The 144,179-nt window shown below is 36.9% G+C and overlaps 8 protein-coding genes, 2 long non-coding RNA genes and 1 pseudogene across 10 annotated transcripts; all 11 read left to right on the top strand.

Annotated features, from left to right (window-relative positions):
• The first annotated feature begins 3,015 nt into the window (after positions 1-3,015).
• LOC129430943 (uncharacterized) lies at positions 3,016-14,593 on the top strand. The gene is made up of 4 exons (XM_055188595.2): positions 3,016-4,003; positions 8,503-8,547; positions 10,078-10,243; positions 11,665-14,593. Exons 1-4 carry the CDS (start codon positions 3,056-3,058, stop codon positions 12,744-12,746), a joined length of 2,241 nt encoding a protein of 746 aa, XP_055044570.2. The 5' UTR covers positions 3,016-3,055; the 3' UTR covers positions 12,747-14,593.
• A 2,241-nt stretch (positions 14,594-16,834) lies between these two features.
• Positions 16,835-22,087, top strand: LOC129430397 (uncharacterized). The gene is made up of 2 exons (XM_055187555.2): positions 16,835-16,982; positions 19,339-22,087. The coding sequence occupies exon 2, from the start codon at positions 19,380-19,382 to the stop codon at positions 19,983-19,985; it is 606 nt and encodes a 201-aa protein (XP_055043530.2). The 5' UTR covers positions 16,835-16,982; positions 19,339-19,379; the 3' UTR covers positions 19,986-22,087.
• A 904-nt stretch (positions 22,088-22,991) lies between these two features.
• LOC141369254 (uncharacterized) lies at positions 22,992-65,812 on the top strand. Its single transcript, XM_073874839.1, has 13 exons — positions 22,992-23,375; positions 23,572-23,649; positions 24,583-24,748; positions 29,110-30,262; positions 39,025-39,236; positions 41,083-41,108; positions 42,735-42,812; positions 43,448-43,613; positions 47,235-48,394; positions 60,290-60,334; positions 60,398-60,454; positions 60,575-60,740; positions 63,618-65,812. The coding sequence occupies exons 1-13, from the start codon at positions 23,259-23,261 to the stop codon at positions 64,502-64,504; spliced, it is 4,311 nt and encodes a 1,436-aa protein (XP_073730940.1). The 5' UTR covers positions 22,992-23,258; the 3' UTR covers positions 64,505-65,812.
• On the top strand, positions 44,486-46,382 carry LOC129430955 (uncharacterized). The gene is made up of 3 exons (XR_008639684.2): positions 44,486-44,526; positions 44,983-45,077; positions 45,789-46,382. It is a non-coding gene; the product is annotated as an uncharacterized lncRNA (long non-coding RNA).
• Positions 56,306-59,222, top strand: LOC129430396 (uncharacterized). The gene has a single exon (XM_055187554.2). It carries the CDS (start codon positions 56,474-56,476, stop codon positions 57,470-57,472), a length of 999 nt encoding a protein of 332 aa, XP_055043529.2. The 5' UTR covers positions 56,306-56,473; the 3' UTR covers positions 57,473-59,222.
• A 4,339-nt stretch (positions 65,813-70,151) lies between the features above and the next one.
• On the top strand, positions 70,152-71,244 carry LOC141369327 (uncharacterized). Its single transcript, XM_073875530.1, has one exon. The coding sequence runs from the start codon at positions 70,366-70,368 to the stop codon at positions 71,065-71,067; it is 702 nt and encodes a 233-aa protein (XP_073731631.1). The 5' UTR covers positions 70,152-70,365; the 3' UTR covers positions 71,068-71,244.
• A 3,007-nt stretch (positions 71,245-74,251) lies between these two features.
• Positions 74,252-82,505, top strand: LOC129430395 (uncharacterized). Its single transcript, XM_073874838.1, has 4 exons — positions 74,252-74,257; positions 74,783-74,948; positions 79,222-79,275; positions 79,409-82,505. The coding sequence occupies exons 1-4, from the start codon at positions 74,252-74,254 to the stop codon at positions 80,422-80,424; spliced, it is 1,242 nt and encodes a 413-aa protein (XP_073730939.1). The 3' UTR covers positions 80,425-82,505.
• Positions 82,506-90,607: 8,102 nt separating this feature from the next.
• Positions 90,608-103,133, top strand: LOC129430937 (uncharacterized). Its single transcript, XM_073875532.1, has 4 exons — positions 90,608-90,974; positions 92,784-92,837; positions 92,963-94,017; positions 102,668-103,133. The coding sequence occupies exons 2-4, from the start codon at positions 92,789-92,791 to the stop codon at positions 103,115-103,117; spliced, it is 1,554 nt and encodes a 517-aa protein (XP_073731633.1). The 5' UTR covers positions 90,608-90,974; positions 92,784-92,788; the 3' UTR covers positions 103,118-103,133.
• Positions 103,134-106,963: 3,830 nt separating this feature from the next.
• LOC129430390 (uncharacterized) lies at positions 106,964-109,757 on the top strand. Its single transcript, XM_073875526.1, has 3 exons — positions 106,964-107,125; positions 108,110-108,163; positions 108,290-109,757. The coding sequence occupies exons 2-3, from the start codon at positions 108,115-108,117 to the stop codon at positions 109,717-109,719; spliced, it is 1,479 nt and encodes a 492-aa protein (XP_073731627.1). The 5' UTR covers positions 106,964-107,125; positions 108,110-108,114; the 3' UTR covers positions 109,720-109,757.
• Positions 109,758-111,648: 1,891 nt separating this feature from the next.
• LOC129430394 (uncharacterized) lies at positions 111,649-130,401 on the top strand (annotated as a pseudogene).
• A 12-nt stretch (positions 130,402-130,413) lies between these two features.
• On the top strand, positions 130,414-143,976 carry LOC129437332 (uncharacterized). Its single transcript, XR_012372972.1, has 3 exons — positions 130,414-132,109; positions 141,414-141,455; positions 143,380-143,976. It is a non-coding gene; the product is annotated as an uncharacterized lncRNA (long non-coding RNA).
• The last annotated feature ends 203 nt before the right edge of the window (positions 143,977-144,179 follow it).

Below are 144,179 nucleotides of genomic sequence, written 5' to 3'. Positions count from 1 at the left end.
TGTCCCCATTATGATTACTAACTCTGGTAAATCGTAGGGAGGTGTGTGTAACTATGGTAAATGACTGTTGTCAAGCAGCTGTTGCGTCACGCTCCCGTCCAGCAGATGGCGCAAACTCGCCGCGTGTTAAATAAAACAACAGATGATGAAGAAGAGGAGAAGCTCACAAAAACAGTAGTAGTACGTGTTGTGTTGTTTTTGCTTTTTATTTGTCTGTGAATAATGTTTGTGTTATCTTTTTTGTGGTAAACTAAGTGTTATTCTCCCTTACTGTAAATTGCTGGGTGTTTTACCAGACACTTTCTAGAATTGTATTTCTGTACTCAGTTATGTTTTATTTCTTGATTTAACAAAGCTGCAGTCGTTTATAATCCTATTGAAATGATGTTTTTGTGTGAATATTATAATGGTGATGTGTTTGTGTTCAGATGTTCATCATGAGAGATCAGATGGATGTGATGTGCTGTAAATCAGTAGGAACTGATCTGTCCATGCTGGATATTGATGATTTGATGACAGAAATCTCTCAGCTGAAGAAAGAGGTGGCGTTACTGGAGTCAAAGCTCAGACAGAGAGATGAACTGAACACAAAGGTTTGTATAAATTAAAACACTTAAACACTCTTTGTCATCATGATTGAGGTTTGTGTGTTTAGTGTTGATCCTATAGTGAAAGTACATCATCACAACCTGTTTGTTTTAATGTTATTTCCAGGATGTATCTGGTGTCTCTCTCTGTGGCTTTACTGATCAAACATCTACAGATCTTCTGGTTTCTGTCTGTAATGAAGACCAGAAGACATCAGTGAATCTGCTGGACTGTGGGATAGAAGTGAAACAAGAAGACACAGAAGCAGATGAAGGTGATTTGATTTTGATTTATTCAGGTATGTACAAGTTTTTTCCTGAATCAACATTAGTCTTTGGTGGTGGTTGATGAACATATGTATACACTCACACACATTATAAAGTACCTAACTCATTTGTACAAAGGGCCCACAGTGCTTAAAACACTTAATTGTTAAACCCAAAGTATAGTTAGAAAAACAGTGGTCTTTGTGAATAATTTTACATCCTCCTACACATTATATAAAGGTCATGCTTTTATCAGACATAGATATTACTTGTCAGCCTCAGTAGACCTCTCTTGGTAGACATGATTATTACAACTAGTTTGGTATATCATTCCTTCCCTATTTAAACCTAATTTAATTAACTAAATTACATTTACAAATGATTAAATCAAATAGTTTTTTCTTTACTTTCGGATCTTAAAACCAAAAGTAAAAGGGTTTTCTTCGTGGAAGGTCTGCATTCATTAAAAATAAGCAAATAAAATTTTTAAAATCAAAATTTAATATTCCTTACCTTAGTTATGAGGTAGCCGTGTAATAAGCGGGATAATGTACAGGCACAGGTTGTTAACTGTTGTTGGCAAATAAGCCCCTTCAGTGTGATACAAGACCCTCTGCTTCGTGTTGGGTCCTGATTTCTGCGATAACAACTTGCTGCCTTTGTCTACATTGTCTATTACATATTGTTTAATGTGAATGAGTGTGTAAAATGATTTTACATTTATGTGTAGCAAATTCTTAACTCTACAAGATTCAGTACTCAAAACTCTTGTAAACAAATGTTTGTTCCCTGGCAACTTCTAAGATATATATTTTTACTAACCATGCAGAAACATAATTTACTTAAAAATACATATGTGTACATACATGTTACATACATATTATTGTAGCACAGTTTCTGCTAAATATAGCGTTGGATGCAGAATAAAAGATTTTGTTTAAATGTGTGTGTACTGTGTTTAATAATTATGTATATGTAAATACACTCACAAGCATTTCGATATTTAAGACATATTTACATGTGTATAAACATTTATATAAATATAAATACCTAATATACAAAGATATTTTTTTCTTAAAATTATACATGAATGTGTGTGTAATTTATATATACATAATTTGTTGTACGTAAACAAAATATTTAATTCTGCAAACGATTAGTCGTTAGGCGTTATGCAGCCCTATTTGTGATATTAGCCATTAATATGTTTTAAGCAACTGAAAAAAGGCCAAATTTCGGAGCATGTCAAAACTTCTCCAAGCAGTGTTGCCAGGTTTGCGGTTTTCCCGCACAATTGGGCTATTTTGAAAATGCAGTTGCTGGAAAAATTTTAAAAATACAGCTGCTGGTTGCGGTTTTTTGTGCTAGTTTTATAATGTGCCGCGGCCACGAAAATGTTTATCTGTAGACTTATTAAATGAACGTTCTTTGTTTTCCTAATGTGCATTAATCCCATAAGCAATTCATGTCAACCCAATGACAGCTGCAGCGTTAGGAAGTCAGTGGAAAAGTGAGTGGAAGGGGGCGTTTTGCTCTTAATATCATGTCAGAAACAAGAAATTACCTTACGTAAGGAGTTACGTCTATACTGAGAGGATATTTACAGACCACGTGTCGTGAACCCATCTTTGTATGATCTTTTCAAGTTAAATAGAACATTTTAAATACGTAGATAGTATGTTAAAAGGGCAGAGTTCATACTGTCTCAAAATGGCACGGTTGGGTACACTTAGATGTACTTAAGATAATCTTAAGAAGTACTAAAGTAGATTTTTTTTTTGTTTAGAACAGAATAGTTTGTGAAAATAGAGCACCTTAAGTGCATTAAGAAAATTTTCATCTGCATGGAAAGTACATTAAAAGCAATAGTAAGAGTTTATTTTAGGGCCTCCGGGTTGTAATCCCGGAGTTTTCCACTGTGATTGGACAAATGTAAAAATTGGGCTAGTTTTCATTCCTTTTGGGCGGGTTTTAAGTTGTCATTGGGCTGGAAATTTTTCTTGGATCTGGCAACCCTGTCTCCAAGGCCCCAAAACTCCCTCAGACCCTCTGCCTCTAATGTTTAACCAGTAATGACAAAAAAAACACAAACACAATTATAGTTCTCAGTGCATTTTTTACTGTCAAATTCTTCATAATGATTTTCTCTGTTCATTTTAGATCAGAAAGCAGTAAAGGAGTAAATTTCACAACTCAATGAAATGGAGCAGAATCCTCATCATTTGATACCCAAGGAAGAATCTCTGAGCTGCTCGATTACTGAGCGGAATTTGTCACCTAAAAGGAACAACAACCAAAAAGCAACAGCCAATGATGATCTTATTTGCCTTCAGTGTGGAAAGACCTTCACTAAGAAAGGTCATCTTAATCAGCACATGCAAATTCCCACTAGAAAAGAGCCTTACAGATGTGATCAGTGTGAAAATAGCTTCATTCCTGAGTCTGACCTTAATGGGCACATGAGAGTCCACACTGTAGAAAAGCCTCACACATGTAATCAGTGTGGAAAGAGTTTTAAGAATAAATGGCACCTTAATGAGCACAAAAAAGCCCACACTGGAAAAAAACCTTACAGCTGTGATCAGTGCGGAAGAACCTTCATTCGCAAGCCTGACCTGAATAGGCACATGAAAATTCACACTGGAGAAAAACCTTATAGATGTGATCAGTGTGGAAAGCGCTTCAGGGGTACGTGGAACCTTAAACACCACATGAAAACTCACACTAGAAAAGAGAGTGATCAGTGTGAAATGAGCGTCGTTGGTACGTTTGATCTCAACAATCACATGAGTATTCACACTGGAGAAAAACCTTACAGATGTGATCAGTGTGGAAAGAACTTCATTTTTAAGTCCCATCTCAACAATCATATGAGAATTCACACTGGAGAAAAGCCATACAGATGTGATCAGTGTGGAAAGAGCTTCATTCGTAATGCCCATCTCAACAATCATATGAGGATTCACACTGGAGAAAAGCCATACAGATGCGATCAGTGTGGAAAGACTTTTATTCGTAAGTCTGATCTCAACTGGCACATGAGAATTCACACTGGAGATAAACCTTACAGATGTGATCAGTGTGAAAAGAGCTTCATTCGTATGTTCCATCTCAAAAGGCACATGAGAATTCACACTGGAGAAAAGCTTTAAAAAGCTGAAGAGTTCAGATGCAAATGCCACCTCCATCAATTATGAGATAATGATATTAACCGAATGCTCTTGGCAACTATTATACATTTATCAAATACTTCGGGCTTCTACTTGGCTAATTCTCAGCCTCAGGCTATTCAGAAAATACAGTTTGTTGGCAGAATCCATTAAGAGTCTGATAAAATGGAAAACTGGGTTTGTAGTTCAACAGTTAGATGACGATATGGACATGTTACACATTTGCAAATTGTCCGCCCGCTAACTAAAGGTTCAAGTCTTGTGAACCCTGTTCTGCAAATTCGTATCACGTGGCGATAACCGGTATGTCACGGCTGGGGATGGGACGGTTGTCATAACCATCATGGTGGTTAAGTGCGATTCGCTGTGGTTTGCACGTCACAAACTATGAAAAATATAAAGTACAATCTCGCCCAGCGAGAGTTCTTCAAGTTCGCGTGAACGCAAACGGCCAGCATACTCCGAGTTAGTGCACTATTTGCAAGGGGAGGCAACTGATATCAGTGATGACCGGCTGGCTTGGGGTCAGAACAATGAGGCAAGATATTCTCTTTTGGTCAAGGTATCAGAACATGTTTTCAGCATGGTTGGAAACCCGGAAAAGATTTCTCACCTGAACAGTGTGTTGTTTCATGGATGGAAGTGCTACAAGAAATACCCAAACACATAGTCTCAATTGCGTCACATTTCGCGTTGCGTAAAACGTGACCGCTCTGCTTTCATCCTCTTCAAAGCGCTTGGACGCTCCAGAGCGTCTGGGTGATTCTCACGAAACCATTGAAACACCACGGCACTAATGATTTTAGCTTTAAAATGTGTAATATAGTAACATTAAAAAGCATCAGAATTAACACAATACTGTGTTCTACCTTGCACAATGTGTGATTTCAACATAAGAATTTATAATTGGAAATTTTATCTCATTTTCTGCTGAAATTCTCATTACCGCAATGTGTCCGGCTGTGTTTGAACATGCGTTATGTTGTAATTTAATCAAATTAACACAAAAATATTAAGAAAAAAAATAAATGGATGTTTTGCTAGACTACTTTAGATGACAGAAAAAATATTTACTGAATATTCATGTATTATAATAATGAAGAAAAATTAGGAAAATGATGTGTCCATGCCTGATGTTCTCATCCTCCGCAACACTTTTTGAGAACAGTTTAAGCACACATACAGAATTTTAATAAAGTTGGATTTTGAGTGACAAAGCACATGGACCAGTTACTTCAAGATGGCTACCAGGTAAGATAATTTTTTACAGTTAATTTGAAATATTGTCTTGTCAGAATGCTTACACGACATTTTGATTGTCATTACCGCAACAGATGCTTATTAAATGTTAATTTAATTAATAGAAGCATAATACTTTGATTTTAAATGCATGTGCAGAATCTCCAAATTATGTACTTTCAGGTTTGTCATGTCATTTTGAAAATATGTCAGTGATGATGTTTTCTGACTGTTGCGGTAATGAGATTTTTTAGGACTAATTTTTAAATTATGTTACAAAAAGTGTTAAATGATAAGTAAAAGTTTTTAAATTAATGTTCCCATTTACTCCAGACTTTGTTTTTCAATGTCTGGTGGGGAAAAAAGTAAATTTAAGCAATTTTTACATTTTCATGCTTGACATTTTTAAAACCAAGTTTTCGTGAGAATCACCCGTCTGCTGTTGCTAAGTAACCTAAGCATTGTTTTATGAGGCGCGGTTGTGGACAAATGTGAAGTGAATGCCGAGAGAGAGAGAGAGAGACAAAGTGCGTGAAAGAGACAGAGTTTGTGTGCTCTTGTACTCATTAACCAGAAATTAACCTAAGAAATAACACCAGCTCATAATCACGGCATGGTCTTGTAGAAAATCATCATTAGCCAACAAACTTACCTCTGACCCAACATAAAATCACATATAAACATGAAATATCACAGAAGCGCTCAGTTCAGTAAAAATCTCTGTTGCAATGAATTCACATAAAAAACTGAGGATTGCATGAAATTACGCTCCAGCACAAGTTTCAGGCTTTCCCTGACTCTCTCTCGCACATTGTCTCTCTCTCGCGCACACATTTGCTCTCTCTCACGCACTTTCAATCCCTCTCGCGGACGCTTGTCCTTTCTCACGCACATTCCCTCTCTCTTGCAGCATTCGCTTTACTTTTGTCAACTTTCGCGCCTCATATTGCTTGACGTTATGAAAACATTGTAAAATATGTGACAACAAATGTGATAAAGTGCTGGGCAAGTAGGGGCCAATGAATACGAAGTTTGTGTAGGATCATCTTGTAAAGTTAATTTTTTAATGATTCAGACATATGCTATTATTATATGAAGTCATGTAAAAGTCTTTCTGTTTGAAATTTTGTGTGTAAAGTTAATGGTGTTATTTGTACTCTGGAGATTTGATTCACTTGAATGTATTGCTGTCACTATGGCATATCAACTGCTTTGTTTAAATTATTGTACAATAAAGCTGAGATCCAACTTGAATGTTGACATTGACAAAGGAGAATAAAGTACAATCAATCACTAAATCCAAGAAGCTATGACAACATGTATTCCATAGCACTTCATAGAGTTTTCTTTCTGGTGATGAGGTTCGTTATTTGAAACAGACTGCAACTTTACACACAACGAAAAAAATGAATGTTACAGTATAATTCACAAACCGTAAATAGAATTAACTCTATTAATTATTAGTGATAGATTTTCGTTGTACCTGTATTGTTAGATATCATCAGTTGATCCAACGGTAGGGAGAGGTAGAGCGAGAGGAGAGAGAGGAAGTGGATCGGTGGGTGCTAGGTGAGGAGGAGGATGACGAAGAAGAGGAGAATGAGAGTCACAACCACGACGACAAAACTTTTAGGGGCGGGTTCCCGGACAGGGATTAGTTTAATTTAGGACTAGGCCTTAGTTTTATTAAGGAATATAACTAGTTTTAACAAACATGCATTTTCTAAAAACATTACTAGTGTGCATTTTGAGGCAAAACAAAGCGCACTGATGTATTTAAGATGTGTCAGTGCAAGTTGTTTTCAGTTTGGACAGGTTTTAAAAAATGTTTTAGTCTAGGACTAGTCTAATCCCTGTCTGGGAAACCGCCTTATTGACTAGCAGCGACTAGCAGTAGCAGAGCAACGCAATCTCTTGACTTCAATGTAAGCTTGCCGACACAAGCGACAGTGACCGTTTGCGACTGGATGGGGTGTGTCCAGTGTTGGGACAAAGTTGAGAAATGTTTAACTTTATGCAAATTATGAGCGACTTTTGGGAGCGATTACCAATGAGAACAAACTAGCGAAGTTATGTCGCTTATAATGTGAATGTACTTAAAGACACCTAGCTGACTGATCTCGTTGTCCGTTTCAGCTTGTTTACGTGACGTTGGCTCTGACAGAAAACGCGTTGCGGTAGGCTATGCTTTTTGTCCCTCTCTGCTATTATAGTTTTTCAATATGACGGAACAACATGGAAGCCTCATTGGACCTGTTCAATGTAAATAAAGAGAAGAAATTCTAAACTTACAAAGAAAAGTCAGATCATTGGCAGAGGTCATTTGACACCAATAAGGACATATTTATGAATAAAGACATTGCTTTTGATTAATAAAGTACTTCAACTGCACATTGTCCCTTTAAGCACAGTTTTTGTTTATTAAAACGTTTTGTGCTGTTGTCATGCATGTGCAGATTGCTCATGAATTTTCTGTAAATCCAGTGCTCTTGCTGAATTATTCACTTGACTGAACTTTTAACGAATTTGTAAAGCAAAAACTGTCAAAGATTTATCTTTTAAACAAAATAAAGACATTGATTTTGACTAATAAAGTAATTAATAAACTACACATTGTTCCTTTAAGCACCTTACTTGTATATTAAACATTTTGTGCTGTTGACATGCACGTGCAGATTGCTCATTAATTTTCTGTAAATGCTGAGCTCTTGAATTATTCACTTGACTGAACTTTTAACGAATTTGTAAAACAAAAACTGTCAACGGTTTCTCCTTTAAACTAATAAATACAGTGTTGGATATTTCTCTTAGTTGCCCCCATTATGATAAATAACTGTGGTAAATCGTAGAGATGTGTGTGTAACTATGGTAAATGACTGTTGTCAAGCAGCTGTTGCGTCACGCTCCCGTCCAACAGATGGCGCAAACTCGCCGTGTGTTACATAAAACGACAGAAGAAGAAGAAGAAGAGAAACTTACGAGCAGTAGTAAGTGTTGTCTTGTGTGTGTTTTCCTTTTATTTGTGTGTGAATATTGTTTTTGTTATCTTTGTGGTGAACAGAGTTTTATTCTCGTTTAATGTAAACTACAGTTGATTTTTTTCACCAGGCAGAATTTTCAGAGTTATTTCTGTAGTCAGGAAGGTTTTGTTTCTTGATTTAACAAAGTTCCAGTCGTTTATAATCCTTTAAAATGATGTTTTTGTGTGAATATTATAATGTTGATGTGTTTGTGTTCAGATGTTCATCATGAGAGATCAGATGGATGTGATGTGCAGTAAATCAGTAGGAACTGATCTGTCCATGCTGGATATTGATGATTTGATGACAGAAATCTCTCAGCTGAAGAAAGAGGTGGCGTTACTGGAGTCAAAGCTCAGACAGAGAGATGAACTCAACACAAAGGTTTGTATAAGTTAAAGAGCCCCTATTTTCATGATTTTAATTTTTTTTTTTTTTTTGGTGTGTAAGTGTGTCACGCCATACTGGCAAAGTTGATCAGATCATCTTCATTTTCTGGATGAGATTCAGGCTTGTATTGATGGGGTAGTAAAGATGATATAAACTCCTGTTGGTAAGGAGCCCTATATTTCCATCACTTGTTTGAGGTATTTAGCCAGTTACAATGCACTGAATAGATGCCATTTGGAGCGCAACGCGTCATAATCTGAAAACCACACCCACCGGGGGGAGAAAGAATCCAACCATCTCCATTGACTTTGTATTGCGAGAGGCCGCCTCCTTGTCATTACGGGCTTATAACAAAAAGCAGAATAATGTCCAAAAGCTGCTGTGTGACAGGATGTACAGCTAACAAGCCAAAAAATCCAGAAATACAGTTTTTTTTTTAAAGCCGTCAACCCCCCAAAAAACGAGCGTTTAAAGACACAAAAGTGGATACAAGCAACTTTTCATTGTACCACTATTATTAGTGGAACTATGCCCACTGGAGGGAAACGTAGTCGGCAATCCACTTTTGTGTCTTTGAACGCTTTTTTTCTGGGGTCGACAGCTTATAAAAGCTTATTTCTGGGTTTTTTGAGCTTGTTGGCTGTGCACCTTTTCACGCGGCGGCTTTTGGGCATTGTTCTGTTTTTTGTTATAAGCCAGAAGTGACAAGGAGGGCAGCTTCACGTAATACAAAGTCAGTGGAGACGTTGGATTGTTTTCCCTCCCGGTGGGTGTGGTTTTCAAATTAGCATAACTGCGCTCTGTCTCTAGACAGAATGAAAAGCTTTTGTGGAAATTAACATGTTTCAGAAAGGTGGGGCATAGGGGAGCAACAATAATGTGTGCTATGAGGAAAATGTTTTTTTTTTAACCATAAACCATGCAAATACATTATTTTTCACCAAATACACAAAATAACTCTTTTTTTTTTTCTTTAAAACCCTTAAACACTCTTTGTCATCATAATTGAGGTTGGTGTGTTCAGTTTTGAAATCTCAGTAAATGACACAGTGTGGATCCTATAGTGAAAGTACATCATCATCACAACCTGTTTAAACAGTCACTGGACCAATGTTTTATGCTACGTACACACCAAACGCGGGGCATCCCGTTACTCACTCTAGATTACTCGCGGTATTTAACTTCGTGCTGTACGTAGTAAACATTTGATTCACAGTTTTTCAAATACAAGTGTAGATGAAAGTGTTTTTGTTTTAATTTACTACTGAGTAGATCTTTCAAATATAAAACTTTTGTCATTTGGTTTCATTTCTTTATGTATGAATGTTACATTGACCTTCACATTATTTTAAATGTATCAAAGCTCTGTATTTTATTCTCTTTTTGTTTCAATGTTATTTTCAGGATGTATCTGGTGTCTCTCTCTGTGGCTTTACTGATCAAACATCTACAGATCTTTTGGTTTCTGTCTGTAATGAAGACCAGAAGACATCAGTGAATCTGCTGGACTGTGGGATAGAAGTGAAACAAGAAGACACAGAAGCAGATGAAGGTGATTTGATTTATTCAGGTATGCACAGGGTTTTCCTGAATCAATATTAGTCTTTGGTGGTGGTTGATAAACATGTTTATACACTCACATTAAAAAGTACTTCACCCATGTATACAAAGGGCCCACGGTGCTTACAACTGTTTTATATGTAAACATTTTATTGTTAAACCCAAAGTGTTGTTAGACAATGTCTGTTCTTCAAGAGTGGCTTGATACAAGGAATCCGACAGCTGAAACCCAGGTCTTGATACGTCTGTGCGTAGTGGTTATTGAAGCATTGACTCCGGCTGCAGTCCACTCTTTTTAAATCCCCAACATTTTTAAACGGGGTTTGTTTCACAATCCTCTCCAGGGTGCGGTTATTCCTAATGCTTGTACACTTTTTTTCTACCACATATTTTTCTTCCCTTCGCCTCTCTATTAATGCGCTTTAACACAGAGCTTTGTGAACAGCCAGCTTTGTTGCAATGACCTTTTGTTGTCTTGCCCTCTTTGTGCAATGTGTCAGTGGTCGTCTTTTGAACTGAGCCTACAGAATTAGACTGAGAGACTATTTAAATGCCTTTGCAGGTGTTTTGAGTTAATTAGATGATAAGAGTGTGGCACCAGGGGCACGTTCAATCTCACACCGGTGCGCAACGTTTTGCTACGGTTTCCGGGTTGAACGACATGTTTCCTTGAAACGGTGTGCAACGGAATGCAACAGGTTTTGGAAGCGTTTTCTCTTGTTTGGTGGGTGTGTCAGAAATGTCAGCCCAATCAGCGGCAAGATGTATAAAACCACGCGGTAGTAAAGAGACAGCTCCCCCAATGGGCCCAAGTTGGAATGCCGTCCCCCACTCCGGACGGCCAGGTCAGTGACTGTAACATCAACGATATTTTACAGTATTAAACACACATTTATTACGATTTCACCAGGCTTCAGAAACATTTTACAAAGAATACAAAGAATGGCCTCTCAGCTACCGTAGTTGCAACTCTTGCGTCATCACAACAGGGCGTTCAACGCATCACCGTTTCTGTTTAATAAACGTTGTGCAACGTTTTGTCGGGGCTGAACGCAGCCCAGGTGTCTTGAAAATTGAAGCTTTTCACAATATTCTAATTGTCTGAGATACTGAATTTGGGATTTTCCTTAGTTGTCAGTTATAATCATAAAAATAAAAGGAATAAACATTTGATATATATCAGTCTGTGTGTATTGAATGAATATAATATACAAGTGTCACTTTTTGAATGGAATTAGTGAAATAAATCAACTTTTTGATGATATTCTAATTAAATGACCAGCACCTGTATATTACTTTTCACTCTCTGTAGACCTCTCTTGGTAAACCTAAATATTACACCTTCTATCTGCCCTTTATCTGCCTTTTAAACACAATTATAGTTGCAGAATTTCTTAGTGCATTTTTTACTGTCAAATTCTTCATAATGATTTTCTCTGTTCATTTTAGATCAGAAAGCGGTAAAGGAGGAAATTTCACAACTCAATGAAATGGAGGAGAAATCTCATCATTTAATACCCAATGAAGAATCTCTGAGCTGCTTGAGTACTTTGAGGAATTTGTCACAAAAGCAAAAGGCGACAGTCAAAGATGCTCTTATGTGCCCTCAGTGCGGAAAGACCTTCACTAAGAACTGTTATCTTAATCAGCACATGAAAATTCACACTAGAAAAGAGCCTTACAGATGTGATCAGTGTGGAAAGAACTTCATTCGTAGGTCTGACCTTAATGGGCACATGAGAATCCACACTGTAGAAAAGCCTTACAGATGTGATCAGTGTGGAAAGAGTTTTAAAAATAAATGGCACCTTAATGACCACTCAAGAGGCCACACTGGAGAAAAACCTTACAGCTGTGATCTGTGTGGAGGAACCTTCATTCGCAAGCCTGACCTGAATAAGCACATGAAAATTCACACTGGAGAAAAACCTTATAGATGTGATCAGTGTGGAAAGAGCTTCAGGGGTACATGGCACCTTAATCAGCACATGCAAATTCACACTAGAGAAAAGAGTGATCAGTGTGAAAAGAGCGCCATTGGTAAGTTTGATCTTAATGGGCACATGAGTATTGACACTGGAGAAAAGCCTTACAGATGCGATCAGTGTGAAAAGAGCTTCTTACGTAAGTTCCATCTCAACAGGCACATAAGAATTCACACTGGAGAAAAGCCATACAGATGTGATCAGTGTGGAAAGAGCTTCATTCGGAAGTGTGATCTCAACCGACACATGAAAATTCACACTGGAGAAAAACCTCACAGATGCGATCAGTGTGGAAAGAGCTTCCTTCGTAAAACCCATCTCAAGAGGCACATGGGAATTCATACTGGAGAAAAGCCATACAGATGTGATCAGTGTGGAAAGAGCTTCATTCGTAAGTGTGATCTCAAGAGGCACATGAGAATTCACACTGGAGAAAAACCTTACAAATGTAAGCAGTGTGTAAAGAGGTTCATTCGTCAGGCCCATCTCAAAAGCCACATGAGAATTCACACTGGAGAAAAGCTTTAAAAAGCCCCTACTCTCCTGACTTGCACATTTAAAGAGTTCAGATACAAAAGCCACCAAATGCCACCTCCATCAATTATGAGATAATGATATTAACTGAATGCTATTGGCAAGTGTTATATATTATTATATGGCAAGGATCACCAAATACTTCTGCTTGGCTTAATCCCAGCATTTTTCTGCATACCAAAGTTCAAGTCTGGTGAACTCTGTCCTGCAAATTCGTATCACAGGGAGATATGTGACCAGAAGAAAACCAGTTGTCCTAACCATTTTCTCCACTGCGGTGGCACAGTGCAAAGTCTCAATTGCTTCACATTTTAAATTTAAATTTAGGCATTTAGCAGATGCTTTTATCCAAAGCGACTTACAAAGATAAGGAAACAATCAAGTGATTTGTCATAAGGAGGCAATAATACAAGAGGTGCTAATACCAAGTTACAAGTTTTTACAATTCCGAAACAATACCTGTTAAGGGAGAAAGAGAGTTAGAAGAGATGAAGAGCAGCGTTACATGAGCCCTTTTGGTCTCTTGGAAGACGAGTCGGGCTGTTGGAGTGGTTTGATGATCTGTGCAGGAAGGCCAGCAAGGAGAGCATTGCAGTAGTCAAACCTAGAGATTACCAGCGCCTTGATCAGGAGTTGTGCAGCATGCTCCATAAGAAGAAGATAGCAGTGGTAGGAGAAGCCATGTGCTTGTATGATAGGTCTCAAGGATGTTGTGTAGATGGAGAAAAGTAGTGGCCCAAGCACTGATCCCTGAGGAACCCCAGTGAGCATCTGGTGGGCTGTGGACAACGTGGCCCTCCATTACACCCTGAAGGATCTATTGGACAGATAGGATCTAAACCATTGCTGCTTTCATCCTCTTCAAAGAGTTTGGGCACTTTAGAGCTCCTGTGTTGCCAAGTAACCTAAGCTTGCAGTTCTGAAGAGCACCCACAGGTGGAAAAGATATCGGTGCTTATAAACACGCACGTTTGCTTATAAACATATATCTGATCCCCTCTCCACACACATTCTATGACCACTGCCGTTTATTGGTGCATTACCACCGCTGTGGTAAAATACTGTCACAGCCCTATTCAGGGCATGACTTTTCTCTCTACTGCGCGTGTAAGGTGATGCCAAACCCTGACAAAAGGTATTCGTAAAACTGGCTGAATCCACAGGGAACCGTTTATCAAAAAAACTACATTCTGGTAAGAAACTAAAAAAATCTCATCAAGCTCATATCTACCTCAAAGACAATCACTCTTTGTTATGACACAGAGGATCTAAAAGATCTAATTAAATTTACATCTACCCCCCAAGACCCTATGGTTTGGGGAAAGAAGAGTCACACCCTACCGCACTTTCTCGTCCCACTCTCCTCAATTTCTCAAAGCAAACTGTATATGGGATGCTACATTCTGCATACACAAAGTATCTGAAACTGGTCTTGTTTGGTGTCATATGAATTATGAATGGTTTCAATGTAAGTGTTACAATTTGGTTTATTAATATAACAAAATAATTAAATGTTAAAGAGTGACAATAAAATAAGTAAACTTATCCTAATGTTGGGAGACACCTTCTACCTTAGACATGTTGACCAATCACCCACTGTATGTATATTAGGCAACACCCCTGGGTTTGCAAGAACCAATCAGTATATTATTATCACAATGCTTTGTTCTCTGGATATTTAAGCAAAATGTTAAAAGATTTAGGTGGGATTTTCTATATGCAGAAAGAAACCCCCATGATGCTGTATCTTTGATCGTATATTTGAATCGGATTGTAAATCGGCTTCTGAATTATGTTTTTCCCACCTGGTTAATAAATTTTTACGTTTGCATTCATTCTAATTTGCTCTGTATTATTATTGACTCTTCTAAGTTACTAAGGTATTACGATATACTGTGGCACCATAAATCTATGACTGGGGTATAAATTCATGCTAATTGTCTATACCGCTGAACTAAGATGTCCAGCAATTACATTACTATAGGCAGGCTATAAGGAGATAAGCCTGGACCTCTGATCATAGCCCTTATTTTAAGTTGTTGTATGGCATATGATTCGCATACCAGGTTAGACGGTGCTAACTTGGACCTCTGGTCATAGTTTGAGTTCTGTATTAAATTTTGTAATGTTGGATAATAATAGGAATATCAAAGCTTGATAGTAAATTCTTTTTGCAGTATTTTCTATTGAAAAATTCAAAAGTGGAGAAAAATGAATGCCGGTAAGATCCCCAACCCCAAGGGTCAAGGCTTTTAAAGCAGTCACGTGTGGAGCTGATTTTCTTATTCAATGTAAGAATAAACATAAGGCATTTTTAATTCTATCATGACTAAACTTTAAGGAGTGGTTTCCAGGAAAGGAATTAGACTAGTCCTAGACTAAAATAAATGTAAGAACTGTCCAAACTGAATACAACTTGCACTGACATATCTTAAAATACATCAGTGCCTTTTGTTTTGCCTCAAAATGCACACAAGTAAAGTTTTTAGTAAGGCATGTTTTTAAATCCTGTGCTCTTGAATTATTCACTTGACTGAACTTTTAACGAATGTGTAAAACAAAAACTTTCAACGGTTTCTCTCAACGTATAAATAGAGTGTTGGATATTTCTCTTGGTTGCCCACTTATGATAACTAACTGGTAAATCGTAGGGATGTGTGTGTAACTATGGCAGTTGCGTCACGCTCCCGTCCAGCAGATGGCGCAAACTCACCGCGTGTTACATAAAACAACAGATGATGAAGAAGAGAAGCTCACGAGCAGCAGTAAGTGTTGTGTTTGCGTTTTATTTTTGTGTGAATAATGTTTGTATCCTTGTGAGAAACAAATTTTATTCTCGTTTAATGTAAATTGCCGTTGATTTTTTTACCAGGCAGAATTTTCAGAGTTATTTCTGTAGTCAGAAAGGTTTTGTTTCTTGATTTAATAAAGCTGCAGTCGTTTATAATCCTATTGAAATGATGTTTTTGTGTGAATATTATAATGGTGATGTTTTTGTGTTAATATTACAATGGTGATGTTTTTGTGTTCAGATGTTCATCATGAGAGATCAGATGGATGTGATGTGCTGTAAATCAAAGCTCAGAGAGAGAGATAAACCGAACACGAAGGTTTGTATAAGTTAAAGAGCCCCTATTTTACATTACATGATTTTAATGTATTCTTTTTTTGATGTGTAAGTGAGTCACACCGCACTGGCAAAGTTGATCAGAATTGTCATCAGCATTTTCTGGATCAGATTCGGGCTTGTATTGATGAGGTAGTAAAGATGATACTAACTCCTGTTGGTAAGGAGCGCCACATTTCCACCACTTGTATTCCGCTACTAACAATACACTGGATAGCTGGCCATTTGAAGCACACACTACAGAATGATTAGCTTTGAAGAAATTAAAGGTGGGGCATAGAGAAGAAACAATAATGTACGATATGAGGAAAATAATGTTTTTTGTTTTACAATAAACCATGCAAAAACATTGTTTTTCAAAAAATAACTTAATAATCTTTTTAGAAAGCAATAAAGGCTCTTTAAAACACTTAAACACTCTTTGTCATCATGATTGAGGTTTGTGTGTTTAGTGTTGAAATCTCAGTGAATGACACAGTGTTGATCCTATAGTGAAAGTACATCATCACAACCTGTTTAAACAGTCACTGGACCAATGTTTTAGTCTCTCCTAACTGGTTTATGTATATAACAAAATGTTCAACCTAAATAAAAAGTTGAGTTTCTTTATATCCTTATCGACATGGGCCATTACTCAGTAAGAGTTTAAGTTTTCTCAACCTCAAATTTATTACAGGCACTTTGAATGACTCTGTCTGTCTGTCTGCCAAAGGTAAAGATATGCATTGTTGCTGTACATAGTAAACATTAGATTCACAGTTTTTCAAATACAAGTGTGGATGAAAGTGTTTTTGTTTTATTTACTACTGAGTAGATTTTTCAAATATTAAACTTCTGTCATTTGGTTTCATTTCTTTATCTATAAATGTTACATTGGTCTTCACATTAGTTTAAGTATTTCAAAGCTCTGTATTTTATTATCTGCTTGTTTTAATGTTATTTCTAGGATGTTTCTCTCTGTGGCTTTACTGATGAAACATCTACAGATCTTCTGGTTTCTGTCTGTAATGAAGACCAGAAGACATCAGTGAATCTGCTGGACTGTGGGATAGAAGTGAAACAAGAAGACACAGAAGCAGATGAAGGTTATTTGATTTATTCAGGTTTGTACAGGGTTTTTCCTGGTCGTTGTTAATGGATGATGAACATGTTAATTCTATGGATGGGCGATATATAGCTGGGGATTGTCATGCGTGTTTCATCAGTAAAGCCGGTTCCTTCATTAGTAGTAATTCGCCGTGCACCTGCTTTAAGATGGAGCGGCATTTACTACACAGAGCCGTAGTTCACTGATAATCGGGGGAATTTCGCATTAAGTATCGAGGGCGTATGGCCTGCAGTAATTAATGCGATATGGCCCAGCTTGTCATTGAACAACGGGTCTGTATTGAGGGTATGCATTGACGTCACTTTTCCACGTGACCACGCGGGAACTTGCCCGGTTGAGTAGCAAAACGTTCAACAAAATGGCTGGTTTTCATAGGGGCTGCTGCGAAAATTCCAGTAAAACTGACTATTATCAGCTTAAATTGAATTTAGTTGGACTTGATAGTAGAGGTGGGCAATACTTAGTTACATTGTCCAAGCTTCTTTGCTTTATTAGGTTGTTTGTATTGGGAAAAACATTATTTCACTATATTCGAAAGCATAGAATCATACTGTGTATTCTTTAATATTGTATATTAAAATTTATTTAATACCTAATTACATTTAAATTGTGTGCTTTTACTTGAGTAAAAGTATGTTAATGTACTTACATATTAAATGTAAAACAAAAACGTATTATTAATGAAATGTAATATTATGATAATATGCTTTGGAATGTATGTTTTCCAAAGAAAAACACGAATAAAATATATGTTTAAGTGTTTTCGCCGATGTCACGCTGTACTCAAATGCTGCCGCTGTGTCTTTTGCCACTCAGTGGGCATAACCGCAGTCCCTCTCGCCGACGGTGACGTCATGTGCATACCCTCTATAGTAAATGCCGCTCCCTCTGAAAGCAGGTGATGGCGATTTACTACTAATCAAGGAACCAGTTTTACTGATGAAACACGCATGAGAATATTAAAAATCTATATTTAATATTCCTTACTTTAGTTATTAGGTAGCCATGTAATAAGCTGGATAATGTACAGGCACAGGTTGTTAAAGGTTATCGCCAAATAAGCCCCCTCAGTGTGATACAAGACCCTCTGCTTCCTGTTGGGTCCTGATTTCTGCGATAACAACCTACTGCCTGTACATTGTCCATTACATATTGTTTAATGTGAATGAGTGGGTAAAATGATTTTACATTTATGTGTAGCAAATTCTTAACTCTACAAGATTCAGTACTCAAAGGTCTTGTAAACTAATGTTTAATGTGTGTTCGCTGGCTTCTAAGATATATGTTTTTACTAACCATACAGAAACTTAATTTACTTATAAATACAAACATGTACATACATACATATTATTGTAGCACAGTTTCTGCTAAATACAGTGTTGGCTGCATAACAATTAAAGGTACTCTAAACGAATTCACGCGTTTTAGGCCATAAAACATTTTTTGTTTCATACATTAAACGTCTCCTCACTATCTGCTAACTGCCTGTCCCCTGAACACACTGTTAAAAACGCGGTCTCTGTAGACAGCCCAGGCTCCACAATGTAGTATACGATGTATCTACAGAAGAGTCAAGTTTTAAATAGGAAAAATATTGAAACTCTTTGGTTATTTTTTGGCAAGATGCTAATGGTCTAATTGGATTCAATGGATTGTGCTAAGCTATGCTAAAAGCTATGCTAGTGCCAGACCCGGAGATCAGCTGAATGGATTCAATAACCGTAAGAATCAAAATGTTTAAATAGGGTAGCTGGAAAATTAGCATATTTTAAATATAAATACTTAATATATAAATTTTTTTCTTCAAATTATACATGAATGTGTGTGTGTGTGTGTGTGTGTGTGTGTGTGTGTGTGTGTGTGTGTGTGTTTATATACATAATTATTGTACACAGTACACATGCATATATTATATAAACAAAATCTTTTATTCTGTGTGTGTGTGTGTGTGTGTGTGTGTGTGTGTGTGTGTGTGTGTGTGTGTGTGTGTGTGTGTGTGTGTGCGCGTGTGTGTGTGTGTGCGCGTGTGTGTTTATATACATAATTATTGTATACAGTACACATGCATATATTATATAAACAAAATCTTTTATTCTGCAAATGATCAGTTGCGAATATTTGTTATGCAGTCCTGTTTGTGATATATTAGCCATTAATATGTTTTAAGAAACTGAAAAAACCCAAATTTCAGAGCATGTCAAAAATTCTCCAGTGCCCCAAAACTCCCTCAGACCCCAGAGGGTTAAGAATCTGCCCTTTAACTGCCTTTTAAAACACGATTATAGTTGCAGAAGTTCTCAATTCATTTTTACCATCAAATTCTTCATAATGATTTTCTCTGTTCATTTTAGATCTGAAAGCAGTAAAGGAGGAAATTTCACAACTCAATGAAATGGACGAGAAACCTCATCATTTGATACCCAAAGAAGAATCTCTGAGCTCCTCGATTACTGTGAGGAACAACAAGAAAAAGGCAAAAGTCAAAGGTGCTCTTAGTTGCCCTCAGTGTGGAAAGACCGTCAAGACGAAAGGTCATCTTAAGCAGCACATGCTAATTCACACTAGAGAAAAACCTTACAGATGTGATCAGTGTGGAAAAAAATTCATTCGTAAGTTCCATCTCAGTGGGCACATGAAAATTCACACTGGAGAAAAGTCTTACAAATGTGATCTTTGTGAAAAGAGCTTCACTCGTCAGTTCCATCTCAACAGGCACATGAGTATTCACACTGGAGAAAAGCCTTACAGATGTGATCAGTGTGGAAATAGCTTCATTCGTAAGTGTAATTTCAACAGGCACATGAAAATTCACAGTGGAGAAAAACCTTACAGCTGTGATAAGTGTGGACATGGCTTCATTCGTATGTACCATCTCAAAAGGCACATGAGAACTCACACTGGAAATAAACCTTACACATGTGATCAGTGTGGCAAGAGCTTTATAAGTAAGTCTAATCTCACCAGGCATGCGAGAATTCACACTGGAGAAAAGCTTTAAAACACCCTTACTATCTCTCTCTGATTTTCAAAAACCACCAAACGCCCACCTCCATCAAATATGAGATAATGATATTAACCTGATAAGGAACACTGTGCCGTACACGGCACACCCCTCCCTTGCACGTGAGCTGCATAAACGTCATTGTAACTTTGAAGCATTAAATCTTCAAAATATACGGTCGTGATGACCCGCTGGCTAGGGGACGGAACGAGGCAAGATATTCTCTCTTGGTCAAGGTTGCGAAAAAGTATCAATCTGCACTACCAGTACACCACCAGAACACGTCTTCAGCACGGCTGGAAACCCGAAAAAGGTTTCTCAAGTGAACAGTGTGTTTTGATTCATGGATACAAGTGCTACAATAAACACACACATAGGCTCGTTCCCGTGGGTTCTCCTGGGCTTGGCTCTCGCACTCACCGAAATGCCCAAGTACATAGTCTCAATTGCTTCACATTTGCTTTACATTTAGGCATTTAGCAGATGCTTTTATCCAAAGAGACTTACAAAGATAAGGAAACAATCAAGTGATTTGTCATAAGGAGGCAATAATACAAGAGGTGCTTATACCAAGTTACAAGTTTGTACAATTCTTAAACAATACCTGTTAAGAGAGAAAGAGAGTTAAAAGAGATGAAGACTGGCGTTACATGAGCCCTTTTGGGCTCTTAGAAAATGAGTCGGGCCTCTGCGTTCTGAACCAGTTGGAGTGGTTTGATGCTCTTTGCAGGAAGGCCAACAAGGAGAGCATTGCAGTAGTCCAACCTAGAGATTACCAGCGCCTTGATTAGGAGTTGTGCAGCATGTTCGGTGAGAAAGGGCCGTATTTTCCTGATATTATATAATGCAAGTCAACATGATCACGTCTTTGCAATGTACTCAGTGAAGGACAGTTGGTCATCAAAGATTACACCAAGGTTTCTGGCAGTAATGTTTGTATTGTCCAGTTGAATGGATAGAGCATGATTTATCTTGGGTTTTGCCAGAAATACAAGCAGCTCTGTCTTCGCAAGGTTCAGCTGGAGGTGGTGTTTCTTCATCCAAGCGGAGATGTCGGCTAAGCAGGCTGTAATGCGTGTTGCTATGGTGGTATCGTCTGGGTGAAATGAGAAGAAGATTTGGGCGTCATCAGCATAGCAGTGGTAGGAGAAGCCATGTTAAGTCTTAAGGATGTTGTGTAGATGGAGAAAAGTACTGGCCTTAGCACTGATCCCTGAGGAACCCCTAGTGAGCATCTGGTGGGCTGTGGACAACGTGCCCCTCCATGACACCCTGAAGGATCTATCGGACAGATATATCTAAACCATTGAACAGGAGTACCAGTAATCCCTAGCGTTGATAGGGTGGCTAAAACCATGTCGGAAATGTGACCGCGCCATTTTCATCTTCTTCAAAGCGTTTGGGCGCTCCAGAGCATCTGCTGTGGCCAAGTAACCTAAGCATTGCTTGACGTTGTGACCATCACCCGCTGGCAGAAAAGATATCGGTGCTTATGAACTCGAACATTTGTTAAGAAACGTATATCTGATCCCCTCCCCATACACATTCTATAACCACACCGTTTATTGGTGCACTATCATCGCTGTGGTAAAATACTGTCACATCCCTAGTCAAGGCGTGACTTTCTCTACTGCACCCTGTAAGCGATCCCTATCATATTCAAAGTAACATCCAAAGAATATTTATATGCTAAAACTAGCGTGGCATCCTCTTAAGTGCTTATGTAGTATTTTGCTGTAGACTTAAATTCCAATTATGGTCCATTTTTTTATGCGTCCTCAAGGAGCCACATACAGCGAGCATGACTAGTCTAGTATGTAGCCCAGGAGATGCATTGCGTCTGTGTATCCTTACAAGTAAAATAAACTATACTTCGCAATGTGAGCCAACGATGATTTGGATATATTTTATTATTATATGAAGTCATGTAAAGGTTTTTTGTTTAAAATTTTGTATATGAAGTTAACGGTGTTATGTGTACTCAGGAGATTTGACTCATTTGAATGTATTGCTGTCACTATGGCATTATCCACTGTTTTGTTTAAAAAAATAATTGTACAATAAAGCTGAAATCCAACCTGAATGTTGACATTGACAAAGGAGAATAGCGTACAATCAATCACTAGATCACCAAATCTTTATAATAGTTTATTTTACATTATATAATTCAAACAAAACCTTTTCTCTCTAGAAACCATGTCAGTTTCAGTTAAAATTTAAGTTCAAGTATAGTATTATAAACACTGGAGAAATACCAACAGGACATGCATGAGAAAATTTGGTCATGTTGAACAATAACAGGAATATCAAAGCTTGATAGTAAATTGTTTTGCAGTATTTTCTATTGAAAAATGCAAAAGTGGATAGAAAGCAACACCGGTAAGATCCCTGTCCTCAGGGGTCAAGGCTTTTGAAGCAGTCACATGTGGAGCTGATTTTCCTATTGAATGTAAGAATAAACATAAGGCATTTTTAATTCTATCATGACTAAATTTTAAGAAGTGGTTTCCAAGAAAGGAATTAGACTAGTCCTCCTAGACTAAAATAAATGTAAGAACTGTCCAAAGTAAAAACAACACACAACACACGTAAAGTTTTTAGTAAGGCATTTTTGTTCAAACTAGTTATATTTTCATGATTAAACTAAGGTCTAGTCCTGGGGCCTATACCATGAAGCTGGTTTAGTTGGTTAGCCAACTTTGTTTAGGATTAGTTTGTGCAAATCCTGGGTTTTGTGTACCATGAAAATAGCTTTTACCAACAAGGCCTGCACATTGGCTTGGTTTTGTCAACCTGAAACTAATCGTAACCCTGAGTTTGTTTAACCATTTTCATGGTACGGGCCCCAGGCTTAAGCTAATCCCTGTCTGGGAAACCACCCCAAAATAAATTAAACTAGGCTATAATATGATTTACGTGAGCTTTTTTACTGACTGAAATAAGCAAAAATACTTAGCCTACAGATCCTTGCCCGATGATCTTAATCAGACTCTTCTGACAACCAACGTTCACTTGATATTTTAACATTTTAAGCACAGTACTTGTTTATTAAAACATTTTGTGCTGTTGACAGGCACGTGCAGATCGCACATGAATTCTCTGTAAATCCTGTGCTCTTGAATTATTCACTTGACTGAACTTTTAACGAATGTGTAAAACAAAAACTGTCAACGGTTTCTCCTTTAAACTAATAAATACAGTGTTGGATATTTCTCTTAATTGCCCATTTATGATAACTAACTGGTTAATCGTAGGTATGTGTGTGTAACTATGGTAAATGACTGTTGTCAAGCAGCTGTTGCGTCACGCTCCCTTCCAGCAGATGGCGCAAACTCACCGCCTGTCACAAAACAACAGATGATGAAGAAGAGAAGCTCACGAGCAGCAGTAAGTGTTGTATTTGCGTTTTATTTTTGTGTGAATAATGTTTGTGTTTTTGTGGTAAACAAATTTTTATTCTCGTTTAATGTAAATTGCAGAATTTTCAAAGTATTTCTGTAGTCATAAAGGTTTTGTTTCTTGATTTTACAATTGAAATTATGTTTTTGTGTTAATATTATAATGGTTATGTTTTTGTGTTCAGATGTTCATCATGAGAGATCAGATGGATGTGATGTGCTGTAAATCAAAGCTCAGAGAGAGAGATAAACCGAACACGAAGGTTTTTATAAGTTAAAGAGTCCCTATTTTACATTTCATGATTTTAATGTATTCCTTTCTTTTTTTTTGGTGTGTAAGTTGATTTGCAAAGTTGATCAGAATGTCAAATGCATTTTCTAGATCAGATTCGGGCTTGGGTTGATGGGGTAGTATGATGCAAATATGTTAAGGAGCGCCACATTTCCATCACTCGTTTGAAGTATTCCGCTAGCAACAATACACTGGATATCTGACACACTGTACAGAATGATTAGCTTTGTAGAAATTAACATGTTTTAGAAAGGTGGGGCATAGATGAGCAACAATAATGTACAGTATGAGGGAAATAATGTTTTTTTTTACCATAAACCATGCAAAAACATTTTTTTTTTTCAAAAAATAACTCTTTTTTGAGAGCAGTAAAGGCTCTTTAAAACACTTAAATACTCTTTGTTATCATGATTGAGGTTTGTGTGTTTAGTGTTGAAATTTCAGTGAATTACACAGTGTTGATCCTATAGTAAAAGTACATCATCACAACCTGTTTAAACAGTCACTGGACCAATGTTTTAGTCTCTCCTAAGTGGAGTATGTATATAATAAAATGCTCAACCAAAATAAAAAGTTGAGTTTCTTTATATCCTTATCGACATTTATATCCTTTCTCAACCTCTAATTTATTACAGTCACTTTGAATGACTGTGTCTGTCTGTCTGCCAAATGTAGAGATATGCATTGTTGCTGTACATAGTAAACATTTGATGAACAGTTTTTCAAATACAAGTGTGGATGAAAGTGTTTTTGTTTTAATTTACTACTGAGTAGATCTTTCAAATATAAAACTTATTATTTAGTTTCAATTCTTTATCTATGTATGTTATATTGACCTTCACATTAGTTTGAATGTTTCAAAGCTCTTTATTTTATTCTCTGTTTGTTTTAATGTTATTTCCAGGATGTATCTTGTGTCTCTCTGTGTGGCTTTACTGATCAAACATCTACAGATCTTCTGGTTTCTGTCTATAATGAAGACCAGAAGACATCAGTGAATCTGCTGGACTGTGGGATAGAAGTGAAACAAGAAGACACAGAAGCAGATGAAGATTATTTGATTTATTCGGGTATGTACAGTAGTTTTTCCTGAATCAAAATTTGTCAGTGTTAATGGATGATGAACATGTTAATTCTATGGATGGGCGATATATATCGGGGGATTGTCATGCGTGTTAAAGTAAAGCCGGTTCCTTGATTGGTGGTGATTCGTTGTGCGCCTGCTTTGGGATGGAGCGGCATTTACTACACGGAGCCGTAGTTCACTGACAATCAGGGCAAAGTATTGAGGACGTATCGCCTGTGATAATTACTGCGAGATGGCCCAGCTTGTCAGTGAACAATGGCTCTGTGTAGTAAAAGCCACTCCATCTTAAAGCAGGTGCACGGCGAATTACTACTAATCAAGGAACCGACTTTACTGATAAAACGCTCATGAGAATCCCCCGATATATATCGCCCAGCCCTAGTTCATTCACTCACACACATTAAAAAGTACCTCAACCATATGTGCAAAGGGCCCACAGTGCTTACAACTGTTTTAAATTTAAACATTTCATTGTTAAACCCAAAGTATGGTTAGAAAAACAGTGGTCTTCGTGAAGAATTTTACAACCTCCTCCACATTATATAAAGGCCATGCATTTATCAGACATAGATATACCTTGTCACTCTCGGTAGACCTCTCTTGGAAGACATGATTATTACACCTAGTTTAGTAGATAGTTATGCTTTGTTCTGGTTTCACCTCACTCTAGTCTAAACTAATTTTTATATAAACTTTACTACACAATGTCATAAAAAATCTGTTAATACAGTGGATTATTTAGACCAAACTAATAACATACGGTAACCTGGATGCTGCAAATCATTTTGACAGGAACAGTTCAATATTACACAAAAATTTTGTTTAAATATGTATTTTAATAACATAAATTAGCATTACATTTAGCATTACATTACAAAATGATTAAATTAAATAGTTATTTGTGACATTTCAACATCTGGTCTGATCTTAAAACCGAAAGTAAAAGGGTTTTTTTCGTTGAAGGTCTGCATTCAATAAAAATAAGCAAATAAAATATTTTAAATCAATATAATGTTCCTTACCTTAGTTATGAGGTAGCCATGTAATAAGCGGGATAATGTACAAGCACAGGTTGTTAACTGTTATCGCCAAATAAGCCCCATCAGTGTGATACAAGACCCTCTGCTTCGTGTTGGGTCCTGATTTCTGCGATAACAACCTGCTGCCTATACATTGTCCATTACATATTGTTTAATGTGAATGAGTGGGTAAAATGATTTTACATTTATGTGTAGCAAATTCTTAACTCTACAAGATTCAGTACTCAACACTCTCAAACTCAAAATTTTTTTAATATGTGTTCCCTGGCAACTTTTAAGATATATATTTTTTTACTAACCATGCATAATTTACTTAAAGGGGTTGTTCTGTGGTATTTCAAGCATTCTTACTTATTAACACAGTTATGCTAAACAAGGGCAAAGTGTCAAAAAAGCAGTTGGGCGTGTTACAGAGTATTTCTGTGCCGAATGCACTTCACCAGGGTTCGTACAAGTTTCTGAAAGTTTTTTTCGATTACAGGTCCAACTGACGCTTCAGGGGTTTTATATACGCATCACTTCTTTATATGGGCACCTCCCCCAGAAAACCCCGCCCACCCGTCAATCAGCCGGAGACGCTAGAATTTACAAACATCACATCACGCAGCACAGCTTTGTTTAATTTAAAATCTCAACAATGGCACGAAAGAAGAAGTGTGTTTTTGGATGTAAGGAGAAGAAAGCCAGCCGAGTCCAACGATACCAAACATGGCAGAATTCACCTTACGGTTAGCCCTGTGCAGCAAAATAGCACTTAAAACTTCTGAACAAGAAACTCTATTGGCGTTATATTAAAATTTTCAGCAGAAATGGCCGAAAATTGCAAAAAACTAAAAATTACCTTTAAATTTTGTGTTTTCAACACAAAAATGGCTATAACTTTGCAACGAAAAAAGATTTTTTCACCAGATTTGATACGCTGATGAACGACCACTGAGGCTACACAAAAAAAAGTGTATGCTTGCACCACTAGTTGGCCTTATAATTGAACAAAACCTGTGAAATCAAGCAACCCTTTGGTCATACAACTGTTTCTTCACTAAACTAAACTAGATGCAACACAGTTATGGTAAATGGTAAATGGTAAATGGACTGCATTTATATAGCGCTTTTAACAGACCTATGGCCATCCAAAGCGCTTTACAAAGAATGCATGCAAAATTTTGTCATTGTGCTACCTAGTGGTTTTGAGAGAGAAATATGGTATTTTTTGCCTAAAACTGCTGCTACAGTACAGCTAAAACCTTGAGTCATCATGGATTAAGCCTTTAATGGCTTGGAGTATAATCATTGGTGGATGCCAATTCACTCCCTAGCAACCAAAGAGAATATCTTATCAACCATTTTTGCAAGAGCTATATTTCTGAATCAGAACATTGTAGAGACAACAAGGAATAATCCTATTTGTAATATATTAGCCATTAATATGTTTGAAGCAACTGATAAATTTCAGAGCATGTCAAAACATCTCAGAGGCATGGGCGGAAATCCCGGGGGGGTCGGGGGGGACAGGACCCCCCCATCTGAGGGTTGTCCCCCCTAAAAATATCATTAAAATATGTGTTTTGAAAATATTTTAATGATTTATAATACTTAAAATAGTTGTGTAAGAAGTGAAACAATACAAATGCAAACGGAGCAACAACAAAAAACTTTTAAACATTTTGATTCCCCCTCCCTTGCCTCACAGTGGTTTGGTCCACTGCCCGCGCCCCTTTTACCTCACCACCGACACACAGTCCGGTAGAGAAGACACGGAGCCGACGCGTTAATCAGCTATATACCTACAATACAACGTTTCCCATCACTTATCAGTTTATCCTCATATGTTTTAAAACTGGACTATTTTGACATGAACATATTTCGTTTTCTGAGAACAGAAGCAGACAAACGATCAAGAAAACAGTTTTATGCATTCATGCAGAGGTGAAAATAACAAATTACATTTACTCACCTTGCTGTAACTGAGTTTTTTTGTGTACTTTTACTTTGAGTAGTTTTTAAAATCTGTACTTTACTTTTACTTAAGTATGTTTAAAGTATTGTAGGCTACTTCGCTTCAAGTTAAATCATATCCGTTACTGAATAAAAAAAATAAAAAAGTAAGGTGATAAAGACGCGCCACGGATGATTGATTGATGGGCGGGGGAACGCGCAAAAAGAACCATGGAGAGGGACGAGACAGGCACGGGCTAATGCAGACCCTCAATGCAATTCTTATGAAAGAAACCCCTGGCCATTGACGCAAAGCGATTGTTTCATTCAGGTAGGGTTCATCCTCTTGAGTACGGGTTTGAGTTTGAGAATTGCCGATCGGGTTTTAACCGCTAATTTGCACGACGCGTTTTTAATATGCGCATTATCTTCCGAGGTCTAGCAGCTTCGCGTCAAGTCAAACACAACTTAAGAACGTCCTCGAGAATGCACAGATCATTAGACATTGAGGAGAGAGAGAGAGCGCGAGAGAGAGAGATTGAAAGACATCAGGTACACAGGTCTGGGAAGCTATAGAATACAATAAACGTGTGAAGGATAAAAGTATTATGGCACTCATCTCATTATATGCTCATTTATGTATATAGTTTAATAACATAATGTATGTTACCAGCAATACATCAATTACAGCCTTACTATAATGATTGTATTTACTGCTGACCTCATATTATTTTTGCTTCAAAATTGCATAACTCACCTGTAAAAATCATTAAATAATTCCATAAATGTTTCTTAGTTATAAAAAAGCTTTTTATTTTATTAACTTTTTGTTATTGCACTTTAATTGTAAAGATGTTTAAAATTAAAACATAGTGTGAGATGTATACATCCTTCCTTCTTGAACTAGAAACCTCTCCCCGCTGTAAAAAAGTAACTTTTACTCTTAAAATTAAAATGACTTACTTTTTACTTGAGTAGATTTTTAGACCAGTAACTTTACTTTTACTTAAGTAAAATATAATTAAAGTAACTTTACTTTTACTTAAGTAGAATATTTCATTACTCTTTTCACCTCTGCATTCATGTGTATTAAAATTAAATTTGCGTCCGTTCATAGAGAAAGAGAAACGTTTTCTATCTGTACACATTTCCTGGCAAGTACAATTTTGCCTGTATTATTGGTGTCCCCTTCAAAAATTGTTATTGAAAAAATTTATGTTTATTGTCCCCCCCAACATTTAGATGAAATTTCCGCCCCTGCTCAGAGGGTTAAGTATCTGCCCTTTATCTGCCTTTTTAAACATAATTATAGTTTTCACTGCATTTCTATCATCAAATTCTTCATAATGATTTTCTCTGTTCATTTTAGATCAGAAAGCAGTTAAGGAGGAAATTTCACAACTCAATGAAATGGAAGAGAAACCTCATCATTTGATACCCAAGGAAGAATCTCTGAGCTGCTCGATAACTGCGAGGAATTTGTCCCAAAAGCAAAAGGCAACAGCCAAAGATGCTCTTATTTGCCCTCAGTGCGGAAAGACCTTCACTAAGAAAGGTCAACTTAATTGGCACATGCAAATTCACACTAGAAAAGAGCCTTACAGATGTGATCAGTGTGGAAGTAGCTTTATTCGTAAGTCCCATCTCAACCGGCACATGGAAATTCACACTGGAGAAAAGCCTTACAGATGTGATCAGTGTGGACATGGCTTCATTCGTAAGGCTGACCTAAATAGGCACATGAGAATTCACACTGGAGAAAAGCCTTACAGATGTGATCAGTGTGGAAATAGCTTTAGTCGTAAGTCCCATCTCAGCCGGCACATGGGAATTCACAGTGGAGAAAAGCCTTACAGCTGTGATCAGTGTGGACATGGCTTCATTCGTAAGTGTAATCTCAACAGGCACATGAGAATCCACACTGTAGAAAATCCTCACACATGTGATCAGTGTGGAAAGAGTTTTAACAATAAATGGCACCTTAATGACCACACAAGAGCCCACACTGGAGAAAAACCTTACAGATGTGATCAGTGTGGAAATAGCTTTATTCATAAGTCCCATCTCAACCGCCACATGGGAATTCACAGTGGAGAAAAGCCTTACAGATGTGATCAGTGTGGAAAAACCTTCAATCGCAAGGCTGACCTGAATAGGCACATGAGAATTCACACTGGAGAAAAGCCTTACAGATGTGATCAGTGTGGACATAGCTTTATTCGTAAGTCCCATCTCAACCGGCACATGGGAATTCACACTGGAGAAAAGCCTTACAGATGTGATCGGTGTGGACATAGCTTCATTCGTAAGTGTAATCTCAACAGGCACATGAGAATCCACACTGTAAAAAAGCCTCAAACATGTGATCAGTGTGGAAAGAGTTTTAAAAATAAATGGCACCTTAATGACCACACAAGAGCCCACACTGGAGAAAAGCCTTACAGATGTGATCAGTGTGGAAATAGCTTCATTCGTCAGTCCCATCTCAACCGGCACATGAGAATTCACACTAGAGAAAAGCTGTAAAAAGCCCCTACTATCCTGATTTTCACATTTGAACGCCAGTTCAACAGTTAGATGTTGATGTGGACATGTTACACAAACTGCCCGCCCGCTCACTAAAAGATGGCTAAATGGGCAGTCACACTACACTTTTTATTACATGGACTTCCATTCATATGGATGCGAATGCATCAGACTGATAACACATGCTAGTGCACAGATATTTATACAGTTTAAGTTTGGTGAACTTTGTCACCAAATGAAATATGTGACCAGTAGAAAACCGTTATGTCACAGCTAGCAGTGACGGTTGTCATAAACATTGCGCAACTGCGATGGTACAGTGCATCCCGTAGTGGTTTGCAGGTCAAAAAGTAAGAAAAATATAAAGTACAGGCTTGTCCAGCGAGATTTCTTCAAGTTCGTGTGAATGCAAATGGCCAGCATACTCCATGTTAGTGCGTTATTTGCAAGGGGAGGCAACTGAGTGATGACCTGCTGGCTAGCGGGTGGAACAATGAGGCAAGATATTTGATGTGTCCCTAACAAGTAACAACGGTCAACTTGACCAATCACAGCGTTTCAGAAGAAGGGTTTCATAGAGTCTGGAAGTAACTGGAAAGAGAAGCGCTAGAATAATGTAAAATATGTGACGGCAGTGTTGGGCAATCAGGGGCCGATGAATAAGATGTTTGTGTTATTTAAGTTTACAAGATGATCCTGAAGTCTGCAGTTTCAAATCTTTTAAGTTCACGATGTGATTGACTTTGAGGTTTTACTTCAGCCTTTTTCTTGTTTTTGTATTTTTAAATGATTTGGATACATGTTATTATTATAAGAAGTCATGTAAAGGTTTTTTGTTTGGAATTTTGTATATAAAGTTAATTGTGTTATTTGTAGATTTGATTCACTTGAATGTATTGCTGTCACTATGGCATTATACACTGCTTTGTTTAAAAAAAAATATTGTACAATAAAGCTGAAATCCAACCTGAATGTTGACATTGACAAAGGAGAATAACATACAATCAGTCACTAGATCATCAAATCTTTATAATAGTTTATTTTACATTTATATATTTTTAACAAACCCTATGCTATCTAGAAACCATGTCAGTTACGGTTAAAAATTAAGTTCAAGTATTAGTATTATAAATAGTGATGCACCGATGTATCGGCCGCCGATATTTATCGGCCGATTTTTGATGAATTTGAAACCATCGGCATATCGGCAATAGCACGAGAAAGGCCGATACCGATTGTTTATTAATTAACTGCATAAAGAAATCCATTATATGTAAAAAAAAAATTAGTTAATGTTGTTAATAAAATAAATGCTGAATAGCAAAAAACACCTTTGAAGGTTGTCATGCTGTCTTATTATATTTGTTTCAGCTTAATTTGTGCCTCTCTTATTATGTTGGTCAGTTGAATGTTAATTAGATCCAATCCATTATTTGATGCAGAAAAAAATTAGCTAATAGACCAACTGTATAGTGTTATATACAAGTGTTTAATATCGGTATCGGCCAGACGTTGTCTGTTTAAATCGGTATCGGCCCAAAAAAATCCTATCGGTGCATCCCTAATTATAAACACTGAAGAAATACCAACAGGACATGCATGAGAAAAATTTGTAATGTTGGACAATAACAGGGATCTCAAATAGTAAATTGTTTTGCAGTAATGTCTATTGAAAATTCAAAAATGGAGAAAAAGGAATGCCGGTGAGTTCCCTGTCCTCAGGGGTCACGGCTTTTTTAAAGCAGTCACATGTGGAGCTGATTTTCCTATTGAATGTAAGAATAAACATAAGGCATGTTTAATTCTATCATGACTAAACTTTAAGGAGCGGTTTCCAGGAAAGGAATTAGACTAGTCCAGAGGTGTAAAGAGTAGCTGAAAGCCATACTTGAGTAAAAGTACAAATTCCTTACTGTAAAAATTACTCCACTACAAGTTACAAGTTACCAATTTAAATACGACTTGAGTAAAAGTATTAAAGTAACCCAATTTAAAAGTACTCAAGTATTTTTACTCGTACTGAATGTTGGCTCAAAGATGCACTAGTCCTCAACACAAAGAGACATTGTAGATCTGGGCAGTGAAAACTAAGAAAGTTTATTTATGAGGTTTTATTTCCTAATATAGAAAAGAAATCAAACTCCTCAAAATTTTGACCTGGCAGAACAAACACAGATTAAACATAGTCATAGTCTTTTGACAAAAATTTAATTAAGTTTTAGTCATATTTTTGTCATCTGAATTAATTTAGTTTTAGTCTAATTTTATTCAACTAAATGCCATGAGATTTTAGTCTAGAAATCTACATTCAATTTAATTTAAACCCATTTAATTTTAGTCTAGTGTCATTGTGTACTTGAATGTGCCATGCTGAAAAATATATAGCCTAACTTTGTGATATAAATATATGGTAACACTTTACAATAAGGTTCATTAGTTAACATTAGTTAGCTACATTACTCAACATGAACTAATAATGAACTGCACTTATACAGCATTTATTCATCTTTGTTCATGTTAATTTCAACAATTACTAATACTTTATTAAAATCTTGTTAACATTACCAAATATTCTTATATAGGCCTATCCTAAAAAAAAATATAATTTTAATATTAAAAAAATTCCTGTAAACTAAAATTACACTAACAGAAATATGATAATGTATATTAAAATCGTGAAGTTGAAAGATTAATTGTAAACACATGCAGTACGTAACACCACTATCTCACATTAAGTGCACTACATTTCTTCCGTCATGCATCCCTCTTTACAGTAAATACATTACAGCATACTTGATTAAATGTGAGGACAGTGAAATTGTACACTTATTATCAATCTTATAATGTACTTAAGTTACTCGGGCAATCAGTACAGGACCTCGCTGGTTTATTTTGGCTTATATAGTAAGTTATATCAAGTTATGTAACCAGCTCAGGTTAGCTGATACAGTAGCGTCAGAGTATATAAACATTTGTGCTTGCCTTTGAGTTGCGGGATGACCGTCCTGCAATCGCGCATCACTTTTGTTTTGATTTGTAGCATCACATGTTTAACAAAGGGTCCCTTGACAGAAGCAAATGTGATATGCATCCATATGTTTGCTCTTTATCTCTTCTCTCAGACCAGACGCGAACTTTTCTCTACAGTTTATGACATACGCAGCACGCAGATGTCCCGCTACGGTGGCTCAACGCAAGCCATTCAGCGTTTGACATCAAAGTACCGCGAGACCAGACTTCTCCATATGCATTTGATTCGCTCTCGCAGTACTTTGATTTCATACGTTTGCTCTGCGCAGCGCCAAATGAAGTCCCTCAGTTGTGTGTGTCCGTGTAACCTCGCGACCACAGATTCTATCCATCATCACCCTCTGACACTTTCGTCTCGTTTTTATTTGACGAATAAACAATGTAGCGAGTAACGTTAAGTGTCATTTCAAATGTAGTGGAGTAAAGAGTACAAATACCCTATCAAAAATGTAATTGAGTAGAGAGTAAAAGTTGCCTATATTTTTGATACTCAGTACAAGTACAAAGTAGCCCAAAAAATACTTAAGTACAGTAACGAAGTACATTTACTCAAGTACTTTACACCTCTGGACTAGTCCTAGACTAAAATAAATGTAAGAACTGTCCAAACTGAAAAGAACTTGTACCGACATATCTTAAAATACATCAGTGCCTTTTGTTTTACCTCAGAATGCACACAAGTAATGTTTTTAGTAAGGCATTTTTATTCAAACTAGTTATAGTTACATAATTAAACTAAAGCCTAGTCCTGGCTTAAGCTAATCCCTTTCCGGGAAACCACCCCAAAATAAATAAAAATACTAGGCTATTATATAATTTACATGAGCTTTTTTACTGACTGAAATAAGCAAACATACGTACAGATCCTTGCTCGATGAACTTAACCAGACTCTTCTGATAACCAACGTTTGTCACTTGATATTTTAACATTTTAAGCACAGTACTTGTTTATTAAAACATTTTGTGCTGTTGTCATGCACGTGCAGATTGCTCATGAATTTTCTGTAAATCCTGAGCATAGACCGTAAAAAAAGCTCTTGAATTATTCACTTGACTGAACTTTTAACGAATGTGTAAAACAAAAACTTTCAACGGTTTCTCCTTTAAACTAATAAATACAGTAATGGATATTTCTCTTGGTTGCCCAATTATGATAATTAACTGTGGTAAATCGTAGGGATGTGTGTGTAACTATGGTAAATGACTGTTGTCAAGTAGCTGTTGCGTCACGCTCCCGTCCAGCAGATGGCGCCACTCACCGCGTGTCACATAAAACAACAGAAGAAGAAACAAAGACGCTCGCGAGCAGCGGTAAGTGATGTGTTGTGTTTGCTTTTTATTTGTGTGTGAATAATGTTTGTATATTTGTGGTAAACAAAGTTTTATTCTCATTTAATGTAAATTGGCGTATATTTTTTTACCAGGCGGAGTTATTTCTGTAGTCAGAAAGGTTTTGTTTCTTGATTTAACAAAGTTGCAGTCATTTATAATCCTATTGAAATGATGTTTTTGTGTTAATATTATAATGGTGATGTTTTTGTGTTCAGATGTTCATCATGAGAGATCAGATGGATGTGATGTGCTGTAAATCAAAGCTCAGAGAGAGAGATAAACCGAACACGAAGGTTGGTATAAGTTAAGGAGCTCATATTTTACATTTCATGATTTTAATGTATTCATTTTTTGGTGTGTGTAAGTTGATTGGCAAATATGATCAGAATTGTCATCTCTATTTCTGCTTCTGGATCAGATTCGGGCTTGTATTGTTGGGGTAGTATGATGATATTAACTTCTGTTGAGCTATTAAATCTTCCAAATATGTTAAGGAGCGCCACATTTCCATCACTCGTTTGAAGTATTCCGCTAGTAACAATAGACTGGATACACTATACAGAATGATTAGCTTTGTAGAAATGAACATGTTTTAGAAAGGTGGGGCATAGATGAGCAACAATATTGTACAGTATGAGGAAAATAATGTTTTTTTACAATAAACCATGCAAAAACATTGTTTTTCACCAAATACACAAAATAACTCTTTTCAGAAAGTACTAAAGGCTCTTTAAAACACTTAAACACTCTTTGTCATCATAATTAAAGTTTGTGTGTTCAGTGTTGAAATCTCAGTGAATGACACAGTGTTGATCCTATAGTGAAAGTACATCATCACAACCTGTTTAAACAGTCACTGGACCAATGTTTCTCCTAACTGGTTTGTGTCTATAATAAGATGCTCAACCAAAATAAAAAGTTGAGTTTCTTTATATCCTTATCGACATGGGACATTACTCAGTAAGAGTTTACGCTTTCTCAACCTCAAATTTATTACAGTTACTTTGAATGACTCTGTCTGTCTGTATGTCAAATGTAAAGATATGCATTGTTGCTTGCTGTATGTAGTAAACATTAGATTCACAGTTTTTCAAATACAAGTTTGGATGAAAGTGTTTTTGTTTTAATTTACTACTGAGTACATCTTTCAAAATATAAAACTTCTGTCATTTGGTTTAATTTCTTTATCTATGAATGTTACATTGACCTTCAATTTAGTTTTAATTAGTATTTTATTATCTGTTTGTTTTAATGTTATTTTCAGGATGTATCTGGTGTCTCTCTCTGTGGCTTTACTGATCAAACATCTACAGACCAGAAGACATCAGTGAATCTGCTGGACTGTGGGATAGAAGTGAAACAAGAAGACACAGAAGCAGATGAAAGTTATTTGATTTATTCGGGTATGTACAGGGTATTTCCTGAATCAAAATTGGTCGTTGGTAATTGTTGCGGTGACTGCCAATCAGTCACTCACAGAGGTTGTGGGCGAATGCTGTTTGACTCGTGTACCAATAACAATGTCCATATCTTCACGCTCACGTTCTATTTGGTTTATTCATATATAGTTTAAATATTAAAAAGAGTTTACAAAGATCACAAATTCTTACAGATGTTACATATGGCTTTCCAATGCCATTCCAATCACGGTCAAAACTGGTATGCTCATTACCCACACCTGTCCAGCATTTCTTCTTTACCCATTTTATACATTTCCCCAAACTCAATACTCCACCTAGTGTACAAAATAAGAACACCATAAATGGCTCTTACAGTAATGGTTGATGAACATCTTCATTCTAGGGCTGTGTGATATATATCCGGGGACTATCATGCGTGTTTCATTAGTAAAGCCAGTTCCTTGATTAGTAGTAATTCGCTGTGCACCTGCTTTAAGATGAAGCGGCATTTACTACACAGAGCCGTAGTTCACTGACAATCGGGGCAATTTCACATTAAGTATCGAGGACGTATCGCCTGCGATAATTAATGCGATATGGCCCAGCTTGTCATTGAACAACGGCTATGTGTAGTAAATGCCGCTCCATCTGAAAGCAGCTGATGGTGATTTACGTCTAATCAAGGAACCGGCTTTACTAATGAAACGCACATAATAATCCCCGGATATATATCGCCCAGCCCTGCTATACATTGTCCATTACATATTGTTTAATGTGAATGAGTGGGTAAAATGATTTTACATCTATCTGTAGTGAATTCTTAACTCTACAAGATTCAGTACTAAAAACTCTTGTAAACAAATGTTTAATATGTGTTCCCTGGCAACTTCTAAGATATATATTTTTACTAACCATGCAGAAACATAATTTACTTAAAAATACAAACATGTACATACAAGTTAGATACATATCATTGTAGCACAGTTTCTGCTAAATACAGTGTTGGCTGCATAATAATGAATCATGACAAATAATTTGCAGAATACAAGGTTTTGCTTACATCATATATGCATGTGTACAATAATTATGTATATATAAATACACACACATGTGTATATACATTTTTATATTGATATTAATATAAATACTTAATATATAAAATATTTTTTCTTAAAATTATACATAAATGTGTGTGTATTTATTTATACATAAATATTACACATGCATATATGATGTAAACAAAATCTTTAATACTGCAAAAGATAATTTGCGAATAATCGTTATGCAGTCTTATTTGTGATATTAGCCATAAATATGTTTTAAGCAACTGAAAAATTTCAGAGCAGGTCAAAACATCTCCGGGGCCCCAAAAGACACCAGAGGGTTAAGTATCTGCTAGGGCTGCAGCTATCGATTCTTTTTGTAATCGATTAATCTAGCACTGAATCAATCGATTAATCGAGTAATCGGATAAACATTTTGTGTGTGTTTTTAAACAACTAAAACAAATAATGCATAACGAAAATGACGTGGCTGTAAAATGTTCAAGCATTTGGCTTTTATTTCTAAACAAAACCAGAGGTATTTGGCTCCAAAAAATAAGCCTATTTATTTCAATTTTTACCCATTTAGTGTTTATAAGTGCCAGTGCCAACAATTAAGCACTTTAATTTATTAATATGCACAACAGGTTTCATGCTGTAATCTAGCCCTGACATCAGAGTAAATATCTGGTTTATGTACATTTCTACACCTGCAGCATTTACCATTAGGATACTAAATAATATATCATTTCTGGGGTGAGCCTATTTGCTATGATAACAACCTGCGTTTGTCTGTGCACGCGTGCTGTGGGTGAGGAAGAGTGACACCCCAGTCAGATGTTCAGTTGCTTCATTGCATTTTGGTACCGCAGAAATACATACATTCATTTTCAATAGAACGCTGCATTTGGTTTGCATCACTTGCATTGCGGTGCATTTTAGGTTAAGAAATCACAACATCACGTCTCGCTGTATACAGTGAATGCATGCTGAAATTATTGTTGTGTGGCTACATAAAAGTTTAAGCATATGTGATGCATTGAGCGATCGGTCTGACTCGCGTGAGAGAGAATAACTTCCTTTTGCTAAACTCCAATAAGACAAAGATTATTATTATTGAACAAAATATGTCAGATTACAAGTTGCCCATATATGATTGCACTGTGGTGCCGTTTTTTGGTACACACACCTGTAAAGTGCATGCGTGTGTGTGAAGGGGTTCTTTTTTAAGATATACTCTCCTGCAATTGAACGGGAATACATTTACTACTTAAAAACATCATATCTAGTCAAACCGCATAACAACATCGCTACAAATACAGTATGGGATTAAAATCAGCGGAAGCTACGTTACCTTGTTTCATCGACGCTTGGTGAAACGGAGGTGAATGTTTTCGGTTCAGATGCTGAATGTAATGATAATGTAATGATCCCAAACTTTAGACATTCTGTCTCTGCCGTTTATGGACATATTCGCTCCGCCATCGCGCCAACTAAATTCAAAATGTACCACGTGCTATGATGTGCTTCCTGAACATTGAACAACGGTCCGTGTGAATCAGATCTCGGCGTGTGTAGTGCGTGTCATAGGAATTTAACGAGGCTTCGAGGCAGAATTTTTGCCTCGAGGAATTTTTTGAATCGAGTAAATTGACTAACTCGATGAATCGTTTCAGCCCTAGTATCTGCCCTTTATCTGCCTTTTTTAACATAATTATAGTTTTCAGTGCATTTTTTACCATCAAATTCTTCATAATGATTTTCTCTGTTCATTTTAGATCAGAAAGTGGTAAAGGAGGAAATTTCACAACTCAATGAAATGGAAGAGAAACCTCATCATTTGATACCCAAAGAAGAATCTCTGAGCTGCTTGATAACTGCGAGGAATTTGTCACAAAAGCAAAAGGCAACTAAGAAAGATCAACTTAATCAGCACATGCTATTTCACACTAGAAAAGAGCCTTACAGATGTGATCAGTGTGGAAAAACCTTCAATCGCAACCCTGACCTGAATAGGCACATGATTATTCACACTGGAGAAAAGCCTTACATATGTGGTCAGTGTGGAAAGAGCTTCTTTATTAAGTCTGATCTCAACAGGCACATGAGAATCCACACTGGAGAAAAGCCTTACAGATGCGATCAGTGTGGACAGAGCTTCATTCGTAAGTCCCATCTCAACAGGCATATGGGAATTCACACTGGACAAAAGCCTTACAGATGTGATCTGTGTGGACAGAGCTTCATTCGTAATTGTAATCTCAACAGGCACATGAGAATTCACACTGGAGAAAAGCCTCACACATGTGATCAGTGTGGAAAGAGCTTCATTCGTATGTCCCATCTCACCAGGCACATGAGAATTCACACTAGAGAAAAGCTTTAAAAAGCCCCTACTATCCTGATTTTCACATTTTAACGACACCTTCATCAATTATGAGATAATAAAATAAACAGAATGTTCTTGATATATATGATACGATACATGTATGATACATTCATCAAATACTTCTACTTCTGCTTGGCTTAATCCCAGCTTCAGGCCATTCAGAAATACCAGTTTGTTGGCAGAATCCATTAAGAGTCTGATAGAAATGAACACTGGGTTTGTAGTCCAATAGTTAGATGTTGATGTGGACATGTAACACATTTGCAAACCGCTCGCCCGCTGACTAAAAGGATGGCTAAATGGGCAGTCACACTACACAACATTGACTTCCATTCATATGCATGCGAATGCATCAGACCAAAAACGCATGCTAGTGCACAGATATTTTGCTGCATACCAAAGTTCAAGTCTGGTGAACTCTGTCCTGCGAATACGTTTTGCAGGGAGATATGTGACCAGCAGAAAACTGTTATGTCATGGCTAGGGCAGTGATGGTTGTCATAACTATTGCAGCACTGCGGTGGTACAGTGCATCCCGCGGTGGTTTGCACGTAAAAAAAATCTAAAGTACAATCTCGCCCAGCGAGATTTCTTTAAGTTTGTGTGAATGCAAACGACATGTTAGTGCGTTATTTGCAAGGGGAGTCAAGTGAGTGATGACTTGCTGGCTAGGGGGCAGAACAATAAGGCAAGATATTTGATGTGTCCCTGTCCTTAACAAGTAACAACGGTCAACGTGACCGATCACAGTGTTTCAGAAAAAGGAAAGAAAAAGTCTGGAAGTAACATACTGGAAAGAAAAGCGCTAGAATAATGTAAAATATGTGACAAAAAATGTGACGACAGTGTTGGGCAATCAGGGGCCGATAAGTAAGAGGTTTGTGTACTTTAACTTTACAAGATGATTTTAAGGTTTTTTTTGTAATACAAACATGTTTATTTCCATTTACAAGCGTAACAATTTAAATGTACTTCAGAAGAAAAACAGTGAAGATCATTTAACGAAAGCATTTTTTTCATGAAAAGCTTCATTTAAATATAATTTAACATTTTGTTTGTAAAAAAATTAGGAAACATCAGGCTTTGTTTTTCGGATTTGCTTTTCTAGCTTGTTTTTAGAATTGAATGTTTATGAACCTGAATACAACACATTGTAAATAAAGATTTGTTGGTTCAACTTAAAAAAGGAAGTTAACTGGTTGCCTCAAAATTTTGAGTTCCTTCTACTTAAAAATATTAGTTGACTAAAAAAAGTTGTCAAAATTGTTGTCAACTATTTTATTTTATATTTTTTTAGTTAAATTAACTTAAAATTTTAAGGCAACCAGGTATCTTAAATTTTTAAGTTAATTAACCAACTTTTTGATACAAAAGCCTTAAATATTATTAACTGGCATTATGTTCAAAACCATGTTGACCATAACATATAAAAGATGCTAAGCACTCCAAAACTTTAAACTACATCAGTAGCTCAGTCTTAACAACATCCAAAGACCTTAACATGATAACTTAGATGATTATCCATCAAAACAGAAAGCACTGAATCCATCTCATATTGAAGTCTTGCAGAATATCAGCCAAAGCTGTTGTATTCTTTATTATATCCCGTTTAATCTCTGCAGTTTGGAATCAAACCTGTAAGTTCACGGTGTGATTGACTTTGAGGTTTTACTTCAGCCTTTTTCTTGTTTTTGTATTTTTAAGTGATTTGGACCTATTTTATTATTATATGAAGTCATGTAAAGTTTTTTTGTTTGAAATTTTGTATATAAAATTAACAGTGTTATGTATACTAAGGAGATCTGATTCACATGAATGTATTGCTGTCACTATGGCATTATCCACTGCTTTGTTTAAAAAAAATTATTGTACAATAAAGCTGAAATCCAACCTAAATGTTGACATTGACAAAGGAGAATAACGTACAATCAATTACTAAATCATCAAATCTTTTTATAGTTTATTTTACATTATATATTTTGAACAAAACCTTTGCTCTCTAGAAACCATGTCAGTTTCGGAATTTAATTGGAAGTATTAGTATTATATAAACATTGAAGAAATACCAACAGGACATGCATGAGAAAAAATTGTAATGTTGGACAATAACAGGAATATCAAAGCTTGATAGTAAATTGTTTTTGCAGTATTGTCTATTGAAAAATTCAAAAATTGAGAAAAGGAATGCCGGTGAGATCCCCGTCCTCAGGGGTCACATGTGGAGCTGATTTTCCCTGCTGAAAAAAACAGCATACCAGCAAGACCAGCATATGTTGTGTTTTGGTGCTGCTTTGCTAGTGAACACCAGCTAAACCAGCACCAGCATTAGCACCAGCTAAACCAGCACCAAACCAGCATTAGCACCAGCTAAACCAGCAACAAACCAGCATTAGCACCAGCTAAACCAGCACCAAACCAGCATTAGCACCAGCATCCCATGCTGGTCATACCAGCAAGACCAGCATATGTTGTGTTTTGGTGCTGGTATGCTGGTGACCAGCATACCAGCTAAGGCCTAGTCCTGCATTAAACTAATCCCTGTCCCGGAAACCACGCCAAAATATATTAAACTAGGCTATTATATAATTTACATGAGCTTTTTGCTGACTAAAATAAGCAAAATACTTACAGATCCTTGCTCGATGAACTAAACCAGACTCTTCTGGCGACCAACGGTCACTTGATGCACGTGCAGATCTCACATAAATTCTCTGGAAACGTAACGTTACTGTTACAGAGTATTTATGTTGAATTATTGACTTGAAGCATTTACTTGACTGAACGTTTAACTAATGGGTAAAACAAAAACTGTCAACGGTTTCTCCTTTAAACAAATAAATACAGGGTTGGATATTTCTCTTGGTTGCCCAATTATGATAATTAACTGTGGTAAATCGTAGGGATGTGTGTGTAACTATGGTAAATGACTGTTGTCAAGAAGCTGTTGCGTCACGCTCCCGTCCAGCAGATGGCGCCAACTCACCGCGTGTCACATAAAACAACAGATGAAGAAGAAAAAGCTCACGAGCAGCAGTAAGCGTTGTGTTGTTTTTGCTTTTTATTTGTGTGTGAATAATGTTTGTATCTTTGTTGTAAACAAAGTTTTATTCTTGTTTAATGTAAATTGCCAGATTGTTTTACCAGGCAGAATTTTCAGTTATTTCTGTAGTCAGAAAGGTTTTGTTTCTTGATTTAACAAAGTTGCCGTTGTTTATAATCCTATTGAAATGATGTTTTTGTGTTAATATTATAATGGTGGTGTTTTTGTGTTCAGATGTTCATCATGAGAGATCAGATGGATGTGATGTGCTGTAAATCAAAGCTCAGAGAGAGAGATAAACCGAACACAAAGGTTTGTATAAGTTAAAGAGCCCCTATTTTACATTTCATGATTTTAATTTATTCCTTTTTTTGGAGTGTAAGTGTGTCACACCGCACTGGCAAAGTTGATCAGAATTGTCATCTGCACTTAAACACTCTTTGTTATCATGATTGAGGTTTGTGTGTTTAGTGTTGAAATCTCAGTGAATGACACAATGTTAATCCTATAGTGAAAGTACATCATCACAACAGTCACTGGACCAATGTTTTAGTCTCTCCTAAGTGGTTTGTGTATATAATAAAATGCTCAACCAAAATAAAAAGTTGAGTTTCTTTATATCCTTATCGACATGGGACATTACTCAGTAAGAGTTTAAGTTTTCTCAACCTCAAATTTATTACAGTCACTTTGAATGACTGTGTCTGTCTGTCTGCCAAATGTAAAGATATGCATTGTGCCTGTACGTAGTAAACATTAGATTCACAGTTTTTGTGTGGATGAAAGGTTTTTTGTTTTAATTTACTACTGAGTAGATCTTTCAAATATAAAACTTCTGTAATTTGGTTTAATTTCTTTATCTATGAATGTTACATTGACCTTCACATTAGTTTGAATGTTTCAAAGCTCTTTATTTTATTCTCTGTTTGTTTTAATGTTATTTCCAGGATGTATCTGGTGTCTCTCTCTGTGGCTTTACTGATCAAACATCTACAGATCTTCTGGTTTCTGTCTGTAATGAAGACCAGAAGACATCAGTGAATCTGCAGGACTGTGGGATAGAAGTGAAACAAGAAGACACAGAAGCAGATGAAGGTGATTTGATTTATTCAGGTATGTACAAGGTTTTTCCTGAATCAAAATTAGTCTTTGGTGGTGGTTGATGAACATGTTCATTCACTCACACGCACATTAAAAAGTACCTTAACCATGTGTACAAAGGGCCCACAGTGCTTACAACTGTTTTAAATTTAAATATTTTACATTGATACAAGACCCTCTGCTTCCTGTTGGGTCCTGATTTCTGCGATAACATCTTGCTGCCTTTGTCTACATTGTCTATTACATATTGTTTAATGTGAATGAGTGGGTAAAATGATTTTACATTTATGTGTAGCAAATTCTTAACTCTACAAGATCCAGTACTCAAAAGTCTTGTAAACAAATGTTTAATGTGTGTTCCCTGGTAACTTCTAAGATATATATTTTTACTAACCATACAGAAACTTAATTTACTTAAAAATACAAACATGTACATGGGTCAAAGACGAGACGTCACCATTTTGGTGTCCGCATCAAATATAATTTACAAAAGTGATTTTACATACAAAAAACACCTATAAAATGAAAGTAAAATGTCTACTTTTATGTTTCAAATAACTTTTGTGAAAATACAATGACCAAATATGAGTTTAATAATGCTCCAAAGTGTAAAATCGTCATTCAGCGTAATGGTCCGGACTATGATTTTACTAATACATTTTTAAATAAACGTATAAAATACCAGGTTAAAAAAATATTTGCTTCCTTGGCATGTTCACATAAGTGTTGGCTGTTTTATATTAATAGGACTATGTGTTATTTTTTTCGTTAAATATTGAAACAACTAGGGGACTTTTGTCCCGAATATGCAGTTTGTCAGAGGTCATTCAGTGTAACGGGATCAGGAAGCCATTTTGAAATTAAATAAACAAACAATAGACATCATCAAAGGGGCCCCCTGAAGACCATGTGGTGATTCAGCAAGGTAAGTTTATTGCTCTTAAATATTTGATAATTTCACCTTTTCATAGTGTGGTATCTTGAGTTACAAAAACGACTGTCATTCAGTGAAATGCAAAAAAACACTTTTATTGTTAGATTTTTTGAAAAATAAGTAGATGTTGTGAATAATGAGGATAAAAATTTCTGGTCAAGTTCACTGTTTGATATAGGTATCTAGTTGTTAACTACTAATATTAGCTTAAGTAAAAGTTTCGTCATTCAGGGTAATGTTTTGTCATTCGGTGTAATGAAAATTGTATGTTACACCACAGTGTCATCCATTACACTGAATGATAGAGTCACTGTTTAGATAACATTTTTAGCATTTTATTTCTATTTCAGATAAATGAGGGATGTTTAGCACAAAAAAAATATATCAAACTTTATCAATATTAATGTTTTAATGCATTTTTGTCGTTTTGGTACTGATTTCTTTTAGATGCCCACAAACAAAGAGAACGTTTCTAGGCACTGGCAGAAAGTTAATGCAGACCCAGTAGCTAGGGCAATGCATTTAGCAAGGAGACGAGAAAGGTATTGAGGAGTGCAATGTAAAAATAATAGGGCTGGGTTTAAAAATATAGATTTCTCTATTTTAATCAATTCTAATCTTGAAGAAACAATAGTGGTTTGTAAATCCCAATAATCGATCTTTCAGTCTATGCTGTTTTTAGCTGATGTTAACCAATATCAAATTGATTTGAAATTGAATCAAATCGTGAAATTTGTGTCCAAGCCTAGCCCTACAGAATAATAGTTTACTGCTGTTTTTAGATAGAGACTCCACCCTACCTATACCACAAGTTAAAGGGATAGTTCACCCAAAAATGAAAATTGGTAAAACCTGTATGAATTTTTTTGTTCTGATAAACACAAAGGAAGATATTTTGAGCAATGTTTGCAACCAAACCGTTCATGGACCCCATTTACTTCCATAGTATTATATTTAGTATCATAGTATGGGGTCCACAAAAGGTTTGGTTACAAACATCTCTCAAAATATCTTCCTTCCATTTATGCGGGTTTGAAACAACACAAGAGTGAGTAAATGATGACAGAATTTTTATTTTTGGGTGAACTATCCCTTTAAGAGAGGCCACTGAGGGGATTCTCCGCCCATAATACAAATCCTGATAACATGTAATTTATGTAACCAAACAGAAAGTATTTTTAATTAATAACACGTATTATATAGATATATGTCAATAATTTTATGTCAATAATTACATGGAATCTGTATTTCAGCAACCAGAGAAGAAAGCAAGCTGCCTTGGCTGCAAATCCTGATCACCCGTCAATCAGGAATTTATCAGATGCTGCAGCTGAGAAGAAGCGAAAGCAATGGCGGAAAAATCAAAGAAAACACAGGGCAGAAGCTAAACGAATAAGGGCAGTTCTGGATCTTATTATACAGTATTACCACCTGTTCAGTTAATTTTTACGAATATGATATGTATTGTGGAATAAAATGATTATTAATTTCAGCATCTACTTCTGTGATTTGTTTAGGAATAAAATGATACAGAATAATATTCAAAACAAAAACAAACAAAACAATGACACTATTTTTGTCAAAAATGTCATTCAGTGTAACAAACCATGGTCATTCGGTGTAACACATATATTTATGTAGAAATGAAACAATATACTTATTCTGAGCTGTACTTATTAAAATATGTAAAATAATGTATGATCCTACAAAAATTTTATTTGATTTGAATTGATTTTCACTTCCTTACAAAAACTTCTTGCTGACAAATGGGTAAAACCTAATGGTTTAAAGGATATTGGCGAAGTAAAATGCTTTAAAATGAAAAATAGTTAGTATTTGGTGTCTGCACTGTGATCTATAAATATAGTCTTGTAATGTGTCATCAAATAATAGTTTTTCTTAAAAATGTCTGATAATATTTTTTTGCATAAAAATATTGTTACACTGTGACTGAATGACATTTTAGTTGGTGTCTTCTGTAAAATTCCAGTAAAAATTTATGGTAGTAATTATTTTTTTGCTCAGAAAAACATAAAGTTAAACAGGACATATTCTAATGTATGTGAAAAAGACTAAATTTAAAGCTCTTTTACACTTTTATTTTTTTTATGCTTTAAACACCCTTTTCGTCTTTGACCCACATACAAGTTACATACATATTATTGTAGCACAGTTTCTGCTAAATACAGTGTTGGCTGCATAACAATTACTATGACAGACAACTGAACAGCGACAACTACAGCAGGTCGTTTGGCGCACAAAGAGGGATTATTAAAAATTTTAAATATCGATAGTAGAGATCAAAATATTGATACACTATCATAGAAAAAAGTACCACGATAGTTAGCTGTATCAGTATTTTTGCACAGCCCTTATATTAATATAAATACTTTTCTTAAAATTATACATGAATATGTGTATTTATATATACATAATTATTGTACACAGTACACATGCATATATGATGTAAACAAAATCTTTTATTCTGTAAAAGATCAGTTGCGAATAATTGTTATGCAGTCCTATTTGTGATATTAGCCATTAATATGTTTTAAGAAACTGAAATGCATGTCAAAACTTCTCCAGGGCCCCAAAACACCCTCAGACCCCAGAGGGTTAAGTATCTGCCCTTTATCTGCCTTTTTAAACATAATTATAGTTTTCAGTGCATTTTTTACCATCAAATTCTTCATAATGATTTTCTCTGTTCACTTTAGATCAGAAAGCGGTTAAGGAGGAAATTTCACAACTCAATGAAATGGAGGAGAAACCTCATCATTTGATACCCAAAGAAGAATCTCTGAGCTGCTCGATTACTGTGAGGAATTTGTCAAAAAAGCCAAAAGATGCTCTTATTTGCCCTCAGTGCGGAAAGACCTTCACTAAGAAAGGTCAACTTAATCGGCACATGCAAATTCACACTAGAAAAGAGCCTTACAGGTGTGATCAGTGTGGAAGAACCTTCATCCGCAAGCCTGACCTGAATAAACACATGAAAATTCACACTGGAGAAAAGCCTTACAGATGTGATCAGTGTGGAAAGAGTTTTAGGAATAAATGGCACCTTACTGAGCACAAAAGAACCCACACTGGAGAAAAGCCTTACAGCTGCGATCAGTGTAAAAGAACCTTCATTCGCAAGCCTGACCTGAATAGGCACATAAAAATTCACATTGGAAAAAATCATTACAGATGTGATCATTGTGGAAAGGACTTCATTGGTAAGTTTGATTATAACGGGCACATGAAAATTCACACTGGAGAAAAGCCTTACAGATGTGATATGTGTGGACAGAGCTTTATTCGTAAGTTCCATCTAAACAGGCACATGAGTATTCACACTGGAGAAAAGCCTTACAGATGTGATCAGTGTGGAAAGAGCTTCATTCGTAAGTGTGATCTCAACAGCCACATGAGTATTCACACTGGAGAAGAGCCTTACAGATGTGATCAATGTGGAAAGAGCTTCATTCGTAAGTTCCATTTCAAGAGGCACATGAGTATTCACACTGGAAAAAAGCCTTATAGATGTGATCAGTGTGGAAAGAGCTTCTTTCGTAAGTGTGATTTCAACAGGCACATGAGTATTCACACTGGAGAAAAGCCTTACATATGTGATCAGTGTGGACAGAGCTTCATTCGTATGTTCCATCTAAACAGGCACATGAGTATTCACACTGGAGAAAAACCTTACAGATGTGATCAGTGTGAAAAGAGCTTCTTTCGTAAGTGTGATCTCAACATGCACATTAGTATTCACACTGGAGAAAAACCTTACAGATGTGATCAGTGTGGAAAGAGCTTCATTCGTAGGCACCATCTCACCAGGCACATGAGAATTCACACTGCAGAAAAGCTTTAAAAAGCCCCTACTATTCTGATTTTTACATTTAAAGAGTTCAGATGCAAAAGCCACCAAACACCATCTCCATCAAATGTGAGATAATGATATTAACCAAGTGCTCTTGGCAAGTATTATACAATCACCAAATACTTCTGTCTGGCTTAATCCCAGCTTTGTGCTGCTATGGTGGTGTCATCTGGGTGAAATGAGAAGAAGATTTGGGTGTCATTAGCATAGCAGTGGTAGTAGAAGCCATGTGCCTGTATGATAGGTCCTAAGGATGTTGTGTAGATGGAGAAAAGTAGTGGCCCAAGCACTGATCCCTGAGGAACCCCAGTGAGCATCTGGTGAGCTGTGGACAACGTGCCCCTCCATGACACCCTGAAGGATCTATCGGACAGATAGGATCTAAACCATTAAAGAGGAGTACCAGTGATCCCTAGCGACGATAGGGTGGCTAAAACCATGTGGGAAACATGGCTGCGCTGCTTTCATCCTCTTCAAAGAGTTTGGGAGCTCCAGAATCTGTCCTTGCCAAGTAACCTATGCATTGCTTGATGATGTGACAATCACCCACCGGCGGAAAAGATATCGGTGCTTATGAACACGCACGTTTGTTAAGAAACGTATATCTGATCCCCTCTCCACACACTTTCTATAACCACCGTCGTTAATTGGTCCACTACCATCGCTGTGGTAAAATACTGTCACAGCTCTAGTCAGGGTGTGACTTTTATCTCTAATGCACACTCTAAGCGATCCCTATCATATTCGCAGAAACGTCCAAGAATATTTGCATGCTAAAACTTTAGCGTGACCTCCTCTTAAGTGCTTATGTATTCTTTTGCTGTAGACCTAAATTCTAAGTATGGTCCACTTTTAATCATACTCAATGGTCCACGTACAGTGAGCGTGACTAAATTTTCATCATCGGATACAGGAGAGTCTAGTGTGTAGCCCAGGAGATGCATTGCGTCTGTGTACACGTACAAGTCAAATAAACTATACTTTGCAAGGCTGTGCATTTGTTTTCCATCAGTCAACTTTGGTCCCAGACACAACCAGCACGTGGGCAATGTGAGCCAAACTCTCATCGGTTTGGTGTGTCCCTGTCCTTAAAGGAACACGCCCACATTTTGGGAATTTAGCTTATTCACCGTATCCCCCAGAGTTAGATAAGTCCATACATACCTCTCTCATCTCCGTGCGTGCTGTAACTCTGTCTGACGCAGCCCCCGCTAGCTTAGCTTAGCACAAAGACTGGAAATGCATGGCTCCAGCTAGTATACTGCTCCCAATAAGTGACAAAATAACGCGATCATTTTCCTATTTATGTGTTGTGATTTGTATAGTCAAACCGTGTACAAATAACAAGGTGATATGAGACACAGCGATCTTTTAACAGTATACATACTGAGAACTATATTCTCTGAAGACGAAGCACTGCCGCATGGGCGGAGTGATTTGCACAACTCTGACCGAACTCTCTGCTCCTCACCAGGGGCTTCTCGTGTGCTGCGAGCAGATCACTCCGCCCATGCGGCAGTGCTTCGTCTTCAGAGAATATAGTTCTCAGTATGTATACTGTTAAAAGATCGCTGTGTCTCATATCACCTTGTTATTTGTACACGGTTTGACTATACAAATCACAACACATAAATAGGAAAATGATCGCGTTATTTTGTCACTTATTGGGAGCAGTATACTAGCTGGAGCCATGCATTTCCAGTCTTTGTGCTAAGCTAAGCTAGCGGGGGCTGCGTCAGACAGAGTTACAGCACGCACGGAGATGAGAGAGGTATGTATGGACTTATCTAACTCTGGGGGATACGGTGAATAAGCTAAATTCCCAAAATGTGGGCGTGTTCCTTTAACAGCAACAACAGACAACTTGACCGATCACAGCGTTTCAGAAGAAGTGTTTCATAGAGTCTGGAAGTAACATACTGGGAAGAGAAGCGCTAGAAAATGTAAAATATTTGATAGAAATGTGACAAAGTGTTGGGCAATCAGGGGCCGATATATAAGAGTTTTGTGTACTTTAACTTTCCAAGATGATTCTAAAGTCTCTGCAGTTTGAAATCAAACCTGTAAGTTCATGATGTGATTGACTTTGAGGTTTTACTTCAGCCTTTTTCTTGTTTTTGTATTTTTATTATTATATGAAGTCATGTTAAAGGTTTTTTGTTTGAAATTTTGAATACAAAGTTAATAGTGTTATTTGTACTCAAGAGATTTGATTCACTTGAACCTACTGCTGTCACTATGGCATCCACTACTTGTTTAAAAAATAATTGTACAATAAACTTGAATAATCTATCACTAGATCATCAAATCCAAATATTAGTTTATTTTACATTATATATTTTGAATAAAACCTTTGCTCTCAAGAAACCATGTCAATTTCGGTTAAAATTTAATTTGAAGTACTATAAACACTGAAGTAATACCAACAGGACATGCATGAGAAATTTTTTAATGTTGAACAATAACAGGAATATCAAAGCTTGATAGTAAATTGCTTTTTCATTATTGTCTATAGACGGTTTTTTTAAAAGCTCTGGTCGGAACTTTACTTCCGGTTTCGGTTTGTTTATTGGTCTGACTAGTGGCTAAACTGAACTGTGGAACAAATACCTCAAAAAATAACTGATGTTTTGGTTCCTAAAGATGAGGGGAGACTTCGATCATGAATCACCACTATGTGAATGGAGATTTAGCAGCCGATTTGGAGTTATCATTGTTGTATACATTATAGTACACATTTTATACAGCATTGTTAGCTCAGTGTTGTTTTTTATATGCTTTAGCTATGAAATATGAACTAAGGTAATCTACTTGTTGTTTATTTTGCTTGAAATAAAGAAATAAAGTACTGTAAAAGGACTTTTTGGTTATTGGTTCTTAGCGGAGTTTACCAGAAGTTATGTGTGTTCAATGAAAGCCGTTTGTTTATTCTTTTACTGCTGAAGCAGTCTATAGAGGGTATGCACGTGATGTCACCTTTGGCGAAAGTGACTGCGGTTACCACACTGAGTGGCAAAAGACAGAGTTGCAGAATTTGTGTACAGTATGAAATCAGAAAAATACGAAAAAGTGTCTAAATTGGAAAAAGCTGTTGTGCGGTAGACTGTACTAACAGATTTAACAAGTATTCAGAGCTATAGTTTTACAGACTGCCAGGACACACCAAAAGGAGAAGTACATAGATTGTTTATTCCAACGTCCACCGACCACAGGTGGGTTGACAAGTTGCTAGGGTCACTATCAAGTGCAACTATATTTAATTTTTGCTGATAATTGTCAGTTATTTTGACATTTTCGCGGCCACCGCTAGAACAGCCAGACATTTTGTTGAATGTTTTGCCCCTCAAAGGAGAAGTAAATCAGTAGCCACATGTCAGGTAGCCTATGTAAAACTTAAAAAAATACATGAAATACACATAAATTAATACTCTTATTCTGTGTAATGGCAAAGTTTTGTCAGTGAAAACATCCATTATGATGAGCCTTGTGTTCTACAGAGGTGGGATGGTTTAATAGTGTTAAGCAAGACAAACATATATGTCTGAAAAAGGAATGTGTGGCCATATACCAATGTCCACAGACTACTGGTTTGGCAAGTTGTTAGGGTCACTGTTAAGGCCAACTAAATTCAATTTAAGCTGATAATAGTCTATAGAGGGTATGCATTGGCATCACTTTTCTCAGGTGACCACGTTGGAACTCGCCCTGTTGAGTGGCAAATGATTTAACAAAGTGTCTGGTTTTCATAGCGTATGCTGTGAAAAATGCCTGTAAAACTGACTATTATCAGCTTAAATTGTATTCAGTTGGACTTGATAGCAGAGGTGGACAATACCTAGCTACATTATTTACATTATTGCTTTATTAGGGTGTTTGTATTGGGAAAAATTGTACTAAAGCATAGAATCATACTGTGTATTCTTTAGTATTGCATATTAACATTTATTTAATACCTAATTACATTATAATGGTGTACTTTTACTTGAGTTAACGTACGTTAATGTACTTAAATATTAAAATATAAAATGTTAAACAAAAACGTATTATTTCCCTGCTGAAAAAAAAACAATAAAACTATAACAGAAAATTCTAATGGTTTCCGTTAAAATACCAATAGGAACCATTCGCTTTTACCATTATTATATTCCATTAGAACCAATAAAATTCCCAATAAAACCATTAATGGTTTTATTGTTTTTTTTCAGCAGGGTTATGAAATGTAATTATGATATATTGTAATAATAATATATAATATATGATAATTATGATGTAAAAAAATGATGATATATGCTTTAGAATGTATGTTTTCCAAAGAGAAACACGGATAAAATACAAATACTTGAAAAAATACGTTGAAGTAGAAAGTAAATCTCTGCTTGATAGTGACCCTAGCAACTTGTCAACCCACTGTGGCATGATCTGTTTACTTCTCCTTTCGGTGTTTTTTGGCAGTCTGTAAAACGATAGCTCAGAATTCTTGTTAATCTGTTAGTAAAGTCTATCACACAACAGCTCATTTAGACGCGTTTCACACTGTACTCAAATGCTGCCGCTCTGTCTTTTGCCACTTAGTGGGCGTAACCGCAGTCATTTTCGCCGAATATGACGTCACGTGCATACCCTCTATCGAAAAATTGGAATTGGAGGATAAATGGAGGTAAAACGAAAACTGTGAACGGTTTCTCCTTTAAACACAAAAATACAGTGTTAATTTTTTTGCCATTATTATGATAACTTACTGTGGTAAATCGTAGGGATGTGTGTGTAACTATGGTAAATGACTGTTGTCAAGCAGCTGTTGCGTCACGCTCCCGTCCAGCAGATGGCGCAAACTCACCGCGTGTTACATAAAACAACAGAAGAAGAAGAGAAGATCGCGAGCCGCAGTAAGTGTTGAGGTGTTTTTGCTTTTTATTTGTGTGTATGAATAATGTTTGTGTTATCTTTGTGGTGAATAAAAGTTTTATTCTTGTTTACTGTAAATTGCTGGGTTATTAGACACTTTGTGTTTTCAGAGTTATTTCTCTAGTCAGTCAGGAAGGTTTTGTTTTGTCCCTTTTTTTTGTTTCATGATTTTACATGTCTTTGATTTAACAAAGTTGCAGTCGTTTATAATCCTATTGAAATTATGTTTTTGTGTGAATATTATAATGGTGATGTGTTTGTGTTCAGATGTTCATCATGAGAGATCAGATGGATGTGATGTGCAGTAAATCAGTAGGAACTGATCTGTCCATGCTGGATATTGATGATTTGATGACAGAAATCTCTCAGCTGAAGAAAGAGGTGGCGTTACTGGAGTCAAAGCTCAGACAGAGAGATGAACCGAACACAAAGGTTTGTATAAGTTAAAACACTATTTGTCATAATGACTAAGGTTTGTGTGTTCAGTGTTGATCCTATAGTGAAAGTACATTATCACAACTGTTTGTTTTAATGTTATTTCCAGGATGTATCTGGTGTCTCTCTCTGTGGCTTTACTGATGAAACATCTACAGATCTTCTGGTTTCTGTCTGTAATGAAGACCAGAAGACATCAGTAAATCTGCTGGACTGTGGGATAGAAGTGAAACAAGAAGACACAGAAGCAGATTAAAGTTATTTGATTTATTCAGGTATGTACAGGGTTTTTCCTGGATCACAGATATTACTTGTCACTTTCAGTAGACTCCTCTTGGTAGACCTGATTAATACACCTATTTGGGTATATAGTCATATTAATTTCATTCCTTCCCATTTATTCTAACTAATGTAACTAACAGTCAAATTTTTACAATATAAAACTAAATTAAATTAGCAGCTAAATAAGAACAAGTTGTGCTTTGTTCTGGTTTCACATCACTTCACAAATTTTTTATATTTACTGTACTACACAATGTCATAAATATTTGTTAGTACGATGGATTATTTAGGCCAAACTAATGACACGTGGTAGTTTTTGTTGAGCAGTTTAAAGAACTTAGAAAAACCTCATGATTTCAGGCGAAAGAATACAAAAGTTCTGTTATGTTCTTGTTCAAGGAAAAGTTGTGTGCTAGTTGTTTGCATGGACAACTAGAACACTGAAGAAAATGTGAGTGGTGCTTGCAGTGATAACTCGGGTCACAAAATGTTACAATAGTATTAACGAGTCAAAAGAGCCCACCCTTATTTTTCTACAATGTTCTGATGCAGAGATATAGGTCTTGTTAGATGGTTGCTAGGGTATTTTTATTGCTTGCTAGGGAGTGAAAGGGCTTCAATTAATTGATATACTCCAAGCCATGAGTTGGAAGAGACCACCACTGTGTCTCTAGGATATTCTGACACCAAGAAATAAGTCTTGCTAAACATTTGCTAGGGAACTCTGTTTGGTTGATAGAGAGTGAACTGGCATCCACCAATGATTATACTCTTAAGCCATGAAAGGAATTATCCATGATGACTCCAAAGATTTTAAGTCTAAGTTTGCTGCAGTTTAAAGCCATTTTTAAACTGCATCGGCTATGATGAAACAAGTTTCATGATACACAGCTGTATGACCATATGGCTTGTTTCCCGTCAAAGGTTTTGTTAAATTATGAGGCCAACTAGTGGTGCAGGCTTACCATATTTTTTCTGTGACCTCAGACCCAGTGTGTCAGATCTGGTAAAAATATCTCACTTTGTTGAGGAGTAATAAATTGAATTTAATTTCATCTTTATTGTTGAATATACAATGAAATTGCATTGCATTCACGGCCTGTGCATAATAAATAGGGGTGTCACGATTCTCCAAATCCTCGATTCAGTTACGTTTTTTTTTTTCTGATGTCACGATTCGATTCTCGGTTGTTGTTTTTTACCTTTTTTTAAAGCACAAAAATGCTGCCATTTTTAGACTAGACTTTTATGAAATATAATATCTGACATTGAACCCGGAGATGCCCTGCCATGTTAGTTGTGCTGCCAGTGGAAAAATATGGTACACGCACATACCTGATAAAATGAAAATTCGAATGAACATTCCTGTCAGTACTTTGCACCTTGTCATTTAAACGTGAGCGGGAGTAATGACAAGTTTATATGGACGTGAACTAATATTATGTCATAGTCCGCTGCTTGTGTTGTAAGTAAACATGCTGCATAGTGTTTTGTACATGCATATATAAGAATTTTCTCTGAATTTTCACCGCAATTGATGAAATAAGATCACATGCTCTCACATGCTTGCGAAATGAAACTGCGGAGATCAGCCGCTTTAGTTTTATCAATGAAAGGCTAAAAATAGCACTGTACACTTTGTGTTTGCGCCAGAAGTCAGAAAAGATGCAAAACATTGTGTTCAGTACCTCAGTGGCTGTTCGAACACATTCCTGCAAACACTACAAAAGCTTGGCAAGTCGACTGGACGTGACATGGGGGCGTGGCAGCATCAACAATTCCATTTTTAATTTGAAGTTCAAGGTTGTGACTTAATTTTGATCGATTTTGATTTAAAATCATGACACCCTTAATAATAAATATCATATATAAATAAGGAAATTATAAAATCTATATAAAACAAAGATTTAATGAACCTATACCATCTGCCAGAGGGCATAAGGTTGAACAGGTGCTGGCCTGGATGTAAGTTGTCAGCAGTGATTGCCTTTGCTCTTCTGAGACACTGCGTGCTGACGATGTCTTCCAGTGTGCGTAGCCGACTGCCTATGATGTATTGTGCCGTCTTAATGAACCTTTGCAGGTTTTCCTGTCCGATACTTTAAAGTTAGCATACCAGACCAAACATTTGTGTCTAATAATAAAGGTACCTTTTGGTTTTTTGTGCCATTTTCGGACTTTCTGGTTTGACATTTCGTCATTAGTCCAGACGCTACATGTATGCGAACAAAGTCAAAACTTCTCCAGGGCCCCCAAACACCCTCAGACCCCAGAGGGTTAAGTATCTGCCTCTAATGTTTAACCAATAATGACAACGACACGCACGTAATTATAGTTTCAGATGTTCTCAGTGCATGATTTACTGTGTCAAATTCTTCATAATAAATTTCTCTATTCATTTTAGATCTGAAAGCGCTAAAGGAGGAAATTTCACAACCCGATGAAATGGAGGAGAAATCTCATCATTTGTTACCCAAGGAAGAATCTCTGAGCTGCTTGATAACTGACAACAAGGCAACAGCCAATGATGCTCTTATTTGCCCTCAGTGTGGAAAGACCTTCACTAAGAAATGTTATCTTCATCACCACATGCAAATTCACACTGGAGAGAAACTTTACAGATGTGATCAGTGTGGAAAGAACTTCATTCGTAAGTCTGATCTTAATGGGCACATGAGAATCCACACTGTAGAAAAGCTTTACACATGTGATCAGTGTGGAAGGAGTTTTAAGAATAAATGGCACCTTACTGAGCACACAAGAACCCACACTGGAGAAAAACCTTACAGCTGTGATCAGTGTGGAAGATCCTTCACTCGCAAGCCTGACCTGAATAAGCACATGAAAATTCACACTGGAGAAAAGCCTTACAGCTGTGATCAGTGTGGAAAGTGCTTCAGGGGTACGTGGAACCTTAATCAGCACATGCAAATTCACACTAGAGAAAAGAGTGATCAGTGTGGAAAGGACTTCATTCATAAGTCTGACCTTAATGGGCACATGAGAATCCACACTGTAGAAAAGCCTTACACATGTGCTCAGTGTGGAAAGAGTTTTAGGAATAAAGGGCACCTTTATGAGCACACAAGAACCCACGCTGGGGAAAAACCTTACAGCTGTGATCAGTGTGGAAAAACCTTCACTCGCAAGCCTGACCTGAAAAAGCATATGAGAATTCACACTGGAGAAAAACCTTACAAATGTGAACAGTGTGGAAAGTGCTTCAGCGATAAATGGAACCTTAAACACCACATGCAAATTCACACTGGAGAAAAACCTTACAGCTGTGATCAGTGTGAAAAAACCTTCAATCGCAAGTTCCTTCTCAACAGGCACATGAGAATCCACACTGGAGAAAAGCCTTACAAATGCGATCATTGTGGACAGAGCTTTATTCGTAACTGTGAACTCAACTGGCACATGAAACTTCACAAAATCTTTTAAAAGCCCCAACTTTGCTGATTTTCACATTTGAAGAGTTCAGATGCAAAGCCACTAAATGTCACCTCCCTCAAATGTGAAATAGTGAAAATAACTAAGGATGCTCCTATCAATATCGACCGATAATGACATTAAGTGACACACACACACACACACACACACACACAGAGCAGCCTGTCATCAGTGCACGTGAACGGAGCGATCTCTCTCACGTCTTATGCTGTGTTTACACCAGCCACGGTAAAGGCGTCAAGCTCGAGTGATTTCAATGTTAAGTCAATGTGAAGACGCGTTGACGCACGTCTGGAGGTCTCGCTGTGCGATTGAGGCGTTTAGCATGGCGCGGTAGACACCATTCTGCCTCCTTCTTGCGTATGGTGCGAATTGAGCGAATGGTGCGAATTGAGCAAATAGTGCAAATTGAGCAATGCCGCGGCAAATGCACAAGTTGAAAAATGTGAACTTTGGCGGGAAATACGCGCCGCGTTAAACAATCAGGAGCTTTCTTTAGTAGAGACGTGTTTACAGAAAGCGAGCGGAGTCGCAGTAGCCCCTCCTATGACGCAAATTTCCGCGTGAATGTCTCTATACTAGAATTTCACGCGCGAATGAAGCGAGTACACTCAAACTGTTCAAGCGGCAAACTAGGTGGGGTAGAGGCGATTTTGACGCCACAAACACGGCTGGTGTTAACCCACGGTTATGCTGCATTTACACCAGCTGCGGTAGTGGCGTCAAGCGCAAGTGATTTCAATGTTAAGTCAATGTGAAGACGCGTTGACGCGCGTCTGGAGATCTCGTGGCACGAATGAGGCGTTTAGTGTGGCGCGGTACACGCGATTCCGCCTCATTCGCGTGTCTAGTTCTTGCTTGCTTTTTCCACGCGTCTACTTCACTCTAGACGTGCGAATGCATTCAAACTGTTCACGCGGCAAACTAGGCGCAGTAGACGCAATTTTGACGCCTCAAACGCGGCTGGTGTAAACACAGCATTAAAGCTACAGTAACCCAATTTATCTCTCAATAAAATCACTCTGCTCTTGACTAAGGTATCTGTTATACTTCATACGAATGCGTGTATATTTAATTCATACAGGAAAGACTGTGAAGTGTTTTTAATTTTTATTACTTTTAACAGACATAAGTCTTTTTAAAGAGATATTAAATATCTCTTGCAGAAGAAATATTTGTTGTGCTTATTTATTTGATTCTCTATTAACACAAAAATATACCCATTTACTGCAAATAATATAACAAAGGCAACATCTGTGGTAGGGATGCACCGATATGGAAATATTGGCCGATGCCGATAACCGATAACTCTTTTTATTTGGGGGCGATAAGCGATATCTATAGGCCGATAAATATTCATATTATTTTCACAATGAAAAACTCCCAGACCGCGGACATCTTGTCTTTGTGCTAGACTAGCATACTCTTTTTAAGCCCGCAACACGTGTCATCTTCGTGCTATGTCACAGAAAGCACCAATCAAAACTCCACATGGCCAGCAATGAGCAAGTGAAGTGGTTCAACAAACCAAAATAATCCATCATTTATCGGCTTTCATTTATCGGCCTAATTTTGCTATCAGACCGATAACCGATAATATTAAAAATAAGCAGTTATCGGCCGATATATCGTGCACCCCTAGTTTTTATCAATAAAATAGGTGCTCTTTAATGGTGTTATGTGTACTTTAAAAGATGTGATTCACTTGAACGTATACTGACAGGAAGTGAAACTTAATATGCTTTCATTGCTTTGTTTAATTGTAAAATAAAGCTGAAATCCAACCAGAATTTTGACATTGATAACATAGAATAACATACAATCATTTACTATGATCATCAAATCTTTTAACAGTTTATTTCACATTAGGCTATATATATTTTATCAAAGCTTGATAGTAAACTGTTTTGCAGTATTGTCTATTGAAAAATGTAAAAGAGGAAAAGGAACAACTTTCGCCTTCAGGACGCCGGTAAGATCCCCGTCCTTAGGTGTAATGAGACACACTTTAGGACATCACAGGTGCAGCTGATATTCCTATTGGATTAAAAAAAACATAAGACATTTTTAATTCTGTCATGACTAAACTGTAAATAAACTAGGCTATATTATGATTTATGTGAGCTTTTTGCTGACTGAAATAAGCAGAAATATCATTCACAGATCCTTGCTCGATAAACTAAACCAAACTCTTCTGAAAACCAACGTTCCCTTGATGTTTAAACATTTTTAAGCTCAGAACTTGCTTATTGAAACAATTTGTGCTGTAGACATGCACGTGCAGATTCCACATGTAAATCCTGTGCTCTTCAATTATTCACTTGACTGAACTTTTAACTAAAACACAAACTCTGCGAACGGTTTCTCCTTAAAAAGAATAAATACAGTGTTAGATATTTCTCTTAGTTGCCCCATTATGATAACTAACTGTGGTAAATCGTAGGGATGTGTGTGTAACTATGGTAAATGACTGTTGTCAAGCAGCTGTTGCGTCACGCTCCCGTCCAGCAGATGGCGCAAACTCACGGCGTATTACATAAAACAACAGAAGAAGAAGAGAAGCGCACAGTTCGAGAAGCAGTAAGTGTTGTGATGTTTTTGCTTTATATTTGTTTGTGAATAATGTGTGTGTTATCTTTGTAGTGAACAGTCTTGCTTACTGTAAATAGTTTTTTTAACCATACACTTTGTTTTCGGAGTTATTTCTGTAGTCGGGAAGGTTTTGTTTCTTGATTTAACAAAGCTCCAGTCGTTTATTGAAATGATATTTTTGTGTGAATATTATAATGGTGATGTGTTTGTGTTCAGATGTTCATCATGAGAGATCAGATGGATGTGATGTGCTGTAAATCAGTAGGAACTGATCTGTCCATGCTGGATATTGATGATTTGATGACAGAAATCTCTCAGCTGAAGAAAGAGGTGGCGTTACTGGAGTCAAAGCTCAGACAGAGAGATGAACTCAACACAAAGGTTTGTATAAATTAAAACACTTAAACACTCTTTATCATCATGATTGAGGTTTGTGTGTTCAGTGTTGATCTCATAGTGAAAGTACATCATCACAACTGTTTGTTATAATGTTATTTCCAGGATGTATCTGGTGTCTCTCTCTGTGGCTTTACTGATCAAACATCTACAGATCTTCTGGTTTCTGTCTGTAATGAAGATCAGAAGACATCAGTGAATCTGCTGGACTGTGGGATAGAAGTGAAACAAGAAGACACAGAAGCAGATGAAGGTTATTTGATTTATACAGGTATGTACAAGTTTTTTCTTGGATCAAAATTGGTCTTTGGTGGTGGTTGATTAACAGGTCCAAAGTGGTCCCATCTGAACAGAGAGCCCACAGTGCTTACAACTGCTTTATATGTAAACATGTCATTATTAAACCCAAAGTATGGCTACAAAAACTGGTATTTTTGAGTTTTGCAACCTCCTCCACGTTATATAAAGGCCATGCATTTATCAGACACAGATATTGCTTGTCACTCTCAGTAGACCTCTGTTGGTAGACATGATTATTACACCAAGTTTGGTATATAATCATATCAATATTGTTTCTTCTCATTTATTTTAACTAGTTTAACTAATAGTCTAATTTTTACAATTTAAATCTAAATAAAATTAGCAGCTAACTTAGAATAATTTTCGTTTATATGTTTTTATATGCAGCTCACTACACAATGTGGATAAATAATCTGTAAATAAGGTGGATTATTTAGGCCAAACGAATAACACACGGTAACCTGGATGCTGCAAATCATTTTGATGGGTACAGTTTAAATATAAAGATAGCTGTAAGCAGCACTACCGGGGTCAAGCCTAAAAAGTGAACAAAAATTTTGACATTTCGTCATTATGTTCGCTTCTAGACTAATTACTAGTCAAAACTTCTCCAGGGCCCCAAATCACCCTCAGACCCCAGAGGGTTAAGTATCTGCCTATAATGTTGAACCAATAATGACAAAGACACAAACATAATTAAAGCTGCAAGCAGCGATGGAAGGGCCCTCGCACGCATGTGCACTGCCACCCTATAGCCTTAGTAAAGCAGTGAACCAAGGGGATTTAAATTTAAGTGGGTATTCAGGTGGATATTCAAAGGAACTTTGATGTGCCACACCTCCTGTGTGCAGCAGGTGGCGCTATGACTGTAACTGATTGTTGTTATATTGATGTGTTCAGACCATGACCCTTGTAAAACATATGAGGTCTGTGACAGGTCGGACATTGCATGCCTGAGTTACAACCGCTTTCTCATAGTGAAACATCAAACTTTGCCAGGCCCTTAAACGAAAAATCCAGATCTTCACAATTTATCATTTTGAAGTCCTTAAGTTCAGACTGACCAAATATAATGATGATCTGAATATATTTTAATGAGCAGTAAGTGTAAAACATGGCATTTCCTGCTTCCAGCAGGTGGCGCTATAACTTTTACTGAATATTGTCATGTTGATGTGTTCAGGCCAGGACACTTATCAAACATGTGAAGCGAGGGTCAGATTGGACAGTTTAAGCCTGAGTTAGAACAACTTCCTGTTTCATTGCGAAATACAGAATTTGGCAGGGAACCACAGACACACCCTCCAACAAAAACTCAAGATCTCCACAATTTAGCATTGCAAAGGCCTTTACATGACACACACCAAATATGGTGATGATCTGATTAAATTTCTAGGAGGAGTTTGTTAAAGTATGAAGCCTGGAAATTACAAAATTAGCCCTCAAATTTCAGAGAAAATTCAAAATGGTTGACTTTCTGTCGGGTTTAGACCTTTGCTCCAAGAGACTTTTTTGTAGGTCTTGGGGCGCTACATGATCCTACCGCATTTTGTATCTGTTCGTTTAATGTAGCTGGCGGGCTGCTGTTTTGAATTTTTGCAGGTGGCGCTATCGAGCCTTTTTTACACCCCCAGGTCTGAAGCCTATGTCAAATGAAAATATTCACCACATTTGACACATGTGCATGTGTGTCATGACTTTTTAAGCTTGTTTAGGCTGTCAAAATTGCAATTAGTTTAGCCATACTTTGCCAGGCCGCCATGGGCACGCCCTTTAACGAAAAGTCAAGGTCGTCGCTATTTCTCATAACAAAAGGCCTCAAGATTAGTCTGACCAAATATGACGTTTATATAGTTAAATCTCTAAGAGCCTTAAATCACAGCTTAAAACATGGTATTTCCTGCTGCCACTACTATGGCTGTTACCGAATATAATCATGGAAATGTGTTTAGGCCACGACCCTTATCAAATGTGTGAAGTCTGGGGCAGATCGGACAATGTATGCCTGAATTGCAACAGATTCCTGTTTCATGGCGAAACATCAGACTTTGCCAGGCTGACACGGACACGCCCTTCAACGAAAAGTCAAGATCTTTGCAATTTATCACCGCAAAGGGCTTAACATCAGTCTGACAAAATATGATGATGATTCGATTAAATCTCTAAGAGCAGTAAATCACGGCGTAAAACATGGCATTTCCTGCTACCTCTAGGTGGTGCTATGACTGAAGCTGAATATTGACCATGAAATGTGTTCAGGCCAAGACCCTTATCAAATATGTGATGCGTGGGGCACATTGAACATTGTATGCCTGAGTTATAACAACTTCCTGTTTAATGCGAAATGGTGAAATTTGTCAGGCCGCCATGGACACACCCTCCAACGAAAAGTCAAAAGCTCCACAATTTAACATCGCAAAGGCCTTTAGATGATACTGACCAAATATGATGATGTTCTGATTAAATCTCTAGGAGGAGTTTGTTAAAGTACGAAGCCTGGAAATGGCAAAATTTGCACAGAAATCACAGAGAAAATTCAAAATGGCCGACTTCCTGTGGGGTTTAGAGCTTGATTCCAAGGGACTTTTTTGTAGGTCTTGAGGTGATAGATGACCCTACCAAATTTCGTATATGTAAGTTTTTCGTAGCGGGAAAGCTGTTCTCTTGAAATTTTGCAGGAGTCATTTCTACACGCCCACTTCTGACGCCTGCACCACATGTAAATTTTCGTCACTTCTGACGCGTGTGCAAAGTTTCGGTGCTCGGGCCCTAATTATAGTTGCAGAAGTTCTCAGTGTATGATTTACTGTGTCAAATTCTTCATAATAAATTTCTCTGTTCATTTTAGATCAGAAAGTGGTAAAGGAGGAAATTTCACAACTCAATGAAATGGAGGAGAAACCTCATCATTTGATACCCAAGCAAGAATCTCTGAGCTGCTTGATAACTGGAAACAAGGCAACAGCCAATGATGCTCTTATTTGCCCTCAGTGCGGAAAGACCTTCACTAAGAAATGTTATCTTAATCATCACATGCAAATTCACACTGGAGAAAAACCTTACAGATGTGATCAGTGTGGAAAGAACTTCATTTGTAAGTCTGACCTTAATGGGCACATGAGAATCCACACTGGAGAAAAGCTTTACACATGTGATCAGTGTGGAAGGAGTTTTAAGAATAAATGGCGCCTTACTGAGCACACAAGAACCCACACTGGAGAAAAACCTTACAGATGTGATCAGTGTGGAGGAACCTTCACTCGCAAGCCTGACCTTAATAAGCACATGAAAATTCACACTGGAGAAAAGCCTTACAGATGTGATCAGTGTGGAAAGCGCTTCAGGGTTACGTGGAACCTTAATCAGCACATGAAAATTCACATTAGAGAAAAGCCTTACACATGTGATCAGTGTGGAAAGAGTTTTGAAAAAAATTGGCACCTTTATGAGCACGTGCAAATTCACACTGGAGAAAAACCTTACAGATGTGAACAGTGTGGAAAGACCTACAGCAGTAAATGGAACCTTAAACACCACATGCCAATTCACACAGGAGAAAAGCCTTATAGCTGTGATCAGTGTGAAAAATCCTTCAATTGTAAGTCCTATCTCAACAGGCACATGAGAATCCACACTGGAGAAAAGCCTTACAAATGTGATCACTGTGGAAAGAGCTTTATTCGTAAGTGCGATCTCAAAAGGCACATGAGAATTCACACTGAAGAAAATCCTTAAAAAACCCTACTATGCTGATTTTCACATTTGAAGAGATCAGATGCAAAGCCACTAAATGGCACCTCCATCAAATATGAGATAATGAAAATAACCAAATGTTCTTGACTGGTATTATACGTTCATCAAATACTTCTTCAAATTGGCTTAAGCCCAGCCTCAGACCATTCATAAATACTGGCTTTGTGGCAGAATCTATTAAAGACCACCTATTGTCCAAGTCACATTTTTACATTTCCTTTAGTGTGTAAGTGTGTATTAGTACATGTTAACGATATGCAAAAGGTATTCAAAAGTAAACGATGATGCGAGTTTTCGTTTTCAACATAAATCTCTTTTCTTGGACTACAACAAGGAAACGGAAACTGTTTACTTCCTAGGATTGGTGATGTAGTAAAGACCAACATTATCATAATTGCTCCCACATTGGCCTGTAAGTTAACTCCTGTTAGCATTGCATTGTGACCGAATCTTTCAAACATGGTAAAGAGAATCACATTATCGGCTGACGTCAGAGGTATTCAAGCCAATCACAACGTAAAGATTAGTTGGCCAAAGCTGGTTTTGTACCAAATCAGTCCGTTTCAGGAAGAGAGTTAAATCTGGAGCAACAAAAATGTACGGTATGTGGAAAATAATGTGTTTTTTGAACCATTAACCACGCGAACGCATTGCATTTTAACAAGTACACAAAACTACATAGCTTTTATCAATGAAATAGGTGCTCTTTAATGGTGTTATGTGTACTTAAAAAATGTGATTCACTTGAACGTATACTGACAGGAAGTGAAACTTAATATGCTTCCAACATTTTTGGGTTAAAGTGATTCAGCAGTCCAATAGCTTTTTGCTGTTACTGTGGCATTATCAACTGCTTTGTTTAAATGTACAATAAAGCTGAAATCCAACCAGAATTTTGACATTGACAATGGAGAATAACATACAATCATTTACTATGATCATCCAATATACTCAATTAAAAGTAAAAGTATCTGGCCAGAATTATACGTGAGTAAAAGTAAAAAAGTATTTTACTTGAGTATTAAAAAAGTAAATGTAACAGGAAGAAGGAAAACGAGAGATTCATGTTTAAGCTTTTAATCTCTAAAAACATGAAGTGAATGAACCACATACAAGGTTTTATCCTTTACAACTGTTTGTATTTAATTGTATTTCATTATCAAACTATAAGACTACTACCTAAAGTCCAACATGATCTCACAAAGTTCTGTAGTATAGTCACAGAATTTTTTGCTCATTTATTCGTGTCATTCTCACGGATCTCCAAATTTTTCCGTGCCTGTGCCACTGGCTTTCTTTTCCGTGTCAGTTTCACGTATTGATTACTCATTTTTTAAACCATTTTCACATGGGTTTGGGGTTAGATTTGGGGTTTAGGTTAGGATGTCACTTTAACTATTGGTTTATACTTTTTTTTCCAGACTTTTAAACAATTGTCGCCTGACGTTAGGGTTAGGAGTTGGGTTTGGATGTCATTTTATGTTACAGAAAGTCGTTCTAACCCCAAACCCACGCGAAAATGGTAAGAAAATAGGAAAAACAGTTGAGTGACCAGTGCGTGGGGCTGACGCGGAGAGGAGGGTCAGTGGTGCAGACACGGAAAAATGCGGAGATCCGTATCAATGTTAGTATGCAATATGCTTCTCAAAATTGTAAAACCTCGAATTTAACTTAAATTTCAAGCTTTATCGAGCCTCTCACAGGCAGCCGATGCAGGAAGAGGTGTATTAGACCTTGTTCACACGGTCAGTCCAAATCCAATTTTGGTGCTAAAAACCACATGAAATCTGTTTTTTCTAATTCGTTTCAGGCTACAGTGTTGGTTTGAAATCTTTTTCAAATCGCTTTTCTGGAAATCCATTTCAGTCTGACCGCCCTGATCGCATTTGTGTAGCTTTTTGGTTACGTCATGCTGTCACGTCACATAAAACACGTCAGACATCGAGGCAGATTGTTGTGCCAGCGCAACGTCATTGCCATAGAAACAGTGCAGATAATCCGGGAAACGGCTACAGGACGCACAGATTGGATCTGAACAGTTGTGATACACAATGTGGACAGTGAGTCTGTCAAATTAGATATGCACCAAAATCAGATTTGGACTTGACAGTGTGAACAAGGTATTAGTCTTGATATAGAGGCTGCAAACAGCAGGGAACGTGTCACACTTCATGTGTTATCGGTTTCAAAGCAGCAAAAAAATCTTCATCATTAGATAAACTGTTGGCCAATTTCTTAGTGTGGTCCAAAGGCTCCAGAATAAATAACATTTTAATTAAACTGGCCATCAGCACAATTTAACTGGTTTGATAGAGCAAGGGAAAATAGATCTCAAAAATAAAAATACTTTTTGACTGTAAATAAAATTGTAAGGAGTAAAAAGTACTTTTTTTTCTTTAAAAAATTTAATAAAGTAAAAGTATTGATTTTTAATTGTACTCAAGTAAAGTAAAAATCCCAAAAATAATACTTAAGTACAGTAATCGAGTCAAATTACTCAAGTACTTTACACCTCTGTTTAAGTATTGGTATTATAAACACTGAAGTAATACCAACATATTAGGACATGCATGATTTGTTATTTTGGCCAATAACACTAAAATGGAATATCAAAGCTTGATAGTATAAAAAAAACTGTTCTGCAGTAGGCTATTGTCTATTGAAAAATGTAAAAGTGGAGGAAAAGGAAAAACTTTCGCCTTCAGGACGCCGGTAAGATGCCCTTCCTCAGGTGTAATGAGACAGGCTTTAGGACATCACAGGTGCAGCTGATATTCCTATTAAATTTTAAAAAACATAAGACATTTTTAATTCTGTCATGACTAAACTGTAAATAAATAAAACTAGTCAATATTATGATTTATGTGAGCTTTTTGCTGACTGAAATATGCAGAAATATTCACAGATTCTTGCAGGCAGCTGTTGCGTCACGCTCCCGTCCAGCAGATGGCGCAAACTCACCGCGTGTTACATAAAACAACAGATGAAAAAGAAGAGAACCTAGCAGTGTTGTGGTAGTGGTGCTTTTATTTGTGTGTAAATATAATGTTTATGTTATATTTGTGGTAAACAAATTTTTCTTCTGGTTTACTATAAATTTGCTGTGGGGGGATTCTTTGTGTTTTCCGAATTTTAGAGTTATTTCTGTAGTCAGGAAGGTTTTGTTTCTTGTTTTAAAAAAGCTGCAGTCTTTTATAATCCTATTGAAATGATGTTTTTGTGTGAATATTATAATGGTGATGTTTTTGTGTTCAGATGTTCATCATGAGAGATCAGATGGATGTGATGTGCTGTAAATCAGTAGGAACTGATCTGTCCATGCTGGATATTGATGATTTGATGACAGAAATCTCTCAGCTGAAGAAAGAGGTGGCGTTACTGGAGTCAAAGCTCAGACAGAGAGATGAACTCAACACAAAGGTTTGTATAAAAACACTTAAACACTCTTTGTCATCATGATTCAGGTTTGTGTGTTCAGTGTTGATCCTATAGTGAAAGTACATCATCACAACCTGTTTGTTTTAATATTATTTCCAGGATGTATCTGGTGTCTCTCTCTGTGGCTTTACTGATCAAACATCTACAGATCTTCTGATTTCTGTCTGTAATGAAGATCAGAAGACATCAGTGAATCTGCTGGACTGTGGGATAGAAGTGAAACAAGAAGACACAGAAGCAGATGAAGGTTATTTGATTTATTCAGGTATGTACAGGGTTTTTCTTGAATCAAAATTGGTGTTTGGTAGTGGTTGATGAACATGTACTCCCATGTGAACAGAGAGCCCACAGTGCTTACAACTGCTTTATATGTAAACATGTCATTATTAAACCCAAAGTGTTGCTACAAAAACTGGTTTCTTCCACGTTATATAAAGGCCGTGTATTTGGTTGATTCTCACGAAAACTTGGTTTTAAAAATGTCAAGCATGAAAATGTAAAAATTGCTTAAATTTACTTTTTTTTCCCACCAGACATTGAAAAACAAAGTCTGAGGTAAATGGGACCATTAATTTAAAAACTTTTACTTATCATTTAACACTTTTTGTAACATAATTTAAAAAATGAGTCCTAAAAAAATCATTACCGCAACAGTCAGAAAACATCAACACTGACATATTTTTAAAATGACATGACAAACCTGAAAGAACATAATTTGGAGATTCTGCACATGCATTTAAAATCAAAGTTTTATGCTTCTATTAATTAAATTAACATTTAATAAGCATCTGTTGCGGTAATGATAATCAAAATGTTGTGTAAGCATTCTGACAAGACAATATTTCAAATTAACTGTAAAAAAAATGATCTTACCTGGTAGCCATCTTGAAGTAACTGGTCCATGTGCTTGGTCACTCAAAATCAAACTTTATTAAAATTCTGTATGTGTGCTTAAACTTTTCTCAAAAAGTGTTGCGGAGGATGAGAACATCAGGCATGGACACATAATCTTTTTTCTAATGTTTCTTCATTATTATTATACATGAATATTCAGTAAATATTTTTTCTGTCATCTAAAGTAGTCTAGCAAAACATCCATTTTTTTTTTCTTAATATTTTTGTGGTAATTTGATTAAATTACAACATAACGCATGTTCAAACACAGCCAGACACATTGCGGTAATGAGAATTTCAGCAGAAAATGAGATAAAATTTACAATTATAAATTCTTATGTTGAAATCACACATTGTGCAAGGTAGAACACAGTATTGTGTTAATTCTGATGCTTTTTAATGTTACTATATTACACATTTTAAAGCTAAAATCATTAGTGCCGTGGTGTTTCAATGGTTTCGTGAGAATCACCCATTTATCAGACACAGATATTACTTGTCACTCTCTTGGTAGACATGATTATTACACCAAGTTTGGTATATAATTATATCAATATCATTCCTTCCCATTTATTTTAACTAGTTTAACTAACAGTCCAATTTTTACAATATGAAACTTAATTAAATTAGCTGTAAATATTGTGGATTATTTAGACCAAACGAACAAATCATTTTGACCGGTACAGTTTAAAATTAGTACTAACCATGCATAACACAAACATTTTCTTAAAAATACAAACGTGTACATACATGTTACTTACATATTATTGTAGCACAGTTTCTGCTGAATACAGTGTTCTGTGATATTAGCCATTAATGTTTTAAGCAACTGAAAAAGGTCAAATTTCAGAGCATGTCAAAACTTCTCCAGGTCTAGTGCTGTGTTCAAACTGACGATGCGCCCATCGATACAGCATCTTCTGTATGGATTCGGATTAACTTTTGAAAGTAGCGTGTGGAATCACTATTGATCCGTGATCCATATGGAAATCCACATGTGACCCGCTGAGTACGTAGAGTAAAAAGTAGGGAGGTTTATTTTCAATATCTATGTCCGTCTTGTGTATTTTGAATCAAATAGTTCAGTTTGAAAGCGCATCTCAGTCTAAACTACTGCAAAGGGCTTGATTAGCCACTTTCTTAGAAAACAGTACTAACACATTTGAGAAGAAACACGACAAAGAGCTGCATGTGAAAAGTGTACAAAGATACAGAGCTACTTCCAACTATAGCTGTCACATTAATAATCTGATTTCTATATAAAAAAATAGTAATAATTTTCTCTGTTCATTTTAGATCAGAAAGCGGTAAAGGAGGAAATTTCACAATACAATGAAATTGAGGAGAAACCTCATCATTTGATACCCAATGAAGAATCTCTGAGCTGCTTGATTACTGTGAGGGATTCATCACCTAAAAGGAACAACAAGCAAAAGGCAACAGCCAATGATGCTCTTATTTGCCCTCAGTGTGGAAAGACCTTCACTAAAAAATGCCACCTTAATGGGCACATGAGAATCCATACTGAAGAAAAACCTTACGGATGTGATCAGTGTGGAAAAAACTTCAAGAATAAATGCCACCTTAATCAACACATGCAAATTCACACTGGAGAAAAGCCTCACACATGTGATCAGTGTGGAAAGACTTTTAAGAATAAATGGCACCTTAATGAGCACATGAAAACCCACACTGGAGAAAAACCTTACAGCTGTGATCAGTGTGGAAGATCCTTCACTCGCAAGTCTGACCTAAATAAGCACGAGAGACTTCACACCGGAGAAAAACCTTACATATGTGATCAGTGTGGAAAGAACTTCAAGAGTAAACCGAATCTTCATCAGCACATGCAAATTCACACTAGAGAAGAGACTTACAGATGTGATCAGTGTGAAAAAAACTTTATTAGTAAGTCTGACCTTAATGGGCACGTGAGAATCCACACTGGAGAAAAACATTACAGCTGTGATCAATGTGGAAAAAACTTCACTCGCAAGTCTGACCTGAATAAGCACATGAGAATCCACACTGGAGAAAAGCCCTACAGATGTGATCAGTGTGGAAAGAGCTTCATTCGTAAGTTCGAACTCAATGGGCACATTAGAATCCACACTGGAGAAAAGCCTTACAGATGTGATCATTGTGGAAAGAACTTTATTCGTAAGATTGATCTCAACAGGCACATGAGAATTCACACTGAAGAAAGTCCTTAAAAAAACCCTACTACGCTGAATTTCACATTTTAAGAACTCAGATGCAAAAGCCACTAAACGCCACCTCCATCACATATGCAATAATGATATTAACCGAATGATCTTGGCACATATTATACATTTATGAAATACTTCTGCTTTAAATTGGCTTAAGGTCATTCAAGCTTAACGGCGCATTCACACGGGGCGTAAGCGTTAACGCTTAACCGAAGGCTTGTATGGACCGTGGACAACAGCCAATAACAGTGGCCGCTACAAATTCACCGTTATTCCATAATCATAATTGGCTGGCTCTGTCTAGGTAATTTGCATAAGGCGATCTGATTGGCTGACGCACGCGTTGCCGTTTGAAAAGTTGATAAATGTTCAACTTCTGCCGCGAGCAACGGCACTGACGCAGCGCCGACGTATCCACAATTCAGTTCGGCAACGCATGACGTCACCCATTAAAAGTGAATGGGAAGCGTTAACGCTGACGCCCCGTGTGAATGCGCCGTAAGGGGGCGTGCACACCAAAGCTTTTACACCCGCGGCCGGCACATGTTTTCAATTGTTTCCAATGGAAGCTTGGCATTTTTCAAATAAGCCAGCAGCTAGCGGTTTTCTTTTGCGCTGAAAACCGGAAATATTCAACTTTGGGTGAAAAGCTCCGCTCGTCAATGTCAGTTCTCACATGGTCATCCATTCACAGTGGAGGAGGGGCGGGACAAGTATCACAACAACCTTAAACTTTAAAAGTTTTGGTGTGCACAACCCCTAAGTCTCAGGTCATTCAGAAATACCAGTTTGTTGGCAGAATCCAGAGGTGGAGAGTTAAGAATTAAATTTACTTGAGCACTGTAATTGAGTACACTTTTTGAGTATCTGTACTTTATTGAGTATGTGTGAATTTGGGTCCACTACTTTTATTAAAAGGTCCCAAAGTAGAAAGCTGTTTCTATGTAGCGGGTTTTCCTGTTTGCTAGGGATGTAACGATTCAATCGCATGTCCCATTAAAAATGCCTGTCTGAAATCGATTCTGAATCGCAGGGCTGCGATTCTTTGTTTCATGCACAGCTTGTTTGTGTACTACAGCTCTGTGATCATGGGAAGTCCTTATCAATCTAAAATCATTATGAGTCTGAGTCGTTTATAACGTTCATATAAAAAAAGCACCACTCGTTAAATAAAAATCATTCACAATGTTCTATATTATCATGAAAATACCTGAAACAATTTGAAGAACAGCGTGCAACTATTCCTGTAGACATTTCCTGGAATAGTGTTTGTAATACAACTTCTTCTGTGGCACAAAGGGAGTTTCTGCACAAGAGCGCCCCCTGGCGTTCGGATGTGTCTGGATTTCACCGTAATTCATTCAAATTCATTCATTGAGAAAATGCGCATTTGCACGGTTAATCGTTACACCCCTACTGTTTGCGCATTTTTTTGTGGCTTGCGATCTGCCAGGACCTTTAACTGTTGCCAAGTATTTCAGTTTTTCTAACTCTGTTTTTTATGCATATTTGGCAACCCTGCGATCAGAGAAATGGAAAAGGTATACTTTTCATTTAGTGTGAGATGGCTCGCCAGAGTTAAGTGTGTGTGTGTTTCTGTGACGAGAACCATGTGGTACGCAAATATGGGGTAAATATAAGACGTGAATTTTATTACTATTTGAAGTCATGTGAAGGTCTTTCTGTTTGAAATTTTGTATATAAAGTTAATGGTGTTATGTGTACTCTGGAAATGTGATTCACTTTAACGTATACTGACAGGAAGTGAAACTTAATATGCTTCCAACATTTTGGGGTGAAAGTGATTTGGCAGTTCAGTAGCTTTTTGCTTCCTGCTTTAAAAACAAATAAAATAATTACAACATTTTTTTAATAGTTTTTAATTAAAATACCAATAGAGGAACCATTAGCTTTTACTGTTAAAATCACTACACTGTAGTGTGTTTTGGGCCATATTCCATTAGAACCAGTAAGATTCCCAATAAAACCAATAGAATTTCTGTGATGGTTTAGCAGGGCTGTCACTATGGCATTATCAGCTGCTTTGTTTAAAAAATAAATGTATGAAAAATAAAACAATTTCTATGATCATTAAATCATTTTAACAGTTTATTTTACATTATATTTTTTTTAACCAAACCTTTGCTCTCTAGAAATCATGTCAGTTTTGGTTAAAACCTAAGTTGAAGTATTATAAACAATGAGGTAATACCAACATATGAAATTAGGACAAGCTTGAGAGAATTTGGTAATGTTGGGCAAGACAATAATATCAATAGTAAACTGTTACAAAACTGAAGGAAAAGAAAAAAAGCCTTTAGCTTTTTTGAGCTTTTTGCTGACTGAAATAAGTGTGAGCTCTTCTGATGACCAATGTTCACTTGATATTTTACATTTTCAAGCACAGAACTTATTAAAACGATTTTGCACATGCAGATTCCACATTAATTCTCTGTAAATCCAGTGCTCTCGAATTATTCACTTGACTGAACTTTTAACGAATGTGTAAAACAAAAACTCTGAACGGTTTCTCCTTTAAAATAATAAATACAGTGTTGGATATTTATTTTGTTTGCCCCCATTATAATAACTTGCTGTGGTAAATCGTATGGATGTGTGTGTAACTATGGTAAATGAAGCTGTTACGTCACGCTCCCGTCCAGCAGATGGCGCAAACTCACCGCGTGTTTCATAAAACAACAGAAGATGAAGAAGAGCTTACAGGATCAGTCTGCAGAAGTAACTGTTGTGTTGTTTTTGTTTTTTATTTGTAAGTGAATAATGTTTGTCTTATGTTTGTGGTGAACAACGTTTTATTCCCGACTAATGTAAATTGCCGTTGATTTTTGACACTTTTAGAATTTTCGGAGTTATTTCTGTAGTCAGGAAGGTTTTGTTTCTTGATTAATAAAGCTGCAGTGTTTCATAATACTATTGAAATGATGTTTTTGTGTGAATATTATAATGGTGATGTGTTTGTGTTCAGATGTTCATCATGAGAGATCAGATGGATGTGATGTGCTGTAAATCAGTAGGAACTGATCTGTCCATGCTGGATATTGATGATTTGATGACAGAAATCTCTCAGCTGAAGAAAGAGGTGGCGTTACTGGAGTCAAAGCTCAGACAGAGAGATGAACTCAACACAAAGGTTTGTATAAGTTAAAACACAATCTTTGTCATAATGATGGAGGTTTGTGTTTAGTGTTGAAATCTCAGTGAATGGCATAGTGTTGATCCTGTAGTGAAAGTACATCATCACAACCTGTTTAAACAGTCAACTGACTAATGTTTTGGTCTCTCCTAAATGTAGTGTGTATATAATAATTTGCTAAAACAAAATAAAAAGTTTTTTTTATAAACTATGTTGACTTTAAGTAAATTAAGTTGGCAATGTTGAGTGAAGTTAAAAGATTAACAAACTTTTTTTTAAATTCCTATTTAAATGAATGTGTCTGTGTGTGTCAACTGTAAATATATGCATTTTGTTAGTTGCTGTACAATAGTGAACATCATATTCACAGTTTTTATTTTGCAAATACAAGTGTGGATGAAAGTGTTTCTGTTTTAATTTTCTACTGAGTAGATATTTTAAATATTAAACTTCTTTCATTTGTTTTCCTTTGTTTATCTATGAATGTTACATTGATCTTCACATTAGTTTAAATGTATCAAAGCTCTGTATTTTATTCTCTGCTTGTTTTAATGTTATTTCCAGGATGTATCTGGTGTCTCTCTCTGTGGCTTTACTGATCAAACATCTACAGATCTTCTGGTTTCTGTCTGTAATGAAGATCAGAAGACATCAGTGAATCTGCTGGACTGTGGGATAGAAGTGAAACAAGAAGACACAGAAGCAGATGAAGGTTATTTAATTTCTTCAGGTATGTACAGGGTTCTCCTGAGTCAAAATTGACAGACTGTGTTGGACTGATCAGTTGTTTCAATCTTTCATTAAAATGAATCCCGAATCGGACATTAGGCTACGTTTACACGTGGGCGGCTATTTTCAAAAACAGACATTTCAACCTCTCCGGTTTCAAAAGTAATATCATGCACACATGTCAGTTTTCAGAAATGTGTTTATTTACATGTACCCGTGCATATATGCCATCAAGAAAAGCTCAAGCCCACGTAAGCCAATCATCGGTGGTGCTGGTGGTGACGTAACTGGTTCTTCGTGTTGGAAGGAGGAGTTGTTGCAGTAGGTGTCAAAGTACAGCGAGAGCGATTCGAAATTAGACCTCTACGTATAATTTCTCAACTCGCTTTCACGGTACGTTGACATCATCCGTCTGTCAGTTCTTGCAGCGCCGCATGAAATCGAACACAAATAAAATTGCTGACCTCCGAGCAGAGCACTCGTCTCTGCTCCTCGACATAATGGAACAGCTGTATTTGCAAATACAAACACACAAAACGAGTTTGCACGAACAAACGTGATCATGGAAGCGTTCAGAGTAGCAGTCACATATAAACATAGGTTGCACTTTTGACGTAGGCGTGAGCTCTGGCGCATACAGCGACATTGGCCGCCTAAACATCCGATTGACTCAGTTTACATGCAATCGTGCAACCGAAGATTTTCAAGATCCCCACTCTGGCCGGGGTTTTTTAGAAACAATCGGTTTCAGAGGCGAGTTCTCCTTTTGCCTGCAAAGTTCAAGTATGACTTATTTATGATGTCCTTCCAAGTAGAGTTCTCAACGGGTCGGGCCAACCCGACGGGACCCGCGAATCTGGGTTCGAGTCAAAAATATAAGCAAATGAGTCGGGTTGGACCTCGGGCTTAATCTTTTACGCTCAGTGAAATGAAAAAAAAATATTAATCATCACTGCTGTTCACCGTAAAGAAAGTCTGGTCTGGCTGTTGCGTGCAACGTGCATCACGGAGAGGGGGATAGCAATAAGCTCCGGGATGGATCAGCAACGGATCCAGACCGAAGCTGCCGGCTTCAGAGCGGATCCATTGCGGATCCGCCCCAGAGCTTACTGCTATCACTGCATGCACGCCTGTTGCCTGGAGAAGAAGAGTTGGAGAAACATAAACTTGCCGCAGGTGCATTCACCGTTGCTTGCTACTACAGGAGGAGAAGCCGCTGGCTGAGTTCTTTTTATTTATTATTGTGTGATTTGTTATTTAAGGCATATTTATATAGGGGCTGGACACGCCAAAGCTTTTACGCCCACGGCCAGCGCATGTTTTCAATTGATTCCAATGGAAACTCTGCGTTTTCAAATTAGCAAGCAGCTAGGGGGGTTTTTTCGTGCTGAAAACCGGCGCTCTGGGTTTTTTTTTCAGCGCTGAGTGCCGAGAGTTTAAAAATATTCAACTTTGAGTGAAAAGCTCCGCTCGTCAATGTCAGTTCTCACACAGCCGTCCAATTACAGTGTAGGAGGGGCGGGACATTACCACAGCAACCAACCGGCTCACAGCTGAAGTATCACAGCTACCAATGGCTCGGCTGAAAAACAGCTGGCATTCAGGTCCTCAATGCGTTTTCAGCCGCGTTTAAAAGTTTTGGTGTGTCCAGCCCCATACCCTATATTTAAAGTTTATTGTTTCAGTTGTTTGTATTGTTAAAAGGCGTGAACATTAAAGGTTGATTTGAATTCCCGTCTGCTGGTCATGATAATAGCCTACGTGTATGAGGAAAAAAAGGGAGGGAGGAGGGGTCGGCGGCGTCGGGCCACGTGGTCGGGTTCGGACAGATAATTCACGTTGATGTGTCGTGTTACATCGGGTCCAGGCTTTAAAAGCCACGGGCCGGGTCGGGTTGTAATTTTCAGGCCCATTGAGAACTCTACACCACAAGTCCATCCAACCTGTACACATGCTCCAAAATGGTGACATTGGAACACATCTTGAGCAGCTGCTCCAAGGCATTGGGTGAGGGCCGGTGTCATTAGAGGCACGATCAGGTCTTCAAATTCATCGCTGAGGCAATCAGCAATGGCATCAAGGACTGCCAATACACCCAAGCTACAGCCATATCCCCCACATGCACAAACACAGTGCATACAAACACGTAATCGGTTTCTATACATTTTGGGGACTTTTCATAGACATACCAGGGTTTCCGCGGGGTTGTAAAAGGTAGTAAAAGGTAGTAAATTAAATTATGCCAAATTAAGGCCAGTAAAAAGTAGTAAAAAGTAGTAAGCGTCATCTGACGAGGTAATAAATTTTCGATTGCCTTTTGTAATGTTATGATGCCTGGAAATTAGTTCAAATCACCTGCATATCTGGGCAAATAATCAAAGATCTTTCGTCTCTGGGATGTGATCAAAGCCTGGAGTGGAGCCAAATCACGTTCCTCTCTCCGCTGTAAGCGTTCTGTAATCACTACGGACAGGATCCACTCCGGGTTTTCTGACTGTGGATCACGTTGAGGTAAAACTTTTTCAGCTAGCATGGTCAAACTTATAATGCAGGAAGGCTCCGATGTTTTGAAGATCGATAAAGGTGTAAAAGACGATTGACTTGGCTTAGCGAAATAATGAAGATTGGCAAGCCTTTCAGTTCGTGGGATAAGAAAACCAAACAGGTAATTGCGTGTCTTTGCACAGTATGACTAACGTAAGGGGTCCTGTATTTTGGAGGTAAATGATTTCTCACGGTTACTGATGCTATGCTGATATAGCCAGTGGCTGGTACAACGGGTTTGTTTAACTCGTGGGTAAACTTCATGTGGATCCACAAGAACCAAGAGGCAGATGACATCCAAATCCTGTGAGAGCGATTGACGAGGAATCATAAGAGGAGACTGCTTCCTAAATGCTCTCGCGGGACTTTGATGTCATCCACCTGTCGGTTCTTGCAGTTGCATTTGCGTGTGGTCACAAAAACGTAACATTTGTACATATATTTAAGCACAGCAGTTTAAAAACAGGTGATTTTAAGACATTCAAATACAAACAACAGAGCGTCCGCCGTTTCTGTGTCAGAGGAGCACGCAAGCCGCGCATTCGATTGTCATTGAGCATGTGTTGTACGTATTTTTGCCGCTTTATTGGCCTTAAATAACACACATGCGTCAAAAATCCCGTCTTTGCAAATATCCTCATATAAACACGACCATTTAGGTCTTAGGAGAAAGTAAACAGCAGAAACATTGCGCATAAACTAGCACATCAGCGCTGCCTCTATTGTAACATAATATTTTGTTGATAAATGTACAGTCATTCAATTAACAACTGTCACTATGGTTACAGACATCCTGTGCGAATTCTACACGAGTTTGACTCGAGTTACTCGTTCAGGGTTTATATTCATACATAACGTTACTGTATTAGAGCTGTGACTGTAAACTGTTGTGTGAACAGAACAGACCCTGGATTATTTGTTTATGTGTAGTGAATAATATGATATGAAAAAGTTGTATTTGTTCACATTAGTAAATGCATTATATAACATAAACAAACAATGAAAAATATAGAGTGTATATAAGCATTAATTAATTCTTGTTTATGTCATTACAGTAATTGACGGTGGTTCATGGTGCATTCACTAATGTTAACAGTTTCAACTTTGATTAAAAAATTATTAGTAAATGCTAAAATAAATACATTTACAATTAATAAATAATTAATAAAAGATTCATTAAAGGTGGTGATATTCATGTTTTCTTTTTATACAGTATAGTGAGTTATTTAGCTGTTTCGCCTTAATCTGAAATGCCCTGCAAACTACAGCTACCTATATGCCACATGAGACTTCAATATGGAATTTATGGCAAAAAAATCTCCCCTTAAAATGCTATTGGTCTCGCCTACATAAAGTGTTAGGTAAAGGAATATGACTTGGCCTGAAAAATATTTCAGTCAGAAGAATTTTTTCACTTTAATTCTTTTTTGTATTTTATATATGTCAAAATCTGTGTAAATAATAGAAAGGTCGCTGATTAACACTTGCAATTCAGTGTCGTGATGGTTTTAAAAATATTCTGAAGGTAGTAAAAAAGGTAGTAAAAAGTAGTAAATTTAACTTAAGGATTTCTGTATAAACCCTGCATACTGACTTGTATACTAAACATTCTGAATTCTAGCCCTATCCCTTCCCTGAACCTAGCGCCACAAACCACATTTATCGGTCTGTCTATCTATCTAGTTTACTCTGTCACATATTTTGTAATGATTTTTTTCTTTTCGTTTCAGACCTGATGGAGCCAAAAGAAGAAATAACAAATGCAAGAGAACAGACAGATCAAGGTGATTTGATTTTTTTCAAGTTCTTGTCTCTAATGTATAACCAGGAATGACAAAGACACAAACACAATTATAGTTCTCAGTGCATTTTTACTGTCACATTCTTCATAATTATTTATTATTTGGTTCATTTTAGAACTGAAAGCAATAAAGGAGGAAATTTCACAACTCAATGAAATGGAGGAGAAACCTCATTATTTGATACCCAAGGAAGAATCTCTGGGCTGCTCGATTACTGTGAGGAATTTGTCACCTAAAAGGAACCACAAGCAAAAGGCAACAGCCAAAAATTCTCTTATTTGCCTTCAGTGTGGAAAGACCTTTCCCTATAAATATAAACTTAATAAGCACATAAGGATTCACACTGGAGAAAAACCTCACAGATGTGATCAGTGTGGAAAAAGTTACATGAATAAATGGCACCTTAATGACCACAGGAGAACCCACACTGGAGAAACACCCTACAGATGTGATCAGTGTGGAAAAAATTACTTGAATAAATGGCACCTTAGAGACCACATGAGAACCCACACTGGAGAAAAGCCCTTCAGGTGTGATCAGTGTGGAAAAACCTTCTGTCGCAAGTATTCCCGTAATGTTCACATGCGAATTCACACTGTAGAACCTTACAGATGTGATCAATGTGGAAATACCTTCAGGAATAGATGCTCCCTTATTGTTCACAAGAGAACTCGCACTGGAGAAACACCTTACAGATGTGATCAGTGTGGAAAGAGTTTTAAGAATAAGTGCTCCCTTATTGTTCACACGAGAACTCACACTGGAGAAAAACTTTACAGGTGTGATCAGTGTGAAAGAACCTTCACTCGGGAGACTGAATTTAATGTTCACATGATAATTCACACTGGAGAAAAACCTTACAGATGTGATCAGTGTGGAAAAAGTTACATGTATAAACGGCACCTTATTGACCACACAAGAACCCACACTGGAGAAACGCCTGACATATGTGGTCAGTGTGGAAAAATTTTCATGAATAAATGGCACCTTAATGACCACATGAGAATTCACACTGGAGAAAAGCCCTACAGATGTGATCAGTGTGGAAAAACCTTCGGTCGCAAGTATTGCCTTAAAGTTCACATGAGAACCCACACTGGACAAAACCTTACAGATGTGATCAGTGTATAAAGAGCTTTATTGGTAAGTTCAAACTCAACGTCCACATGAGAAATTCACAGTGAATAAAGGCATACAAAACCCCCTACTATGTCTATTTAACATTTGAAAAGTCACTTAAAGCTACCTCCGTCCAATATGAGTTAATGATATTAACCGAATGCTCTTGGCACTTATTATATGTTCATTAAATACTTATGCTTCAAATCGGCTTAATCCCAGCCTCAGGCCATTTATAAATTCTGGTTTGTTTGCATTAAATGTCTTGATAGTTTACAGGAAAACAGGTCAGATGCACTTACTTACTTACTTACTACCAATTATGCCTGTTTGGCATGTAGGGCAGCAACAAAGGATTTCCACTCTTGTCTGTTTTGGTCCAGTGACTTTATAGAGCCCCAGGTGTAATTTAGGCTCTTCAGCTCTCCCTCCACCGTCCTGCGCCAAGTATTCTTGGGTCGGCCTCTTTTATGTTTGCCATCTGGTGTCCAGTGAAGGGCAGTTCGTGTGATGCTTTCTTGGTCTCTACATATTACATGTCCAATCCATTTCCATCGCCTTCTCATAATGCGTCATCATCATCATCTGCATCATCCGCTGCGTCATCATCATCACACTGGCTAAGTAGAAGTTGATTGGAGATGGTGTTGGGCCAGAATATTCTCTTTATTTTACGTAGGCTTTTAGTGTGGAAGGTCGACAGTTTGTGTATCACTTTCAGTTGTTCGCCAGCACTTAGATCCATATAGCAGGGTACAGGGCCAGATGCACTTAGGGGGTTTCAATTCCCAAAGTCCACACTTCAACGGATAGTTCGGCCAAAAATTATACTAGACCCATGATTTACTCACCCCCAAGGTGTTCAGTTAATCAGATGTAAAGTTGCAGGGTCCACGCGCTTCAGGTAGGAGGAATGTGCATCCATCATTCACAAAATAAATCCAAACGGCTTTACACGATAAACAAAGGCCTTCTGAGGGTAATCTGCGCTGTTTTATTGTAAAAATATCCACATTTAAAACTTTGTAGACGAGGGTGATTAGCTTCCGGTAACGCCGCCATCTTAGACTCCTCTGTATTCAGGAGAGAGTATCAGCATAGTGTTTGCACTTTTCTTAGTGACGTATGACAAATTCGGAAGGCGGGGGCACAGAGCAGCAGCACAGAACCCTCCATAAACTGGGTACACTCTCATCTTAAATAAGAACGCGACTGGGATGGTGGGGTCACCGGAAGCTGGTTGTTTTCGTTTGTGGGGTTTTGAATGTGGATATTTCTACAACACCGCATGTTTATTTTGTGAAGGCTGGATGCACATTTTTCGGACTTGAGGGGCGTGGACCCTGTAGCTTTGCAATTGATTAGCTGAAAGATTTTAAAAAAATAAGTAAAAGTCATAAGTAATAAGTCAACTATGGTCCCATTAGCAGCCAGCACTCGGGCACAGTGAGATTTATTTCATGAACTAACAAAAAATGTATGAGAATTAAATGTCAAGGCAATTAAACAGACAATTAATTGTCAAAATCGTCAAAGCCCTACAGCAGGCAATTAATAATCATAATCATCACGATTTATTAGGCAATTAACGGTTACCCAAATTTCATCATCTTGACAGCCCTAGAGCCAACGTCAAAGTCTGCGCTACTTTGTTGGCATCGGTTTGGTGTGTCCCCCCTGCCTTAAGCAAGTGTCAACAGACTGGGCCAACTTGACCAATCACATGTATAATTTGAGACAGACTAGAAAGTGATGCACAAGAAAAATGTAAAATATATGACAAAAAATAAGTGTGAGGTGCCGATTAATTAGAGGTTTGTGTACTCTAGGATCACCTTATAAAGTTCTGTATTGAAACCTGTCAGTTCACAGTGTGATTGACTTTGAGGATTTGCCAAGGTTTGTTCGGATTTGATATGGATTTAATGGATAAAAATATTTGAATGTAAAAGTTACTTTTAAGTAGTAAGCAGAGCTGTTTAAGAATTGTATGAAAATCTGTATGTCACTAATATGTATTACTTTAATTTCTCTGTTTATCCAAAGTTCCAGATGTTTTTTGGTAGAGAAGTAAATAAAATTATACAACAGTTTTTCTGGTTCTCGAATCTGATTGGCTAAGAGCTCTTCCCAGGCATGCGATATTGTACTGATAACATAACAGTAACCGCTTTACCTTTTGTATCATTCCGCAACCTACTGTTCATTTTATTATTAGTGAGGGAGGCTTCATTAAACACGTGAGTCATACGCTCATCTTCGGTTGAATGCACACACGAGCTGTTTTTAAACACTTTGTGTCTCAAAAGTTCCCAAGCTCGTGAATCAGTCACAATTGCTATGAATTCCAATCGGAAATAATTATTATGGCCGTCAAAGATCAGCGCTCTTGGATGTAAACTTAATGTAATGTCACATTGTGTGGACTAACATACACTTGGAATAAAGCAATGAAAACAATAATTTTCTCTGAAGCGATCTGTTTATGCTCTCCTCTCCAGTTAAAAGGACACAAAAACACAGCTTGGAAGCAGTTAAGGTAAGAATACTTACATATGGACATTTGATAATTTATGTTCGCGCGACGTGACAATTCAAACACGTTGTGAGATATCACCACTGATATCACTCACGCATACTCTTTCTCTCTCTGACTTTTAAAAACTGGTTACAATATAAAACACTTAACTACTCAGTTTTATGTCGTACTGACAAGAATAAAGTCCAGTAATAAAGCGAATGCTCATACGGTGTTAAGATTAAATGGAAAAGCAGCCTCTGGTCTAATCACAGCCGTGATGATATAGAGCAATATCAACACTCCTCCTCGAGCGTTATTGCTTAATTATGCTAATTATCTTTTACTTCAGACTTTTTCTGATTGTGGCAGGGTAGTTAGATCCTCCCTGTAGTGACGTCATGTCATTGGTAGCCTATCGTCCCGCAGGGGAGGTGTGTATGGCTGCGTCCGAAAACTCTAAATTGCTGCCTTCTGAGGCAGCTTTCCAAGGCAGCAAGGCATCAAGGCATGTCCGAATTCAATGTTTGGTTTACTTCCTGTCTCCTGAGATACCTATGCGTGGACGTACATTAAGAATGTGATTGGTCGAGACCGGTCGAGTTCGAAAAAATAAAATGGCGGCCAAGGACGCGACTGGACCACCAATTTAGTGTAAATAAAGGTATATTTTCACTTTTTACACCTTTTAATTGCATTTCTAGCGAGAAATTAGTATTGTAGTTTTCAAATATGTGATTAGTTATCACAAAGGCGCTCTCTGTTTACATTTCAAACACGCTGCCTTAGAAGTGTGTCCGAAAGTCTTTCTCTGAGCTACCTTCATGCCTCCGAAGTCATTTCCTCATGAGGCAGCGAGGCAACGAGTCACTGCCTTGAGTTTTCGGACGCAGCATATAAATGGCTGTTTGGTGCGGGCCGGATGTGCGTCATTTGTTCTGTGCCTGCGCTCTTCCCGTTTACCGGCATTCAACAGAGGTCTGTGGTTAACACACAGCTGTGTGTCTATTCTAGCACCGCTTGTGTCATTGTGGGGGCTCTGTGTACGCTGTAGAGGTAAGCATTTTTAGCTTTAGCGTTCGGCTCTATCTGATACCGGATTATAGTATGGTAACACTAGTGCTTGTGTCATTTATAGCCTATGGTAAACAACCGTTACGCGCGGTCTGGCTCGTTACACTGCCTAGTTCCAGGTATGTAAGATTTAATATATAATGCCAGAGGTTTTAGGTGATGTGGTGTGGGGGTCAGCTATGTTTATCTTTACTGCAGCATTCCCGTGTGTTTACCGTTTGAGTTGGGACATCTAATATATGCTGTTTGGCATCTCCTTCATCTCTATCCCGTGGATACTGACGTCAGCTCTGCTTTTTGGTGTGGCAAGCGGCTGCGTTATTTGGTATGTGCGTTTATATTTCCAATCGCTGTTCATAAACCATAATTAGTTTACTAATCATCTTATATTATCTGTTAGGGCTAAGACTGTGCGTGCTGCATTCCCCTACTACATATAGAAGCACGCTGCTGTTTTGTTCCTGCTGGATTTGCTTTCGTTTCTTTTTTTCTTTATATTTTTGCTGTGTTTTCATTTTGTCCTGGGTGATTAAGCGCGGCCCGATTTTGGAGTTGTTGGTTAAAACCTGCTCCTACTGTGACTGTATTTAAAGATCTTTTCCTCGTACGTTGGGAAATAACGAGTTCGAGGGCCGCGCTCATTCAGATTATCTATTTCTTTATTTTCCCTTTGTGGTGTTTCTCATTTTGGACTAATTCAGAATGCTGAGATTTTCTCTTGGACATTGTTGTCTTTAAATTTATTTTCCTTTTCCTTTTGTGTTATTATCTAGCTGTTTAAGCTAGAATTTATTTCTTTTCTTTATGTTGGAAGGGTTTCTTTTGCTCCCCTGCATTTAATAAGTTTTCATTGATTAATTTCTATTGATTTGATTTATTTTGTTTTGTATCACAATTACAGGAGCTGTGTGTCTGACGGCAGTGAGGCTTTCCTTCACCGTGTGCCGTGTTATGCTGTGTGAGCACCACTGATAAAATCACGGGTATTGGAGTGAGTGTGTGTGTGTGTGTGTGCACTTAGTGTGATTCTCCTCTTTTGCTCCCTCTCTTAGCCCATCTGATGCCAATAGGCTACAGCTCTGAATTAACTGTGAATCCTTATTGTGGATTGTGATTTCCAGCTTTAGTAATTGGCTGGGTGACTACTTTTATTTCTGCATTTTAAACTTTTGTACAAATAAACAAATTCTATTTTGCTACCCACGTCTCTTGCTCACTTTGTTCAGTAGAATGAACCTGTGTTCCTTATAACATTTTTAAGTGAACTGTGATTCCCTGGTATAGTCCCAGGGTGGCGTAGTCTATTGTATCTCTTTTGAGTGTTGAATATTGCTGTAAAAAGACCACTTTGCCACATATTTTTAAATGATTTTATCATATTTAATTATTATTTAAGTCCTGTTAAGGTCTTTGTGTTATAGGGGTGGTTTCCCGGACAAGAATTAGACTAGTCGTATACCCAGCAAACACAGAACGTTCCCCTAACCTTTTTGGTTCCCTTTTGGTTATTTTTGGGAACCAAATTATAATGTTCTGAGAATGTTTTCTTGGGTTTAATTTTTTTTGCAGCCATAAAATAAAGTTCCTATAATGTTGTAAGGTGGTTACTTGTACAGAACATTTTCTTAGTTATTTTTGGAAACCAGGAAATAACTTTACCATAATGTTGCATTCCTCGCTTTCTCTTGTGCTCAGCAAAAAAAGAGTGAACTGCGTGGTTTAACGTGTTAAACATTTTAGCGATTTCTTTTTTTTCTCTTTCTTTATTTAGTAACTTAAATATGAGTTTTTATTGATCGATTTGACACGTATATAAGAAAAAAATATGATAGAAGTTTTGTAAAAACGGAGAGGCAGATAAAATGATAATACAATGTGTTCAGATATTAATAATAACTTGTTATAATAAATTCATACAATACAATATATTTTTGATTCACCTGGCTAAAATGATTTTGATATGTGTCAGGTTTAAAATATTTACGAACCTTAACAAAAACAAGACAAACTCAGACCACGAATGAGGTTACAATATTCTGCAGGGAGAACCCAGATTGAGACGTTTCATCAGGAAACATCTCAACTGTCTCCCGACTTGAGTCTCTCTGCGGACTGTTTTTATTTAGGATTTAATCACTGGTTGACTCGGTTCATCCCGAAGGTCGAACCTCACAGACTTTCATAATTGCAACAACATCACACATTTTACTAAGTCTAGAGAAATAGTATTGACTACATTTTACCAAAAACAGATAGTTACTTGATGATGCAGTTTGATGATGCAGTTTACCAAAGGTCATATGATAACAAAAGAACATTCTACGTACTTTTTCACCTTGGCAGTCTTCTCTGAGTAGCTAGTAAGACAATATGGTTCTAAGCAAATTATTGTACATTCATAAATCTAAACCAAGAATTATACATTCATAAATGATAACATAAAACATACAAATATGTAATAAGAAATACATAATATGTAATAAGAAAATACATTTTCTCCAACAATATGGGTGAACACTTTTTTGGGTAACATAAAAATTAAAACCATAATTTATTTATTCATAAAGAAATCCCCAATAGATTTGGTTAGATCGTTAAAGAAACGAAATTTAATAAGACTGTCAATTTAACGATTACACGAGAAGTCAAATTTACTGTTTATTACTTGCTTATTAAAACATTTTAAATACCTGGTGTACTGTAGACGTGTAGATTCCACATGCAAATCGCGCGAATCCTATTTACCTGACTGAACTTTTAACTAAAACACAAACTCTGTACACGGGTTTCCCTTTAAACGGACATAAACAGTGTTAGATATTTCTCCTCTTTGCCTCATTATAATAACTATGTGTAGTCCAGGCAAAATAGCGTTTTACGACAGACTAATTGTAAAAGAATTTTTTTCACCATAGATCATTTCTATGAGGTGTCCAGAACAACATACTAAAAGTCCTAAGAAATCCTAGTTGAGGAAATATGTTAATTTCTCATCAATCCGAAATGTGTGTCAATAAGGCCATACTACAGTACAACCCAATGGGGCTATTTTTTTCCTTTACTCCTATCAAAATGAAACTTTACACAATGAAAGTACCCATGAAAAGTAAATTTTTTTGTATTACAAGTTGCTTTGAAAATTAAATTTAATATGCAAATGAGCTATACACTAATCGAATATGCCCAAAATACACCCAAAAGTAACTTTTTGGTATTACAAGTTTCTTTTGAAATGAATTTGAATATCCACATGAGCTTTACACTTATTTAATATGTCCTAATTTGCATAGGCAGAAACATCATTCATATGTATGATAAATATATCGGCCCAATGTTCATCCAATCATCCTGCTGCTTTTAGACAGGCCTCTAACCTGAAAACTGCCTGGCTTGGTAGTACCTGCCAGCTTTATAACCCACGCCGGTATAATCTTCAGGGTCACAGAGTAACACAAGCCTCCCCACCACAACAAGGTAGCAACAGAAGGGGAGGCCTTTTTCGTGTTTTTGTTTTTTGGTGATTTTGTTTTTACATCTTTTTTTAAATCCAGCCTGGATCCTTGACCCCTTCTCTGTGGCTCATGGTTCTGGCACCTCCTATATCAGTTCCTGGTTTGTTCTTTGCTTAGTTCTTCCCCTCTGGGTCATATTCATCTGATAAATCAGGCAACTGTGAGTTTGTACAGCTATTACCACAACATTTTCCACAAATGTTAGTGCAAGGGGGTCCATGTTTTTTGCATGTGCATCTCTTTGTGCTGCAGTCTTTCTTGCAACTAAACAGTGGACGTAACTATCAACTCCAAAAGTGCAGCAGTAAGTAAACATGATTTTAAATGGTATGGATCAATCTTTCTGCAAATGTAATGATTGAGCTGAAGTTTAGAGCTGCTGTGTGCATCATGCCATCCAGATCTGAAGCCCGGAAAATGCCGCTATAAAGTATAATGTGGTTATAATGTAACGCTATAGCCTATAATGTAAGTGAGCATCTTATTTATGTATTTAATTTTTTTCGATTCAATTTTATTTATATAGCGCTTTTCACAATTTGGTACCTTTTAGACCTATGCGTATTGGTTTAGTCACAGCAGTGATTAACAAAAATTCGGCTAAGACCAGCATAAGCTGGTAACTGGTTTTTGCTGATTTAAGGTGGCAGTAGCTGGTTTAAGCTGGTCCTCCCAGCCTGGGAAAAAATTGACATGGTGTTGGCTCGTTACGCTGCTTGGCTGATCAGTCATTATTGGCATTAATCTCCCATCCAAAACATGGCACCCCCAAGGTTTTGGGTCCATAGGTTCACTTCCCCCTTTCCACTTCATCATTTGGTAAAAGACCTGAAGACTATGGAACTTTGCAGCTGCTGACGTTGGAGGGAGAGATTGAGCTTCCACTGGAGATGAGTTCTGAGTTACTTTAATAAAGAATTGTCTGTATCTTAGCATGTCCAGTGATTCATCCTTTTGCCCCCATACAGTGATACTAGAGCTTTTTCACCTGCAATGATGATGCCTTTTCCCACATTTTCCTGTGACTGGCTAAACACCTTAGCTTGTTTGAGAAAGCTCGTGTCATTCTTTACTTTTTTCAGTGCCATCCCTTTCCTATGCCAAATAGACGAGATGTAGAATTACAGCCTCAAAATGATTGGGGTTGGATTGTTTGAAGAGCTCGATGTGTCATCTTGAATGGAAAAAGTCTGAAATCATTTAGTTGCTTTTAAATAAAAATCTATAATATGGTAGGGTTTTCGTTCCCTAATTAAAATGTAAGTATGGAAAACAATCAATTACACATTCTTAATAAAAATGTCATTTAAATTCTGAAACATAAGAGGATTTTATATAAATTGTTTCAGCACTGACCCATAATAGTGCCCCAACAAAATAAATGGCCAATTGCACTGCATTGTAATGAATGTATTTTGTAATGCAATTTTTTTACCCATATCAATGCTGCAAGGAAACCTCAGGTACATTTATGCTGTTATACTAGTGACCTTAAGAAAAAAGGAATCGGTCTTTCTTGTGTTTTGTTAATAAATTTACTGTATTGATCTATTTTTTAGCTTAACATTCATTTAAATTGTACAGATTTTGCTAGTGCTGCAATTCAGATTGCTTTAGTGAGGCAATTTTATCAGATGAATATAACCCAGAGTGGAAGAACCAAGTAAAGAACAAACCAGGAAATGATATGGGGGTGCCCGAACCAAAAGCCACAGAGAAGGGGTTGAGGATCCAGGCTGGATAAAAAACATAAAAAAATTTAATAACAAAAACACACACAAAAAACACAACTCTCCCCTTCTGTTCAGGCTTGTGTTCCTCCGTGACCCTGAAGATTATACCGGCGGGGGTTATACAGCTGGCAGGAACTACCAAGCCAGGAAGTTTTCAGGTTAGAGGCCAGTCTAAAAGCAGCAGGATGATTGGATGAACATTGGGCTGATATATTTATCAAACATATGAATGATGTTTCTGCCTATGCAAATTAGGACATATTAAATAAGTGTAAAGCTCATGTGGATATTCAAATTAATTTCAAAAGAAACTTGTAATACCAAAAAGTTACTTTTGGGTGTATTTTGGGCATATTCGATTAGTGTATAGCTCATTTGCATATTAAATTTAATTTTCAAAGCAACTTGTAATACAAAAAAATTTACTTTTCATGGGTACTTTCATTGTGTAAAGTTTCATTTTGATAGGAGTAAAGAAAAAAAATAGCCCCATTGGGTTGTATTGTAGTCTGGCCTTATTGGCACACATTTCGGATTGATGAGAAATTAACATATTTCCTCAACTAGGATTTCTTAGGACTTTTAGTATGTTGTTCTGGACACCTCATAGAAATGATCTATGCTGAAAAAAATTCTTTTACAATTACTTCTATTTTTTGCTCCAAAATGAGTTAGTTTGCCTGGACTAGTGGTATATCGTAGGGATGTGTGTGTAACTATGGTAAATGAGTGTTGTCAAGCAGCTGCTGCGTCACGCTCCCGTCCAGCAGATGGCGCAAACGAACCGCGTGTGTCAACAACAATTGAAGAAGAAGCCCACAATCCGAGCAGCAGTAAGTGTTGTGTTGTTTATGCTTTTTATTGTAAGACACTTTTGGGAGTTGTTTCTTGATTTAACAAAGTTGCAGTCGTTTATAATGCTATTGAAATGATGTGTTTGTGTGAATATTATAATGATGTTGTGTTTGTGTTCAGATGTTCATCATGAGAGATCAGAATGTGATGTGCTGTAAATCAGTAGGAACTGATCTGTCCATGCTGGATATTGATGATTTGATGACAGAAATCTCTCAGCTGAAGAAAGAGGTGGCGTTACTGGAGTCAAAGCTCAGACAGAGAGATGAACTCAACACAAAGGTTTGTATAAGTTAAAACACTCGTTGTCATAATGATTAAGGTTTGTGTGTTCAGTGTTGATCCTATAGTGAAAGTACATCATCAAGCCTGTTTGTTTTAATGTTATTTCCAGGATGTATCTGGTGTCTCTCTCTGTGGCTTTACTGATCAAACATCTACAGATCTTCTGGTTTCTGTCTGTAATGAAGACCAGAAGACATCAGTGAATCTGCTGGACTGTGGGATAGAAGTGAAACAAGAAGACACAGAATCAGATGAAGGTGATTTGATTTATTCAGGTATGTACAGGGTTTTTCCCGAGTCAAAATCTCATAAGTTTCAGTGTTGGACCGGTGAGTTGTTTCAATCTTTCATTAAAATAAATCAGTTCACATGAGTAAATTGTTCCCGAATCAGACATTAAAGAAAGTGAACACGGTGTGTGCAAATCCTAGCTGGGCATGCAAAACTTTTGTTTTTCCTCACTGGATTAGGATTTGGTCTTCTGACTACTGTATCAGTATTGTTTTGATCAATTTGTGCAAGGAAGAAAGCGAGAGCAGAGAGAAAGTGCCATGCCTGTCAACATCATAGGGATTTGAAAATAAGGTAAATTTCCAGAATCCTAACCCCCCCCCCCCAATTACAATGTATTTGGAGGGGTGCGTACACTGCAAAAAATTACTTTCTTACTTCATATTGTTGTCTTGTTTTCAGTTAAAATATCTAACAATTCTTAATCAATATGATCAAAATAACCGTAAAAAATAATTCTAGTTTTTAAACAAAAAAATATCAGATTTAAGTACATTTTTGTTTAAAATTTGCATACCCCATTGGTCGTTTTTTTTGCTTGTTTTAAAGAGCACCTATTCTTTTCCACAAACCGTACATTTTTGTAGCTCCAGTTTTCACTCTCTTCCTAAAACGCGCGGATTTGAAAAGCTCTGTACATTGTGATTGGTCTGAATTCCTCTGACGTCAGCTGGAAATGTAACACTCCTTAACATGTTTGAAAGATTTCAATGCAATGCTAACAGGAGTTAACTTACAGGCTGTGAGTCCAAAGCGGCCACACGCATTAGCCAGCACATCCAAATGTGTGAGTTTATGTAGACTGGCTGGATATTCTTCTTGTTTCATTGGCGGGTGTCATTTAAGTGATATGTTACATATATACAAACATAGCAAACGTCAAATCCGGCCAATGGAATTTTTTATAGATAGACTAAAATCGGAAATTATTTAAGCGGGAGGATGGCGTAAAATCCCTGCAAAAACGGGTGGGTTGACAGGTATGCAGTGCTTAGTTTGGAGACAGAAAGAGTGTGCATGGGTGAGTGCAGCTGTCCGCTCATTCTCTCTCCCACAATCATCAACATCGTTACTCATTAATCACATTAAAGGCGGAGTGCACAATGTTTGAAAAACGCTTTGGAAAAGGAGACAGGCCGACTACCAAAACACAGTTTCAGCCAATCAGCAGTAAGGAGCGTGTCTACTAACCGACATCCTTGCCGGGTTGCGTATGTGTGGGGCGGGTCTTTTAAAAGAAGGTCCAGATTCTATTGGGGTAGGGGCATGTTTGTTTAGGTGATTTGAAATATCAACATTGGCTTTCAAACATTGTGCACTCCGCCTTTAAATGATCAAATAAAGCTTTTGTGAGGCAAATATTCATTTTGGCTGCAGACACAAAATTTAACTGCTGGAAGAACCCTGTATGTGTCCTTCTAATTGATTTTCTAGGCAGATATGGTTAGGACTATACTCTCAAACTGGAGTAATAATGAGTGAGTTGTTGCTGTAACATGGCTGCAGCAGGCGTACACTGCAAAAAATTACTTTCTTACTTAGTATTTTTTGTCTTGTTTTCACTAGAAATATCTAAAAATTCTTAAATCAAGATGTATTTTCTTGATGAGCAAAATGACCTAAGAAAATAATACTAGTTTTTTGACAAAACATATACAATTTAAGTGACTTTGTGCTTAAAACAAGCAAAAATATCTGCCAATGGGGTGAGAAAATTTTACTTGAATTAAGTGTTTAAGAAAAAAGAAATCTCACCCCATTGGCAGATAATTTTGCTTGTTTTAAGGACATTTTCACTTAAATTGTATATTATTTGTCTTAAAACTAGACTTATTTACTTAGGTCATTTTGCTCATCAAGAAAAAGCATCTTAATTTAAGAATTTTTAGATATTTCTTCTGAAAACAAGACAAAAATACTAAGTAAGAAAGTCATTTTTTGCAGTGTAGTGATATTACGCACTGCTGAAAATAGTCCCCTGCCATTGAAACTAACCAAGGGGACTATTTTCGGGCAGTGCGTAATATCACTACGTGTACACAGACAAGAGCAGGTGTGAGGGAAAACCAAAACTTTAAAAAGCATTTTCTCTTTTTGCTTCAGATCTGATGGAGCCAAAAGAAGGAATCACAAATGCAAGAGAACAGACAGATCAAGGTGATTTGATTTATTTAAGTATCTGCCTCTAATGTTTACCCAGTAATGACAAAGACACAAACACAATTATAGTTTGCACAAGTTCTCTGCTGTTTCTTCATAATGACTTTCTCTGTTCATTTTAGATCTGAAAGCGGTAAAGGAGGAAATTTCACAACTCAATGAAATGGAGGAGAAACCTCATCATTTGATACCCAAGGAAGAATCTCTGAGCTGCTTGATTACTGAGAGGAATTTGTCACCTAAAAGGAACAACAAGCAAAAGGCAACAGCCAATGATGCTCTTATTTGCCCTCAGTGCGGAAAGACCTTCACATATAAATATAAACTTAATGAGCACATGAGAATTCACACTGGAGAAAAACCTTACAGCTGTGATCAGTGTGGAAAAAGTTACATACATAAATGGGTCCTTAATAACCACATGAGAACCCACACTGGAGAAAAGCCCTACAGATGTGATCAATGTGAAAAAACCTTCAGTCGCAAGTTTATCCTTAATAAGCACATGACAATTCACACTGGAGAAAAACCTTACAGCTGTGATCAGTGTGAAAAGAGCTTCAAGAATAAATGGAATCTTTATGTTCACATGAGAATCCACACTGGAGATAAACCTTACAGATGTGATCAATGTGGAAAGACCTTCAGGAATAAATGTCACCTTAATGTTCACATGAAAATTCACACTGGAGAAAAACCTTTTAGATGTGACCAATGTGGAAGAACCTTCACTCGCAAACCTGACCTTAATAAGCACATGACAATTCACACTGGAGAAAAGCCTTACAGATGTGATCATTGTGGAAAGAGCTTCATTGGTAAGTTTGAACTCAACGTGCACATGAGAATCCACACTGGAGAAAAACCTTACAGATGTGATCTGTGTGGAAGAACCTTCACTCGCAAGCCTGACCTTAATAAGCACATGACAATTCACACTGGAGAAAAACCTTACAGCTGTGATCAGTGTGAAAAGACCTTTACTAGTAAATGCAGCCTGAATGTTCATATGAGAATTCACACTGGCGATAAACCTTACATATGCGGTCAGTGTGGAAAGACCTTAACTAGTAAATGCAGCCTTAATGTTCACATAAAAATTCACACTGGAGAAAAACCTTACACATGTGATCAGTGTGGAAAGTGCTTCATTGCTAAGTGCAAACTCAACAGGCACATGAGAATTCACACAAAATAAAGGCATTAAAAGCCCCCTATGCCTATTTTACATTTGAAGAGCCACTAAAAGCCACCTCCTTCGAAAATGAGTTAATGATCATTCAGAAATGCAAGTTTGTTGGCACAATCCATTAAAAGAGTTGTCGTCTTTAAAGGGACAATAAGTAGGATTTACCCTCATCTAGTGGTGAAATTGTATTTTGCATTCAAACGAACATTGCTCTCTACCGCCTCGCCTTTCCAAATGTGTGTTGCAACTACGGTAGCCATTATGTAATCACTTATCTCCTTGTCTGTGTCAGCTGGTTCATGTGTTCTGAACAAAAACGCGTTGTGGAAACGCCTTGGTAGGCTAGTGCTTTTTGTCCCTCTCTGCTATTATAGTTTGGCGGAATGACATGGAAGCCTCCTTGGACTTACCGTTCAATGTAAGTAAAAAGAAGAAATTCTAAGCTTACAAAGAAAAGTCAGATCACTTGCAGAGGTCATTTGACACCAACGAGGACATACAGTGGCAAGAAAAAGTATGTGGGCCCCAGGGAGTGAACTGGTTTTCTGCTGTGATTTGCCGTGGAGTGTGGTCTGGTCCTCATCTAGGTCGCAGCGGGAGACAAACACAATGCGCATGGGGTGACAACACACGGATAGTTCTAGTTTCTTGTGTCTTTTTTGGGAACTCCCATTGAACATTCATAGTGCTGGAGGAAAATGTAAGTGAACCCTTGGATTTAACAGCTTGTTGAGCCTCATTTGGCAGCAAAATCAGTTCTAAATCAGATCTGCTCATCGTTCAGAAGCAATTTTTGCTCATTCCCCTTTACAAAACCGCTTTAACTCAGACACATTTGTAGGATGTCTGGTGTGAACCCCTCTCTTGAGGTCATTCCGCAGGTTAAGGTCTGGGCTTTGACTAGGCCACTCCAAATGGCGCATTTAGTTTTTCTTAAGCCAGTCTGTATTGGATTTACTACAATGCTTAAGGTCATTGTCCTGTTGCATCAATTACCAACTTTTGAGCTTCAACTGGTGGACAGCCACCCCGACATTATCCTGTAGGATTTTTTTAACTTAATAATTCATTTCACCCTTGATGATGGCAAGTGGTCCAGGCCATGAGGCAGCAAAGCAAGTCCAAATCATGAAGTACCCTCCACCATACTTCACTGTTGGGATGATGTTTTGATGTTGGTAAGCTGTGCCCGTTTTGCGCCATAACATTTTTTCCCAAAAAATTCAACTTTTTTCATCAATCCATAAAATATTTTCTCAGGAGCACTGGGGTTTGCCATGGTGCTCTTTTGCAAACTTCAGGCTCACAGCAATGTTTTTCTGGAGAGCAGTGGCTTCCTCCGTGGTGTACTGTCATAGACACCGTGCCTGTCCAAAGACTTGCGTATGGTAGACTCAGGAACAGAGATGTGTGCCCGTTCCAATGATGTCTTCAAGCCTTTAGCTGTTACTCGTGGGTTCTTCTTTACTTCATTGAGTATTCTGCATGGTGTCTTAGGAGTCATCTTGACTGTGCGCCCACTTCTAGGAAGGGTAGCTACAGTATTTAACTGTCTCCATTTATAGACAATTTGTCTAAGTGTAGACTGATGGAGGTCTAAACATTTTGAGATTGTTTTGTATCCCTTTTCAGCCTTATGGAGTGCAACATCTTCTTGATCAGATATCTTTATAAGAGCAAGGTTCAGAAGAGCTGATGCTTCTTAAGGACAGCAATCTTAAAATGTGTGAGTGTCTTAATATCAATCAAAGTTGCACTAAACCACACATTTAAACTCATTTTATTAATTGGACTTCAGTTTGCCAGCTTCTGACAAAAAAAGCTTTCAATAAAGTAATTAGTCCATGTGCTCGCTTGCATTTTCCTCCAGCACTGTGAATGTTTGGTGGGTGTTTCCAAAAGAGGACACAAGAAACTGGAATTGTTTGTGTCTTGTGGGCTTGTGCAGGTCGTGTTTGTTTGTTGTTGTGGCCTGGATGGGGATCAGATAGCATTTTGTGGCAAATCACTGTGGAAAATCACTGTTTGTTCCTAGGGGTTCACATACTTTTTCTTGCCACTGTATTAATGAATAAAGACATTGATTTTGAATAATAAAACACTTAAAACCCTACTTACTTTCCCTTTAACAGAAATCACTTTATTTAGATTACAGCGAACATTTAAGTGTTGTACTCCCAACAGTTAAATGTCAATGTGGGCTTGGTACAAATTTGCAAATTTCCCACTGAGAAGAGAAGCGCAAGAATAATGTATAATGTGACATAAATAAATGTGAGGTTCCGATAAATAAAAGAGGTGTGTACTTTAGGATCACCTTTTAAAATTGAAGTTTCTGTCCCTGCAGTTTGGAATGAAATCTAAAGTTTGCACGGTTAATGGATAAAAATGTTTATTTTAATAATTACATTTAAAGCATAAGCAGAGTTGTTTACTTGTTTATGAAAATCTGTATGTCACTTGTAACTTGTATGTGATGTATTATCATTAATTTTCTGTTTATACACCGTTTCAGATGTTTTTTTGGTATAGAAATAAATACAATTATGCTAATTATATTTTACTTCAAACTTTTAATTGTTTTTATGTTAAGTTTTATGATTTTATCATATTTATTATTATTTTTAAGTCCTGTTAAGGTTTGTGTTTGAATGTTTTATATAGTCTGAATAGTTTAGTTAGGTTAATAAAGTCAGGTAAGTTCGTTTATTTAGGTTTAGTTAGTTAAAGGGTACAGAGAATGAAAACCCATGTTTACCTTGTCTTTGTTGAATAATGGTAGTCTACCACATTCACAAACATACAAAAAGTGCTAAACATCTCAGTCTCATAGAAATTCCTCTTTTAGAAATGTCAGCCAGAAAACAGCCCAATCTGAACAATTGATGCTAATGACATCACAGGCATCTAACTGCCCTTCCACTTTAAAATAATTGGCTACATTTTTTGAGTGGCAGCAAAGTCAGCCAATCAGTAATGAGATTGCAAGTTAAGCCAGTAGGGGGAGCCAAATAGGTGCAAAACCACTTGTTTAAAATCCCCCACCCTAATAGAGCTATCTGAGTGAGGTTTTTAGGAAGCTCCTAAGGCATTACAGACCCAAACAAAATTTTTTTGTCTACATGTCACATCACAGAACAAGGATAAATACTCCGTTTAATCATTCTATGTCACCTTTAAGTTAATAAAAGTTCTGTGTAAGTTTATGAACAAAATGATTGGAACAGAATTGTCTGGGATTCTAGAGGCACTAGTTATTTATACATTTAATCTCTTCAAATAATTACTTTTGGTTGATTGTCACTTTTATACAAAGAGCAAATAATATATATACACAGATATGATCTGATCAGTATAACACTTTTAAAATAAAAATGCATTATTTTCTATTGTGACTTTTAATTTTGATAATGTTAATTATAATTTTCACCTGCCTGTGAATGTATGAAATATTCTTTTTATTTCACAGGTGGGAATGACGGAAAATGTTTTCAAAAAGTTGATCAGCTTGTTAGTATGTTAAGGAAAGGTTTTAAACATTTGACAGGAGTCTGATGAGTGGAATATATTTTGCGGCCGCTAGGGTGCGTCTAGATTTCTAGGCTAGAGTGGAATCAAGTGTTAAGGAGACCTCATTATGACCTGCTCACTGCTACAACGCATTAAGCTTGACAAAGTAGCACTGCTTCAAACTGCTAATTTCTTCACATAATATACTGTTTACACATTCTTCACATATTTACTTTTTATTACTTGCTTATTAAATAATTTTAAATACCTGGTGTGCTGTAGACGTGCACGTGCAGATTCCACATGCAAATCGCGCTAATCCTGTGCTCTTCAATTATTCACCTGACTGAACTTTTAACTAAAACACAAACTCTGTGAACGGTTTCTCTTTTAAACGAATAAATACAGTGTTGGATATTTCTCTTGTTTCCCTCATTATGATAGCTGTGGTAAATCGTAGGGATGTGTGTGTAACTATGGTAAATGACTGTTGTCAAGCAGCTGTTGCGTCACGCTCCCGTCCAGCAGATGGCGCAAACGAACCGCGTGTTACAAAAAACAGAAGAAGAATAAGAGAGGCTCACAAACAATACGAGTAGCAGTAAGTGTCGTGTTGTTTATGCTTTTTATTTTTGTGTGAATATAATGTTTGTGTTGTCTTTGTGGTAAACGAAGTTTTAATCTTGCTTACGGAGAAGAAAAATTTACCAGACAATTTTAAAAAGTTATTTCTGTAGTCAGATTTTGTTTCTTGATTCACAAAGCCGCAGTCGTTTATAATCCTATTGAAATGATGTTTTTGTGTGAATATTATAATGGTGATGTGTTTGTGTTCAGATGTTCATCATGAGAGATGAGATGGATGTGATGTGCTGTAAATCAGTAGGAACTGATCTGTCCATGCTGGATATTGATGATTTGATGACAGAAATCTCTCAGCTGAAGAAAGAGGTGGCGTTACTGGAGTCAAAGCTCAGACAGAGAGATGAACTCAACACAAAGGTTTGTATAAATTAAAACACTTTAACACTTTTTGTCATTGCGATTAAGGTTTGTGTGTTCAGTGTTGATCCTATAGTGAAAGTACATCATCGCAGTCTATATGGTTTTAATGTTATTTTCAGGATGTATCTGGTGTCTCTCTCCGTGGCTTTACTGATCAAACATCTACAGATCTTCTGGTTTCTGTCTGTAATGAAGACCAGAAGACATCAGTGAATCTGCTGGACTGTGGGATAAAAGTGAAACAAGAAGTTACAGAAGCAGATGAAGGTGATTTGAGTTTTTTCAGGTATCTACAGGGTTTTTTCTGGGACAAAATTGGTCTTTGGTGGTGGTTGATGAACATGTTCAGAAACTCACACACATTAAAAAGTACCCCACCCATTTAAACATAACGGTTATAAAATGTATTTAATATTTTAAAATGTCACTTAAACACAAAGTATGGTTAAAAAAATTGTATAACCTCCTCCACGCTATATATAAAGGCTATGCATTTATCAGAGACAGATATAATTTATTACTTGTCACTCTCCATGCCAACATTTCCCAGGTGAGAAAGTAGTACACTTCCATAGTGTACTTAAAGTACTTTAATTTCGCACAGTATTTTTGTACTTTATATACTTTATTTTTATTTTATTTATTTATTACAGGGACAGTGCATATTAATAGACATTTAAGCCAATATGCCAGAGTTAGCCAAATGGCTATTTTTCACCTGTAGTCCCTAGACAGATGGTAATATTCACCCTAAAAACAAGAAAATTGATAAAAGTACATATTTAAATAACAATAAAACAACTTCAGTATATTTACACAAAATACTATTAAACTAAGAATGTTCATTAAAAACACAAATTCTAAAATACTAGAAATTCATCTTGAAATATCTTAAGAACATCTAAGTGTACTTCACAGTGCTATTTTGAGACACCATAAATATGAACCAAAATGTGCTAAAAATGTGTTTAAAAATTGTATTTAGGTACCACTTGTAGTTAACTTGAACCCATCTTTGTATAATAGTTGAGTTCAAGTTTAATACAAGTGTTAACTACAGTGGGGCAGAAAAGTGTTTGGTCGGCTACCAATTGTTCAAGTTCTCACACTTAGAAAGATGAGAGAGGCCTGTAATTTTTGTCAGAGGTACACGTCAACTATGAGGGACAAAATGAGAAAAAAAAATCCAGAAAATCACATTGTCTGATTTTTTTGAGAATTTATTTGTAGATTGTGGTGAAAAATAAGTATTTGGTCAATAACAAAAGTTTATGTCAATACTTTGTTATATACCCTTTGTTGGCAATGACAGAGATCAAACGTTTTCTGTAAGTCTCCACAAGGTTTTTACATATTGTTGCTGGTAGTTTGGCCCATTCCTCCATGCAGATCTCCTCTAGAGCAGTGATGTTTTAGGGCTGTCGCTGGGCAACTCAGATTTTCAACTCCCTCTAAAGATTTTCTATGGGGTTGAGATCTGGAGACTGGCTAGGCCACTCCAGGACCTTGAAATTATTCTTACGAAACCACTCCTTCTTTGCCCGGGCGGTATGTTTGGGATCACTGCCATACTGAAAGATCCAGCCACGTTTCATCTTCAATGCCCTTGCTGACGAAAGGAGGTTTTGAGTCAAAATCTCACGATACATGGCCCCATTCATTCTTTCCTTAACTCGGATCAGTCGTCCTGGTCCCTTTGCAGAAAAACAGCCCCAAAGCATGAGGTTTCCACCCCCATGCTTCACAGTAGGTATGGTGTTCTTTGGATGCAACTCAGCATCTTTCTCCTCCAAACACAAGAAGTTGAGTTTCTACCTAAAAGTTATGTTTTGGTTTCATCTGACCATATGACATTCTCCCACTCTTCTTCTGGATCATCCAAATGCTCTCTAGCAAACTTCAGACGGGTCCGAACATGTACTGGCTTAAGCAGGTGGACACATCTGGCACTGCAGGAATTGAGTCCCTGGCTGCATAGTGTGTTACTGATGGTAGCCTTTGTTACTTTGGTCCCAGCTCTCTGCAGGTCATTCACTAGGTTCCCCCATGTGGTTCTGGGATTTTTGCTCACCATTCTGGTGATAATTTTTACCCTACGGGATGAGATCTTGCGTGGAGCCCCAGATCGAGGGACATTATCAGTGTTCTTGTATGTCTTTCATTTTCTAATAATTGCTCTCACAGTTGATTTCTTCACACCAAGCTGCTTACCTATTGCAGATTCAGTCTTCCCAGCCTGGTGCAGGTCTACAATTTTGTTTCTGGTGTCCTTTGACAGCTCTTTGGTCTTGGCCATAGTTGAGTTTGCATTCTGACTGTTTTAGGTTGTGGACAGGTGTCTTTTATACTGCTAACAAGTTCAAACAGGTGCCATTAATACAGGTAACAAGTGGAGGACAGAGGATCCTCTTAAAGAAGAAGTTACAGGTCTGTGAGAGAAAGAAATCTTGCTTTTTTGTTATTGACCAAATACTTATTTTCCACCATAAATTGCAAATAAATTCTTAAAAAATCAGACAATGTGATTTTCTGGATTTTTTTCCTCATTTTGTCTCTCATAGTTGAAGTGTACCTATGATGAAAATTACAGGCCTCTCTCATCTTTTTAAGTGGGAGAACTTGCACAATTGGTGGTTGACTAAATACTTTTTTGCCCCACTGTAAATCATTTTTTTAATACAGTGATAGTATGTTAAAAGTGCATTTTAGTTCATATTCATGGTGTCTCAAAATAGCACAAATAAATACACTTAGATAATCTTAAGAACATCTTAAGAAGTACTAAAGATAATTTTTTTGTAAATTAAGTACAAATTTAGTGTGTGAAAATAAAGTACTTTAAGTACAATATGGAAGTGTACTACTTTTTCACCTGGGTTCTTGCCCTCTTAGCAAAAAAAGTGTGGTTGTTTATTTACTTTTATTGCTTTGTAGGATATCCTTTTTTGTAAGACCTGTGCGCGTATCCCTAAAGATTCTGAGAATCCTCTCAGAGAGATCCTAACTTAATAGGATTTTCTGCTGCATAGCTGCATATTTTTCTAGTTACCGAATCTGTTACTGTAGTTAATGTAGTGATTATTTTCATTTCTGGCGCTATATTATGTTATTATGTCTCTAATAGGATCGGTCACAAACATGATTCCTGCACGATCTAATGTGTTGCATGTTATTAACTTACTGTCATGCATTGTGTGCAACATTTTTGTCTCCCTCTTCGTGTTTTGCCCACTGTCTCAGTTGCTTAAAAAACTCTTAAGCCTCTTAAAAGTCCTCGTCTGTGCTCCTAACAATTTTGACCTTAAGACCTCTTTTAAGGGTTACCTCTTTTCTGAATTACTAGGATCTTTTCTTTAATTTTAAGAGTAAACGCCCACATTTCTAAGAATTTTCTTAGAATTGCGTCACTAGGAGCCACTTTTTGCACTAAAGTTCTTTAGGGATACGGGCCCTGATTATTACACCAAGCTTGTTATATAATCATACCAATAACAATTTTACAATATGAAACTAAATTAAATTAGAAGCTAACTTGTGCTTTGTTCTGGTTTCACCTCACTCCAGTCTAAACAAAAAAAAAACTTTACTACACAATGTCATAAATAATAAATGTTGGCGAGTATTGACATAAAAGACAGGAAAACTACAATTGCAGTTTCAAAAATGATCGGTTTTATGTTTTTACTGTCAAATTGTTCATAATGATTTTCTCTTTTCATTTCAGACCTGATGAAGCCAAAAGAAGAAATTACAAATGCAAGAGAACAGACAGATCAAGGTGATTTAATTCATTTAAGTATCTGCCTCTAATGTTTAACCAGTAATGACAAAGACACAAACACAATTATAGTTGCAGAAGTTCTCAGTGCTGTCAAATTCTTCATAATGATTTTCTCTGTTCATTTTAGATTTGAAAGCGGTAAAGGAGGAAATTTCACAACTCAATGAAATTGAAGAGAAAACTCATAAATTGATACCCAAGGAAGAATCTCTGAGCTGCTCGATAACTGTGAGGAATTTGTCTCCTAAAAGAAACAACAAGCAAAAGGCAAAAGTCAAGTATGCTTTTATGTGCCCTCAGTGTGGAAAGACCTTCACATATAAATATATGCTTAAAAATCACATGAGAATTCACACTGGAAAAAAACCTTACAGATGTGATCATTGTGGAAAAACTTTCATTCGCAAACCTTGCCTTATTGTTCACATGAGAATTCACACTGGAGAAAAACCTTACAAATGTGATCAGTGTGGAAAAGGCTTCACGAATCGATACTCCCTTAATGAGCACATGAGAATTCACACTGGAGAAAAACCTTTTAGATGTGACCAATGTGGAAAGAGCTTCATTCGTAAACACGAACTCAACAGGCACATGAGAATCCACACTGGAGAAAAACCTTACAAATGTGATCAGTGTGGAAAAGGCTTCACGAATAAAAGTCACCTTAATGAGCACATGAGAATCCACACTGGAGAAAAACCTTACAGCTGTGACCAATGTGGAAAGAGCTTCATTCGTAAACACGAACTCAACAGGCACATGAGCATTCACAATAAAGAAAGGCTTTAAAATGCCACTACTACGATGATTTTCGTAATTTAATCACTAAACGCAACCTCGGTCAAAAATGAGATGATAATATTAACCGAATGCTTTTGGCGTGTATTATACGTTCATCAAGTACTTTTGATTCAAATTCGCTTAATCCTAGCCTCAGGCCATTCAGAAATACCAGTTTGTTGGCATGATCCATTAAGAGTCTGATAGAAATTAAATTTTTGTTAGAAAACACATCAGGGTGGTTCTAGACCAGAGGTTCTCAAAGTTTACATTCAAAGGTCCAAATCTAAATTCTCATCATTTTCATAGGTCGGAAAAAACTGGTTATTACAAAAATTGTCAAGCATGGTAATAATTTTATGTAAACCATTTGTTTATATAACAAATCAACACAAATCCCTGCTGAAAAATACAGCTAGGACCAGCATAAGCTGTTAGCTGGTTTTAGCTGGTTTAGTGTTGCAGTAGCTGGTTTAAGCTGGTCCTCCCTGCCTGGCAAAGCTGGTTAAGCTGGTGGATCAGTTGGTCTTCCAGCCTGACCAGCTAAGTCCAGCTAGACCAGCTGAAAAAATCACCAAAACACAGCTAGACCAGCTTACCAGCAAAACTAGCTAAAACCTAGATGGGAGACAAGCTGAAACCAGCTCACCAGCTTATGCTGGTCTTAGCTGGATTTTTCACTAGGGATAGTTTGGGGAAAGTATTTTCTATTAAAGTACATTCATAACAAGTGTATTTTGCATTTAAAGTAAAAAAATTAAACCTGAAACACGAGAAGTATGCCAAAAGTAACCAGGTGCAAATTGCAGAGCAACATAATTAGAGAAACGGCACAGTTTGTTTTCCATTAGATGCACAAACCGTGGCAAAATAGGTGTGGTTGGTAGACGGAGACACTGACCAAATTGGCCGATGATGCTTGCTATGCTTGTTTAGACAGACCCTCAATGAATTACGTTGAAATGCCGCTACATTTGAAATGCCGCTACATCCTAAAGCCAGAGGGCGCTCTCATGCAGAAACTCAATTTTCGCTGCAGATGAAGAACGATACACACGCAGCTCCATAGATATATACGCTAGATGTCGCCTTGGCTACTGCGGTTCATTGGACCGAAAGCGTCAAATAGAGCCGCCATCTTGAAACGGGGGAACCCCGCATTAGCGTCATTGTAGGTAATGGTGTAATGGAAGTAAAATCACCATAAATCGTCATGAATGCGATTTTCTTGGTTTTCTTTTGGTTTGTTTCAACAGTCAGACATATATTTAGCATTGAGTCCAGATAAAAAATAAAAGTTTTGATATTATGAAAATCTACTTTTTCTACCTATAATGCATAGTGCTAGTAGCCCTAAAATCCATACGCAGCACAAAAGTCCGGCACCGGCCATGAATTCGAAGTACAGCCGGAGACAGCAGCTTTACCTAGATACTTCATATGACAAGACCCCTGTTCCAAGATGGCGGCGGTTTTAACGCATGAACCCCAAGGCGACATCTAGTGTATATATCTATGACACAGCTCCAGGAAATGTCTTAAGGATATATTTATATTGCTTTTCTTCAAACCTTTTCAGGTATTTTCATGATAATAAAGAATTTGTATAATGATTATGTTTGACGAGTGTTGCTTTTTCAAATGCATGTTTTAAATGACTCAAACCAACAGTGATTTCAGATTGATAAGGACTTACTGATCAAAAGCCGTAGTACATGAACTAGCTGTGCATAATATCTGGGTGTGATGGCTGCAGCGCGTCTCACTAGACCCTTTTTAGGGGGGCTTCAGCCACTCTGTCTGTCATCTTAGCCACCCTTCAATTTTTAAATCTATCAAACTATCAGAGATACAGTTATGTTCAAAATAATAGCAGTGCCAGATCAGTAACGTGATAAACCACTGTTATCCGTAATAGTTTTATTTCTGAATTAGAAATTATTTATTTACAGATGTAGTGGTGTAATAGAAAAACAATAGACCCATTTGTTATGATATCCACACTACTTGTTCTGAGTTATAGACTCGTTTATTAAAAGTGGCGTGATCAAAATAATATTAGTGTGAAGTTACTGGAAAATGAGTTCATTCTGTGTAAAAAAAATCTCCTTTTTGTCCTTTATTAGGAAAGAGTGGAAGCAAATATTTCACCCATTGTTATAAAATATATCTGCTGCTGAATTTCTAAGCAAAATCAACCGTAGAGGAACAACACAATTGGAATAAAACGTTGATTTCAGAGGGGAAAACGTATAAAGAAATGCAGCAAAGTTTAGGATGCTCAGCCAAAATTATCTCAAATGCTATAAAATGGCAACAAAAACCCAAAGCACATAGAAGAAAACAAGCAATACTTTTAAAACAGATGGAAGAATAGTCAGGAAGGCAAAGATTCAGCCATTCATCCCTCTAGAAAGATAAAAAATGATCTAATATGATCTGTAAGTATAGTGACAGTCAGAAGACATCTAATTAAAGCTAAGCTGTTTGCAAGATGCCCCCATAAAGCACCAGCTCAAAAACGGATCAAGGATATATATTATGTTTTCCCCTTACAGTTTGAATCCATCAGAATACTTGATAAGATAATGTGGCCGAAGAGAAAATGCCCCTAATTAAAATGGGTGTTACAACAAGACAACAACCCCAAATACACAAGCAAGAGGGCAAAATCTTGGTTCCATACAAGAAGGATTGAGGTTATTATGGAGTGTCCAGCTCAATCCCCTGATCTCTACCCCATTGAAAACTTGTGGGGTGACAATAAAAATGCAGTTTCTGACACAAAGCCTAAAATGAACAGGAACTGTGGATCTTGGCCTAAAATACCTGTTTCTGGGTGCCAGAAGTTGGTTGAGTTGATTTGACACAGATGTGCAGCAGATATCAACAACAATGGTTATGCAACTAAATATTAATAATTCAATAGTTTAAAGTGAAGTTAAATCTCAATAAATTATTTCAGTTTATAAGTGTCTACAGAGAAAAATGTTAACACTGCTATTTTTTTTAAAAAGATTAATATTCATTTTATTTGCTTCCCTTTAAAAGAACAAGACATACTTGTAAACTGTGTTAATGCTTTGATTTGTATTTGAATGTGTAATGTTTTCAATACATTTGAAATACGGAAATGAATTCTGTTTTTTTTTACTTTTATTAGTGCACTGCTATTATTTTAAACACAACTGTATGTGTGTAACTACAATAAATGACTGTTGTCAAGCAGCTGTGGCGCCACGCTCCCGTCCAGCAGATGGCGCAAACTCACCGCGTGTTACATAAAACAACAGATGAAGAAGAAGAAGAAGAGAAGCGCGATACGAGCAGCAATAAGTGTTGTGTTGTTTGTGCTTTTTATTTGTGTGTGAATAATGTGTTTCTTTTATTTGTGTGAACTAAGTTTTATTCTTGCTTACTGTAAATAGTTTGTTTCCATATACTTTGTTTTCTGAGTTGTTTCTGCACTCAGGAATGTTTTGTTTCTTGATTTAACAAAGCTGCAGTCGTTTATTGAAATGATGTTTTTGTGTGAATATTATAATGTTGATGTGTTTGTGTTCAGATGTTCATCATGAGAGATCAGATGGATGTGATGTGCTGTAAATCAGTAGGAACTGATCTGTCCATGCTGGATATTGATGATTTGATGACAGAAATCTCTCAGCTGAAGAAAGAGGTGGCGTTACTGGAGTCAAAGCTCAGACAGAGAGATGAACTCAACACAAAGGTTTGTATAAATTAAAACACTTAAACACTCTTTGTCATAATGATTAAGGTTTGTGTGTTCAGTGTTGATTCTATAGTGAAAGTACATCATCACAACCTGTTTGTTATAATGTTATTTCCAGGATGTATCTGGTGTCTCTCTCTGTGGCTTTACTGATCAAACATCTACAGATCTTCTGGTTTCTGTCTGTAATGAAGATCAGAAGACATCAGTGAATCTGCTGGACTGTGGGATAGAAGTGAAACAAGAAGTCACAGAAGCAGATGAAGGTGATTTGATTTATTCAGGTATGCACAGTTTTTTTCATGGGACAAAATTGGTCTTTGGTGGTGGTTGATGAACATGTTCATAAACTCACAAACATTAAAAAGTACCTCACCCATTTAAACATAATGTTTATTAAATGTATTTAATATTTAAAAATGTCACTTACACACAAAGTATTGTTAAAAAATGTCCTCCACGCTATATATAAAGGCTATGAATTTATCAGACACAGATATTATTTATTACTTTTCATTCTCCCACCATAATTTCCTAGGTGAAAAAGTAGTACACTTCCATAGTGTACTTAAAGTACTTAATTTTCGCACACTAATTTTGTACATAATATACTAAAAATGAATCTTTAATACTTCTTAAGATCATCTTCGTGTACTTCACTGTGCTATTTTGAGACCCCATAAATATGAACTAAAATGTGCTAAAATGTATTTAAAGAAATGTATTTAGGTACCACTTCTAGTAAACTTGAACCCATCTTTGTATAAGTGTTAACTAAATAATTTTTTAAATACAGATATAGAATGTTAAAAGTGCATTTTAGTTCATATTCATGCCGTCTCAAAATGGCACAAATAAGTACACTTAGATAATCTTAAGAACATCTTAGGAAGTACTAAAGATAAATGTTTAGTATATTAAGTACAAAATTAGTGTGCGAAAATAAAGCACTTTAAGTACATTATGGAAGTGTACTACTTTATCACCTGGGTTCTTGCCCTCTTAGCAAAAAAGTGTGGTTGTTTATTCACTTTTATTGCTTTGTAGGATATCCTTCTTTGGTAGACCTGATTATTACACCAACTTTGTGCTTTGTTCTGGTTTCACCTCACTCCAGTCTAAACTAAAAAAACCTTTACTACACAATGTCAAAAATAATAAATATTGGCCAGAATTGACATAAAAGACAGGAAAACTACAATTGCAGTTTCAAAAATTATCTGTGTGTTATGTTTTACTGTCATAATGATTTTCTCTTTTCATTTCAGACCTGATGAAGCCAAAAGAAGGAATCACAAATGCAAGAGAACAGACAGATCAAGGTGATTTGATTTATTTATCTGCCTCTAATGTTTAACCAGTAATGACAAAGACACAAACACAATTATAGTTGCAGAAGTTCTCAGTGCTGTCAAATTCTTCATAATGATTTTCTCTGTTCATTTTAGATCTGAAAGTGCTAAAGGAGGAATTTACACAACTCGATGAAATGGAGGAGAAACCTCATTATTTGATACCCAAAGAAGAATCTCTGAGCTGCTCGATTACTGTGAGGAATTTGTCCCCTAAAAGGAACAACAAGCAAAAGGCAACAGCCAAGGATGCTCTTACTTGCCATCAGTGTGGAAAGACCTTCACAAATAAATATATACTCAAAAATCACATGAGAATTCACACTGGAGAAAAGCCTTACAGCTGTGATCAGTGTGGAAAAAACTTCACTCGCAAGTCTTGTCTAATTATTCACATGAGACTTCACACTGGAGAAAAGCCTTACAGATGTGAGCATTGTGGAAAAACTTTCATTCGCAGGTCTTGTCTTATTATTCATATGAGACTTCACACTGGAAAAAAACCTTACAGCTGTGATCAGTGTGGAAAGACCTTCAATAATAAATCACATTTTAGTGAACACACAAAAATTCACACTGGAGAAAAGCCTTACAGATGTGATCAATGTGGAAAGAGTTTTGTTCGTAGGTTTAATCTCAACCGGCACATACAAATTCACACTGGAGAAAGGCCTTACACAAGTGATCAGTGTGGAAAAAGTTTCACAAATAAATGTCACCTTAATGACCACACGAGAATCCACACTGGAGAAAGGCCTTACAGTTGTGATCAATGTGGAAAGAGTTTTCTTCGTAGGGTTAATCTCTATGGGCACATAAAAATTCACACTGGAGAAAAGACTCACAGATGTGATCAATGTGGAATGAGTTTTCTTCGTAGGTTTAATCTCAACAGGCACATAAAAATTCACACTGGAGAAAGGCGTTACACAACTGATCAGTTTCGAAAAAGTTTCACAAATAAATGTCACCTTAATGACCACACGAGAATCCACACTGGAGAAAAGTCTTACAGTTGTGATCAATGTGGAAAGAGTTTTCTTCGTAGGGTTAATCTCTATGGGCACATAAAAATTCACACTGGAGAAAAGCCTTACAGATGTGATCAATGTGGAATGAGTTTTCTTCGTAGGTTTAATCTCAACAGGCACATAAAAATTCACACTGGAGAAAGGCGTTACACAACTGATCAGTTTCGAAAAAGTTTCACAAATAAATGTCACCTTAATGACCACACAAGAATCCACACTGGAGAAAAACCTTACAGCTGTGATCAGTGTGAAAAAAAATTCTTTCGCAAGTCTTGTCTTATTATTCACATGAGACTTCACACTGGAGAAAAGCCTTACAGATGTGATCGGTGTGGAATTACTTTTATTCATAAGACTGAACTTAATAAGCACATAAAAATTCACACTGGAGACGAACCTTACAGCTGTGACCAATGTGGAAAGAGCTTCATTCGTAAACTCGAACTCAAAAGGCACATGAGAATTCACAATAAAGAAAGGCCCCAACCATGGTGATTTTCATAAATTAAGAGTTCAGATGCAAAAACCACTAAACGCAAAATGTTGTTAATAAAATAAATGCTGAATAGCAAAAACCACATTTGAAGGTTGTCATGCTGTCTTATTATATTTGTTTTAGCTTAATTTGTGCCTCTCTTATTATGTTGGTCAGTTGAATGTTAATTAGATCCAATCCATGTTCAGTAAAAATAATTTGATGCAGAAATAAACTAGCTAATAGACCAACTGTATAGTATTGTTTACAAGTGTTTAATATCGGTATCGGCCAGAAGTTGTATGTCGGCCCAAAAAAAAATCCTATCAGTGCATCTCTAATATTAACCAAATGCTTATGGCATGTGTTTTACGTTCATCAAGTAGTTCTGCTTCAAATTCTTTGAATCCCAGCCTCATGCCATTCAGAAATACCAGTTTGTTGACAGAATTCATTAAGTCTGATAGAAATTTCATTTTTTATAAGAAAACACACAAGGGTGGTTTTAGACCCTTTTTAGGGGGGGGGGCTACAGTTACCCTGTCTGTCATCTTTGCCACCCTACAATTATTAAATCTATCAAACTATCAGATATACAGTTATGTTCAAAATAATACCAGTGCCACATCAGTAACATGATAAACCACTGACATCCGTAATAGTAATATTTCTGAATTAGAAATGATTTATTTACAGATGTAGTAGTGTAATAGAAAAACAATAGACCCATTTGTCATGATATCTACACTACTTGTTCTGAGTTATAGACTCATTTATTGAAAGTGGCATGATCAAAATAATATTAGTGTAAAGTTTAATTGGAAAATGAGTTAATTCTGTGGAAAAAAACCCACCTTTTGTCCTTTATTAGGAAAGAGTGAATCTTGGGGTAAAATAGCTGTTTCTGGTTGCCAGAAGTTTGTTGAGTTGATTTGACACAGATGTGCAGCAGATATCAACAACAATGGTTATGTAACTAAATATAAATAATAATAAGTTTAAACTGAAGTTAAATCTTAAGAAATTTCAGTTTATAAGTTTCTATAGAGAAAAATGTTGCTATTTTTTGAACAGATTAATATTCATTGTTTTGCTTCACTTTAAAAGAACAAGACAGACTGTGTTTTAAACTGTGTTAATGCTTTGATTTGTAATTGAATGTTTAATGTTTTTTTAATACATTTAAATTATGGAAATAAACTCTGTTTTTAATTTTTTTGCACTTTATTCACTTTTATTAGTACACTGCTATTATTTTGAACACAACTGTATGTGTGTAACTAGCAGCTGTTCCGTTACGCTCCCGTCCAGCAGATGGCGCAAACTCACAGCGTGTTACATAAAACAACAGAAGAAGAAGAAGAAGCGCACAGTTCGAGCAGTAGTAGGAAGTATTGTGTTATTTTTGCTTTTTATTTGTGTGTAAATAATGTTTGTGTTATCTTTGTATAAACGAAGTTGTATTATTGCTTACTGTTAACAGTTTTTTTTTACCATACACTTTGTTTTCAGAGTTGTTTCTGTAGTCAGTAAGGGTTTGTTTCTTGATTTAACAAAGCTGCAGTCGTTTATAATCCTATTGAAATGATGTTTTTGTTTGGATATTATAATGGTGATGTTTTTGTGTTCAGATGTTCATCATGAGAGATCAGATGGATGTGATGTGCTGTAAATCAGTAGGAACTGATCTGTCCATGCTGGATATTGATGATTTGATGACAGAAATCTCTCAGCTGAAGAAAGAGGTGGCGTTACTGGAGTCAAAGCTCAGACAGAGAGATGAACTCAACACAAAGGTTTGTATAAATTAAAACACTTAAACACTCTTTGTCATCATGATTAAGGTTTGTGTTTGTGTGTTCAGTGTTGATCCTATAGTGAAAGTACATCATCACAACTGTTTGTTTTAATGTTATTTCCAGGATGTATCTGGTGTCTCTCTCTGTGGCTTTACTGATCAAACATCTACAGAGTTTCTGGTTTCTGTCTGTAATGAAGACCAGAAGACATCAGTGAATCTGCTGGACTGTGAGATAGAAGTGAAACAAGAAGACACAGAAGCAGATGAAGGTTATTTAATTTCTTCAGGTTTGCACAGTTTTTTGTCTCCAATATACTCGAAATTGTCTCCAATATTATATATATTTATTTATTATCCATTATATATAAAAGCCATGCATTTATCAGACACAGATATTATTTATTGTCACTCTCACCGTCATCATTTCTGGCCCTCTTAGCAAAATAGTGTTATTGTTTTTTCACCTGGCTTTCATTGCTTTGTAGGATATTCTTCTATGGTATACCTGATTATTACACAAAGTTTGGTATATAATCTTACCAATACCAATTTTACAATATAAAACTAAATTAAATTAGCAGCTAATTTAGAAGATCTTATGCTTTGTTCTGCGTACTTTTGTTATATTTTAAATAAAAAAGCAAATACTTTAAAAAGTAAGCAAATCATTTCATAAGCTCATGTCTTCACAAGTGCGTAAGGAGTGATGTAATAATATTTTCATAAAACAAAAACAATACTTAATACATGTAGTTTAATATGTTTATTATGGTTTGTTCAAATAACTTACAATGTGTTGAATGCGAAAGATACTGCTGACTGTGTCGGACCGCGTTTCGCCATTAAAAGTTGCAGTTTAAAAAAAACTCACACCAGAGGGACAGTTTTGACATTTTAAACCAGCCCCTGAAAAGTTAAACACGAAGTCTTGGTAAATTCCATGTACAAGCACTCGACTGACTTTCCCATTGTAAAGATACTGGCATGTCTCTGTGCTTTTATATTTGCTCATTGAAGACCCGTCACCTCCAATCAACAACACAAAATGATTGAATATATCTTCATATATCAATCCACTTCTTAATTTCATCCTCACACTGGTTCATACATGGCAGGTGTAGTACATATAAACCATTTAAATCATGTTTTATGTGTGCTCCCACTACACTGTTTTCTACCGGCTGGCTATTGAACCGGAAGTCTCGCACCAGAAAGGAAATACGTCACATCACTAACTGCCGCATTCGAGAAAAAGGTGGATTGGTTAGACTGAATGATAACCACAAGTATTCTGCTGTTCCATTTGCAATATAACCGGACTCGCGTCCTCCCGTACTCGGGAGTTCATTCTTCCAAGTCTGAACTTGCAAGTCCTAACCATGAAGAACATAAGTCCGAACTTGGCCTACTTGGTATTGAGAAACAACCCTAGTTTCAAAAATTATTGGTGTATATTTTACTGTTATATTGTACATAATGATTTTCTCTTTTTATTTCAGACCTGATGGAGGCAAACGAAGAAATAACAAATGCAAGAGAACAGACAGATCAAGGTGATTTGATCTATTTAAGTATCTGCCTTTTAATGTTTAACTAGTAATGACAAAGACAAACACAATTATAGTTGCAGAAGTTCTCAGTGCATTTGTGCATTGTCTTACTATCAAAGTCTTCATAATGATTTTCTCTGTTCATTTCAGATCTGAAAGTGGTGAAGGAGGAAATTTCACAACTGGAGGAGACACCTCATCATTTGATACCAAAAGAAGAAAATTTCACGAATCAATGTCACCTCAATGAGCACACGAAAACTCACCTTACAGAAGAAAAACCTTACAGCTGTGATCAGTGTGGAAAAACCTTCACTCGCAATTCTTGCCTTATTGAGCACATGAGACTTCACACTGGAGAAAAGCCTTATAGATGTGATCAGTGTGGAAAAACTTTCATTCGCAGGTCTAGCCTTAATATTCACAAGAGTGATCACACTGGAGAAAAACCTTACAGCTGTGATCAGTGTGGAAAGACCTTCAAGAATAAATGGCATTTAGGTGAGCACACAAAAATTCACACTGGAGAAAAACCTCACAGCTGTGATCAGTGTGAAAAGAGTTTCATTCGTAAGTCTGACCTTAATGTACACATGAAAATTCACACTGGAGAAAAACCTTACAGCTGTAATCAGTGTGGAAGAAGCTTTAAGACTAAATATCAGTTAAGGGAGCACAAAAAAATTCACACTGGTGAAAAACCTTACAGCTGTGATCAATGTGGAAGAACCTTTAAGAATAAATGGTATTTAAGGGAGCACACAAGAATTCACACTGGAGAAAAGCCTTACAGCTGTGACCAGTGTGAAAAGAGCTTTATTCGTAAACTCGCACTCAACAGGCACATGAGTATCCACACTGGAGAAAAACCTTTTAGATGTGACCCAATGTGAAAAGAGCTTCGTTCGTAAGTTTAAACTTGAAGCACATGGGAATTCACACTAAAGAAAAGCCTTAAAAAGCCCCTAATTTGCTCATTTTCACATTAAAGAGTTCAGATGCAAAAACCACTAAATGCCACTACGGTCAAAAACAAGATAATAAAATTAACCGAATGCTATTGGCATGTATTATACGTTCATCAAGTAGTTTCACTTGGCCATTCAGAAATACCAGTTTGTTAGCAGAATTCATTAAGAGTCTGATAGAAACATGGTGGTGCAAAGCGCAGTTATGCAAATTTGATAAACACGCCCACCGGGGGGGATTCAATCCAAGCAAGAGGGCAAAATCTTGGTTCCAGACAAAAAGGATTGGCTCAATCCTCTGATCTCTACCCCATTGAAAATTTGTGGGGTGACAATAAAAATGGAGTTTTGCTTTGATTTGTAATTAAATGTGTAATGTTTTCAATACATTTAAAATATGGAAATAAACTGTTTTTAACATTTTTTGCACTTTATTCACTTTTATTAGTGCACTGCTATTATTTTAAACACAACTGTATTATGGTAAATGACTGTTATCAAGCAACTGTTGCGTCACGCTCCCGTCCAGCAGATGGCGCAAACTCACCGCGAGTTACATAAAACAACAAAAGAAGAAGAAGAGACGCGCACAGTTCGAGCAGTTGTAAGTGTTGTGTTGTTTTTGCTTTTTGTTTGTATGTGAATAATGTGTGTGTTATCTTTGTGGTGAACGAAGTTTTATTCTTGCGTACTGTAAATAGTTATTTTTTTACCATACATTTTGTTTTCGGAGTTATTTATGTAGTCGGGAATGTTTTGTTTCTTGATTTAACACAGCTGCAGTCGTTTATTGAAATTGTGTTTTTTTGTGTGAATATTATAATGGTGAGGTTTTTGTGTTCAGATGTTCATCATAAGAGATCAAATGGATGTGATGTGCAGTAAATCAGTAGGAACTGATCTGTCTATGCTGGATATTGATGATTTGATGACAGAAATCTCTCAGCTGAAGAAAGAGGTGGCGTTACTGGAGTCAAAGCTCAGACAGAGAGATGAACTCAACACAAAGGTTTGTATAAATTAAAACACTTAAACACTCTTTGTCATCATGATTGAGGTTTGTGTGTTCAGTGTTGATCCTATAGTGAAAGTACACCATCAAGCCTGTTTGTTATAATGTTATTTCCAGGATGTATCTGGTGTCTCTCTCTGTGGCTTTACTGATCAAACATCTACAGATCTTCTGGTTTCTGTCTGTAATGAAGACCAGAAGACATCAGTGAATCTGCTGGACTGTGGGGTAGAACTGAAACAAGAAGACACAGAAGCAGATGAAGGTTATTTGATTTATTCAGGTATGTACAGTTTTTCCTGAGACAAAATTGGTCTTTTGTGGAGGTTGCAGTGGCGTGTTTACCCACCACGCAAACCACGCAATTACGTGGGGCCTCGCGGGCTTGGGGGGCCCCCTACTGGCCACAAGGTGTGCGAAAGTATGTTATGTTATTAAGACCCGAATCTAAGGTATGGATAAAGCACGCGCGAGCGTATGCAAGTAGAATAATATTTGCGCTCATCCTCATGAGGGCACATATAGGCTACTTCATGAGTGAAACTCTACGGGAAAGCGCACCTCTGCACAGCGCGCACAAATGCAGTCACACAAGTGCTGGAATGAGCGCTTGCTCGACTCTCTCTGTGCTCTCGTAACTGCACAACATTCACTTGATGGTCAAGTTTACTTTAAAGACTTTGGGCTTCACACCTGTGATTGGTTTGATGACACGCATCTTTTGTTCCACACTCGTACAGGTATAAACATGATAAAGACACCACGCAGGGGTTTTAATCACGTCGAAAATAGACACATCATATTCTGTATCTCATCATTGTCATTAAAGTCTCATCTTTAGTGTATTTGAAGAGTTTGGTTCCAAAACGCAATAAACGCCATTTTTGAAAAAAATGAGTTACTGCCAAAATCAGTATTATATCAGGTCAGTAGTTAAAAGTAAATAATTAATTTTACGCAAAATCCAATACCCGCCGTGATATTCTGTCATCTTTTTTCCCAAAATGCGACAAACGCCACTGCTCCTTTTTTACAGAATGCAATAAATCCATTTCTGATATTACAGCGGACCATTCACGCAATGTAAACAAACATGGCGGCGCGCTGAGTACACGGAGTCCTAGTTTTCCTCATCTACTTTGTACTTCGTGATCAACAAACAAAACAAAATAATACTTTAATAGCATTGCCAAACCTGTGATGGTTTGCTGTGACGGGAAAGAAACGTAAGCCATCAACAGCTAATAATTTACGCGAGAGGCACTCGGTTGCTTGTTCTCCAGACAGCATCAAGCTTCTCATGCTAAAACATTGTGTTCTTAATATAACAAAGTAAGTGTTTTGGTTAATGCCATTAATGTTTATTTTTTAATCATTCTATACCACTAGTCAACTAAATAAATATAAAATGGTAAAGATGAATGCACATTTATACATTGATTTAATAGATTTATAGCATTTTGAAATAAAAAACTGTCATGGATTTATTGCATTTTGTGGAAAAAATAATTCGTTTTTATAATAAATCTTTGAAAATCAAGTTATGGATTTGAATTTTTTATGTTTTTAAAACCTAAAGATGCTATGTGAAAGTTTGTAACAGAAAATACTGGTTTTCATCTTGTCACTTTCTTGGTATAGAAAACACGTTTTTACCGAAATTTGTCAAAATGGATTTATTGCGTTTTGGAACCAAACTCTTCATTTCTAGTCTATATGCTTGTTGTATCTCACAGTAAGTTTGTTTTTGCAATATGAACATAAGAGTTTTAATTACATTTGTTTTAAAGAGTAGCTAAACCCTAAACCAACTTTTTTTAGTTAGTATTGAAACACTTTATATCCAAATGTCAAAAAACTCACTGAAATCAATGAACAGCACTAATAAAGCATCATTCTTATAGATCATTAACTAAAAAAATTTGGTTTAGGGTTTAGTTACGCTTTAAATACATCCTATAATACATTTACAAGCAAAAGATATATCTGAGAGGGGCGTGAAACATTTTTTTAAACCAAGAATTTTTGCCATACCAAACTAACTAATTTAGTGTTATTTTAAGCAGTGTAAAACAAAATAAACCAGGTTTATATATCTCACTTAAGTCTATATACTGAATATTATTGTTGTGCAATTCAAACCTTGGGCAATGCTGGGGCATCGGGGGCCCCGGTTCTTGGACTTTGCGAAGGGCCACCAAAATGTTAAACACGCCACTGGGAGGTTGCTGAACATTTTTATACACTCACACATTAAAAAGTATCTCACCCATGTAAACATAATGTTTATTAAATGTATTTAATATTTTAAAATGTCACTTAAACACAAAGTATGGAAAAATAAATAATTGTATAACCTCCTCCACGCTATATATAAAGGCTATGCATTTATCAGACACAGATATTATTTATTACTTGTCACTCACGCTGTCATCATTTCTTGCCCTCTTAGCAAACAAGTATGGTTGTTTATTCACTTTTATTGCTTTGTAGGATATCATTCTTTGGTAGACCTGATTATTAGACCAAGCTTGTTATATAATCATACCAATAACGACTTTACACTATAAAACTAAATTAAATTAGCAGCTAACTTGTGCTTTGTTCTGCTTTCACATCACTCCAGTCTAAACTAATAAACCTTTACTACACAATGTCATAAATAATAAATGTCGGCCAGTATTGACATAAAAGACAGGAAAACTACAGTTGCAGTTTCAAAAATGATCAGTGTTATGTTTTTTTACTGTGTCATATTGTTCATAATGATTTTCTGTTTTTCATTGCAGACCTGATGAAGCCAAAAGAAGAAATCATAAATGCAAGAGAACAGACAGATCAAGGTGATTTGATTTATTTATCTGCCTCTAATGCAGGGATGGGCAACTTTGATTATGCCGAGGGCCAGCATTTTTCTCCTTTATACCAAGGGGGCCAGAACCACGCGCACAATTTACATAATTCTTAACTTCCTTTATTAAGAAACCAAAATATACAATTAACCTGTCTTTAAAGATTTTAACTATAGAACTTAGCAATTATGCTAATTCTAAATCATAACTTTATTTTCAGTGGACAAGCATTTCAGATAAAACTTCTTAACTGCATTGCTTTAACACCTGTAACAAGCAAGGTACTTTTTAATTTGTATAGAGGAGTTTCTCATCCCGCCCTTAGAGAACAAAATTATTTGAAATTAATAACACATAAAATTCAAAACCAAATATATATAAAAAATGTTAATAACAATGTATTTTACCTTTTAAATCTGAGAGCAATTCTGGTCCGAGTACGACCCGTCACCCAAACCAGTGGCATTGGTTTTGACCCGAATGTAAACTGACATGTGTGCAGCCCCGGTGGCCTCGCAACAAATTTGGCGAGCTGCTCCATTTGTTTATATGACACCATGGTAATCGCTAAAATTTACATTTAAAAATATCTGACATGTCTGTCTGAACAAAAATGAACCTATCGCCAGCCACACAATGTCGCAAGCGCTCTTGCAAACAGAGGAGAAGTTTGAAAAGGACATTGACACACACATGCGAGAGTTCAGGGCTTCTCGTGTCTGTTCGGCAAAAACACATTCATTTTAAATAACCTGAGACCGTATTATTGTACCCGACCCGTGTCCGAGGCATGCGTGAAACTTTTAGACCCGAACCTGATCGGGTCTTACGGACCTCAGGTTTTCGGACTCCGTGAAGACCTCTTCTTCACATAAGCCCAAACACGGGACTATGCTTACTGTGGGGATCCGCTGGACCTAGCGCCCCCTCCTGGTTGGGAGTATTTACGTCCTAATACAAAAATCATCATTTTAAAAGTATTTGATTAAGTATAATATGGTCCAGCGGGCCGTATTATAATTTACCCCGGGCCGTGTGCGGCCCTCGGGCCACCAGTTGCCCATCCCTGCTCTAATGTTTAACCAGTAATGACAAAGACACAAACACAATTATAGTTGCAGAAGTTCTCAGTGCATTTTTTTACCGTGTCAGATTCTTCATAATGATTTTCTCTGTTCATTTTAGATCAGAAAGCGGTAAAGGAGAAAATTTCACAACTCAATGAAATGAAGGGGAAACCTCATCATTTGATACCCAAAGAAGAATCTCTGAGCTGCTCGATTACTGTGAGGAATTTGTCACATAAAAGGAACAACAAGCAAAAGACAACAGCCAATGATGCTTTTATGTGCCCTCAGTGTGGAAAGACCTTCACATATAAATATATACTCAAAAATCACATGAGAATTCACACTGGAGAAAAACCTTATACCTGTGATCAGTGTGGAAAAAGTTTCACAAATAAATGTCACCTAAATATGCACACAAGAATTCACACTGGAGAAAAACCTTACAGATGTGATCAGTGTGAAAAGAGTTTTCTTCGTAGGTGTAATCTCAACGTGCACATGAGAATTCACACTGGAGAAAAACCTTACACATGTGATCAGTGTGGAAAGAGTTTCATTTGTAAGACTGACCTTAATCAGCACATAATAATTCACACTGCAAACAAACCTTACAGATGTGATCAGTGTGGAAAGAGTTATGGTCGTAAGAGCGATCTCAACGGGCACTTGAGTATTCACACTGGAGAAAAGCCTTACACATGTGATCAGTGTGGAAAAAACTTCAGGTATAAATGGCACCTTAATGAACACATGAGAATTCACACTGGAGAAAAGCCTTACAGATGTGATCAATGTGGAATGAGTTTTCTTCGTAGGTTTAATCTCAACGTGCACATAAGAATTCACACTGGAGAAAAACCTTGCATCTGTGATCAATGTGGAAAGAGTTTCAATCATAAGGTTTATCTCAATAGGCACATGAAGATTCACACTAAAGAAAGGCCTTAAAATGCCCCTACTACGGTGATTTTCGTATTTGAAAAGTTTAGATGCAAAAGCCACTAAACGCAAACTCTGTCAAAAATTAGATGATAATATTAACCGAATGCTTTTGGCATGTTTTATACGTTCATCAAGTAGTTTTGCTTCAAATCCGCTTAAAGGCACACAGCGGAACTTTTTGGTCACTAGGGGGTGCTAGACATGTATTTTTCATGCCTAGCGCCCCTAGAGGCCACAAGCGCCGCAGCACTGTCACAAAGGAAAAGAACTGGCCAACCCTAAAACTAAACTAAAAACTAAACCTTTAAAACGCTAAACGATCAACATTTTGAGGCATCAGGGAGAAACGCAGTCATGTTACAACTTTCTGATGAGGAACTCAGAAGCCATTTCTCAATCTGAAGGTTGCAGCCTCCGGATGTCGTATTTCTAAGCTGAATACATCATCAAGACTGCCTTATTTCAGAATATTAACAATTATAAAGTTAACTATTATACTTAGTTAATCGTAAATTGTTGCAGTATGCTCATGACTTGCGAATGTAATGCTCAGTTTACCTTAATAAACCAGGCTTGATGACGTATGCAGCCTCCATATTTGACCTCCGGAGGTTGCAGCCTTCCAATTGAGAAACGACCAGAAGTATTTCCTTGCCTTTTTCGAAACAAATATTGTTACATCGTCCCTCTCTCCCTCGCCACCAGGATTTTCCGCAATGGCGCTTGTATTTCCTCTCTTTTGTGTGAAAATTGTCGCTCCAAATTCAAGTAAACTGATGTGTTTACGTCTGCCGCTTTGTTATACATCACGCGAGTGACAGCGGAACGCAGCAAATGAAGAAGAGAAAAGAGAGAAATGCTTGGATCTCATTGGTGAATGAATAGGGTTTGGTTTTACACTGTGTGAGTTTGAGCAAGTTTGACTGACTGCTATAGTATCCTGGATTGTAATGTAAATACCATAGACAGTAAAAGAAATGGAAGAAACAAGCAATATGATTAATACCGATTGAAGAATAGTCAGGATGTAAAGATTCAGCCTTTCATCCCCTTTAGAAAGATCAAAGATGATCTTAAATGATCTGTAAGTATAGTGACAGTCAGAAGACATCCGAATGAAGCTGAGCTGTTTGCAAGAAGCCCCCATAAAGCACCATTGTTGAAAAACACATCAACTGGCACAAAGAAAAATGGTGTAATATTTTGTGACCTGATGAGCGTAAAATTGTTCTTTTGGGTCAAGTGGTTATCGGCAGAACCTCAGGTGACTCCTGGGTACTAAATTCAAGCCACAGTACACTATAAAGTTCAACATGGTGGTGCAAAAATCATGGTATCGGGTTGTTTTTCATACTGCAGTGTTTGGCTTATTTATCTTATACAAGAGAAAAGGGATCAGTTTGAATACATCAAAATACTTGATAAGATTATGTTGCCCTTGACCGAAGAGGAAATGCCCCTAAAATGGGTGTTTCAACAAGACAACAACCCCAAATACACAAGCAAGAGGGTAAAATCTTGGTTCCAGACAAAAAGGATTGAGGTTTTTATGGAGTGTCCAGCTCAAACCCCTGATCTCTACCCCATTGAAAACTTCTGGGGTGACAATAAAAATGCAATTTCTGACATAAAACCTAAAAATGAACAGGAACTGTGGATCTTGGCCTAAAATACCTGTTCTTGGGTGCCAGAAGTTGGTTGAGTTGATTTGACACAGATTTGCAGCAAATATCAACAACAATGGTTATGCAACTAAATATAAATATTCAATATGTCAAAGTGAAGTAAAATCTTAAGAAATTTCTTCAGTTTTAAGTGTCTACAGAGAAAAATGTTGACACTGCTATATTTTTTTTAACAGAGTAATATTCATTTTATTTGCTTCCCTTTAAAAGAACAAGACAGAATTGTAAACTGTGTTAATACTTTGATTTGTAGTTGAATGTGTAATGTTTTCAATACATTTGAAATAAACTGTTTCAATTTTTTTTTTTTGCACTTTATTCACTTTTATTAGTGCACTGCTATTATTTTAAACACAACTGTATGTGTGTAACTATGGTAAATGACTGTTGTTAAGCAGTTTTTGCGTCACGCTCCCGTCCAGCAGATGGCGCAAACTCACCGCGTGTTACATAAAACAACAAAAGAAGAAGAAGAGACGCGCACAGTTCGAGCAGTAGTAAGTGTTGTGTTGTTTTGCTTTATGTATGTGTGTTAATAATCTGTTTGTTATCTTTGTGGTGAACGAAGTTTTATTCTTGTTAACTGTAAATACTTTTTATCATACGTTTTGTTTCCAGAGTGATTTTTGTAGTCAGGAGGATTTTGTTTCTTGATTTAAAAGCTGCAGTCGTTTATTGAAATGATGTTTTTGTGTGAATATTATAATGGTGATGTGATGTGTTCAGATGTTCATCATGAGAGATGAGATGGATGTGATGTGCTGTAAATCAGTAGGAACTGATCTGTCCATGCTGGATATTGATGATTTGATGACAGAAATCTCTCAGCTGAAGAAAGAGGTGGCGTTACTGGAGTCAAAGCTCAGACAGAGAGATGAACTCAACACAAAGGTTTGTATAAATTAAAACACTTAAACACTCTTTGTCATCATGATTGAGGTTTGTGTGTTCAGTGTTGATCCTATAGTGAAAGTACATCATCACAACTGTTTGTTTTAATGTTATTTCCAGGATGGATCTGGTGTCTCTCTCTGTGGCTTTACTGATCAAACATCTACAGATCTTCTGGTTTCTGTCTGTAATGAAGACCAGAAGACATCAGTGAATCTGCTGGACTGTGGGATAGAAGTGAAACAAGAAGACACAGAAGCAGATGAAGGTTATTTGATTTATTCAGGTATGGTCTTTCGTGGAGGTTGCTGAACATTTTTATACACTCACACATTAAAAAGTACCTCACCCATGTAAACATAATGTTTATTAAATGTATTTAATATTTAAAAATGTCACTTAAACACAAAGTATAAAAAAATAAAAATTGTATAACCTCTTCCACGCTATATATAAAGGCTATGCATTTATCAGACACAGATATTATTTATTACTTGTCACTCTCGCTGTCATCATTTCTTGCCCTCTTAGCAAACAAGTATGGTTGTTTATTCACTTTTATTGCTTTGTAGGATATCCGTCTTTGGTAGACCTGATTATTAGACTAAGCTTGGTATATAATCATACCAATAACAACTTTACAATATAAAACTAAATTAAATTAGCAGCTAACTTGTGCTTTGTTCTGCTTTCACATCACTCCAGTCTAAACTAATAAACCTTTACTACACAATGTCATAAATAATAAATGTGGGCCAGTATTGAAAAAATGTTTATAAAATGTATTTAATATTTAAAAATGTCACTTACACACAAAGTATGGTTAAAAACTGTTATAACCTCCTCCACGCTATATATAAAGGCTATGCATTTATCAGACACAGATATTATTTATTACTTAAATAATAAATGTTGGCCAGTATTGACATAAAAGACAGGAAAACTACAATTCCAGTTTCAAAAATGATCGGTGTTATGTTTTTTTTACCATGTCATATTGTTCATACTGATTTTCTTTTTTCATTGCAGACCTGATGAAGCCAAAAGAAGAAAGCACAAATGCAAGAGAACAGACAGATCAAGGTGATTTTATTTATTTATCTGTCTCTAATGTTTAACCATTAATGACACAAACACAAGTATAGTTGCATAAGTTCTCAGTGCTGTCAGATTCTTTATAATGATTTTCTCTGTTCATTTTAGATCAGAAAGTGGTAAAGGAGGAAATTTCACAACTCAATGAAATGGAGGAGAAACCTCATCATTTGATACCCAAAGAAGAATCTCTGAGCTGCTCGATTACTGTGAGGAATTTGTCACCTAAAAGGAACAACAAGCAAAAGGCAACAGCCAAGGATGCTCTTACTTGCCCTCAGTGTGGAAAGACCTTCACATATAAATCTATACTTAATAATCACATGAGACTTCACACTGGAGAAAAGCCTTACAGCTGTGATCAGTGTGGAAAAAGTTTTACAAATAAATGTCACCTTAATGAGCACAAGAGAATCCACACTGGAGAAAAGCCTCACAGATGTGATCAATGTGGAAAGAGTTTTCTTCGTAGGTTTAGTCTCAACGTGCACATAAGAATTCACACTGGAGAAAAACCTTACACATGTGATCAGTGTGGAAAGTGTTTCATTCGTAAGATTTATCTGAATAGGCACATGAGGATTCACACTAAAGAAAGGCCTTACAGATGTGATCAGTGTGGAAAGAACTTCAGGTATAAATGGCACCTTAATGAACACACGAGAATCCACACTGGAGAAAAGCCTTACAGATGTGATCAATGTGGAATGAGTTTTCTTCGTAGGTTTAATCTCAACGTGCACATGAGAATCCACACTGGAGAAAAACCTTACACGTGATCAGTGTGGAAAGAGTTTCAATCATAAGGTTTATCTCAATAGGCACATGAGGATTCACACTAAAGAAAGGCCTTAAAATGCCCCTACTACGGTGATTTTCATATTTGAAAAGTTCAGATGCAAAAACCACTACACGCAACCTCGGTCAAAAATGAGATGATAATATTAACCGAATGCTTTTGGCATGTATTATACGTTCATCAAGTAGTTTTTCCTCAAATCCGCTTAATCCCAGCCTTAGGATATTAAAAAATACAAGTTTGTTGACAGAATTCATTAAGAGTCTGATAGAAATTTCATTTTTATAAGAAAACACATCAGGGTGGTTCTAGACCCTTTTTTAGGGGGGCTTCAGCCACCTTGTCTGTCATCTTAGCCACCCTACAATTATTAAGTCTATCAAACTATCAGATATACAGTTATGTTCAAAATAATAGCAGTGTCAGATCAGTAACGTGATAACAGCGGTTTATCCGTAATAGTTTTATTTCTGAATTAGAAATGATTTATTTACAGATGTAGTAGTGTAATAGAAAAACAATAGACCCATTTGTTATGATATCCACACTACTTGTTATGAGTTATAGACTCATTTAGTGAAAGTGGCGTGATCAAAATAATGCTTTAAAATGGCAACAAAAATCGAAACACATGGAAGAAAACAACCAATACGATTAATACAGATTGAAGAATAGTCAGGATATAAAGATTCAGCCTTTCATCCTCTCTAGAAAGAAAAATGGCGTAATATTTTTGGCGTAATATTTTGTGACCTGATGAGAGTAAAATTGTTCTTTTGGGTCAAGTTGTTATCGGCAGAACCTCAGGTGACTCCTGGGTACTAAATTCAAGCCACAGTACAATATAAAGACAGTTAAACATGGTGGTGCAAAAATCATGGGATTGGAATGTTTTTCATACTACAGTGTTTGGCTTATTTATCTTATACAAGAGAAAAGGGATCAGTTTGAATACATCAAAATACTTGATAAGATTATGTTGCCCTTGACCGAAGAGGAAATGCCCCTAAAATGGGTGTTTCAACAAGACAACAACCCCAAACACACAAGCAAGAGGTTCCAGACAAAAAGGATTGAGGTTATGAAGTGGCCTGCTCAATCCTCTGATCTCTACCCCATTGAAAACTTGTGGGGTGACAATAAAAGTGCTATTTTTGATGTAAAACCTAAAAATTAACAGGAACTGTGGATCTTGGCCTAAAATGCCTGTTCTTGGGTGCCAGAAGTTGGTTGATTTGACGCAGATGTGCAGCAAATATCAACAACAATGGTTATGCAACTAAATATAAATATTCAATAGGTCAAAGTGAAGTTAAATCTTAAGAAATTTCTTCAGTTTTAAGTGTCTACAGAGAAAAATGTTGACACTGCAATTTTTTTTTTTTTTTGAACAGAGTAATATTCATTTTATTTGCTTCCCTTTAAAAGAACAAGACAGAATTGTAAACTGTGTTAATGCTTTGATTTGTAGTTGAATGTGTAATGTTTTCAATACATTTGAAATAAACTGTTTCTATTTTTTTGCACTTTTATTAGTGCACTGCTGTTATTTTAAACACAACTGTATGTGTGTAACTATGGTAAATGACACTTGTTGCGTCACGCTCCCGTCCAGCAGATGGCGCAAGCTCACCGCGTGTTACATAAAACAACAGAAGAAGAAGAAGAGAAACTCGATAAGAGCAGCAGTAAATGTTGTGATGTTTCGCTTTTTACATGTGTGTTAATAATCTGTGTGGTGAACGAAGTTTTATTCTTGCTTACTGTAAATAGTTTTTTACCATACACTTTGTTTTCAGAGTTATTTCTGTTGTCAGGAAAGTTTTGTTTCTTGATTTAACAAAGCTGCAGTCGTTTATTGAAATGATGTTTTTTTGTGAATATTATAATGGTGATGTGTTTGTGTTCAGATGTTCATCATGAGAGATCAGATGGATGTGATGTGCTGTAAATCAGTAGGAACTGATCTGTCCATGCTGGATATTGATGATTTGATGACAGAAATCTCTCAGCTGAAGAAAGAGGTGGCGTTACTGGAGTCAAAGCTCAGACAGAGAGATGAACTCAACACAAAGGTTTGTATAAATTAAAACATTTAAACACTCTTTGTCATCATGATTGAGGTTTGTGTGTTCAGTGTTGATCCTATAGTGAAAGTACATCTTCACAACCTGTTTGTTTTAATGTTATTTTCAGGATGTATCTGGTGTCTCTCTCTGTGGCTTTACTGATCAAACATCTACAGATCTTCTGGTTTCTGTCTGTAATGAAGACCAGAAGACATCAGTGAATCTGCTGGACTGTGGGATAGAAGTGAAACAAGAAGACACAGAAGCAGATGAAGGTGATTTGATTTATTCAGGTATGGTCTTTGGTGGAGGTTGCTGAACATTTTTCTACACTCACAAATTAAAAAGTACCTCACCCATTTAAACATAATGTTTATTAAATGTATTTAATATTTAAAAATTTCACTTAAACACAAAGTATGGAAAAATAAAAAATTGTATAACCTCCTCCACGCTGTATATATAAAGGCTATGCATTTATCATACACAGATATTATTTATTACTTGTCACTCACACTGTCATCATTTCTTGGACTCTTGGCAAACAAGTATGGTTGTTTATTCACTTTTATAGACCTTTTGCGTGTTTGCAAACAGAGATGATTTTTTTTGTGGGCGGAGCCCAACTGGTGGCAGAAAGTGAATGCTTCTCAATAGCTGTGTGAAGTGTTTTATCGATAAACTGTGATTTTTAAGTATCCGGAGTTCTGAAGAAGTCTGTTTCCCCTATATTTCTCTTAAGTGTAATGTTTCTTATAACGTTTTCACCAAGTTACATTTATTTTTTAAATAAATTAAAAGTTTAAATGGCTTGGCTACTGATATGTGTGCATGTATGTAATGTATATGTATTGTTCTTTATTGGTAAATCAATTATTTTTACAGTATGAATCGCTGAAGTACTTATAAGAACAATACGTAAGGCAGTCCCTCCAGAAAAAAGCGATTGTGCGATCCCGCGATATATTGCATAATCAGCCAAAGTCCGCATATTTTTTTCCAAATACGACGCACTTTCGCCGCATTAATTACATATTTCCGCGCACAAAATATGCGGGGCTTGCATGATTTCATAATCTCTTTATTTTCGTAGCAAAAAGTCACATTTATATTAGCAGAAAGTTGAAAAATTTTGCATTTACTTCCCAAAAGCGCAGCCGTGTCCTCTATTGCCATGGGAATGTTATGAAGTGACGTGATTATGTGACGTGAACATCATTGGAGCTTTTGCAAGTTTCCGCAGTTTTTGCAAGTTCCGCAATTTTCCCAAATTCCTGCAATTCCATCGCATAAATTGCATAAATATCCCGCATATTCCATCGCATTTTTTAAGAAAACGTGCCGCAAAATCGAGGATTTTTGCCCGCAACAATCACAAAAAAATCTCCGCGTTTTTCTGGAAGGACTGGTAAGGAATAATTGACGACGGGCCATTGAATTATAAGAAAATAATGCACACCAAGGTGGTAATGTGGCACGACGCGAAGCGGATTATTTTCAAATAATTCAAAGGACCGGAGTCAATTATTCCTCTTATACCACGGTTACCACAAACATTGCTCTTGTGCCTATTTTTAAGACATTTGAAAAGATAGGTGTGCGGTTTACAGAAAAATAATCAACACCCATAGAACATTTCTCAGCCAATCAGAATGCAGCATTCAACAGACCCGTGGTATAATATCATGTATTCTGTATAATATAATTTATTAAATATTTCATCATTTTCTGTTTTCAATTTCTTCCTTATATTTATAGCCTGCGTGTTTGATCTAAAACTTATGTTTGCATGTTACAAATTAATTGTATAGACCTGTTTATATATTATTAACACTTTACATCGTGTGTGTGTGTGTGTGCTATGTTTATATATTTATCATAATTTAGAACAAACAGGAAGAAGACATAGGCTAAGATAAAAGGTAAAAAGAAGTAATAGAAAACGGAAAAAAAAAACCCGAAAACTTTAATAAATGGAAAATTATTGATATTATGAACTAATTCAAATCTTTAATCTTTCTAAATAAATTATAAACGTAACGTGATGAAAACGCTATAAGAAACACATAGAGGGAACAGACTTCGACAGAACACCGGATATCTTCTCTAATTATTTTCTATTTAAATTATTAAAAGATTTTCAGATGATTTCATCACTCCAGTCTGTCCTGTTCTGACACTCAACGGCACAACAAAACATTTTCTAGTGAGTTATTGTTGTGTTTAAGTGTTTAATTATTCAGAAAGAAGTTCAATTCCACACCGGAGCTCAGAACGATAAACTCTTTACTTCATATGCCACACATTCTCACAACGCATGCGCACACCCTGAACCCCCGTAACCTTGGTTGCCTTGGAAACCGCGAGTCAGAATACAACAGTTATATTGTTCGTTTCACTCGTGTCTCATTCATTTCCACTGTTTTTCTGCCACCACATGCGCGCGTGACGTAACTGTGAGGTCTATTGCTTTGTAGGATATCCTTCTTTGGTAGACCTGATTATTAGACCAAGCTTGTTATATAATCATACCAATAACAACTTTACAATATAAAATTAAATTAAATTAGAAGCTAACTTGTGCTTTGTTCTGCTTTCACATCACTCCAGTCTAAACTAATAAACCTTTACTACACAATGTCATAAATAATAAATGTTGGCCATTATTGACAAAATGTTTATAAAATGTCACTTACATACAAAGTATGGATAAAAACTGTTATAACCTCCTCCACGCTATATAAAGGCTATGCATTTATCAGACACACAGATATTATTTATTACTTAAATAATAAATGTTGGCCAGTATTGACATAAAAGACAGGAAAACTACAATTGCAGTTTCAAAAATGATCTGTGTTATGTTTTTTTACCGTCTCATATTGTTCATAATGATTTTCTTTTTTCATGAGAACAGACAGATCAAGGTGATTTGATTTATTTATCTGCCTCTAATGTTTAACCAGTAATGACAAAGACACAAACACAATTATTGTTGCTGAAGTTCTCAGTGCATTTTTTACTGTGTCAGATTCTTCATAATGATTTTCTCTGTTCATTTTAGATCTAAAAGTGGTAAAGGAGGAAATTTCACAACTCAATGAAATGGAGGAGAAACCTCATCATTTGATACCCAAAGAAGAATCTCTGAGCTGCTCGATTACTGTGAGGAATTTGTCACCTAAAAGGAACAACAATCAAAAATCAACAGCCAATGATGCTTTTATGTGCCCTCAGTGTGGAAAGACCTTCACATATAAATATATACTCAAAAATCACATAAGAATTCACACTGGAGAAAGACCTTACAGCTGTGATCAGTGTGGAAAAAGTTTCACCTATAAATTTAACCTTAATGAGCACAAGAGGATCCACACTGGAGAAAAGCCTCACAGATGTGATCAATGTGGAAAGAGTTTTCTTCGTAGGTTTAATCTCCACAAGCACATAAGAATTCACACTGGAGACAAACCTTACACATGTGATCAGTGTGGAAAGAGTTTCATTCATAAGAATGATCTTAATAGGCACATGAGGATTCACACTAACGAAAGGCCTTACAGATGTGATCAGTGTGGAAAGAGTTTCATTCGTAAGTTTGAACTCAACATGCACATGAGAATTCACACTAAAGAAAGGCCTTACAGATGTGATCAATGTGGAAAAACCTTCAATAGAAAATGGCATTTAAGGGAGCACATAAAAATTCACACTGGAGAAAAACCTTACAGCTGTGATCACTGTGAAAAGAACTTCAGGTATAAAGGGCACCTTAATGAACACATGAGGATTCACACTAAAGAAAGGCCTTAAAATGCCCCTACTACGTTGATTTTTGTATTTGAAAAGTTCAGATGCAAAAACCACTAAATGCTCACTAAAAGTGAGATAATAATATCAAATAGTATTTGATTCGTTAGACTTTGCTCCTCAAACGTGACACCCAAATACAGCATTATAAGTCTTGAATGAGACCCAGCAAACATGCCCATGCGGGCCCACTGTGGGTATGCTGTGGGACACTGTGGGCAGGGCAAACCCACACCAAACCCCAAATGGGCCCCATGCGGGTTAGCCCATGTGGGGCCCACAGTAGTTTGCCCTTTGGGGGCCCTACATGGGTTTACTAGGGGCAAGCCCACTGTGGGCTTGCCCATAGTAAACCCACACAGGCCCCATATGGGCCAGCCCATGCGGGCCCCGTATGACTTTGCCCTTTTGGGCCCCATGAGGGTTTTTTTGTGGGCCAACCCACTGTGGGCTTGCCCACAGAAAAACCCAAACAGGGCCCATATGGGCCAGCCCATGCGGGCCCCGTATGACTTTGCCCTTTTGGGCCCCATGAGGGTTTTTTGTGGGCAAACCCACTGTGGGCTTGCCCACAGAAAAACCCAAACAGGGCCCATATGGGCTAGCCCATGCGGGCCCTCTATTACTTTGCCCTTTTGCGCCCCATGAGGTTTTTTGTGGGCCATCCCACTGTGGGCTTGCCCACAAAAAAAACCCACACAAGCCCCATATTTTCTAGCTAGCCCCAATTATTTTGCCATTTATTCTTGGATCCCTCACATCCAACTCACCCCATTTTTGAACTTTTGCCATCTGGCCAGCGCTTCAGAGCCGCGAATACCAGAACAGTAAGGCACAAAAACAGTTTCTTCCCCCAGGCAATCTACCTCATGAACAGTTAAATGTTCCCCACTCATGCTTATGCAAAAAAAGTGCAATATCCTTATATTTTATTTGTTACCCCTCCATTCTAGTACATCCCTGCATCTTATTTAATCCTATTAAATTGTCATTTATAGCACAATTGTTTACACACCTATTTATTTGCCTACAATTTTTGTCTGTGTGTTGGTGTCTTTGTGTACTGGAAGCTTATGTCACTAAAACAAATTCCTTGTGTGCAAGCATTCTTGGCAATAAAGCTCTTTCTGATTCTGATTTCTGATTCATTTATCATATAGTAATAATATTTTTTTTAATATTTGAATGATTAAAATAAGTATAATTATTATTAAATTATTAAAATAATTATCATTGGTTGTTATTATCTTAGCAGATCATTTCCTTTTGATGTTAATTGTTGTTGTTAAATCAAAAACAGTTACTACACTTGCTATAATAAAACCATTTTTATACATTTTTATGACGGTCTGTCCATTTAGAACAAAATGTGCATGCATGTTTATGTAGAAATAATTGAACACAACCCCCGGATAAGGATCTTAAAAGCTATATGCTTTAAAGCACAACATTTCTGTTTATTTTAATACAATAAATATTTAATGTTAAACAAGTTCTAATTTTCAGTCCGTCTGAACGCAGTGCTTCGCTATGAGAAACACTTTCTTTACCATCTTTATTGTGTTTTAACATGTTGTCTTTTGTCATGTGTTATTAGGCATGTTCGACTTCATGAAGCGCTGCGAGAACCCACATCATATGTTGATGACGTAAACGTATCGCGAGACTGAGTCAAGAAATTACACGTAGAGGTCTAATTTCGAACCGCTCTCGCGGTACATTGACGTCATCATCATGTCAGCGCCGCATGAGGTCGAACACACCTATTATTTGCGGGCACGCGCCTCCGTCCTCGTGAGTTCAAAAACTGAATTTAACCGATGTTTACCTCAGACGACAGTTTTCGTTTATGTGATAAATTCTGAGGTAAGTTTTCCTTAAATGCTGGTTACTTCATTAAAATAAGTTCACAGTAATGTTCATTTTGTTGTTAGTAATTTGATATGACTAAAATATTATGAACTTTAATGTTTACTGTTGATTTAAGCTGTTTGTTTGACTGACCTCGTGATGTAGCTATGAGCTAATGTAGAGCAGATCTTTTATTTGTCTTTAGTTCTATAAAATGTGTTATCCTCGTTCTTAAATGTATTTTACATTGTTTAGTTAATTATTACGCAGGTTATTTCAATGTAGGGTTTTTACGCGTAAATAATAAGCCCAGCGAACATTGCAAGGTGGGGCCCATGTGGGCCCCATATGGGCTTCCTATGTGGGCCCTATATGGGTTTGTCCATGGGTTCCACTATGGCCCCACGTGGGTTGCCCACATGAATTTGATATAGAAACTGAGTGGGGCTTATGTGGGGCCCAGCTGGGCAACACACATGGGGCCCATGTGGGCTCTATATGGGCCCCATATGGGCTTCCAATGTGGGCTGTACATGGGTTTGTCCATGGGTTCCACTGTGCAAGGCAAGGCAAGGCAAGGCAAAGTTTATTTGTATAGCACATTTCATACACAAAGGTCATTCAAAGTGCTTTACATAGAAATGAGAAAACAAAAATCAAAGATACATGAATTTGAAATATCAATTAAAAGAAAATAAATGTGATTTTAATAAAAACTGTTTAAATGTGTGAAAAAGAATAAAACAGGAATAAAAGTATAAAACAGTTAAAAATGAGAATAAAAACAAGAGAAATAGAAAATAATTAAAATAGTGCATATATAATATAGTGCAATCAGTTCGGACGCAGCATAGTGCTCATTCAGTAAATGCATAGCTAAACAGATGTGTTTTGAGTCTGGATTTGAATGTGGCTACTGTTGGAGCACATCTGATCTCTTCTGGAAGCTGGTTCCAGCTGCGACTGGCATAATAGCTAAAAGCTGACTCTCCTTGCTTTTAGTGAACCCTTGGTATTTCTAGCTGATGTGATCCTAATGATCTGAGTGATCTGATAGGTTTGTATTCAATGAGCATATCAGCAATGTATTGAGGTCCTAGTCCAATGAGTGATTTATATACCATTAATAATACTTTAAAATCAATCCTAAATGTAACTGGTAGCCAGTGTAGCGACCTGAGGACTGGTGTGATATGTTCATATTTTCTGGTTCTGCTCAGAATCCTGGCAGCAGCGTTCTGAATAAGCTGGAGCTGTCTAATGGTCTTTTTGGTAAGGCCAGTGAGGAGGCCATTACAATAATCCACCCTGCTGGTGATGAAAGCATGCACAAGTTTCTCTAAGTCTTGTCTGGAAACAAAGCATCTAATTCTTGCGATATTTTTGAGATGATAGTATGCTGATTTAGTTATTGCTTTGACATGACTGCTGAAACTAAGGTCAGACTCCAGAATCACACCAAGATTCCTGACTTGATTTTTAGTTGTTTGACCCCTAGCGTCAAGGTATGCATTCACCTTGAGAACTTCATCTTTGTTTCCAAACGCAATTACTTCAGTTTTCTCTTTGTTTAACTGAAGAAAGTTTTGGCACATCCAACTGTTAACTTCATCAATGCATTTGCACAGGGAGTCAATGGGGCTATAGTCGTTAGGGGATAGAGCTAAGTAGATCTGGGTGTCGTCTGCATAACTGTGATAGGCAATTTTGTTCTCTCTCATTATTTGGCTTAGTGGGAGCATATACAGGTTGAACAGGAGTGGCGCAAGAATTGAGCCTTGCGGGACTCCGCATGTCATGGATGTCCACTCAGATTTATGGCCACCTATACTTACATAATAACCTCTCCCTTCTAAGTATGACTTGAACCATTTCAGGACCACCCCAGAAAGTCCGACCCAGTTTTCCAGCCTGTCAAGAAGTATGTTGTGATCGACAGTGTCAAAAGCAGCACTGAGGTCGAGTAGCACCAGCACTGATAGTTTGCCTGTGTCTGTGTTGAGGCGAATATCATTTATTATCTTTATGAGCGCTGTCTCTGTACTGTGGTGTGGTCTGAAACCAGATTGAAAAATGTCAAAGTAACCATTAGAAATTAAGAATTTGTTCAGCTGATTGAAAACAACTTTTTCAATGATCTTGCCTATGAAAGGAAGATTTGAGATTGGTCTGTAGTTGCTCAATACAGTGTTATCTAGGTTGCTCTTTTTCAGGAGGGGCTTAACAACTGCAGTTTTAAGGGACTTTGGAAAAGTCCCAGAGTGAAGTGATGAATTTACCACTTTTAGGAGATCTGCTTCTAAACAGTTAAAGACACTTTTGAAAAAAGATGTTGGGAGTGTGTCAAGGGCACAGGTTGATGTTTTAAGATGCTGTACTGTTTCTTCCAAAATTTTACCATCAACTGCTTCGAAATCAGACATCGTAACTACTTTCTGATGTTGTGGTCTGATTTGTCTGACCCCGGCGCAGCTCAAGGATGTGCTGATCACCTTTCTGATATTATTGATTTTCTCAGAGAAGAAGTTAGCAAACTCACTACATTTGCTGTCTGAGAGCATTTCACTTGGAATGTGACTTGGGGGGGTTGTTAGTCTCTCTATAGTAGCAAAAAGAGTGCGTGTGTTATTTATGTTTTTGTTTATAATATTTGAAAAGAAAGTCTGTCTAGCTTTGCCTAGTTCCACACTGAAAGCACGAAGGCTGTCTTTATAGATATTATAATGGACTACAAGTTTTGTCTTCCGCCACATGCGCTCAGCTTTTCTGCATTGTCTCTTCATATTCTGCACCTCTGTTGAGTTTCTCCAAGGTGATTTTTGCCTGCCATTCTTCTTCCTGACTTTTACAGGAGCAATATCATCGATTACACTCTTAACTTTCGAATTAAAGGAATCAAGGAGAAAATCAACAGAGTCTGCAGATATGCTTGGTGTTAAAGATATAGCCTTCATAAATAGCACACTGGTGTTCTCATTTAAGGATCTCTTTTTGACAGACACAGATCTAGTTTCAATAGTAGGAGAGATTAATATATCAAAGAAAATACAGAAATGATCAGACAGTGCTACATCCTTAATAACAACTGATGAAATGTTTACACCCTTACTGATAATTAAATCTAGAGTGTGTCCACGATTGTGTGTGGGTCCATGTACATGTTGAGTCAGATCAAAAGTATTTAAAACAGCTGTGACATCTTTTGTTATAATGCTTTCTGGCTTATCTATGTGAATGTTAAAATCTCCAGCAATAGCAAAACAGTCAAACTCTGAGGAAATCATTGATAACAGTTCTGTAAAGTCCTCAACAAATGCTGGAGAGTATTTTGGGGGCCTGTAAATAATGATCAGTAGAATGCGTGGGGTACCTTTCAACACAATACCTAGATGTTCAAAAGACGGGTAATTCCCAAATGACACTTGCTTACATTGATAGACATCTTTAAAAAGAGCAGCAAGACCTCCACCCCTCCTAGCAGCTCTGCAAAAACTCAAATAGGTAAAGTTAGGAGGGGCTGTTTCATTAAGGACTGTTGCACTGTAGCTTTCTTCTAGCCATGTTTCATTTAGAAACATAAAATCCAGGTTGTTTGTGGCTATTAAGTCGCTGACTAGAAGTGATTTGTTTTTAAGTGAACAGATATTTAAAAGTGCTAACTTAATAGTACAATTTTTTTCCCTAACAGAGATCTTAGTTTGACAAGTCACAGGCAGCAGATTAGATTGATTTGCCACACGATTTGATCTAGCCTTACACTTTCTATCATGTACTAAAACAGAAATAGAGAAAGATATAGGCACACTGAGTTCCTGCTTTTGTAAACATTTGATAAAAGTATTAGTATTCTCATAGCAGGAACCCGACACACATCACTGAGAGCCATTATCAGTTGTTTTTGGTTCACCTACAGCAGATGGAGGAGGGTGTGTGCCTTGGCGTTGTGTCAGAGACCGAAGAGCTCTCACAGGACGAGGAGGGGGAACTGGGCCCACTGGCTTTGGTGGTTTTGGGGCTTGCTGTTTTCTGGTTGAAATCTGTGGGCTTGCAGCAATAGAGTGGGATAGTTTAGTTCCAGCATAAACCAGTTCCTCCATTTTTCCGGAGAAGGTCAAAAGCGGGGATGCTGGAGAGAGGAATGACATATCTAGTGAGGAGTCCTGTTGTTCTGATGTGACCGGAGGCTGTGATATGTTGTCCTGGTTTCCCTGGCTGTTTTCCAGAAAGTCGTCCTTGGGTGCTGAATCTTGGAGCCGTTCTAATCTGACACAGTCTGACTGTAGTAAGCTCTGTGGGCATGACTCAGCTGAGATTGTGTCCATGAGCAGTGGTTGTTGTGGCTGAGTGGTGTTATCTCTGTCCTTGTGGGATATGTCAACATCATGTCCATTCAGGTGCTGGAAAGAAGTCCTGTGGTCATTCATACTCTGTCCAGGTGTGTGTGTGCCATTCAGGTTGAGTGGATTGGCACACACTGCTGAAGGATGATGAAGGGAGAAATAGATGTTGTCCTTTAGAACTCTTGCACCCAGCCTGTTTGGGTGGATGCCATCCTGTTTAAATAGTTGTCTCTGACTCCAGAAAAGATTGAAGTTGTTGATAAAGTTCAATCCTTTTATGTTGCAGGTTTTTTGCAGCCATGTATTAAGTCCAAGCAAACGTGAAAACCTATTTGTTCCTCTTGCTGGAAGTGGTCCACTGATGAACGGCTGAGCTTTTACTGTTCTGAGTGTTTCAAAAAGTTTGTTGAAATCCCTCTTAAGGAGTTCAGATTGCTCTTTGTGAATATCATTCTTCCCTACATGAATGACAACTCGATTTACAGTCTTATGTTTCATCAGAATGTTCTTAAGTTCCCTGTTTACATCAGAAACGGTTGCTTGTGGAAGGCAGCACGTAGTTGAGTCTCTGTTGCTATAGTTTCTGATTATTGAGTCACCTAATATCAGAGTTCTGGGCTCGGATGCGCTCTGCGCTGAGTGCCGCTGTCTGCTCGATCTTGAGCGGCAGGTAGCATCAGTGTTAGCTGCTGGCTGATTTGATCGGTGTTTAGTCACATTTATCACATTTGGGGATTCCTCACTCATATTCATTAATACTTCAAATCTGTTCTCAAGATGTATAGGTGGTGGTAGAAAGTCAGTGTTTGCAATCCTTGTCCTAGCTGTATCTGGGGTAGAGGAAGCTATTGCGGCAAAATGTGATGCTCGTGACAGTCTGATTTCTTGAGTGATTTTGGGTCTTGCTCCCTGTTTGTACCATTGATTAGTGTGTTGATCATTAGATTTATGGGACTCACCGGCTGTTTGCTGAGGGCGTCCATGATGACGAAGCTCTGTTGTGTGTTCCGTCTGGTTTGGTAGTCCTGTAAGTAACTTTGTTTCAAGAACAGCAATCCTTTGTAAAAGTCTGTGGCAGTTTGTGCAGCAAGTAGATTGTTGATGAGGCATTCCTTTTTCTTATCCTTTTCAATGAAGGCAGCTGTGTTTTTCCTTCTGGAATGTAAGCTGATGGCGGTGGGAGGCTAGACGGATGAAAAGTTCCACTTTTTTGTAATCCTCCAGTCCCGAAAGTTTGTAAATTGACGTTGATGCCAAGCTTTGTTGTTTGAGCACTATGCTGATTTGCTGAAGTTAAAATTATAAGATAAAATATAAAAGCGATAGAGCAAAGAGCAGTAAGCAAAAGTGTCCGAACAGTAGCAGAGCAGGAAGTAAAACCCACCTGGGTTGCCCACATGAATTTGATATAGAAACTGAGTGGGGCCTATGTGGGGCCCACGTGGGCAACACACATAGGGCCCATATTGCACCCACGTAATGAAGCCCACGTTACATATCAGGGCCCAGAATGGAATTTTAATGGGTACTGGACTGGTCCCTTATTGTGAAATAATTATACTTTTAATGCTTAATTGTAATTTACTTAAATAATATATTTGTTTTAAATTGAAAACCGATAAAAGCAAATCATTTCAGTTCGGTAAATATCAGATTTCAGCATAAATATTCAACAGTTCATTCATCTGTAACATCACAAAACATGAAGGAGGTGCAATATGAGAAATAAAATTAAAAAACTGTAAAGGTTCAATATATCAAAATACTTTATTGTCAATTTATAACACTTTCAATGCTAAAGTAATCATGAACATTTCAAAACTGCTAAGGCAGGTAATGACTAACAATTTAACATAACACTTAAAATAAGCAGAGAAAGAAGTCAAACTCTTAAAATACTTCGAACTCAAAAACAACACAAACATTGCTCACTCTTCTGGAGATGGTCTTCTGATCATCAAGTAATCTTTGCTCAAACGTTTTATGAAGAACTTCCAAAGCATCCACAGCCAAACTCATTAAATGTCCTTGCACGTTTGCTTTAATTCATCCCTGTGCAGTCCGTGTACTTGTACTGTAGTATTACATTTTCTAAAAACACAACTCAGGATAAATTACAAGTGTAACAGTTGTGAGAGACTCCTGCTGCTCCGATAGAAACCGTATCCTTGCGCCTGAGCGGAAATTCTTGTAGTTTAAATGTTTATCATCTTTATAGTTGTTATTTTAAAAGTCTGCCTATTTTAGCAAAGATTATTTAAAATATGATATTATATTATGTGATAAAAATCACAATTAAAAACATTTGAAGCAGGACTACTTTGTCAAGCGTAATGTGTCGTAGCAGTGAGCAGATCGTAATGAGGTCTCCTTATATGAAACACCTGACTCCACTAATCAGACTCCTTTCAGAATGTTTGAAACATTTCTTTAATTAACACACTTATCAAACTGATGAACTTTCTGACATTTCTTATTTTCACTCATGCTCAGCTGTGCAAATTAAAATTAATAATTGGCAGGTTAACATTACAAATATCACAAATAAATGTTAACAATAATGCATTTTTATTTAAAATGTTTTATACTGATCATATCCTATCTGTGGTATTATTTGTTTTTTGTATAAAAGTGACTATAAACCAAAATTAATCATTTTAAGAGTTTAAATGTATATAAAATGTATTTTAAGCATAAAATGTTTTGCCCACATAGGTGCCATGAGGGCCCCACATTATTATCCCACATGGGCAAACCTATATGGGGCCCACGTAGGGAAACCCACATGGGACCCACACAGTCAACCCACAAGGGACCCACATATATTGCCCATGTTAAGCCCATGGCCACATGAAACCCATGTTGCCCATATGGGACCCATGTGGGGCCCACATATCAATGTTAATTAAATGTAAAAAATAATGCATTTTTATTTCAAATGTTTTATACTGATCAAATCATATCTTTTATATTATTTGCTATTTGTTTAAAAGTGACAATCAACCAAAAGTTATTATTTTAAGATTGTAAACGTATAAAGATATATTTCAAGCATACATTTTTTTTGCCCACATAGGTGCCATGAGGGCCCCACATTATTATCCCACATGGGCAAACCTATATGGGGCCCACATGGGCAAACCTACATGGGACCCACATAGTCAACCCACATGGGACCCATATATATTGCCCATGTTAAGCCCATGGCCACATGAAACCCATGTTGCCCATATGGGACCCATGTGGGGCCCACATATCAATGTTAATTAAATGTAAAAAATAATGCATTTTTATTTAAAATGTTTTATACTGATCAAATCATATCTGTTATATTATTTGCTATTTGTTTAAAAGTGACAATCAACCAAAAGTTATTATTTTAAGATTGTAAATGTATAAAGATGTATTTCAAGCATAAAAATGTTTTGCCCACATAGGTGCCATGAGGGGCCCACATTATTATCCCACATGGGCAAACCCATATGGGGCCCACATAGGAAACCCACATGGGACCCACATATATTGCCCATGTGAAGCCCACAGAGATGGGGACTCGAGTTTGAGACTCGGACTCGAGTGCGACTTAAGTCGCACACACAGTGACTTCAGACTCGACTTGAGACTCGACCCTCAAAGACTTCAGACTCGACTCGGACTCGAGCCGCGCGACTCGTGAACAATGTTTATTTTTAGGAAACGTCTGATGGGCTCGCTTTCATACCCCTCCCTCCGTTACCTACAACCTGCCCACGACGTGACACGTGACGTATCTGCTCCGCGCGCGCGGCCGCGAACATACCGGCTGCTGCTGTCCCACTCATCTGAAGCTTTGGGTAGTGCTGTGACGGATCCGCGGTTCGGCTCGCATGCGATTCGCGGATTAATATGCAATTTCAATAGGGTAAGTTTATCATTGTTTCTAAGGCTTGCAATTGTTTAAATGGTTAAACAATTTAACCGCAAAAAGGCGCTCAATTGAGCAGATTTCTGTACGCACATGCGGTTAAGTGTGTCCGGTCCAGCTCCAGTCAGGTCCAGAGTTGCACTACTTTGTGTCATACTGTAGTGTAGTCCATTAACATACATTTGCTGAATAGAGCAATGAAAAACAATGTAACGTTTTTATGTGAAACGACTGCTGCATCTTCTTTCTGAAGCGCTCCGCCTGTGTTTGAACACGCGTTTCAGTGCCCTCAGTAGCGCACATACAGAAAGAAGTGTTTCAAAAGTTAAGCCAACATAAAATCTTTCTTTTCTTGACAGGGCACATGCCACATACACACAAAATTATCTCACAGTTTTCTTTTTCTAATAAAAACATTTTTGTTTGTCTTAAGAAACCAGTCAGAAACCAATCTGGGCTTATTTGTTCTTAATAAAGAGACAGTAACCTCAATTAACCTACTTAAGTCTGTGTCATTTATGTTAACCAAACAACCCAAGACAAACAGAAAATCACGTCTATTGCTCAAAAATAATAATAATAATATTTAATTTGTACAATAAAGACAATGTTATTATCCATTTAATTTAATTTCTGTACCTAATGCTAATTTTAGACCTTACTTAATGTGCAACTTTGTTCTTTTTTATAAATGATTATAATTTCTTTATTTGTTATTAGAGTTTTATTTGTTACAACGAGACTTGAGACTTGACTTGGACTCGAGCCCAGAGACTTCAGACTTGACTTGGACTTGAGCTCAAAGACTTCAGACTTGACTCGGACTCGAGCTCAAAGACTTCAGACTTGACTCGGACTCGAGCTCAGAGACTTGTGAACATCTCTGGAAGCCCATGCCCACATGTAACCCATGCTGCCCAGATGGGACCCACGTGGGGCCCACATGTCAATGTTGGCTGGGAGGTTATAACGTAACTTACAGTACGGGAACACAGTTTACAGTAGAATATTTTAAACAGAAGCCATCAATTCTGCATTAATAACTATTGTACTTTTATGTTCACTTTTCTTTCAGCTAATTTTCTTGTTGTGTTTGATCTTTTCCATTGGCTGAAGAGTAAGTATTACTTTGTTTGTATTTGCACCCAAAATAAATGGGTCAGAATAAGTGCTCAAAACGCTCTCCTCAATACAATGGATAAATAAAAAATATAACTACAAAATATTAACTACCTATTAAATAGTCAGAGCTCACTTTGACTTGATGTACACCTCAGTCCCATATCATGTATTAGAAGATGCATATAGTTTTAATAAAAAATGTTTTTCTGTCATCATTTTATATTTTATTGTGCTCAAGGTCAGAACACAGCTCATTCACCTAAATCAAATAGTGACTCGCTGGTTAATATCCATCAGCTTTCTGCAATAAAATCCTAAAGATGTACCCTTAAACAAAGACAATTATAAGATCATCCATTTGGATCCAGTTAAAGCAATAAAACCTACTTGAAATACTTGGTAAGAAAAACTAGTGCAGTATACATTGTATAAATTATAGTATCTTAGCACTAACACCACACACTGTTTCTGCTAATGTTAAAGGAGTAGTTCACTCAAAAATGGTCCCCATTGACTTGACCATAGTAATTTTTCCTACTATGAAAATTCAATGGGCCCCATTTTAAGAATGGACTTCTCCTTTAATCTTATATACCTATAGAGTAGTATTGCATCCTTCAAATATATAAAGACCTTTTAGTTTTATCAGACTTATAAAAGACAGATCAGCTGTACGGATTCTTTAGGCATAAATCCGGGCGGGATTTACAAGTGTACATTTACTTATATATGCTACTACACCAATGTTATCTTGCACTGAACGATTTCATATATATATATATATATATATATATATATATATATATATATATATATATATATATATATATATATATATATATATATATATTAGTGCTGCACAATTAATCGCATCGCAATCGCAATGTCAGCCTGTGTAATTATATGACAGCAAAATGTTGCAATTATATTAAATAAATAAATGTGTGGACTTGTTAACACAAACTTTCTGATAACAAACAAAAAAGGCAGTGCACGTGTGGCATGCACGTGTGTGGTGTGCTTCGTCACTTATACCAGAGCGAAGATGGATGCAGAGGAGGTTGACAGTGATCTGGTAGTTAAAAAAAAACTCTGTCTGTTGTATGGCGGTATTTTGGATTTAGGATTACTGACACTGAGCAGTTGCTACATCACGTGGCAATACGAAAACACTTTTAGTTTTACAAATACACATTTTAGCTAAACTGTGTGTGGATTTTCCTTAAAACCCATCAAGTTGACTCATGATACCATTTAGTATAATCGCAATTGCACATCGCAATTTTAGCATCAATAACCGTAATGGGAAAAAATACCCAAACCGTGCAGCCCTAATAAATAAATAAATATATATATATATATATATATATATATATATATATATATATAGCTTAGACTTTAAACTGTTAAGCGCCGCCGTCCCGAATACGGGACACCTAAGTTTGCATTAATATCGTTGATGTAAATTTTAATCTATCACTAAAAACTATATATCGTTGGGTTTTATAGAATAAATTATGTAGGGAGAGTAATTGATTCATTTATGAAGAGAGTGTGCCTCAAAACATTTATTTTCTGCTAAATGTCACTGTCCCACCAGCAGGACACCTACACTTACTTCAATGTTTGCATATGAATTCTTATCTAATCATGACAAACTGTATATTGTTTGAAAGCTTCAAGAGTGTAGATTTAACTCAATAAGGTGGGGTGACACTTAAAAGGTTAAGCACATAATAACTAGGTCTCAAATCAAGCAATTGAAGTATTTTAATAATTGGGGCTAAAAACAATGTTAAAATGTAGAAAACCCCTTTTATAATTAGTTTCCTACTTGGATTAATCATGATTGACTTTTTGTTAAAAAAAAAACTTGTTTTAATGTTGATTTTTATATTGTTTTTTATGTTTTCACTTAGATGCTGTGACAAAAAAGCAACCAGGACACCACATCTGCAGTGACAGAGAGCAGGATGGGGGAGGAATCAGAAGGACCAGAAGATAATATCAACTGGTGCCCCTGAGGAGATTTACATTGTTCTGTTTTTTTTGTTTAGTAATAAGCGGTTTTATGTGATTTTGTAAAATAAAAGAAATTCAGTATTCAATCCACATGTTTTTCACATAATTTTCTATATTTTACTTCCGTGTATTTACAGCCAGGGTGCCTACTGTTAGCCCAAACTTTGCCCAGTGTGCCCACATTAAATCCACACTTTGTCCACAGTAAGCCCACACTTTGCCCAGTGTACCCACAGTTAGCCCACACTTTGCCCAATGTGCCCACAGTTAGGCCCACAATTTGCCCACAGTTATCCCTTACCTTGCCCAATGTGCCCACAGTTAGCCCACACTTTGCCCAATGTGCCCACAGTAAGCCCACACTTTGCCCAATGTGCCCACACTTTGCTCAATGTGCCCACAGTAAACCCACACTTTGCCCACAGTTAGCCCACACTTTACCCAATGTGCCCACGGTAAACCCACACGTTGCCCACAGTAAGCCCAATGTGCCCACAGTAAGTCCACACTTTATCCAATGTGCCCACAGTAAGCCCACACTTTGCCCACAGTAAGCCCACACTTTGCCCAATATGCCCACAGGAAACCCACACTTTGCCCCCAGTTAGCCCACACTTTACCCAATGTGCCCACAGTAAACCCACACTTTGCCCACAGTTAGCCCACACTTTACCCAATGTGCCCACACTTTGCCCAC

This window comes from Misgurnus anguillicaudatus, chromosome 13 (assembly GCF_027580225.2).
Source record: "Misgurnus anguillicaudatus chromosome 13, ASM2758022v2, whole genome shotgun sequence".
NCBI lineage: Eukaryota > Metazoa > Chordata > Actinopteri > Cypriniformes > Cobitidae > Misgurnus > Misgurnus anguillicaudatus.
Note: the sequence above shows the minus strand (reverse complement) of the source record. Positions and strands in the feature narration are given on the sequence as shown.

What these genes read in the sequence shown, in the direction of transcription:
- LOC129430396 (XM_055187554.2), top strand. Translation starts at nt 56,474, where the DNA reads ATGGAGGAGAAATCTCATCATTTGTTACCCAAGGAAGAATCTCTGAGC.
- LOC141369327 (XM_073875530.1), top strand. Translation starts at nt 70,366, where the DNA reads ATGAGAATCCATACTGAAGAAAAACCTTACGGATGTGATCAGTGTGGA.
- LOC129430390 (XM_073875526.1), top strand. Translation starts at nt 108,115, where the DNA reads ATGAAGCCAAAAGAAGGAATCACAAATGCAAGAGAACAGACAGATCAA. An exon ending in AAGAGAACAGACAGATCAAG is followed by an intron (nt 108,164 to 108,289) that starts GTGATTTGATTT and finishes TGTTCATTTTAG; the next exon opens with ATCTGAAAGTGCTAAAGGAG.
- LOC129430395 (XM_073874838.1), top strand. An exon ending in AGGTTATTTAATTTCTTCAG is followed by an intron (nt 74,949 to 79,221) that starts GTATGTACAGGG and finishes TTTTCGTTTCAG; the next exon opens with ACCTGATGGAGCCAAAAGAA. An exon ending in AAGAGAACAGACAGATCAAG is followed by an intron (nt 79,276 to 79,408) that starts GTGATTTGATTT and finishes GGTTCATTTTAG; the next exon opens with AACTGAAAGCAATAAAGGAG.
- LOC129430397 (XM_055187555.2), top strand. Translation starts at nt 19,380, where the DNA reads ATGGACGAGAAACCTCATCATTTGATACCCAAAGAAGAATCTCTGAGC.
- LOC129430943 (XM_055188595.2), top strand. Translation starts at nt 3,056, where the DNA reads ATGGAGCAGAATCCTCATCATTTGATACCCAAGGAAGAATCTCTGAGC. An exon ending in ATGTGATGTGCAGTAAATCA is followed by an intron (nt 8,548 to 10,077) that starts GTAGGAACTGAT and finishes TGTTATTTTCAG; the next exon opens with GATGTATCTGGTGTCTCTCT. An exon ending in AGGTGATTTGATTTATTCAG is followed by an intron (nt 10,244 to 11,664) that starts GTATGCACAGGG and finishes CTTCATAATGAT; the next exon opens with TTTCTCTGTTCATTTTAGAT.
- LOC141369254 (XM_073874839.1), top strand. Translation starts at nt 23,259, where the DNA reads ATGGTAAATGACTGTTGTCAAGCAGCTGTTGCGTCACGCTCCCTTCCA. An exon ending in ATTCACACTAGAGAAAAGCT is followed by an intron (nt 30,263 to 39,024) that starts GTAAAAAGCCCC and finishes ATTTCACACTAG; the next exon opens with AAAAGAGCCTTACAGATGTG. An exon ending in ATGTGATGTGCTGTAAATCA is followed by an intron (nt 60,335 to 60,397) that starts GTAGGAACTGAT and finishes TCTCAGCTGAAG; the next exon opens with AAAGAGGTGGCGTTACTGGA.
- LOC129430937 (XM_073875532.1), top strand. Translation starts at nt 92,789, where the DNA reads ATGGAGCCAAAAGAAGGAATCACAAATGCAAGAGAACAGACAGATCAA. An exon ending in AAGAGAACAGACAGATCAAG is followed by an intron (nt 92,838 to 92,962) that starts GTGATTTGATTT and finishes TGTTCATTTTAG; the next exon opens with ATCTGAAAGCGGTAAAGGAG. An exon ending in AGTGCAAACTCAACAGGCAC is followed by an intron (nt 94,018 to 102,667) that starts ATGAGAATTCAC and finishes CTTAAAAATCAC; the next exon opens with ATGAGAATTCACACTGGAAA.